The sequence below is a fragment of the Heptranchias perlo genome, chromosome 8 (genome assembly GCF_035084215.1).
Source record: "Heptranchias perlo isolate sHepPer1 chromosome 8, sHepPer1.hap1, whole genome shotgun sequence".
Lineage (NCBI taxonomy): Eukaryota > Metazoa > Chordata > Chondrichthyes > Hexanchiformes > Hexanchidae > Heptranchias > Heptranchias perlo.
Genome location: NC_090332.1, coordinates 4,836,474 through 4,958,369, shown reverse-complemented (window position 1 = coordinate 4,958,369; position 121,896 = coordinate 4,836,474). Strand labels below are relative to the sequence as shown.

Below are 121,896 nucleotides of genomic sequence, written 5' to 3'. Positions count from 1 at the left end.
AGCAGGCTTTTACCGACTGTGCAAATCGGAGGTTACAACTCACGTACGAGTGTGGTAGATTGGGAGGGTTTTTTTTGGTAACGAGGTGCCAGGTAGGTCACTGGTTGCGAAGAATACGCCCGATTTTAACCACTGCTTGCCAGACAAAAAAATAACGTGCCGGACTTTTCCTCGGCCGTTCTCCCGATCTGCCGTCGTAACTTTGGCGGAAATCCCCCTGATAGATGCGTGAACGAGGTTTCAGCCCGGAGTTGTGGCGGCTGATCGGGCGAGTACCATCCCCCCCAGGAAAGTTCCGGCGATGGTCCGCCCGCACTGATCATGAAATAACATTTTCGGGGTAATTTCCTGACTTGACGCTGCTACAAACATTAAACCGCCGGAGCGTAGCATGCACCAATCAACCGAATTTCCAACATGCGCTGTTGGCGTGAGGAGTTCCTGCCAGCACAAGTTATAAAATTAGCCCTTGTGTTCCCTCAGGCAAATATATAGAAGTCAGCCAGAGGTGTGTAGCTGTATTTTAATAATATACACATGGCACTCCCAATGAGCTAGAAGTAGTTGTGATAAAGTGGGGATAAATTTAACTCTGGGTGACGTGGAATTAGCCGCCCATTATATGCCCTGCTCGATTTCCCCTTCCATTGAGGAAAGGAAAAGTATAATGGGTGGACAATTCAATATTGACCATTTTACACCATCACTCAATTACCTCCAATGTTAATGGTTAAAATTACCCCCAATGTTAATGGTTAAAATTACCCCCAATGTGTCTACAGGTTGCATTGTAGAATTATGGATATCTGCATCAAACTTTCCAATCAATGCTTGATTAAATTTTTGTATTTTTTTCTCACCTTCTCATCTGAAGATGCTAAATCTTGTTGGGGTGCAGTCTCACCGACACATCCTCGCTCAGGTCTCTCATTCATCATGTGTGTGACCCAAACAATGAGTTTTGGCGGATTATTTGACTGTGGAGGGTAACACAAGCCCAATCCTGTCCTTGTAGCCTTCAACTTCTCCCAATCACAACCTTTTTTTGACTCTCTATTTTGCTGATGATACTTTGGTCAACGCTCCTCTGAACTTTTCTCTTGCGTTCCTCTTAAGATGGACTCTCCTACAGGCACCTCCTCCTCTCTGTATCTACGCTTTGTCGGAATCAAGACTCATCACACCGTCTCCTACTCTGACTCATTCTTTCCCAGAGCTGTAGAATTCCTTATGTTCCTTTCCTCAAACAGTCTGAAGGCTTTAAACACCTAACCTTGGTGCTACCTGACCCCTACTTCTGGGTTTGCCTCACCTTCCCTCCTACTTTTTTCAACCTTGGTTGTGATGTGCAGTTTGGCCCTCAGCTCTTCGCTTGAATTTCTCATGGATCTACATTCCTTTTTTTTTCTTTTGCTCCAAAGGAAGAAACTGCCTGCATTGACTTAGCGCTCATTTCATCTCTCAGAAACGTACCACATCAAATGAGCTACTTTGAAGTGCAGTCACTGCTCTTATGTAGATGAATGCCCCAGCCAATTTGCACAGGAAAATACCAGAAACAGCAACGAGATGAACAAGGGAGGAATGTTGGCCAAGGCACCGGGAGAACTCCCTGCTTTTCTATTTAGTGATTACGTCGTTAACATCCACATGAAGCGTAGAAATAGGAAGAGGGGGCCTCGGTCTGAAGATTGATACCTCAATCCTGCACCACTGCATAGAATTTACAGCTTAGAAAAATTACCACGCGGACTGCAGCAGTTCAAGAAGGCGGCTCACCACCACCTTCTCAAGGGCAATTAGGGATGGACAATAAATGCTGGCCTCGCCAGCACCACCCACGTCCCATGAATGAATAATAAAAAGGCCATTCGGCCCAACTGGTCTATGCCGATGTTTATACTCCACACGAGCCTCCTCCCAACCCTCTTCATCTCACCCTATCAGCGTATCCTTCTATTCCTTTCTCCCTCATGTGTTTATCTAGCTTCCCCTTAAATGCGTCCATGCTATTCGCCTCAACTACTCCATGTGTTAGCGAATTCCACATTCTTACCACTCTTTTGAGTGAAGAAGTTTCCCCTGAATTCCCTATTGGATTTATTGATGACTATGTTATATTTAAGGCCCCTAGTTTTGGATACCCCCACAAGTAACCCCACAATTAGTCAACCTAGATCATGTGCGCCAATCCAAGAACAAATAATTCTATCCGAAAGTGTTGTTGAGGCAAGGTAAAGTATCTCGCTTGGTCATAAGAAGGGATGAGTGATTGTGTGACATAGGAACGTAAGGAAAGGCCATTTAGCCTATTGGAGTTTATGGTCCTTGTACCCTAACTCTCCTTGACAGCATCCAACTCCTGTGTTCTTGTCTCTGCTACCCTGTGCAGTATCACTCTTTGAGTTAACAGTTCCATCTGATACCTCTTTTCAAACCATTTCTAACTAATCTGCTCCTACTCTCCTGACTCTGAAGTAATATTCTGGATTTACCCTCTTCATGCCATTTGATACTTTATAAACCCCATAAGTGCCTTATTTCCAGAGTGCTTAAACTTCTCTACTCTTTCCTCCCAAAAGGAAGAATGAACAAACTTGCATTCATACAGCACCTTTCACCACCTCAGGACGTCCCAAAGCGCTTTGCAGCCAATGGAGTACTTTTGAAGTGTAGCCACTGTTGTAATGTAGCCTATCCCCATTACACATGTTGCCCTCTCCTCTCTGACAAGACATCGTTCTTTAGCTGATCACATCTTATCACATCACATCATTTTATCAATGAATCAATTTGATTCATTGATAAATGAAACAAATCTTAGCTTTGATTCATTTTCGGAGTTTGTGCCAGCCTGGTAGGTACAGACTGTGACGTGGAACGATCTGTCCAGCCAGCCAATATTGGGCTGAATGACCCGAGTTGTCTGAGCACATTCCAATGCCCAAAAGATCCTTGACGTACCATGTCTCTTTAAAGGAGCGCCATCACCTCTTCAACGTTGCTAGGCAACTTTTGCCCGACTGTTTAGAATTAGCGATGCAATGATATGAAAGCAACATTACAACACAGAAAGATATTTTCAGCTCTGTCATGTGATACTGGCATGAGAAAATGAGATGCTGTTTTCCTGGGCTCTTACACTCCCTCAAAAAAATAAGATATTAATCACCTTTAAAATAAAGCGGCAAATCGCAAAGTTGTGAGGCGACAGTGATTGTGCTGTGAATCATGGAATTTATGGAGGTGCGATTACCCCCAGACCATTAAGTTGGCTTGGGCCTCAGCTAATTACAATCTATATTAATGACTTAGATGAAGGGACTGAGTGTAATGTATCCAAGTTTGCTGACCATACAAAGCTAGGTGGGAAAGTAAGCAGTGAGAAGGTGAGGAGGGGGGAATAGGAACATAGTAGAAGGAGGAGGCCATTCAGCCTCTCGGGCCTGCTCTGTCATCCAATTAGATCATGGCTGATCTGTACCTCAACTCCATTTACCTGCCTTTGCTCCATAGCCCCTAATACCCATACCCAACAAAAGTATCGATCTCAGTCTTGAAAGGCTCCAATTGACCCCCAGCGTCCACAGCGTTTTGGAGGAAGAGGGTTCCAGATTTCCACTACCCTTTGTGTGGAAAAAGTGCTTCTTCCTGATTTCACTCTGAAATGGCCCAGCACTAGTTTTAAGATTGTGCCCCCTTGTTCTGGACTCCCCCACTGGAGGTAATAGTTTCTCTCTATCTACCCGACTGAATCCCTTTATCATTTTAAACATCTCAATTAGATCACCGCTCAGCATTCTACACTCGAGAATACAAGCCATGTTTATGCAACCTGTCCTCATAATTTAACCCTTTTAGCCCTGGTATCATTCTGGTGAATCTATGCTGCACCCCCTCCAAGGCCAGTATATCCTTCCTGAGATGGGGTGCCCAGAACTGAACACAGTATCTCCAGATGGATTCTGGCCAAGGCTCTGTACAACTGAAGCGTAACTTCCTCCCCTCTGCATTCCATTCCCCTTGAGATAAAGGCCAACATTCCACTAGCTTTTTTGATTACTTTTTGTACCCGTCCACTACCTTTTAGCGATTTGTGTACCTGGACACCCAAATCTCTCTGATCCTCCACAGTTCCTAGTTTCTCACCATTTAGAAAATACTCTGAGCTATCTTTCTCAGATCTAAAGTGGATGACCTCACACTTCCCCACATTGAACTCCATCTGCCACAGTTTGGCCCCACTCACTTTTTGGTGGAAAGACAGGAAGAGCGCAACAGAATTCTAAAAAAAACCACTCACCTACAACAGTTTAGGAGCTGCTTCTAGTGGTCCCTTTAAGAACTGCTGGATTGGCCACTTTATGTACAAGCTGACACTCCCAGTGCAGTATCAAGGGAGTGCTGCACTGTTGGAGGTGCCAACTTTCAGATGAGATGTTAAACCGAGGCCCCATCTGCCCTCTCAAGTGGATGTAAAAGATCCCTTGGCACTATTTCGAAGAAGAGGGGAGCTCTCCCTGGTGTCCAGACCAATATTTATCCCTCAGCCAACATCACTAAAACAGATTATCTGGTCATTATTGCATTGCTGTTTGTGGGATTTTGCTGTGTGCAAAATTGGCTGTCACATTTCCTACATTATAACAGTGACTACATTTCAAAAGTACCTCATTGGCTGTGAAGTGCTTTGGGACATCCTGAGGTCGTGAAAGGCACTATATAAATGCAAGTCTTTCTTTGCATTAATGAGGCTGTGGCCTGTTTCTGGCGGGATCCCTGGACGCCTATTTCCCAGCCTGCTCCAAGATTACGGCTGGCCAGGCATCAGCATCCTTCATTTGGATCTGGGTCTACTTCCCTGTTCCGTCAAAACATGGGGCGGTAGAGGCAGCAAGATCAGCCCCTAGAAATGGTTTATGGTACTTTGCTAGTGTAATGATATGTCAAAGTGAGAGATGTTCCCCTTAACACCAGTAAGTGTTGTAGTTAAGCTACAGATTAGATCTGAACAAGAGGAGTGAGTTAATCTGCAAGATAAGCTTTGTAAGCTTTCAGCACCTGCAAATTGCCTGAAGTTGTTTCAAATTGTAATAAATTCATTCCTTATCATTCAAAGTGGTATCCTCTGTATCAGATGTGTATATTTGTGTATAATTATATGTATGCATGTATGTCTGTTTGTATATATGTGTGTGTGTTTAGGAATATGTACATGTGTATGTGTATGTTTGTATGTGTAGCTACATGGCATATGTGTTTGTGTTTCTGTGTATATATATATTTACATATGTATGTGTATATTTGTATGTACATGCATGTTTGTGTGTGTATGTATGTTTGTGTATGTAAATATGCATGTTTATATGTTTATGTGTGTGTATGCATGTATATGTGTATTTGTGTATTGCGGAAGAGGTCTAGTACGGAGATGCCAATTTAGGTACAATTTATCCTGACCATTCAACCCCACGGGATACGAAGCTGGGAATGATTGGGGCCAATGTTACTGTCCGCATTCGTATCAAATTCCTCTCTCCGCTACCTTAACGGAGGTTTAACCCATTCAAAACGAACAGGTTAATACCCCTATTGAAATAGTCCAATAACACCACTGCCAGTCATTTCCAGGCCATGGTCCTTTACAAAAAAAAATGATCACGGAGTTGGAGTCAGTAACAAAGATTATTAGAAATGACCGAACTGCCAGGTTAGAGCTAATGTTGAGTTCCACCAAGTACAACAGGAGCGGGGCAGGACTTTCATGATGTATCTCATAGAGAGAAAATGATAATATAATGGACTTCTCAACCCCCCCAATCTAACCACCCCCTCCCACCAAAAAAAAATCCTCTAAAAAGCAGAGAGAGAGAGAAAAGGCTATTTCGTAGTAGTACAGTTTCCCTGTGAGCTGATTAGCCAAGCTGTGCCTGGAGAACAAGCTGTGTCGATGTTGTAATTGGGAGGGGCAGGGTAAGGGCCTGAAGAGACTCTTAAAACATCTCACTGAGCAGCACAACTCTTGTACCTATCGGAGTGAAGCAGAGAGAGAGAGACGGTTCCTGGGGATGTGCTGAAGTACTCCCAAAGGGAGGGGGAGCGGTTTTTTAACAATAATTTTCGTTCTGGTTTTTTTGCTATGGAGCGAACCCTAACTTTGAGCACGAAACCCAAAAAAGATCTGAGTCAATGCCAGTGATCGCAGAGCGGATGAATCGCAGCCCACAGTCGTCTCTCTCCCGTCTGCTTGTACAGCTTGAGGGAGATCGATCAGCAAAAGCGTGTTCATTACACCGGGAGAAATAAACAGGAGAGGACAGAAGTGTGTGAGTTTCAGATTGTGGAAATCTCATCCCCTTTTTAAAAAACACTGTCAGTTACCATGTCACATTTCTGTTTGCAGTGTGTCAAATTGTTCCATCAAAAATGTTCAGTCACTCACTGTCTGTCTCTCTCTGTCTCTCTCTCTCTCTCTCAGGACAGAAGCCACCACTTGCTGGGAGGTGAAACTTTCCCGGTAGAATGCTGCTGCGAGATTCGCCCAGCTTGGAAATAACAATATAGACCAGGTAAGAGTTGCTGCTTGAAATAGCACGTTAGTTTATAAACTCAAATGGGAGAGGGTGTTATATTTTAATGCCTCTATTCTTCATAATGTTGGAAAAATCTGGAGGGCAGCTTCGCTCTGTGCGCTACGTGTAGCGAAGTTGAGAGCATGTTTGTTTCTTGTTGAAGGGGTTTGGAAATTCTGTCCCCGACTGCAGGTAAATTCGGTGGTCCCGGCGGGGAGCTGCACTCCAAGGGAGCAACTTGTAGTAAAATCGGGGTTAAAGTGTTTCTAGCCCCCATCTCTGATTCATGCCGGTTGCTCGGAATCGCTGAATTTACCGCCGAAATGTGCAGGGGGAGAGTTGGGGGAATAAATCTTCTCTTTCCCACCCTCCACCTGAAATCATCAGTTGCAGACTTGATACCTCGCTGCACGGTCCCTAACCCATTGACAGGTTGTGCCTGGCAGGTTGTGGGTTCTACCTGCATAATGGTTGTGTGTGTGTGGATAATAGACTACAGCAAGTTTAGTGAGAAAAGATAGGGTTTTTTTACAATGATTTTAAATAAATTCTATGAACCCCAATTCAGCGCTTTCAATCTTTATGAAACTAAACTGTTTATGAATTGGGTGAGATCGGTTCTGCACCGTTACGGTTGGGCAGTTCGACAAATTCAGTTTGCGAGTTTTAAAACAAGGCTGTATTTGTACTGACACGTTTATATGCTTTTAGGTGCATGTCAGTGTAAAAAGAATGGGCAGGGATAACTCCGGATATTACCAAGCGTACTAAAGTTGTGAGATGTAACACCTTCTCCGCCAGCCTGTCTCACGTCCAGTTTGAGTTTGTGGAGTGTAATGTGTCTCCAGCCTGAAAGCTTCCCAAAACCCTGTTCCAGTTAAACAAAGGACCCTTTCTTCCCAGTCTCCCAGCTCCTTTTTAGAGAGGCAAAGGGTGCTTAACTTTCTCCCTTCTGCTTTTATTCCTGCTATTTTAGAACAAGCAAATCTATGTGTATTAGGGATTGAAAGCTTTGAATCTCACCTGTTATGACTAGTACAGTAAGGGGATTGGGTTTTCTCTTGAATCATATGCCTTTTCCATCCTGATTCACCTCTCTACATCACACACCATTTAAGAGAGGGGTCTTCTACTCCAATTGTTAACTGCACTGAAAAGTAAAATATAACAATTGCAGAATGCATGGTGAAATCCTGATATACGCCAATTATAAAGGGCCTGTTTTATTTTAAATATCTTGAAACTCCCGGGACACCCATTCACTCGGGTGAATAGTGACTTTTCAGCACTTGTGGTTCAAATTACATTTGCATTCAGTATTGGCACAACTAATTAGGACTGATTTCCCTCCGTCCCTTCAGGAAGAGCTCCTTTTGCCAGTGTTTCTACTGAGCTCATCAGCCCATTTGTTTTGAACTCGTTCACCATTTTGCTGGTAGTCCTGGCCAGAGGGAGTCTTTACAAATGCATTTGTAAGGTCACTACGCATAGTAAACAAAGGCATCCTCATCCTTGATATATGTGTGTGTGATGTATGTATGTCAGCCCATGGCTCAGTTGATAGCACTCTCCTTCTGAGTTAGAAGGTTGTGGGCTCAAGTCCCACTCCAGAGACTTGAGCCCAAGTTTAAGGCTAACACTCCAGTGCTGCACTGTCGGAGGTGCCGTCTTTCAGATGAGATGTTAAACCGAGGTCCCGTCTGCCCTCTCAGGTGGATGGGAAAGCTCCCATGGCACTATTTGAAGAAGAGCAGAGGTGTTCTGGCCAATATTTATCCCTCAACCAACACCACTTAAAAAAACAGATTATCTGGTTATTATCATATGTTTGTGGGATCTTGCTATGTGCAAATTGGCTGCCGTGTTTCCTAAATTCATTGGCTATAAAGTCCTTTGGGACATCCTGAGGTCATGAAAAGCATTATATAAATGTGTGTGTATATTATCTACCTATCTATCTCCAGTTACAGTGAGTATAATTCAAAATGGTAAAGGGCTCTCTTAATACTGGCTTGATATAATGGCAGATTGATGGCCACTGTTACGAGGAGTTATTATAGATATGAATCATAGGACCATTGAACGTTACAGCATAGAAACAGGCCACTTGGCCCATTGAGTCTATGCTGGTGTTTTGTCTCCATGGGAGCCAGGTATTTTCATGTTTGTTCCCTTCAACATTCCTCTTTTCCCAGACAGCTATTTCCCTTCTATTTATGGACTGTGCTTCAACAATTTCACATTCTAATCGCCCGCTGCGTAAATAAACTTTTTTTCCAGCCTCCAGAAGGGTTTATGTTTTGCCTGCTACGTAAGAAACAGGAGCAAGAGTCGGCCATACGGCCCCTCGAGCCCGCTGCGCCATTCGATAAGATCATGGCTGATCTTTGACCCGCACTCTCTACACGTTAAAACACGGCGGCTACTTAAGTTGCTCCTCCCAACCCTGCGACCTCTGCCACTCAGAAGGACAATTCCCCTCCAAGTCACATACCATCCTGACTTGGAAATATATCGGCCGCTCCTTCATCGTCGCTGGGTCCAAATCCTGGAACTCCCTATCTAACATCACTGTGGGAGAACCTTCACTACACGGACTGCAGCGGTTCAAGAAGGCGGCTCACCACCACCTTCTCAAGGGCAATTGTAAACAATTTTACAACACCAACTTATAGTCCAGCAATTTTATTTTAAATTCACAAGCTTTCGGAGGCTACCTCCTTCCTCAGGTGAACGATGTGGAAATCAAGGGCAATTAGGGATGGGCAATAATGCCGGCCTTGCCAGCGTCACGCACATCCCGAGAACAAATATTTTTTTAAATCAGGTATAGGAAGAGCAGATCTCTAAACAGAGATGTACTGTGATGCCAATTAGCCTGGGGTCAGTCTGCAATTTTAAAGAAAGAAAGACTTGCATTTATATAGAGCCTTTCACGATCTCAGAATGTCCCAAAGCACTTTACACCCAGTGAAGTACTTTTGAAGTGTAGTCACTGTTATAATGTAGGAAACATGGCAGCCAATTTGTGCACAGCAAGCTCTAACAAACAGCAATGAAATAAATGACCAGATAATCGATTTTAGGTGTTGGTGGAGGGATATGTATTGGCCAGGACACCGGGGAGAGCTCTCCTGCTCTTTGAGTAGTTATGATAGGATCTTTTACATCCTCCTGAGAAAGCAGACGGGACCTTGGTTTAACATCTCATCTGAAAGACAGCACCTCTGACAGTGCAGCACTCGCTCAGTACAGCATTGGGAGCATTAACCTGGACTATACGCTTGAGTCTCTGAAGTGGGACTGTGAACCCCCAACCTTCTGATTCCTTCGAGGCGAGAGTGCTACCCACTGAGCCACGGCTGAAACCTTTTTACATGAACCGCACATCACAGCCTGCAGAGTACTGGTCTGAGATCAGTAGGGGAGGGGTGCCAATCTCAGAACAGGAGTTTTAGTATAACTGAAGTCTGAAAGTGCAAATGGAGGGATAGATATGAGACCGAGTTAAAGGGGCACCGTCTTCTTGGATAAGGTGTTCTCCAAGTTTTTTTTGTTTGTTTGAGGGCTGCAGAAGCGAACTGTAAGCAATTCTCATCCGAAATGGGTTGGAGTTCCTTTGGGGACTGTGCGCAGTGATAATACATTTATGAAAATATCGCCTGTTGAGCATTTTCAGCACGATCAAAAAAAAAAAGTTCTTAAAACAAAAAATGGTGCTGCGATCCCACCGGAAATATGCAAGAACACATTTACGATGTCGCTACGCACATCTCACTCAATGATGTTACGCTCCAGCGAGTCGATAAAGCATCACATCACACTTCACATCTTTGCCTGCAGCAGACACACACACACACACAAAAAAAAGGTTTGCCAAAAATTCTGTACCTGACGACCGTGTCCCTTTTAAGAAGAGAAAGCAGGGGAGTTCTCCCCAGTGTCCTGGGCCAACATTTATCCTTTAACCAACATCACTTTAAAAAAAACAGATGATCTGGTACTTTTAAGTGCTGAAGTGTGTATTTAAAAAAAATAGTAGCAGAATCCTGGAGGGGGAGGATGCTGTTTACAATGGTAGGCTCGCAATTACTGATTAAAACTATAAACTTCTAGTTTAGAAATTATCGTCTGTGATGTTGGAAAATGAACATTTAATGCATTCATGAGAGTGGTTAGAATGTGGAACTTGCTACCACATGGAGTAATTGAGGTGAATAGCACAGAGGCATTTAAAGGGAATCGCTTGAGGGAGAAAGGAATGCTGATAAGTTGAGATGAAGTAGGGTGGGAGGAGGTCCGTATGTAACATAAACACCAGCACAGACCAGTTGGGCCGAATGGCCTGTGTCTGTGTTGCAAATTCTATGTGATGTTCATTTGCTACTTTAGTGGAGACAAAGGACAGTCGAATGTCATCCAAACATATTAAGCGCTTGTTTGCTAATTTTCTCACTGTCGGCTCAAAAAAGTTTCACAGTGATGGGGCTTCAACTGACGACGGTAACTGGGCAGGGGCTTTGGGGATATTTTCTTCTCTCTGTGTGAAGAAAAAAGGAAGTTTATTATAACTGCAATTATAACCGGAGCTCCCTGCAGCTGGGAATGGAATGCTTTAAACGTGAGGGAGCCAAGGGATAAACGGAGAATTAACGATTCTTTAATGTCTGGACTTTGTGACATGTCTTTTTATCAATGGAGCTTCTCTATGTGTGTGTGCCTGAGGTCTGATTGGGATGTTTCAAAACACATTTGTAGCTAGTTACTGAATAGTGACCTTGTCCTTTAATTGTGGTGAGTGGGGAAGCGGGTGGAGGGGACTTTAATTGGCAGATTTGGAGTGAAATTTACAGACTAGTATCTGGGATCCATTAACCAGAGTTACTAATCGATGTTACGATTTTTTTTTAAAAAAAGGAGACCTTTCATCAGAACTAAAGAAAGAAAAAAAGAAAGACTTGCATTTCTGCAGCCCCTTTCACAACATCCAGGACATCCCAAAGCGCTTTACAGCCAATTAAGTACTTTTTTTGAAATGTAGTCACTGTTATAAGGAGAAAGTTACTCTGTTCTAAAAAAAGAGCTGTCTGTTCTCACAACAGATTTTATTATTATTCATTCTCGGGAAGTGGGCATCGCTGGCAAGGCCTGCAATTATTGCCCATCCCTAATTGCCCTCAGAAGGTGATGGGGCCACAGATGCTAACTGACCCTCCAGTGTGTTTCCAATGTTTTCTGTTTTTAATACCGATTTTCCAACGTTTATGTATTTTTTCTTTTTAATTTAGCTTCTGTCCCCCTCCCCTTCCTGCATACAAAGACATGCTCCCCCCACCTTTAATTTGAAATATTATCAAGTCGCTACCTCATTATAACATGTTGCTATAGAGGAAAGGTTTTCATCTTGTGCTGTTACAAGTGTCCTGTTAAACTCAATCCTTTAGACATGGCTTCCTCAGTGCTTCAGTTGGTTAGGCTGCTGGCCTTTTGAGAAATTAAGCCCTGCGTGCTCGGCCTGTCCCAAGTTCCATTTTCCTCGACTGTCTTGAGTTAGCTGGTCAAGGCTAAGATTGCAATCAAGGTGTCTTAGGCTTGGGATGGGAAAAATGAGCCACTTGCTCCTGATTGACCCCTGCTGAAAAGTACATTTGTGTGGATGGCAACCGATTATCGGGGTGGAATTGGCTGTAATGCCCTTCATAGTCAAATAGCCCATAGATCTCACTGTCTAGATTTACAATTCGTAGAGGTACCAAATCCTGTGATTTTAGGTATCAGCCTGGGCTCAGTGGATAGCTCTCTCACCTCCAAGTCAGCAGGTCATGGGTTCAAGTCCCATTCCAGAGACTTGAGCACATAATACAAGCTGATACTCCCAGCGCAATACTGAGGGAGTGCTGCACTGTCGGAGGTGCCGTCTTTCAGATCAGACGTTAAACCGAGGCCTCGTCTGCCCTCTCAGGTGGACGTAAAAGATCCCATGGCGCTATATTTGCAATGAGCCAGTGCGGACTTGATGGGCCGAATGGCCTCCTTCCGTGCTGTAACCTTTCTATGATTCTATTTTGAACACAAGCAGGGGAGATCTCCCCAGTGTCCTGGCCAATAGTTATCCCTCAACCAACACCACTAAAAAAAACAGATTATATGGTCATTTATCTCATTGCTGTTTGTGGGATCTTGCTGTGCACAAATTGGCAGCCGTGTTTCCTATATTACAACAGTGACTACACTGCAAACGTACTTAATTGGCTGTAAAGCGCTTTGGGATGTCCTGAGGTCATGGAAGACGCTGATTAATGCAGGTTTGTTCTTTCGGTTTCTCATTCCCAAATAAGTCAAATTTTATTATAATTACATAGGACTTTTGCTAGTGGTTCAGAAATTGCATTCTGCATTCCATCTGTTTTTCCTATGAAAACCGAACAAGTTACTTGCCTGATTGTAAGCTGCTCTGCTAACCTAAATTATAATTTATATATTTAACGAGAGGAAGGTTTATTTTTAATCGAGTGCCTCATCACGTCTTCGGGGGCATCCCAAAGTGTTCCAAGTCCAACAGATTGCTTTTCCAAGCTGGGTCAGTTTGTGGAGAGACTGGAGAAGCTGGGATTGTTCTCCTTTAGAGCAGAGAAAGTTAAGGGGAGATTTGATGGAGGTGTTCAAAATCATGAAAGGTTTTGATAGAGTAAGTAAGGAGAAACTGTTTCCATTGGCAGTTGGAAGGGTAACCAGACACAGATTTAAGGTAATTGGCAAAAGAACTAGAGGGGGAGATCAGGAGAAATTTTTTTTTACAGAGTTACGGAGTGGAATAGATTGTCATTGTGATTTTCCGCGTGTTATGATCTGGAATGCACTGTCTGAAAGCAGATTCAATTGCTAACTTTCAAAAGGGAATTGGATAAATACTTGAAGAGGAGAAAATTGCAGGGCTATGGAGAAAGGGTAGGGGAGTGGGACTAATTGGATGAAAGCTCTTTGAAAGAGCTGGCACAGGCACGATGGGCCAAATGGCCTCCTTCTGTGCAGTATCAATCTATGGAATGGCCTCGGCAGCGAGTGTGGTCGATCGTGTACAGTTGCGTTTCGCGGATCGGGTTGGAGTATTCCAAGGTCAGGGGCTCCCCTTTATCAATAAGGCCTTTGCTGTGACGTAGCCCTGTTTGTGGATCTCCCAGTTTAACCTGGCTCTGCTCCACTGTATGTGATCATGTGCAGGCTCAGTTTATTTTCTTTCCCTTTCAATGTGTTCCTTTTTTTTAAAAACCTCTCAGAGGGGTCAGTTTTTAGGCGTGTATTTGCCTAATTGTAAACTGTTGCAGCTGCTGCGCTAATCAGATCATACTGTATATATTTAGAGGGTCAGGTCTATTATTTTTGCACGGCCTTAAAGGGATACGTGTTCTGAAATAACGAGGCTTCGTCACGGAGCGGACTAGGAGTAGATTGTCCATCGTGATTTTCCGTATGTTGAGATCTCATGAGTACAATTGCAGTTGTGCCTTCTGGGGAAAGAAAGAAAGAGGGGTGGGAATTCCTTTAGGCCTGAAATGGGTGCCACGCACGCTCCAACTGGGTTGGGGGGCGGTTGGGGGGTTCTGAGGCCGGCCTGAAATTGGCCTTATCAACATTGCTGCTGGCGTCTGTCGCTCCTCCACAAACAGCTCGTGCCATTTTATAAAGATGGATGTTGGCCCGTTTGCCTCATTGGCAGTGGCCTGAAGGTAAGACCTGGAGGGCAGAGATGATTGGGAGACTGTGGAGTAATGGGGACCTCTCCCAATCCTCCTGGTCCACAGTAATGATTTTTAAACACCAAAGAGGCTCCACTCATTCCTCTCCTAGCCAGTTTTGGCAAGAGGGCCTAAAACAGACATTAGGCTCCTTGCATATGTAAATGAGAGGCCTAACGCCTGTTTTGGGCAGCTGCCAAGAACACCTGAAAAATGGCCCGATCCAATATTGGGTCAGACATCTTTCAGCCATCCTATGGGTGTGGGATGTTGGTCACCGAAAAAGGCCCTTTTTACGCCCGTCAAATGGACGCAACAAGGTCCAGTTTCTACCTCAAAGAGAGAGCACTCGCTTTTAGTGATTTGTGATTGGATGGGTTCCAAAGTCCCTTTGCTCCTTCACAGCTCCAATTTGTCTTTCTCAGATGCAAAGCAGATGACCTCACACTTCCCCACATTGAACTCCATCTGCCGTAGTTTTGCCCACTCACTTAGTCTGTCCATGTCTGTTTTTAACTTTCTCCTCCCCGCCCCCCCGCCATCCACACAACTTACCGTGCCTCCTAACTTAGTGCCGTCTGCAAACTTAGATATATAACTCTCTCTTTCTACAGCCAAGTCATTGATATATATGATGGAAAGCTGAGGCCCCAGAACAGATTGAGACCATACAATGGCAACATGTTCCCGTAAAGGTCAAGGGTGGTTCCAAGAACTCCAGGGAACCTTGGATATCAGGGGATATACGAGAATGGATTAGGAAAAAAAGGAGGGCTTTTGGCAGATACAAAAGGCTAAAGACGGAGGAAGCCCTAGAGGAGTACAAAAAGTGCAGGGGGATACTTAAAAAAGAAATTAGGAGATCAAGGAGGGGCCATGAAATAACACTGGCGAGCAAAATAAAGGAAAATCCTAAGATGTTTTATAAGTATATTAAGGGTAAGAGGATGACTAGGGAAAAAATAGGGCCCATTAGGGACAAAAATGGCAATCTGTGTGTGGAGCCGGCAGATGTAGGAGGGGTTCTAAATGAATTTTTTGCATCTGTTTCACTATGGAGAAGGACGATGTAGACATAGAAATACGGCAGGGGGACTGTGATATACTCGAACATATTAACATCGAGCGGGAGGAGGTATTGGCGGTTTTAGCAGGCCTAAAAATGGATAAATCCCCAGGCCCGGACGAAATGTATCCCAGGCTACTGTGTGAGGCAAAGGAGGAGATTGCGGGGGCTCTGACACATATATTCAGAACCTCTCTGGCCACAGGGGATGTGCCAGAGGACTGGAGAACCGCTAATGTAGTACCATTATTCAAGAAGGGGAGTAGGGAAAAACCGGGGAACTACAGGCCAGTGAGCCTAACATCAGTGGTAGGAAAATTATTGGAAAAAATTCTGAAGGATAAAATTAGTCTCCACTTGGAGAAGCAAGGATTAATCAGGGATAGTCAACATGGCTTTGTCAAGGGAAGATCATGTCTGACTAATTTGATTGAATTTTTTGAGGGGGTGACTAGGCGTGTGGATGAGGGTAACGCAGTGGATGTGGTATACATGGATTTCAGTAAGGCCTTCGATAAAGTCCCCCACAGGAGACTGGTCAAGAAGGTACGAGCCCATGGAATCCAGGGTGCCTTGGCACTTTGGATACAAAACTGGCTTAGTGGCAGAAGGCAGAGGGTGATGGTCGAAGGTTGTTTTTGTGACTGGAAGCCTGTGGCCAGTGGGGTACCACAGGGATCGGTGCTGGGTCCCTTGCTGTTTGTGGTCTACATTAATGACTTGGATATGAATGTAAAAGGTATGATCAGTAAGTTCGCTGATGATACAAAAATTGGTAGGGTGGTAAATAGCGAGGAGGATAGCCTCAGTCTGCAGGACGATATAGATGGGTTGGTCAGATGGGCGGAACAGTGGCAAATGGAATTTAACCCGGAAAAGTGCGAGGTGATGCACTTTGGAGGGACTAACAAGGCAAGGGAATACACAATGAATGGGAGGACCCTAGGCAAGACAGAGGGTCAGAGGGATCTTGGTGTGCAAGTTCACAGATCCCTGAAGGCGACGGAACAGGTAGATAAGGTGGTAAAGAAGGCATATGGGATACTTGCCTTTATTAGCCGAGGCATAGAATATAAGAGCAAGGAGGTTATGATGGAGCTGTATAAAACAGTGGTTAGGCCACAGCTGGAGTACTGTGTGCAGTTCTGGTCGCCACACTACAGGAAGGATGTGATCGCTTTGGAGAGGGTGCAGAGGAGATTCACCAGGATGTTACCAGGGCTGGAGCGCTTCAGCTATGAAGAGAGACTGGGAAGATTGGGTTTGTTTTCCTTGGAGCAGAGGAGGCTGAGGGGGGACATGATTGAGGTGTACAAAATTATGAGGGGCACAGATAGGATGGATACTAAGGAGCTTTTTCCCTTCGTTGAGGGTTCTATAACAAGGGGACATAGATTCAAGGTAAAAGGCGGGAGGTTTAGAGGGGATTTGAGAAAGAACTTTTTCACCCAGAGGGTGGTTGGAGTCTGGAACTCACTGCCTGAGAGGGTTGTGGAGGCAGGAACCCTCACAACATTCAAGAAGCATTTGGATGAGCACTTGAAATGCCATAGCATACAAGGCTACGGACCAAATGCTGGAATATGGGATTAGAGTAGACAGGGCTGATGGCCGGCGCGGACACGATGGGTCGAAGGGCCTCTCTCCGTGCTGTATAACTCTATGACTCTATGAGATCCCAGGGAACACCACTTGTCACATCCCACCAATCAGAAATCCGTTTATTTGTGGGCTGGTACTAGTGGTGGGGGGAAATGTTGTAAAAACCCAGCTGGTTCACTAATGTCTTTCAGGGAAGGGGAATCTGTTGTCCTTACCTGGTCTGGCCTACATCCTACTCTTGACCCACACTATCTGGTTGACTCCGTGCCCTCTGAAAAGGCCGAGCAAGCTGCCCAGTTGCAAAAACAATCTCTGGACGATTCCCAGCACATCCTGCAGCCTTGCTACATCCTGAGGACAAATTTAAGAAAAAGAACTCCCCAAAAATTGGCCGACAAGAAAAGTTCCCAGACTTCAGTGTCACAAAAACCAGCACTCAACTTGGAGTTGCTTATTTCTTGCACAGGAGAGACATGGGACTACTCCTGTTCCCATGTCCTGTGGGACAGTGGAGAGGGAGCTTTACTCTGTATGACTGCTGCACTAAAGAGAGTTCAAGAGAAGGACAAAGGTGATTAGAACATTGCCGTGTCGGAAAACTTCTATAAAAGAGGTAAACACATGTTTGGTTTATAATGGAATCGAAGGTCGCAGAACATAAAGGACATTGATGTTGATGGCGTAGAATGCTGGCTGCATGGGCAGAATCATCGGCGGAATGTAATGTTCAAAGCAGCAAAAATGTGAGTTATGATGTTAGTGATGAGATTTGCTAGATTACCCTGGAGGGTTGGAGTGAAATTCTCAGTTATCTGCATGTGGTCAGGTACCTCCCTCAGACAATGAATTATGTTGGGTACAATCCAAGGCTTTGCGAGTTATAGCTGGTCTGTGCAACAAAGGAACTTGAGATAAATGGCCTTTCATTCTTTCATATTTTCTTAAATACCAGTATGTTAGTTGCCTGGATAGGCTGGCGGACTTTTTTTTTTGTGGTTTTGTTTATAAATTTGAATGTGTTTCATGGTCTATTCCTTGTGTTTGCTGGTGTAGATGAAGCTGTGTATTTTGTCCAGGACACTGGGGAGAACTCCCTCGACCTTCTTCAAAATAGCACCATGGGATCTTTTATGTCCGCTTGGGGGCTTATGGGATGTCGGTTTAATGTCTCATCTGAAAGACGGCACCTCCGACAGTGCAGCACTCCCTCAGTACTGCACTGGGAGTTTCAGCCTGGATTTTGTGCTCAAGTCTCTGGAGCAGGACTTGAACCCACAACCTTTTGACCTGGAGGTGAACATGCTACCCACATGAGTCACTGCCAACTCCAGAAAATAACATTGTATGGCATATGTCTGTCCTCTGCACCTCATTCCAATAGGCCCACGTACAGTTGGGTGGACACACTGTCTAGCCACCACCACTTCTGGTGGGGAGCAGCTGCAGGAATATCAGCTGGTGAGGAGCTAATGGAATGGTTCTCCCTCCAATTACCCTCTCCCACCCACTGCATTTGTGCCATGAAACCAGTGCAATGTAACTGGAACGTCTGATCTACAATGTGCATGTTCATTGTAAAATACTGGAAAATACACCAAATAAAGTGCTAAAAATCAAAATTTCTGGGGGACATACCACAGACTCCCTCCCGACGAGTATAAATCTTGTGGCCCTTCAACTTGCATCTCCTTCAGGCTGTCATATGTTTACATATATTGTTTCCTCCAATACAAGTGAAGGGTTGTTGGGTGTACCTTTGGCTTAATTGAGATGTCTGTGACACATTTTTGAAGCCTTTGGCGGATTTCTAAGTTGTCACGTGGGAGAATGGCTGCCTGCAGATAAACAGTTCCCGCCCTACACAGACATTTGGATACAATAAGGTGTCTATAGATACATGTCACTGTATTAAGAGACAATTACAGAGAAGGGATTTAGGGATATGGTAAGATGGCGTCAAGGTGGGGTAGATCTATGAAGAAGGAGTGGGTTTTCCTATTGCTAAAAATTCTTGCGTAGTAATTATCTCTTACCCCCTCAAAGAGTGAACATACAGACTTTGTTTCTTTTGCATCAGTCAGTGAGGGGAAAGGCTGCTGTGTGGGAAGGTGAGAATGACAGGAATTCAAGAGGTAATTTGGTTGCTAAATTACACAAGAAAGCCATTGCATGCCTCGGTGAGGGATACCTCTGAGGCAAGTTTCATTTGACCAGACAAACTTCATTCTGAACATAAGTTTTCCTCTGGTTGCTAACATTAGCTCCAGAGCCAGTGCTTGTATAAAACAGGAAAACCGTTTGACTTAAGCTCGCACTGACTTTTTTGCCTACACGCGTGACTGAAAATGATAGCTGAAGATCTTTTAGGAACAGCAAAAGGCCATTAGGCCCAACAAACGTGTTACATTTAGCCAGAAGAAAGAGAGAGAGAGAGAGAGAGAGAGAAAGATTGACCCGAAAACCATGTGATCTTTTGGGAGGGGTGAAGAAACAGATAAAAGCCCAGGCCAATTTGCAGAAAAAAATCTGGAAAATTCCACTCCGTTCCCCCCCCCCCCCCAACTTTGGCAATCGAAACTAGTCCAGGGGCCCACCCCGGCCCTGATTAATGTTACCAGGTACCTACGAGGAGATCTCCGCCCCAGCCAGAAACAGGCCCAGCTCTCGCATGAAGGAATTCAGCGAATCAACGCCCACCGCACGAGCCGGCAGCCTGTTCGAGGTCCAGTATTCTCTGGGAAAAGATGAACCTCCTGACATCTGAGCTAGTTCTGCCCTTACATAATGTGTAAAAGTGACCCCTGGTCTCCCCTCATACCTATTCAATTCTACACAAACACAATCTAGTCCCTTCATCATCTTAAAAACCTTGATCAAATCACCCCTTCGCCTACTCTTCTGTAAAGTTTGATCCCCAACTCTTTGAGCCTAACTGCGTAACAGAGATGCTTTAAACTGAGATCTTTTGAATTTAGGATGAATCCCCTTTCTGTTCTTTAAATGAGATAAGTTTCCATTGACTGCGGTCTCTCACTGGTCCTTAACAGCATGTTTTGAGCTTTGAAATGATTGTACTAACAAAGGGGTGGGGTGAGACCAGCCAGCTCCCTTTACCCAGTATAACATTATAAATGGGGAATGCCCTCCAGAGGCCAGCATTCCTCACTTGTGCTGTCACGTAATGATGTCATGGGGGAGGAGTCCAACACAAAAACTACCAGACAGCAGTTTTAAAGCAGAATGCACAGTTTAACATGGAGTGGCCAAAAAACACCGACAAGGGAATAGACCATAGAATGGTTACAGCACAGAAGGAGGCCGTTCGGCCCATCGAGCCTGTGCCGGCTCTTTGTAAGAGCAATCCAGTTAGTCCCCTTCCCCCGCTCTTTCCCCGTAGCCCTGCAATTTTTTCTCTTCAAATATTTATCCAATTCCTTTTTGAAAGCCGCGATTGAATCTGCTTCCACCGCCCTTTCAGGCAGCGCATTCCAGGTCATAACCACTCGCTGCATAAAAAAGCTTTTCCTTTCATCGCCTTTGGTTCTTTTGCCAATCACCTTAAATCTGTGTCCTCTGGTTCTCGACCCGTCTGCCAACGGGAACAGTTTTTCTTTATTCACTTAATCTAAACCCATCATGATTTTGAACACTTCTATCAAATCTCCTCTCAACCTTCTCTGCTCTAAGGAGAACAACCCCAGCTTCTCCAGTCTATCCACGTCACTGAAGTCCCTCATCCCTGGAACCATTCTAGTAAATCTTTTCTGCACCCTCTCGAAGGCCTTCACATCTTTCCTAAAGTGTGGTGCCCAGAATTGGACACATTACTCCAGTTGTGGCCGAACCAGTGTTTTATAAAGGTTCATCATAACTTCCTTGCTTTTAGGAGCTTTTTCCCTTCGTTGAGGGTTCTATAACAAGGGGACATAGATTCAAGGTAAAAGGCGGGAGGTTTAGAGGGGATTTGAGAAAGAACTTTTTCACCCAGAGGGTGATTGGAGTCTGGAACTCACTGTCTGAAAGGGTTGTGGAGGCAGGAACCCTCACAACATTCAAGAAGCATTTGGATGAGCACTTGAAATGCCATAGCATACAAGGCTACGGACCAAATGCTGGAATATGGGATTAGAGTAGACAGGGCTGATGGCCGGTGCAGACACAATGGGCCGAAGGGCCTCTATCCGTGCTGTATAACTCTATGACTCTATGACTCTATGACTCTACTCTATGCCTCTATATATAAATGATGTGGAGATGCCGGTGATGGACTGGGGTTGACAATTGTAAACAATTTTACAACACCAAGTTATAGTCCAACAATTTTATTTTAAATTCACAAGCTTTCGGAGGCTTCCTCCTTCGTCAGGTGAACGATGTGAAAATGAAATCCTCGAAATGAAATCGCATTTATAATTCACAGAACAATGCTTGGTGATTACAGACAGTTTTTTCAACTGCCCGTTGCCAAGGCAATCAGTGTGCAGACAGACAGGTGTTACCTGCCAGGTCTCAGAATATACAAATCACCAAAAAAAACAACAAACAAAAAAAAAGAGATAGAGAGGTAGAAACATAGAAAAGACAGCAACTGACCCGTTATATTAAAAACAGATAACATTTGTTCGCTGGTGGGGTAACGTGTAGCGTGACATGAACCCAAGATCCCGGTTGAGGCCGTCCTCATGGGTGTGGAACTTAGCTATCAATTTCTGCTCGACGATTTTGCGTTGTCGTGTGTCTCGATGGCCGCCTTGGAGTACGCTTACCCGAAGGTCGGTGGATGAATGTCCATGACTGCTGAAGTGTTCCCCGACTGGGAGGGAACCCTCCTGTTTGGCGATTGTTGCGCGGTGTCCGTTCATCCGTTGTCGCAGCGTCTGCATGGTCTCGCCAATGTACCATGCTCTGGGGCATCCTTTCCTGCAACGTATGAGGTAGACAACGTTGGCCGAGTCACAGGAGTATGAACCATGCACCTGGTGGGTGGTGTCCTCTCGTGTGATGGTGGTATCTGTGTCGATGATCTGGCATGTCTTGCAGAGGTTACCGCGGCAGGGTTGTGTGGTGTCGTGGACGCTGTTCTCTTGAAAGCTGGGTAATTTGCTGCGAACGATGGTCTGTTTGAGGTTGGGTGGCTGTTTAAAGGCGAGTAGTGGAGGTGTGGGGATGGCCGTAGCGAGGTGTTTGTCCTCATTGATGACATGTTGAAGGCTGCGGAGAACATGGCGTAGTTTCTCCGCTCCGGGGAAGTACTGGACGACAAAGGGTACTCTGTTGGTTGCGTCCCGTGTTAGTCTCCTGAGGAGGTCTATGCGATTTTTTGCTGTGGCCCGTCGGAACTGTCGATCGATGAGTCGAGCGTCATATCCCGTTCTTACTAGGGCGTCTTTCAGCATCTGTAGGTGTCCATCGCGTTCCTCCTCGTCTGAGCAGACCCTGTGTATTCGCAGGGCCTGTCCATAGGGGATGGCCTCTTTGACGTGGTTAGGGTGGAAGCTGGAAAAGTGGAGCATCGTGAGGTTGTCCGTGGGCTTGCGGTAGAGTGAGGTGCTGGGGTGCCCGTCTTTGATGGAGATTCGTGTGTCCAAGAAAGAAACTGATTCTGAGGAGTAGTCCATGGTGAGCTTGATGGTGGGATGGAACTTGTTGATGTTATCGTGTAGTCTCTTTAGTGATTCCTTGCCGTGCGTCCATAGAAAGAAAATGTCGTCGATGTATCTGGTGTATAGTGTTGGTTGGAGGTCTTGTGCAGTGAAGAAGTCCTGCTCGAACTTGTGCATGAAAATGTTGGCGTATTGGGGTGCGTATTTGGTCCCCATGGCTGTTCCGTGTGTTTGGGTAAAGAACTGGTTATCGAAGGTGAAGACATTGTGATCCAGGATGAAGCGGATGAGTTGTAGGATGGCGTCCGGAGATTGGCTGTTGTTGGTGTTGAGTATTGATGCTGTCGCAGCGATGCCGTCATCGTGGGGGATACTGGTGTAGAGTGCCGAGACGTCCATCGTGGTGAGAAGTGTTCCTGGTTCAACTGCTCCGTATATAAAGCCCAGGATCCCGTATGCTTTTTTAACCGCTTTCTCAACCTGTCCTACCGCCTTCAAAGATTTGTGCACATATACCCCCAGGTCTCTCTATTCCTGCACCCCCTTTACAATTGTACCATTTAGTTTATATTGCCTCTCCTCGTTCTTCCTGCCAAAATGTATCACTTCGCACTTCTCTGCATTAAATTTCATCTACCATGTGTCTGCCCATTCCACCAGCCTGTCTATGTCCTCTTGAAAGTCTATTACTATCCTCCTCACTTTTTACTGCACTTCCAAGTTTTGTGTCATCTGCAAATTTTTAAATTGTGCCCTGTACACCCAAGTCATTAATATATATCAAGAAAAGCATTGGTCCCAGCACTAGGGAACACCACTGTACACTTCCCTCCAGTCCGAAAAACAACCGTTCACCACTTCTCTCTGTTTCCTGTTACTTAGCCAAATTTGTATCCATGCTGCCAATGCCCCTGGCTTCAATTTTCCTGATAAGCCTATTATGCGGCACTTAATCAAACGCCTTTTGGAAGTCCATTTACACCACATCAACCGCATTGCCCCATCTGTTACCTCATCAAAAAATTCAATCAGGTTGGTTAAACATGATTTGCCTTTAACAAATCCGTGCTGGCTTTCCTTTACTAATCCACACTTGTCCAAGTGACTATTAATTTTGTCCCGGATTATTGTTTCTAAAAGCTTCCCCACCACCAAGGTTAAACCGACAGGCCTGTAATTGCCAGGTTTATCCTTGCACACTTTTTTGAACAAGGGTATGACATTTGCAATTCTCCAGTCCTCTGGCACCACTTGTGTATCTAAGGATGTTTGGAAGATTATGGCCAGTATCTCCACAATTTCCACCCTTACCTCCCTCAGCAACCGAGGATGCATCCCATCCGGACTGGGTGACTTATCTACTTTAAGCACAACCAGCCTTTCTAGTACCTCCTCTTTATCAATTTTCACCCCATCCAGTATCTCAACTACCTCCCCTTTTACTGAGACTTTGGCAGCATCTTCTTCCTTGGTAAAGACAGATGCAAAGTATTCATTTAGTACCTCAGCCATGCCCTCTGCCTCCATTGTAAACAATTTTACAACACCAAGTTATAGTCCAGCAATTTTATTTTAAATTCACAAGCTTTCGGAGATTTTCTCCTTCCTCAGGCAAATGTTTCAAGGTCCATCACCGGCATCTCCACATCATCTCTGCCTCCATGTGTAGGTCTCCTTTTTGGTCCCTAATCGGCCCCACCCCTCCTCTTACTACCTGTTAACTATTTATATTCCTATAGAAGACTTTTGAATTCACTTTTGTGTTAGCCACCAGTCTATTCTCAGACTCTCTCTTTGCCCCTCTTACTTCCTTTTTCACTTTTCCTCTGTACTTTCTATATTCAGCCTGGTTCTCACTTGTATTATCAACCTGACATCCGTCATACAGCCCCTTTTTCTGCTTCATCTTACTCTCTATCTCTTCCGTGATCCAGGGAGCTCTGGCTTTAGTTGCCCTACCTTTCCCCCTCGTGGGAATGTACCAAGACTGTACCCGAACCGTCTCCTCTCTAAAGGCCGCCCATTGTTCGATTACAGTTTTGTCTGCCAATCTTTGATTCCAATTTACCCGGGCCAGATCCGTTCTCAACCCACTGAAATTGGCCCTCCTCCAATTAAGTATTTTTACTCTAGATTGCTCCTTGTCCTTTCCATAACTAATCTAAACCTTATGATACTATGATCACTGTTTCCTAAATGTTCCCCCACTGACACTTGCTCCACTTGACCCACCTCATTCCCCAGAACCAGAACCAGCAATGCCTCCTTCCTCGTTGGGCTGGACACATACTGATCAAGAAAGTCCTCCTGAACACACTTCAGAAATTCCTCCCCCTCTTTGGCCCTTATTATTACTATCCCAGTCTGTATTAGGATAGTTGAAGTCCCCCATTATCATTACTCTATAATTCTTGCATCTGTCTGTAATTTCCATGCAAATTTGCTCCTCCATCTTTCCCACTAGTTCGCCTATAGAATACACCCAGTATTGTAATGGCATCTCTATTGTTTCTTAACTCTAATCAGATAGATTCTGTCCTTGACCCCTCCAGGACATCCTCTCTCTCCAGCACTAGAATATTCTCCTTAATCGATACTGACACCACCCCCCCACCTCCTTTCTTTCCTTCCCTATCTTTCCTGAACACCTTGTATCCAGGAATATTTAGCACCCAATCCTGCTCCTTTTTGAGCCAGGTCTCCGTTATCCCCACAACATCATATTCCAATGTGACTATTTGCACCTGCAGCTCACCAACCTTATTAACCACACTTTGTGCGATTACACACGTGCACTGTAAACCTATCTTAGACCGTCTCGTATTCTGTTAGTCTGATCCCACCTAATACTGTACTATTTCTTACTCTAGTGCTATCTGTCTCTCCCAATCCTTTGTGCACTTTGTTTCTCCTTTCTAATGCTACATCCTGGTGACCATCCCCCTGCCAAATTAGTTTAAACACCCCCTCCCCCACAGCACTAGTGAACCTCCCCGCGAGTACATTGGTCCCAGCTCTGTTCAGGTGCAACCCGTCCGTCTCCTTGTAGATGTCTCCCTTTATAGCGTTCAGGATTTGTGACAGTACGGAAAACCAGTAGAATAGACTTCATTTTTTTTGCACAAAAACACATTTAAACAAGATATTTAAGTTAATCTTAATTTGTTTTGATGGGGTGATTATTAGAGGAGCAGAGTTACCTCGGTACCATACGACACTACCTTGTCTACACAGGTAGCTGGGTGGTCCCAGGAGTGCAGTTGGCAGCCCGGTGTAGAGTGGAGAGGTACAGATCAGGGAGGCCCTAGTTTTCATTCCTGGCCCGTGTTGAGACAACTGTTCTCGGCTGGGTTCGGTGGTAGGGCATTGGCATTGACCTCAGTGCCCCTGAGCTAGAGAGGGGAAAATCGACCAGGGATTGCCATGCCCAATCACCGTCCGGTTAACCCTGTGATACACGTACGAGTAGGACCGGGCTGGTCAGATATCCCGCCCATACCTTCCACGCTCACGGGTGAACTAGGCATCCCTGGAACCACGCCCCAAAATGAGTAGGTTGCCTTCAGGAGAAGAGGGGAGACACCTTGTTGGGGGGAGAAAGAAAACCTATAATGGGGTAGAGATTAGTGCGACAGCAGGTCCTGTTTCCAGCGAAGGAGTGGGTGCAGCTCCGAGGAAATTTCCAGCCTAAGTGTCTCGTTGGACGAGCTGTGTAGTTATATATAAAATGAAGTGGGGGGGGGGGGGGCGGGATATTTGGCTGTGTGTATGGGAGCGAATCATTTCTCGAAAGACTTACCCTTGTTTTCTCTGCGCTCTCGGGCCCTATTTCTTTGCTGCAGGATGTCCCACAAAGCCAGGGTGTGGTGCTTCTACCGAGCTTGGAGCTTCTGCAACTTTCTCTACTGCTTGGCCATTTTCACAACCTGTCTCGATCACACAGGTAAGCACATCTCCTTCCCAGAACCAGGAGGGGAGACGTCATTTCAGTTTCAATTGTTTCACAATTGTCATGAAGCTTCTGTTTTATTTAATGGATGACCTCTTTTTTTAGTTAACAGTGTTTTAATTTTTATTTTGAACTTCATCGCTAATGGCCCAGAAACTGCTATTGCCGGCGATATTAGTGGGCGAAAGCTTAAAGTGTTTGAATGACATTCCTCTGTCCAGTGTTTTGACACAACCGTTAAGCCGCTTAGTTTAAACTAGCAGATCTCCCGTGGCGTTGCTTACAGGGAGTCCAGACCAAGTGGAGTCTTAAGGTGAAGCAGGGTTAGAGGCCATGGGATAATTAGACCCGGGCGCATAGACTAATTCAATTCCCCATTTTAGAGTCATAAATTCTAGAGTCTCTTGACACCACTGCGTCAGCCAATGAGTTGGAGCCAGAGTGGGACTTATGGTAGGACTCACAGCAAACAGTCTACTTTAAGCAAACAAAGTCCATTTACTCAGCAAGCAGAGTCTTTTTAAACAGCGCACTACAGCAAACAGTCTATTTACTCAGCAAACCGAGTCTCTACCAACTGCAGCAAATAGAATTCATGACCAAAACTACAGCAACGTCTCCTGATAAAAGCAGGATTATTTCTCCAGCAAAATGCAGTGAGTGGAGGATGGTTACATAATACAAATTATGTGTGTAAAATCAATCCCAGTCACTTACAGCACAGACTCCACGTGTGTTTGACATGGGAATTACCCAATCATCTCCATTCTGGCCGGGACTAGTAGTGTCACTATATGCAGTCTACGTTCGATCCATTTGTCAGGCTGTAATTATACCCTCCCATCAGTGGTGGTGCTGCAGCACCTTCACTGGCTTGAGGGTGTAATGACAGCTTGTCAATTTATATCAGTAATTCCCATTATAAATGTGGATGTAGGAACTTATAATGGAAAAAGTTGACAGTGCGTGCAGGCATGAAATTTTCAGACGTACAGTTAAACAGGAAAATGGACAGCAATTTAGGAAGGAGACAAGCAGAGCTGGTTGGAGCATAAGAGTTTCCCAGCAGCACAGGCTGAGGAACTGGGACAGGCAAAACTGAGGGCTGCTATGGTGCCACCTCTGTTAGGAGAGTGTAATTACAATGTGACAAGTTTACATAGCCAGCTTCCATTATAAATGGGGAAATAGGAATTTACAATGGGAAAAGTTGACAAAAAAGCACGAGACAAACAATGGGAAGACTATGCAAACATCAGATGTTTAATACATTATAGATGGGTTAACGCCTGCATTAAAATAGTGGACAGAGGAGTATTGCATTAATATCAGGCGCCGATATTGACAAAAGCAGGTTTTAAACTAGTATTTTGGTTGAAATCGTTGTTGTATTTTGTATTGTTTACAATGTGCTATGATTTTCCATGATTTTCTTTTTGCTCTTATTTCTGATTTGTTCCTTTTCATTTCTGCTTTTACTGTGCTATCAATTTATTCCATTCCTTTCCCTTAGCAAGCTTGCTTTCATTAACAGGACTAAACCCCCTTGTAATGAACTAACATATGTGCATAATTTAAACCACTCATGGAACTCTTGAACAGCAAAACTGGTTGTAGTTAAAGTGGCTGCATATTCCTCGGAATCGCTTCATGATTCTAACTGCTGGGTTGTTGTGCTGCCGAGCTTAGCAAAGGGAAGAGAATCAGTCAGGTAACCTGGTCCAGATCACTTCTGCTGGACAGTGTGGGATACGGGGCCAAGAGCGGTGATGGCTCCCATGGAGGAATAGTCTTGCCTGCATCCCCGCCTAGGTCTCGCACGTGAAAGAAAGCCGCATGGGTGGAGGGCTGTGGCAGACTGTTCCCCAGCCCGAGTCAGTGCCTTCAGTGGAGGATGGGAGAAAGGGGTAGGAATTTGAGAAGCAAACACTACTGGTCTGAGACATGCCGTTTTGTGCATTATCTTGAAAGGCATTATAAACAAAATATCATCAATAAAGTATTAATTGATTGTGCATATTGACAAAAGTCACCGGCATTGGTGATGTACAACAACAACTTTCATTTATATAGTGCCTTTAATGTAGTAAAACGTCCCAAGGCGCTTCACTAGCGTTAGCAAACACAAAATTGACACCGAGCCAAAGCAGGAGACATTAGGAGTGGTGACTAAAAGCCTGGTCAATGAAGTAGGTTTTAAAGAGGGTCTTAAAGGACGAGAGAGGCAGAAAGGTTTAGAGAGGGAATTCCAGAGCTTAGGGCCTAGACGACTGAATGCAAGGCCGCCAATGGTGGGGGGGAGAGGGAGTGGGGGATGCACAAGAGGCCAGAATTGATGGAATGCAGAGTATGAACAAGGAAAAGCCATTCAGCCCATCCATCTCCCTCTTTCATCCAGGTTTTAGTTTCAGTAGAAAGTCTATTTTGTACTCGCATCTGCCTTTGCTTTGCTAAAACCAGCGAATGAAGGAAAGTATAACCCTGAGTCATCTTTTTCCTTCCCTACCACATATCCCTCTATTTCTGATGAATTAGGAATTAATCCAATTCATTTTTGAATCTATAACAAGAACAATTTAGGCCTTTCCTCTTATGTGCTCACTATGGAACATTGTGCATTAAACAGTTTGCATTAAACAGTTAATTGCAGTTGACAATTGTAGTGGACAAAAGCTTAATGTGTTCATATCATTCCTCTGTCTACCATTTTAGTGGAGACATTGACCCACTTGCAGTGAATAGATTAAATTAATGAACAGAGGAATGCTATGTGAATGCATTAAAGGGCAATTTTGCAAGATCTTATGGCTAGGCCTTGCACACAGCCAGCGCAAATCGGAAAATTGGGCCCATGCAAAATCTATCTTTAAGTGTTCTCTCATTTTGGCAATGGTCATCTTTAGTCTTTAGAGAGGGAGTCCTGGTATTGATGTCCAGTGGCTCTTGGTGGAATATGCTCACTTGTGTGGATACTGGATTCAGCCTGTGATGGCGCCATAGTCAAATAGCCTGTCAGCAGTCAGTGTATATGCTTAAACACTAAGAACGACCCCATTGGTTGAGAATTTATTTACATCAACATGACCAGTTTTAAGGATGGTCTCTGACCATTTTAAAGAGCTGACGTTGGGTAACAAGAAGGAGTTGGATAAATATCGGGTTAGGAATGGTTAAATGGTTAGTTACTGGCTGAAATAATCAAGTACTCCATGGAACATAATATTCCCTGTGCTCCAAGAGCCATAGCTAAAGAGGTTCTGTGAAGGGGAGTAAACCAGGGTTGACTAATGGTAGTAGGAGGATGTGTAAGTATTAGGAAGTTTTGCTTCATTACCTTTAATGAATAGTTAAGCGGAACTTACAGCCATGAGATTACATGGGCTGGGTACAATCCTTGGCATGGTGCTGTATGGTCTATGGAAGGAGCAAAATTCAAGGGTCAAATACCCACAGCCAGTTCCATGTTTTTTTTTATGTTCTTATGAATTGTTGACTATAAACATTCGTAGTGTGGATGCTGTGGATATGGGGAATATTGTTGATGGTGTAGTGTGGATATTTCTCATTGTTCAAATATTATCGATATTGAACCTTGTCAATAGCTATGATAATGTAAGTAGGTGATACTTTTGATATTGCAGATGGGGCTGAAAATATAAAGTGTCTGAAATATTGATATTGTTATGATTCTGAATGTACAGCCATTGCTGGTATTGACTGTGGATTGTCAAGGCTCCCGTTACAAGTGAAAATATCGCTGATAGTGTTGATTCCATGGATATTATTGGCACTGCTGATAATGTTGACAGCAGCAACAGTGTGGAATTGATGATAATGCTGGGTAGAAATGATAATGTTATGTGTTGTTGATGGTGTTTTGTATTCTTGATCGTGCTATATATCGTAGGCAGTGATGTGTAGTGTTGATGGTGTTTGGTATTCTGCATTGGTTAAAGTGTCAAATATTGTTGATAGCATTGGGTACAGCTGATATTATGTTGATAATGTTGGGTATTAATGGTAGTATTTGATAGTGTTGGGTGTGTGTGTGTGTATAATATGATTTTGACAACGCTATTAACTGTTGATAATGGTGGCTGTTTTATGTATTGATAGTATTGGGTTCTATTGATAAAGATGAGTGGTATTGACAGTTTTATGTATAATTGATAGTGTTACAGATTGCTGATAGTGTTGCATATAATTAATAGTGTTATGTTTTGTTGATTGATTGTGTTGTGGATAGTGTTACATATAATTGACAGTGTTTTCTACCATTGGTAATATGTATATTTGACAATGTTATGTATTGATACTGTAATTTATAACTTGTAGTATTATGGATTGTTAATAGGGTAGGCTATTGCTGATAGTGTTATGTATTGTTCATAGTGTTGAGTATAATTGATTGTTTAATGTTTAATTCATTCTTGGGATGTGGGCATCGCTGCCAAGGCCCATTCTTAGTGGCCCTGACAAGATGGTGGTGTGCCTTCTTTTTGAACCATTACGGTTCTTGTGGTGATAGTGCTGCCAGGGTGGTGTTAGGTGGGGAATTCCAGGATATTGACCCAGCAACGATGCAGGAACAGTGATATGTCCAAGTTGGGATGGTGTGTGACTTGAAGGGGAACTTGCATTTGCTGGTGTTGCCATGGCGTTGCGAAGAAGACATTGTAAAAAAAAAATTAGCCATAACCAAGCGAGCACTGACATGCTTAGTATATTGTTATGCTTTGATAACCACTGACTGTTGCAAGCATGTAAGACCATGAAATACTTAACTAGACACGCACAAAAAATTCTACATGCCTACACCCCGTCAGAATGACGTGTGCAGCCCCGACTGTCTCTGCGTTGTTCCTCCTTTTGTCTTGCTGCTGCTAAAACTGCAACTCCCTCTTTTCATCTCACTTAACTTCTTCACAGCATTTGGGCCATTGTTTCTGCTACAGTACCTGGACCCAAGATCGTGTGTTCCTTATTCAGAAAGTCCGCCAGTCCGTGGCTCTTAAATACTTCAGAACCCAATGGTTAATACTACCGGCTAGTGGGGTACTTGAACTACACAGAGCAGGAAGGTCCTGGATTCAATGGTTTCGCCTGTGCTGAATTAGCTGATCTGGGTATCCCTGGCGAGGCTAAGGAATGGGCATGTTCAACTAGGAATTCCACTTCTGACTGCAAGCCGGTGGCACTTGCTGGAAGCTGCTCCTATCCGTGATAGTCCTCACCGGAGAACAGCCTGCCCAAGGGTGTGGCTTGACGTACGGGACCTATGGGGCACCTGCCTAGGGGTCCCCAGTCAAATATGGCCCCCCCCTCCTCCGCCCTGGTAAAACTCGCCATATCGCAGATAAACCACTGGACGAAAGCATTCCAACGTTTCAAAATACTGTCAGAGGAGCACAGGGCTAAGTCGCCAGATTTGTTACAATCTAATGGATTGGGGGGGGGGTGTGGATCGTGAGGGGAGTGCGGAAGGGACCCCGAATGTTTTTGGTGCCCAGGTCCCCAAGAAGTCTTAATCTGGCTCTGAGCCTGCCACAATTGTTTGAGGCTCATGCAGTCACTTGACTGAGGGGACTTGGCAGGCTGCCTGTCCCACAGTACCAGAATTATTGCCCTCACCAGAGGGAGAAAATCATAAGAAACGTGATTAATAGAAACATAAACAAAATTAACTGAAAGCAACTACAATAACTTGCATTTATATGGCAGTTTATAGTAGTAAAATGTCCCAAGGCGCTTCACAGGAGCGATTATCAAACAAAATTTGACACCAAGCCACGTAAGGAGATATTAGGACAGGTGACCAGAAGCTTGGTCAAAGAGGTAGGTTTTAAGGAGAGTCTTAAAGGAGGAGAGAGAGGCGGAGAGGCGGAGAGGTTTAGGGAGGGAATTCCAGAGCTTAGGGCCTAGACAGCTGAAGGCACGGCCGCCAATGGTGGAGCGATTAAAATCGGGGATGTGCAAGAGGCCAGAATTGGAGGAGCGCAGAGATCTCAGTGCGTTGTAGGGCTGCAGGAGGTTACAGAGATAGGGAGGGGTGAGGCCGTGGAGGGATTTGGAAAGAAGGATGAGAGTTTAAAAATCGAGGCATTGCCAGACCGGGAGCCAATGTAGGTCAGCGAGCACAGGGGTGATGGGAGAATGGGACTTCTCCCGGGTGAAAGCACACGGGTAATTTGTGAGGATTTACGGACTTAAGTGAGGGGAGATTCCCTCTGTGCACTATATGTAACAAAATCATAATATCATTTATAAAGAATGGGTTGACATTCTTGATGCACCTAGCGCACAAAGGGAATTTCTCTCCCAAGTAAAGACATGATCGGGCTCAGCAATGATAGGATTTGATAGGGTGGATAGAGAGAAATTATTTCCTCTGGTGGGGGGAGTCCAGAACAAGGGGGGATAACCTTAAAATTAGAGCTAGGCCGTTCAGGGGTGATGTCAGGAAGCACTTCTTCACACAAAGCGTAGTGGAAATCTGGAACTCTCTCCCGCAAAAAGCTGTTGAGGCTGGGGGTCAATTGAAAAGACTGAGATCGATAGATTTTTGTTGGGTAAGAGTATCAAGGGATACGGAGCAAAGTCGGTCAGTGGAGTTGAGATACAGATCAGCCATGATCCAAGTGAATGGCGGAGCAGGCTCGAGGGGCTGAATGGCCTCCTCTTGTACCTAATGATACTGTCCGTGATGAACAGCCTGCTCTTAACCACTGTCCGTGATGAACAGCCTGCTCTTAACCAGCAGCAGTCAACGCCTTCAGAAAAGGAACTGTGAAAATTTTAGGGGGTTGAGGGGGCTCTGAGGGGGAAATCTTGTAGCATGCAGAGAGGGTCCAGGCTGCGGTTGGTGACAATCCCAAGCTGTGCAGCAGTGAATTGATATCAAATTTTCATCTGTCGAAGTGACTGACTGTAACGTGGAGTTAAACCTTGGCAACTTCCCTGTCCTGATCTTGCTGGGACTCTGTCCAAAGTGTCTCGATATGAGTTTTCTGAGGTCAAGTTGACAAGTATAATTGTATTGTTCCATTTTCTTTTTTTTTCTGTTTCCTGTTGGGATTCAGCAGCGTTGGGCTGCTCAGACTGCACAAAAACTCTAACCGGTCCCTCTGGACAGTTCACATCCCCTTGCTTCCCCAATGAGTATGACCATGATTTAAGTTGTGACTGGACCATCCGAGCCCCTCCTGGATTTATCGTGCAGTTGACCTTTCACGAGTTCGAGTTAGAGGAAGCCCAACAATGTGCGTACGACTTTGTATCAATAAACACTGGGGCCGATTCAATAAAATTTTGCGGTGTCACAGCTAAAGGCCACACGTTGAAGTCAACTGGGAATGAAATGATTGTCTCGTTCAAGACTGACTTTAGCATCCAAAAGAGGGGCTTCAATGCTACCTACATACAAGGTATGTGATAAAGGAAATGGAGTACTTAATGGGGGGTATCGCTTTCTGAAATGTTTCTACCATGACTTACGCTGCACTTGAAAGAAAGAAAGGCTTGCATTTATAAAACTCCTTTCACGACCTCAGGAGCACTTGAAGTACTTTTGAAGTATAGTCACTGTTGTAATGTAGGAAATGTGGCAGCCAATCTGTGCATAGCAAGATCCCACAAACAGCAATGAGATAAATGATCAGATAATTTTTTTTAGCGATGTTGGTTGAGGGATAAATATTGGGCCCAGGGCACCAGGGAGAACTCCCCCTGCTTTCCTCTGAAATAGTGGCCGTGGGATCTTTTACGTCCACCTGAGAGGTTTAACATCTCATCTGAAAAAACGGCACCTCCGACAGTGCAGCACATTCAATAATGCCATTCAAGGTGCAGGGTGGTACAATGGTTTGGATTTTAATCATTTATCTCTGGCGCCTGAGTTTGAATCTATCTGACAAAGTTCACCTGGAAATCTTTGTTCTTGGCTGGCTGTTAAAGGACTTTTTTTGAGTCAGATTTGGCTCAGTCGTAGCTCTCTTGTCTCTTAAATCAGAATCTTAGACATGAGCACACGATTTAGGCCTGAAGTGTGGGAGTGGGGCTTGATCCCATAACCTTCTGACTTAGAGGTCGGAAGTGCTACTGCTGAGCCCAGGCTGACACTTCAGTGCAATACTGAGGGAGTGTTGTATTGTCAGAGGTGCTGTCGTTTTGGATGAGACGTTAAACCGGGGCCCTGTCTTTCCCTTTGGATGCACATAAAAGGTACCACAGCGCTATTCAAAGAGCAGGGGAGTTCTCACGGTGCCGTAGCCAACATTTATTCCTCAACAAACACCACTAAAAGACAGATTATCTGGTCATTTGTCTCATCGCAGTTCATGGAACCTTGCTGTGTACAAAATGGCTGCCGCGTTTCCCCACATTGCAACAGTTGCTACGCTAAAAAAGTAATTAATTGGATGTGAAATGCTATGGGATGCCCTAAGGGTCGTGATAGGAGCTGGATAAATGCCCATTTTCTTTCTTACAAATCTTTTTTATGGATAATTGCTCCACTCTCTTTAGGTGTCCATAAAGCAAGCGCCATTCCCTGGCTCAGAGGGCTGGTGGATGTCTGAGCCCATAACTCTGCCAATCATGCTCTTGCTCTACCCGCTGGGGGGGGGGTATGTGAGAGCGCCAGTCTCTCTTTGAGCAGGGCGGCGCCCGGTCTTCACTTGGTGCTTCACCGTAATAGCATGGTTAGGATTAGGAACTCACGGTGAGGGGAATCAAAGGCAGAAACATGTGTTCTAACACTCGGGCCTATTATTTTCATTATTGCATATGCAAACCATCCAAATCCAATTAATTTATGGCCTGCAACTCAGTCCCTGGTTTCTACCATCTGAACCCCTGGATTCCCTGACTAGGAGCCCCTGGCCAAATGGCCTCCTTCTGTGCTGTAACGATTCTATGATTCTATAAAAATTTGCAGGGCTACAGGGAAAGGGCGGGGGAATGGGACCATCTGGATTGCTCTTGCAAAGGGCCGGCACAGGCTTGATGGGCCGAATGGCCTCCTTTTGTGCTGTAACGATTCTATATATAAACCACCTGAACCCCTGGATTAGATTCCAATCTGTACCTCACTCCCAGGCATCCATTATTAAATATTGTTGTATAATCAGTGTTGACTTTTACGTGATTTCTTTATCAAGCATTTCTTGAAATAGCTTCTAATTTGATGGCAGCTATTTTGTTTGAAAAGCACTCTGCACATGTACGTCATATAACAAGCTTAAATAAAACAGTCACAAATCAGGCCCTTCCACATACCAGCCACAGAGCGAAGAACTGGATGGACCAGTGTGCCAGCTTGTCTTGAACAATATTGAACTAAGAATAGGCTATTTATGAATGCCCATGCATTTCCACTTACATATGTTAACTCAGGATAAACACATAACTGTTTTGAGCAAAATACTGGCACAGACATAGAATTCGAAATGGGCCAAGCAACTTGACATTCAGTCTCACGATTAGGGGGTACGGTGGTTATATTACTCAACTAATAATCCAGTGGAAAGTGAGTTCAGAACCCACCATGGAGCTTTGAGCATTTGAATTCAGTTTAAAAGAAAATCTGAAAAGCCGGTATCAGTAAAAGTGACCACGAAGCTGTCGGATTGTCGTGAAAACCCAACTGGTTCACTAATGCCCTTTGGGAAGGAAAGCTGCCGTCCTTGCCTGGTCTGGGCCTATATGTGACTCCAGTCCCCACACCAACGCGGTTGACTCTTAACTGCCCTCGCAAGCCACTCAGTTGTATCAAACTTCTACACTTGCAGCGGTTCAAGAAGGCAGCCCACCCCCACCTTCTCAGGGCAACTAGGGACGGGCAATAAACGCCGGCCTTGTCAGCGATGCCCACATTCCGAGAATGAATTTTTAAAAAATAATCACCTAGTCCCATGGAATATAATTTCAATGTGTTTCAACACCTCTTTCCCTTCAGATTGAATTCCTGATCCAAGCACAACATTGAACTGGCAAAAGTTTGGTGCAAAATTAAGATTTCCCCACAGATACAGATTTGTGATGCATTGCCAAGTTTCCACTGGAGACAGTCGTATGCATGAGAAGTCTAATTTTGTGTAACAAAAATATCCGCTGCTTTATGTTGTTTTTGTTCAGTGAATTAATGAATGAACGATGAGATGGATTTATGGTACAAAGATTAAAGTAACAGTACAATGGCTTGCCTATATTGTGTACACTGTAATTGGGCACAAGCTGGTCACCTTTGAAGGTTCAAACAGCAGGTTGACTCCTTCAGTCGGCTTTTTGCTAACTCCTCCTCTGGGTGTAGGCAACACTGGCTTGTTTACTGCTCTAATTGCCCTGAGATGAAGGTGGACCTTCTCCTCAACATCATCCAGGACAAAGCAATCCGCTTGATCGGCAGCCCATCCAATGCCTTAAACATCTACTCCCTCCACCACGGGCGCAGTGTGTACCATCGACAGGACGCTGTGCAGCAACTTGCCAAGGCTTCTTCAGCAGCACCTTCCAAACCCACGATCTCCGCCGCCTTGAAGGACAAGGGCAGCAGGTGCATGGGGACACTATCACCTCCAAGTCCCCCTCCAAGTCACACACCATCCTGACTTGGATGACTTGGACTTATATCGCCCGTTCCTTCATTGCCACTGGGTCAAAATCATAGAAATCTCAACCTAATAACATTGTGGGAGCAGCTTCACCACACGAGATTATTCATTCTCGGGATGTGGGCGTCGTGGGCAAGGCTGACATTTAACACCCATCCCTAGTTGCCCTGAGAAGGTGGTAACTGAGTGTCTTGCTAGGTCACTTCCGAGGGCAGTTAAGAGTCAACCACGCTGGTGTGGGCTGGAGTCACCTATGGGCCAGACCAGGCAAGGACGGCAGGTTTCCTGTCCTAAAGGACATTAGTGAATCAGTTGGGTTTTTCCGACAATCCGACAGCTTCATGGTCAGTTTTACTGATACCAGCATTTTATTACCAGATTTTTTTTAGGCCAAATTCAAATTCTCAAACTAGTTGTGGTGGGATTTTAATTCACATTCTCTGGATCATTAGTCCAGGCCTCTGGATTGCTAGTTCAGTAACATAACCACTACACCACCATGCCCATGCAGCAGTGTAGTGGTTATGCCGGAATCACTCTCGTTGCCTGCAGCTTTCCAACTCACTGCCTGGGCTCGCACAACAGCCCAGAGCTATCTGTTGCTGTGGACACTGCGTTACATAGCGGAGCATCTCGCGAAGATGTCCTCAGCTGGGCGCAGCCATCCTCCAGCACGTTTGAAGGTGCTGCATTCAGTCAATAATAATACTGTATTATATAGATGTCAAAGACAATTCTTATTCAAACACAATGGGCTAGATTTGCCTATCCATCGGCCAGACGGGCGGCTCGTACTGGAACCCGTCTGATGTTCAGTCCGTTGAAATCTGTGTAATGAATATCAGGTGGGTTCTATAACAGGACGGCGATCTGCTCCGCCAGCTTACCGCTCGGGCGATGGAGACGGAAATCTACCCCCAGTGTTTCTTGGCTGTCCGGTCATGTGTTTTCTCAAGATTCACACGAGTTGTTATGATCTGGAACGCACTGCCTGGAAGGGCGGTGGAAGCAGATTCATTAGTAACTTTCAAAAGGGAATTGGATAAGTACTTGAAAAGGAAAATATTTGCAGGGCTGATGGGGAAAAAGCAAGGGGAGTGGGACTAATTGGATCGCTCTTTCAAAGAGTCAGCACAGGCACGATGGGCCGAATGGCCTCCTCTTGAACGATTCTTTGATTCAGCTAAGCGCAATAAATGCATCTTACTGTTCAGTGATAGGGTGAGCATCGGTGGCCCTCTTTACGTGCCTCTGTAACTCATCCTGCTCTTGTTTTTTTTTAAATCTCTTTGCCTTGACATCAAGTGGCCGTGTCTCTGCGGAATCAGAAGGTGGTGTTGACCAAGGCTTCCCGCAGCCGGCTCATTTCGGTCTCCCCTTCGGTCGCCATCCCCGAGCTCCGGCAGTTCACGGTGTGCCTGGAGGCCAAAACGTCCAATGTGAAGAAGAACTGGGTCCTCTTCTCCTACTCGGACAGCAGTAACACGCCGGTGTTCAAATTCTGGATGGAAAGCGACAAAATCCAACTCTTAGTTTCTGACGTCTCGTGTGATGTGAGCCGACTCTGGAAAGAACATTTCTCCAACGATGCGGTCAAGGACGCCTGGCGCCGGTTGTGCATCGCCTGGGACGGGACCTCGGGCGACGTCATCACCCAGACTCAAGGCAAATACCAGCTCAACCCCTGCTTGGCGACCGAAAACAAGACCATCGTGGGTAATGGGACACTCACGCTGGCACCGCAGGGGAAGGGAGCCAGCAAATCCTACACCGGCGAGCTCTACAACTTCCGCCTCTGGAACTTCACCATGTCGGGTCAGACCCTGCTGGATTTAACCTGCGACGAAATGGGCAACGTCGTGGACTGGGAGAATTCATTCTGGAACGTCCCTGTCGCCTTGCTGGAACCAGACAGTGGCTTGAGCTGTGGTGAGTATGCTGCTTACTGTTGGATGGGTCCTATTGCTCCAGTCCGCCATGTTCCCTCTTTTTATCTGGTTGTTTTCTGTACAATAATATACATTGATGGCTCCTTCCCAGTGAACCATCAGCTGCTGCATATCCTTCAACTACCACTTACAGTGCACTTTGTTAATTCCCCCTGCGTGAACATCAGAACACATCAGCTGCAGGAACCTTAACCGTGTAAGTGGTGATAAAGAATACTGACGACAAATATACTGTCTCTCATAGATACACACACACACACACACACACACACACACACACGTCATTTAAAGATAGGAAATGTAGGAGTGACATCAAGGCTATAATCTGCTAGCGTTCACGTGATGGTTAACCACTTGTCAGCTTTGCTTTTCTGGTTTGTGATCTTATCTGAACCCCTCGATTAGATTCCAGCCTGTAACTCACTCCCAGGTATCCATTATTCTATATATAATCCATCTGAACCCCTCGATTAGATTCCAGCCTGTAACTCACTCCCAGGTATCCATTATTCTATATATAAACCATCTGAACCCCTCGATTAGGTCCAAAGTCACCTGTTGCTCCCAAGCATGTTACCCTTACCACATGTCATGTCTCAAATTACTCATATACTGTATCCCAAAATGTTATTTGCTGAAAGAAATCTATTTAATTTCCATTTGAATGAATCAACACTCTCTGCTTCCACCATCTCCCCAGGGAGCCTGGCCCATAGATTGACCACTCACTCACTGAAATATTGTTTGCGCAGATCATTTTTGAATTTGCCCCCCTTCGAGCGCAGGCCCTGTCCTCTGGTTCTACCGTTCTGGACGAGGTGAAGCTGCTTGCCATGGTCTGTGTTATCTAGTCCTTTTTAGAATCCTAAAAAGCACCAATTATATCAACTTTCTCTGTCTCACTTTAAAATTGAAAGTGACGCTGGAGCAGACTGCAGCTGTACGTTTCCGCCCACCTGCAACTTGACTCCGTTTCCTGGGTGGTATCTGGTGGGGTGACAGCCGTGATGCCCTCAGCATTGCGTCAGCCACACCAGCAGCTCGAGAGGGTGGCAGGGGGCCGTGAGGTGAAATACAATTGAAAAAGCAATGCAAGATATCTCAAAGAATCGTTGGATAATCTTCTCCACCCGCAGCATCATATATACCAGTAAAAACAATAGCGAAATAAAAGAGGTGACTTGAAAGGGCCAATATTGGATGGAGGGCCTGTGGAATGAACAGAATGTGTTGTTGTGGGTTCTTCAAAGCGAAGTGACTCAGCCCACTCGTGGGTCTGGTTTCATTACACACAGCATTAGTCACTTCCACATCTCAACTCGGATTTTTGGAAAACATTATTTCCACTTTATTCCACTTTGTTACCACCCTGGGGAAAACTGCCCCTACTCAATCCGTGCAGTGACTCTGTAAATGTTCCCGGAGACTTGCTGTGCTCAGTGTAGTGACTCTGTAAATGTGTTCTGGACACTTGCTCTGCTCAGTTTAGTGACACTGTAAATGTGTCCTCAAATATCTTCCTGTCCAGTGAAATCATAGAATCATAGAAGTTTACAACATGGAAACAGGCCCTTCGGCTCAACATGTCCATGTCGCCCAGTTTATACCACTAAACTAGTCCCAATTGCCTGCACTTGGCCCATATCCCTCTATACCCATCTTACCCATGTAACTGTCCAAATGCTTTTTAAAAGACAAAATTGTACCCGCCTCTATTACTGCCTCTGGCAGCTTGTTCCAGACACTCATCACCCTTTGAGTGAAAAAATTGCCCCTCTGGACCCTTTTGTATCTCTCCCCTCTCACCTTAAATCTATGCCCCCTCGTTATAGACTCCCCTACCTTTGGGAAAAGATTTTGACTATCTACCTTTTCTCTGCCCCTCATTATTTTATAGACTTCTATAAGATCACCCCTAAACCTCCTACTCTCCAGGGAAAAAAGTCTCAGTCTATCCAACCTCTCCCTATAAGTCAAACCATCAAGTCCCGGTAGCATCCTAGTAAATCTTTTCTGCACTCTTTCTAGTTTAATGATATCCTTTCTATAAAAGGGTGACCAGAACTGTACACAGTATTCCAAGTGAGGCCAAACTAATGTCTTGTACAACTTCAACAAGACATCCCAACTCCTGTATTCAATGTTCTGACCAATGAAACCAAGCATGCTGAATGCCTTCTTCACCACCCTATCCACCTGTGACTCCACTTTCAAGGAGCTATGAACCTGTACTCCTAGATCTCTTTATTCTATAACTCTCCCCAACGCCCTACCATTAACGGAGTAGGTCCTGGCCCGATTCGATCTACCAAAATGCATCACCTCACATTTATCTAAATTAAACTCCATCTGCCATTCATCGGCCCACTGGCCCAATTTATCAAGATCCCGTTGCAATCCTAGATAAATCATAAAGGAATTCCTTTTCACCATGCTTAAGCTTTCTTTAGAAATACCAGCCAGAGCGTATCTTTAGGAATAAATATACAATGTCCCGACACACAGTGACCAGAAGAATTCTTCCCCTCTCGTGTCTATGTTGCTCTTCAATCGGAAGGAACGGGGTGTCCCTGGTCCACAGAGTTTCACAATGCATCTGTCAGTGCTGCTTTCTTTTTGGCAGATTAGTGATATACCTAACAAGATTGGTAAATCTTCTTGCCAATTTGTCCCATATTCCTGTCATCCAATCCATCCCACCCTCCACAAAAAAATGGAAATTTCTCTTCTTCAAAGTGTTGCTGATGGAGAAGCAGCAAAATCTCTCCACTGGTTAAGGGGGAACCAAATGTGATTGATCGTCAAAGGATGCTGTTTGACGGATGGCCGACAATCCCAAATATTTAGTGACCCGCCATTGCAGAATTAAAGCTCCCTTTGCATTGCCCCATCAGTTGAATCAGATACAGCATGTGTTAGATCTAGAGTAAAGCTTCCTCCAGGTTGGACTAACCCCAATCTCCAAAGAGCACTGACTGCACCAATGTGACAAGAAAGAAAGAATATAGCACCTTCCATGACATCCCAAAGCGCTTTACAGCCAATGAAGTACTTTTGAAGTGTAGTCACGGTTGTAATGTAGGAAAAGTGGCAGCCAATTTGTGCACAGCAAGATCCCACAAACAGCAATGTGATAATGACCAGATTGGTTTTGGTGATGTTGGTTGAGGGATAAATATTGGCCAGAAACCCTCAACTCATTTAAAAAGTACCTGGATGTGCACCTGAAGTGCCGTGACCTACAAGGCTACGGACCAAGTGCTGGAAAGTGGGATTAGGCTGGGTGGCTCATTTTTGGCCGGCGCAGCCATGATGGGCCGAATGGCCTCCTTCTGTGCCGTAAATTTTCTATGATTGTAGGACACCGGGGAGAACTCCCCTGCTCCTCTTTGAAATAGTGCCATGGGATCTTTTACATCCACCTAAGAGGGCAGACGAGGCCTCGGTTTAACATTTCATCCAAAAGACGACACCTCCCACAGCGCAGCACTCTCTTAGAACTGCACTGGGAGTGTCAGCTTAGATTATGTACTCAAGTCTCTGGAGTGGAGTGAACCATGGCTGACACCCGCGTGAAGCATTGTTATGGCTGTCTGAGTCAGATTGTCAATTTAACATAACATAAGAAACATAAGAAATAGGAGCAGGAGTAGGCCTTACGGCCCCCTCGAGCCCGCTCTGCCATTCAGCCAGATCATGGCTGATCTTCATCCTTAACTCCACTTTCCTGCCTGATCCCCATATCCCTTGATTTCCCTAGAGTCCAAAAATCTATCTATCTCAGCTTTGAATGTACTCAACGACTCAGCATCCACAGCCCTCTGGGGTAGAGAATTCCAAAGATTCACAACCCTCCGAGTGAAGAAATTCCTCCTCATCTGTCTTAAATGGCCGACTCCTTATCCTGAGACTATGCCCCCAGTTCTAGACTCTCCAGCCAGGGGAAACAACCTCTCAGCATCTACCCTGTCAAGTGCCATCAGAATCTTGTATGTTTCAATGAGATCACCTCTCAATCTTCTAAACTCCAGGGAGTATAGGCCCATTCTACTCAACCTCTCCTCATAGGACAACCCTCTCATCCCAGAAATCAATCTAGTGTACCTTCATTGCACCGCCTCTAAGGCAAGTATATTCTTCCTTAGATAAAGAAGACCAAAACTGTACCCAGTCCTCCAGGTGAGGTCTCACCAAAGCCCTGTACAATTGTTATAGGACTTCCTTACTCTTGTACTCCAATCCACTTGCAATAAAGGCCAACATGCCATTTGCATTCCTAATTGCTTGCTGTATCTGCATGCTAACTTTTTGTGTTTCTTGTACGAGGACACCCAAGTCTCTCTGGACACCAACCTCTAATAGTTTCTCACCAATTAAACAATATTCTGTTTTTCTATTCTTCCTACCAAAGTGAATACCCTCACATTTCCCCACATTAAACTCCATCTGCCACCTTCTTGCCCACTCATTTAACCTGTCTATATCCCTTTGCAGACTCTTTGTGTCCTCCTCACAGCTTTACTTTTCCACCTAGCTTTGTATCGTCAGCAAACTTGGATACATTACACTCGGTCCCTTCATCCAAGTCATTAATATAGATTGTAAATAGTGAGGCCCAAGCACCGATCCTTGCAGTACCCCACCAGTTACAGCCTGCCAACCTGAAAATGACCCGTTTATCCCTACTCTGTTTTCAGTCCTTTAACCAATCCTCTATCCATGCTAATATATTACCCCCAACCCCATCTTGCATAACAACCTTTTACATGGGACCTTATCGAATGCCTTTTGAAAATCCAAATATACTACATCCACTGGTTCCCCTTTATCTACCCTGCTAATTACATCCTCAAAAAACTCTAATAAATTTGTCAAACACGATTTCCCTTTCATAAAACCATGTCTCTGCCTAATCATATTATGATGTTCTAAGTGCCCTGTTACTACTTCCTTAATAATGGATTCCAGCATTTTTCCGCCGACTGATGTCAGGCTAACTGGCCTGTAGTTTCCTGTTTTCTCTCTCCCTCCTTTCTTTAATAGCGGGGTTACATTTGCTACCTTCCAATCCAATGGGACCGTTCTAGAATCTAGGGAATTTTGGAAGATCAAACCAATGCATCCACTATCTCTGCAGCCAACTCTTTTGGAACCCCAGGATGTAGGCCATCAGGTCCAGGGGATTTATCGCTTTTAGTCCCATTTAGTTTCTCAAGTACTTTTTTTCTACTGATTTTAATTACTTTAGCTTCCTCACTCTCATCAGCCCCTTGGTTCCCCACTATTTCCGGTATGCTTTTTGTGTTTTCTACTGTGAAGACAGATACAAAATATTTGTTTAATGCATCAGCCATTTCCTGATTCCCCATTATAATTTCTCCTGTCTCAGCCTCTAAAGGACCAACGTTTACTTTTGCTACTCTCTTCCTTTTTATATACTTGTAGAAGCTCTTACAATCCATTTTTATACTTCTTGCTCGTTTACTTTCATATTCTATTTTCTCCCTTTTTATCAATTTTTTGGTCCACTGAGCCACAGCTGACCCTTTGTTAGCCTGTGGCCATGAAATAAATGTTGATGAGATCATAAGACCTCAGGTCACCAGGGTCGATACAAATGGTGTCATTGTTCTTTATATAACACAATTTTGAATTAAACAAAGAAGACAGCAAAACCAAAGCATGGTCTCCCCATTTGCTTAGTTGGAAAAGCCATTATATGTCATAGAACTGAGTCATAATGACTGAGAGGGTTTGTGGTTCAGAGCCCAGTCTGTGCTAAGTTGGCTGGTCCAGGGTGCCAGCTCCTGATCGCTATCCAACGATGCTTACTGGAAAGTCGTGCGGAGCACACACACACACACACACACACACACCTTTCACTGTCATGATTGTGCTTCAATGAAGACCTCGTAACTAACGTGCATTTCTCGTACATTTACAGCCACTGCACTCGTTACCCAGACGACCATCAGCCCCACCTACTGTTCTTCCACGGGATGTCAAGGTAGGGCCAAGGCCAGCGTTGTCCGCAGTTTCACAGGTGGCGCAAACTGGCCATCGTGGTCTGTACTGTTTTCTTTATACAGCAATCAGCTTTTAATAGGATAGATTTTTGAACTCCCCGTCCCTTCCTTGGGTTAGCGAGTTTATCCAATGAGTAAGCAAGCCTCACAGGACAGGGAAGGAGCCCAGCTTCCAATTAAGGCCACCTCAGCCAGTACAAGCTGTCTCAGGCCAGGGTTAGAGAGGAGGAGGAGGGTGGGGGTGTGGGGGTGATAAAATAATATTGGCCAAAGTTCCCGCTTCTGGCGCTCTCCGTTTGCTCTTGCTCGAAGGGATGTCATGGCTTCGTCAGATAACTCAAGACAGACCGGGAACTGAATCCAAGCCATGCTGACCTTTATCTTGTATGGACTGCGCTGAGCACTGAGTGCCCAGGGTTTGGCATTTTAAAAGTTTCTTCATTGAATTAGCCAATTTCCTGGCCCTGGGACAGTTTAGTTGATATTCTGAAGGCAAGATTCCCGGGAGGAAGGGAGGGGAGAGGGAAACAGATTTTATCTACGTACTCCTGGATCAAAAGGGCCTGGAAATGACTCTCAATTCATAGCCAATGAGTTAGAATCCCTCCCCCTTGGTGTCAAAACTAGTCTCTCAAAACTTTGTTCAGTTATTGCGATTTACATGATGTTGAAATTTTGCCATGTTTTATTCATGGCAAATATTTGTTACTGAGTTTAAGCGCAAGGTGTTGGAAAATTCCAGAAATTCCTATTGACCCCTCTCCCCGTTGAAAATGAAAGAAAAAATCTTTTTTTTTTAACACGGAGGGTTCTTGGGACTGACTGTGGCCCACCAGGAACAGTGCTGGGAGGAGAATCCATAATAGCTTCTCAAAGAGAAGTGGATCAATATTTCATGGAATCTTACAGCACAGAAGGAGGCCGTTCAGCCCATCGTGCCTGTGCTGGCTCTTTGAAAGAGTTCTCCAATTTGTCCCACTCCCCCCTCCCTGCTCTTTTCCCCCCCTAGCCCCTGCAATTTTTTTCCTTTCCCAGTATATTTAAAAAAAGAAAAATGTAAGCAGGTATGGGGAGAGGGCAAGAGAATGGGAATAAGCAGATGGCTCTTCCAGTGAGCTGTCACAAGCCTCCTTACTGCACTGCAAGATTTTATTCTCTGATTATCAACATGGCCAAATATAGTCATCAAATAAACTGATAATGGTAAGTTTCATCTAAATGACGCCATGCTGAGGTGCTTGGTCCATATCACCGGTCGATCAAACTTCATTTAAATGCTAAAATCTGGTTCATGTTGTTCTATTCTCCGGGTAGGTGGGTGGGGTAGGGGTGGAATGCCCCCCGGTCATAGCCACCTTCCCTGCTGGAGCATGCGTGTTTGTAGATGTCAAGGGTGACAGTTAGACTCGGTTGAGATGCCCCCCATGGTCGAATAGCATGCTGTCACTCACTGCAGGGGCTTACTCTTGTAAACGGGCCATCTGGGTGAGGCATCCGAGGACGTTCGGCTAGCTGCAGACCTATCCCCCCAGCAAGAAGCAGCGGGGTAGAAATTGGTCCAACGGGCGCAAAACAGGGGCAAGAAGGACCAATTTAGGGGCACAATATCCTGTGCCCAGTCTGCACCTTTGTTGCAGGTAAAGGCGTATTAGTAAAGGCAGCTTTACAGGCATCATACGAACAGGAAAAGACCCTCTGGTCCATCCAGCCTGCCCTGCACAAATTGTGATACTCCGTGTATCACAATATATACACACCCCCACCCCGCCCGAAACCACGTGATCGCCCGGGAGAAGCGAAAAACCAGATAAAAACCCAGGCCAATTTTTTTGGGGGGGGGGGGGGAAATCTGGGAAATTCCTCTCCGACTCCCCTAGGCGATCGAAACTAGCCCGGGAGATCACTTCAGCCCTTATAATTCGAGGTATTACCCGCCTTTTGAACGAGGAGGTCTCCGGCCCGGCCAGAAACAGGTCCAGCTCTCGCTTGAAGGAATTCAGCGAAACGCCGTCCACCGCACGAGCCGGTAGCCTGTTCCAGAGGCCCACTATTCTCTGGGAAAGGAACCACCCCCTGACATCTAACCGAGACCTGGCCTTGCACAACTTCAAATTGTGACCCCTGGTCCTCCCTAAACTATTTAATTGGAACAAACTGTCAGCTCGAACACAGTCCCAGGCGGCCACCTTAAAAAAACAAACATTAGGCCCTTTACATGTGCAAACGAGGGTTCTATGAGCGGAGCAGGAGCCGGGCCTGCTCCGCTTGGGATTCTTAAGAGTTGCCTGCGGCCTGACCAGCGGCCGCCACCAAAAGGAAAGTCTTAGAGGCAAGCGGGCCCATACGCATCTTAGTAAAATGCATGAGCTGCCTGTCGCGCTAAAAATGCTAACGAGGCCCGAGGACCAATATTGGGCTGGCCTGGAGCCTCCTCGGTTTGGGGCCCGCCCTGTTGGCACAGCGATGGTCACAGGCCGGAGCCTATTTCCACCCCCAGCGCCTTTCGGGAGAGGGAAGGAAGAGAACAGCAACTTTAAAAAAAAAATAAACCAGTTAATTATTGTCCCTCCTTGAGTCACACTCTCACAAAAACACACACTACCTGCCTTCTCTCTGCCTTGGCTGCCTTTCCAGCAAGTAGCCCACGGGCCGAGGCAGCTCATCAATTATAATCCGACCTCTCTACATTTCAGCTGCCCGCCTGTTTGCCCGTTTGATCCCATTTGCGTGAAGGCATTGTGCAAGCACGCGTCTCCAGGCAGCCAGCTTAGTGACATTGCCTTTCTTGTTCCAACGATTAATTCTTTGAATCGGGTGACATGGCAGCCAGGGAGTTGAGTTCAATGGGCTGTTTAATCACCAGGTTCAGGGGACTTGTTGACATTCTGTCACCGAACAAGGCGACAGGAAAGCTGGAACAAGAACTTCTCGTGCTGGCGGACGAGTGAGCTGAGAAAGGAACGTTTTGCGTAACTAGGGTAGCTGTCTGTCGCTCCCCCTCCCGGTCCCGGCTTCTCTTGTGATCCCGTATAATTGCCACCCTTCAACTTGACGTTTTGTCTTCAGTCCTTTCCTGCAATTGGCTGGCTGCCACGGAAGAAAGAGACCGTCTGATTGATACGTGTACTTGGATCACTGACAGCATGTCAGAACCTTAACTCGCTCGCTCCCTTCCGATTATTGCCTGCTCCCGACAGCCAACCTCCGTGGCTCCCTTTTGGATTAAAACTTGACTCTTCAGAGGCCTGTGTGGTCCTGCAGTGCCTGGCAGGAGGGTCTCTCATTCACTGGTGTCATTCCTGCCTTGCGAGGGGCCCCGTGCAAAGGTTCTGTCTGGGCCCCCTACCTTTTGCAAGACATAGTACTAAAATTTGTTACAATTGCTACAACAGAAATAAATAAATGAAGGAATCTGACTCGCCCTCTGATGCCGCGGCGCGGTGACTAACTTTTTATTCTCGGGATGTGGGCGTCACTGGCAAAGCCGGCATTTATTGCCCATCCGTAGTTGCCCCTGAGAAGGTGGTGGTGGGCCGCCTTCTTGAACAGTGTGATGCAGCTGAGTGGTTTGCTAGACCACGTCAGAGGGCAGTTAAGTGTCAACCGCATTGATGTGAGACTGGAGTCACATGTAGGCCCAAACCGGGTAAGGACGGCAGGTTTCCTTCCCTAAAGGACATTACCTTTAGCAGAGCCCCTGTGAGCCTGGAAGGAGCGAGGGAGCGGAGAGGGAGCGAGAGAGAGCGGGGAGGGAGCCATGCGGTCCCCACCCCCCTCCGTAAACCGAGCATTGTCTGATTCCGGAACCCGCTAAACCTGTGATTCTGGTGCGCTCCGACATTCCCCAAAGGACGTCAGGAATCCCCTGCAAATGGGCCTCCGATGCCGCGGCTACATTCCGAGGAGCCGACCAATGGCTGGCTGGCCCAGGGATCCCTGGGTTGTGCTTGGGATCTTGCCCTGTTGCACGCCAGCGCGACCCGTGGAGCGAAGGGGTTCCATCGACGGATCCGCTCGGGGTCCGAGTGGCTCGGGCTCTGTGCGATTTCACGGGTTGCATGGTCCTAACTCTGCCCCTGCCTCAGTATAAACTCGATGGATGGGCTCATTACATAGAATTACATCGAATTCACAGCACAGAAACAGGCCATTCGGCCCAGTTGGTCTATGCCAGCGTTTATGCTCCACACGACCCTCCTCCCACCGTACCTCATCTCATCCTATCGGGATACCCTTCTATTCCTTTCTCCCTCATGTACTTATCTAGCTTGCCCTGAAAGGCATCTATGCTATTCGCCTCAACTACTTCATGTGGTAGCGAGTTCCATTTGTAATGCTACAGTATTGAACGAGGAACCCAGGGGTTATGAGTTCAAATCCCATGGTGGTGATTGGTTACAATTGATCTTGTAGCCTGTGGGCTAGTGCCAGAAACATGCTGGATTGTTATAACGACCCAATTGGTTCACTAATGTCTTTATAAGAGCTCCTCTTCAAGTCGTGCGATGGGATCTTTTACATCCACCTCAGAGGCCAGACGCTACCTCAGTTTAAAGTCTTATTTAAGAGACGGTACCTCTGACAGTGCAGCACTCCCTCAGTACTGCACAGAAGCATCAGCCTAGATTGTGTTTGAGTTTCTAGAGTGGGGCTTGAACCAAACAACCCTCCGACTCAGAGGCGAGACTGTTACCCCTGAGCCACGGTTGCTGCATCTTGCTTGCGATGGCAAAGTCCGTGGCCTTTGCTAAAAGTGGAAACTCATGGGCAAGTGAGGTAGCGTTCCTATCAACAGTGTGCAGCTCACAAGCTGCGTTCAGTAACTGTGTGTAATGACTAACCCCTATGTCCCAGCACTGTGTAATAACCTGCTATTACCTGCCTGCCTTTTCCTTGTCTTGTTACCAGCGACCACACCAGCTAACAGCACCAGCACCACTAACACACGCAGCACTAACAGCCCCGAGCCCTTCACTTACGGTAAGTAAAGTGTGTTTATTCATTCTGTTCCTATTTTTATATATTCCCATTAGCAATTCCTATGTGCACATTCAGAATGGGAACAGCCTATGTAAAGGTGTGGTGGTGTAATTACACCCTCCAACCAGTGGTGGTGCTGCAGCTCCTCTATTGGGGAAGGGTGTAATCACAGTGTGAAATGTTTACATAGGCAGTTCCCATTTTAAATGTGCACATAGTAACTTATAATGGGAAAAGTGGAGAAAAGGCTGCATAGATGTATAAAAATAATAATTTGTAATTTACTATAATCACAAACTTTATTTCAGTAAGAATATATTAAATCCAACAATCTGGTAGTAATATTATGAAATATTGTTTGTTATATGGTATGGTACTATTATATACAATATTTTGCAATACATAATTATAGCATGTTGCAATACATACTATGTTATTTTATATTATAATATATAGTATGTTATAACGCAAGATCTTCGGTATATGATTGAGTGTACAGAGGATGACAAAGTGTCTGGTGTTCGTTACATGGTGTCGTGTACACAGCGCAATAGCTGATCTGGTAAAATGTAGATAAGATCACAAGAAAACTCAAGGATGAGAACAGGCCATTCAGCCCATCAAAGCTCATCCCTCTGGTAATCTAATTCACTCAGACGAGCATCCAGCTGGGTTTAGGACATCCTTAATGTCGGTGTTTCTATTATCCTGCCTGTAGATGATTCCTTGACATTTTTCACCCTTTCTGTAAAGTTCCTTCTGATACCTGTATAGTATATTTAAGATGTGATATCCGGTCTAATATATCTAGTTCATATTGTAAGTTGTAGTGTTAAGTATACTATATGTAGTGTACATAGTATATTGTATGTCGCCTATATTAAGAGACAGTGTATATTAAAAGCTGTGGCATACAGTATATTATAAGACCTGGTGTATAGTATATTATATAGTATATATTAGAAGATGGGGCGTACAATACAGTGTATATTATAAGAGACGATGAAGAGTACATTGTGTATAATGTATATAAGATGTAGAGCACATAATTATTGTGTATAAGACTTGGTATATAATATATTATGTAGTATGTATTAGAAGATATGTTCAATTTATTATATAGTGCATATTAGAAGACATGGCGCATTGTATATTATACATAGTGTATAGCATAAGACAGTATACAATATATTAAATATAGTGTATATTAGAAGACGTGCCATACAATATATTACAATACAAACCCTATGTGGTGATGGTACTCCGACAGTGCTGTTAGGTAGGAAGCTCCAGGGTTCCAGCATACACAAAGCTCCCCACTAGTGAAACCGCGGGCCTTTTCGGGACAGAGGGACAGATCAAATTTAGGAAGCCTTTAACTCTTTACAGCAGTACCACTGGCATGAACGATTCTTTTGCTGAGTACTCTGAGGCAGAACGAAGGGAAGGGCTCTTCCCACTTGGCTCCGAACCAGTGCACCAGTGGGTACAGTAGGTCGCAGCTGGACAACCAGCTCTGGTAAGCTGAATGGCTTTAACTGGTTAAATCCCAGGAGTATCTCCTGCATCGATTTAGGAATACATAAGCACTGTCAGCCTCCGCCTCACTGGATATAAGTAAGCGGGGTGTGTCCCCTACAGTGAGAGAAAGCGAACTCTGTTACAGGTAAACGGAAATCCTACACATCGGGACATCTCAGTCTAAGGCTTTGGACACTCTTTAAAATGGTTGATAGGTTTTCCTGCATATTGGACCCCCCCTGGCTGACCCTAATAAAAAAAGAATCGCAAGCACTACGTGGAATCAGAGTTGGCGTTTCCGTTTTTATTTTTGTTAATTAGGTGATTTATGTACTTTTGTTAATCAGGCGGTTTATGGATTGTCCTGCGGACTGTGTCATGCTTCCCTCCTGTGTTGTTCCCACAATGTGCGGCAGTGTGCGAGATCATACACTTGATGGGTCAAAGATCAAAATCGGGCTGTTTCACAAGTCAGCAACTGTTAAACAGTGCATGCACCATTGGCAGTGCACGGAGGACCACGTTAATTCATAGTAGGTCCAGCACCAAGGAGGAGGCCATTCGGCCCATCGTGCCTGTGCCGGCTCTTTGGAAGAGCTATCCGATTAGTCCGACTCCCCGGCTCTTTCTCCATAGCCCTGGAAATTTTTTCCCTTCAAGTCATTGATACCGGAATATCTGTCATTGAACAAATATCATATTCACAAGGGAGCCGTGCACTGTAATCCTGGCAATGAAGACCCACACTGAGATTTTCCCTCCGTCGCTGAACAGGTCTGAGAATTAGTGAGAAATATACAGTTTTAAAAAAAAATGTTATTAGCCATGTGATCAATATCTTGCATTTGCTTACGTCACAAAGGCACAAATCCTCCATTCACTGAAGTCACAACACAAGGACCCAGAGAACCCACAGAGTCGAGTAAGTTGCTGGATATTTGAACCTTTAATGAGTGTAAATGCATACATGTGAGTAAATATAAGATTCAGGAGACACTGGCCACTTGGCAGCCTCAAGTCAGATATCGTGAGTCTCACACTGCGTCCCAGTCATGCAAAAGTAAGAAAGAACTTGCATTTATATAGCGCCTTTCACAACCTCAGGACATCCCAAAGCGCTTTACAGCCAATGAAATACTTTTGAAGTGTAGTCACTGTAGGAAATGTAGCAGTCAATTTGCGCACAGCAAGCAACACAGTCACCGATGTGGGAAAGCTGAAATTGAAAAAAGAAACGCTGGATAATGCTCAGCAGGTTAATGTTTCAGCTCTGACCCCTCATCAGGACCGGCACAGTCAAGCTTGGAAAGTGCCTTTGATAGGACTTGTAATGATCAAGTACGTGCATTTATAGATGTGTTTCATATCAATTTGAGTATGTAATTTAAGAATGTTCCCTTAACCATCAGTGTCTGATGATTTATCAGTAAGCCACCAGTTAGATCCAGACTGCATTAACCAAAAGGCTGAAAGAGGGAATTTGCAAGCAGAGAGTGAGCTGCTGAATAAAGAGTTGCCTCAAACCTTACTAAAGTTATTCCTTTTTCAATCTTGGATTACAATGTACCCTAAATCCAATTCAAAATTAGAACATAGTTCAAAATCATGAACGGTTTTGATGGAGTAAATTAAGGAGAAACTGTTTCCAGTGGCAGAAGGGTCAGATTTAAGGTGATCGGCAAAAGAGCCAGAGGCGACATGAGGAAACATTTTTTTTAACGCAGCGAGTTGTAATGATCTGGAATGCGCTGCCTGAAAGGGCGGTGGAAGCAGATTCGAACGTTACTTTCAAAAGGGAATTAGATAAATACTTGAAGGGAAAGAATTTACAGGGCTAGGGGGAAAGAGCAGGGGAATGGGACTAATTGGATAGCTGTTTCAAAGAGCCAGCACGGGCACAATGGGCTGAATGGTCTCCTTGTGTACTGTATCTACTATGATACCATGATTACAGGATTGACAAAAACAAACAGGGTTGAACAACAGGGACTAACCACCAGAGACTATTAAACCCATTTACTACCTCTTTGTAGACATAATTAGCTGATCTGAACTCTTGACCTCTACCCATTGTTCTCTGCTCCCCTCTTTGTTCTATAAAGGTGCTTCTCCAGCCTTGACCATATTTGTTCTGAAGAAGAGTCCCAACTGAAACATCAACCGAACTTTCTCTTCCCTACGCTGAGCAATCTGTTGTTCATTTCCAGCCTTCTCTGTGGTTTGCTTTTATCCTTTCAGGTGCCTGTTGTCTCTCTTGCACAATGGAAAAGAAAGAACTTGCATTTATATGGCACCTTTCACAACCTTGGGATGTCCCAAACCGCTTTACAGCCAATGAAGTACTTTTGAAGTTTAGTTACTGTTGTAATGTAGGGAAACGCAGCAGCCAATTTGCACACAGTGAGGTCACACAGATAATGACCAGGTAATCTGTTTTTAGGTGTTGGTTGAGGGTTAAATATTGGCCAGGATACTAGGGAGAACTCCTCTGCTCTTCTTTGAAATAGTGGCTGTGGGATCTTTTATGTCCACCTGAGAGGGTAGACAGGGCCGTGGTTTAATGTCGCATCTGAAGGACGGCACCTCCCACAGTGCAGCATTCCCTCAGTACTGCACTGATGTGTCAGTCTCTGGAGTGGGACTATCAACCCACACCCTTCTGACTTCAAGGCAAGAGTGCTACCCACTGAGCCACAGCTGACACTAACGGAGCCTACTTGACTGACACCGTGCCTCGGGCCAATTAGTAACTATCTTCCGTGGAAGGGGGGAAAGGAGCAGAGACTCTTAGGGGTTGAGTTGGCTCCAAGGTGACATGGCTGACAATGGAAGATTGGCGCTGACTCAGCCCTCTGCGGCAGACTTGCCAGTCCGATACCCGAGTGCTCCAGGGCACGGTTGATGATTGACCATCCAGCCTGGCTTATTAATGGGACCCGGAGAAGCAAACCTGTCACTGGAGGGGCTGGGATTCTCTCCGCTCATTTCCAGGTAACCAACACCCTAATGCATCGTGTGGTCCTAGCCAGATTAGCAATGGGATACTTCCCAATGCTCTGTGCTGGTAAACTATGTGATTGAACTCCAGCAGTAACATTGCGCACACCTGGGCAGGGTGGGAGGGGGGGGTGGGGGAGGGTTCCTTTGCCTTATCTGCGGCCAACCTGTTCTTAAGTCCTCTGAAGAACTTGGGTCGTTTGAGATCCCCTTTGAGCAGAGAGTGTGCACTCCATGTTGGGCGAACAAATGCTCTACACGTGTTGACTTCTCAATAGTTTGGCTCAGGGACTCTTTGGTGACAGATTTCTGCGTGAGTCAGATGGCTGGCTAACCAAAGAAGAATGGCTGATGGCGTTTGATTCTAAAGAATGAGTGCTTGACTGCTGTGTTTTACATTACTCAGGCCTTCAAACCTCTACGCTCGTCCAAAACAGCAATTGTAATTGCTCAAACAGTGAAGGTAGGGTAAGGATGGGTACATTGTCGTAAAGCTGTTCAGTAGTGAGGGTATAAGTGGGTGGAGTAGTAATGGCGCTGTGGGAATGATGTTACTAATCCAAAGGAAGCTTTGAGGAGGAGAGAGGGTGGGGGAGGTATTGCTTTGCTTTAAATTGGAGCATGAACACACATTTAAAGGGGCAATGTTCTCACCACAGAAAAAAAGAATGTTTTGCAAATCTTTCATGATGCAGTGACTTAAAATGAATCAAAAATAACCCTCGTCCTGTCACTTAAGGTGAATGGGTTGAAAGCAGTGAATCCCATGAGGTGGCGCTTCTCCCAATCCTGAACCAAAAGGAAAAAAAAATAATTTCCCTAACACTTTACACCAAACATTTGCCCCTTTAAACAGGTGGTATGTGCCCTGCAAAAAAAAATAGTCTTACGGTATAGAAACACTATTAGACTACATTGGTGGTAGTGATGGTGCCAAGGCTGACAGTTGCATGGGTGGTGGTGGTATGGGCACAGGAGCATGGGTGGTGGTGGTGGTATGGATACAGGAACATGGGTGGTGGTGGTATGGGTACAGGAGCATGGGTGGTGGTGATATGGGTACTGGAACATGGGTGGTGGTGGTATGGGTACAGGAGCATGGGTGGTGGCGGGGCCAGCTCAGGTTGCAGTAGCACTGGTGGTCTTAGCTGACATGACAGTGGAGGGCCGTCAACTCCACTGCCACCTTCCTTAATTGAGACACTTCTGAACATCTTCAAAGGGGCAGCAAATGATGGGTCCTGAATGCGACCACTTTGTGCCCTGATGCAGCTTGTGCAGCACATGGTTATTCGATGAGCTACTTCCAGCATGCGTCTGGGTGGGGCATTCTTCTGAGAGTCTTAGAAGGCTTTACACTCCTTTTCTACTGATGTCTGGTGAAATAGTTTTGGATCCTCCATGAATGGTGATACTTGCCCAAGCATTTCAAGTGGCTCTTCCTGATTGTTCCACTAAACAGGTGTTAAATGAAAGATACCCCAAAACAGATCTCTTCCCGCAACCCCCCCCCCCACCAATCCCCATTTTCTCCACTCCTTTCCTGAAGACCCTGTCTCCTGTTGAGGTACTGACCCATGTGCGTTGGTCGTCCTCCAGCACCTCACCCAAGTGACCATACCTCGTGCGTGAGCCTACCGCGAGTAAACGGGGTTTCCGCCGAAGTCGCAGTGTCCAATCAAGAGAACCTCCCCCCACCCTGAAGAAATTCAGCCCCAGGGTTACAGGATTGTGTCCCCGAATCTCTGAGCTGTGCCCCCAATGATTGACACTCCCTGCTGTGAGCTTGGAATCAACGTTTATGTGCAGTGCCATGAATATCCAAATACCCTTTATATTTTCATTTTTCTGTGTTATTATTTACAAGTTTTTACAAATCCAAAATATCAATCAAAGGAATTTCAGTCTGGAATGAGCTTAATTTGTTTTTCTTCCACTTCAGATGAATCAACAGGTGTTTCTGCTTTCATGGTATTTGGCTTATGCCTCGCGCATAAGGGAAATCACACTGCATAGTTTTAGCTTACAAGTGCAGTTAAGGGGAAACTAGATAAGTAGAGGGAGAAAGGAATAGAAGGATATGCTGATAGGCTTAGATGAAGTAGGGTGAGAGGAGGCTCATGAGGAGCATAAACACCGGCAAAGACCAGTTGAGCCGAATGGCCTGTTTCTGTGCTTTAAATTCTATTTAATTCTATGAAGTTCCTTTGTTTGCTATTTTACGAAAAGAGAACGCATTGTGCAGATGTCAGACTCCCTTTATCCCCCCAACTCCTGTTAACTCCATAAGGAAACTTTGTAAATTACTATAGACCTAGGAACATCTTAAAATTCAGGAATGCCACTCCAAAGTCAGGCCGGTATTGAAATTAACCCGAAATCTGGGACTCTCCAATTAACTCGGGAGCAGTCGAGAGGTGTGGTAGGAACTGAAGACTGTGCGATAATTGCTCTTTGTCATTTTCGCCTTGAACATAAAGTACTGTGCCGCCTTTTGTCTGAGCAAAGTATGGCATTTGAATCTTATTCCGTACCCGTACTGAGAGAGCATCCCAGAAATAATCACCCGCTGCATTGCGGTGAATATGGGCACATGTCCTACATGAACCACAAAGTCCACTTACTGTGCCTGCAAGCTGAATCTAGCATTAACCAAGTTGTACCCGACACCCACGCTGTTACGATGGTGCCAGCTCTCCAAAGCGGACAAAGGTGGCGTTCTCCAGAAGGTCCAAGGAGTGGTTTCACCTGGGCCTGGGGCTCTGGGGTAAACTGTATGAGTTAGTGCTCTCGGAGCAGTAGGAGTGCAGATTGGGAATTCGAGGCGCAGAGATCAGCATACCCGATTCCCGGCTACCTGACCTCCCGTTCATTCGTGTCTATGAATGGGAAGTCATTGGGCCGCACCTGAATTTCCAGACTGTGCTGTTGTCGCGCAAAGCTACACACCAGGGGTGGGAGTCACTTAAACTTTGTGCGCGATAGTGTAAAAACGGGTGATAGCGAGTCGGCTGCCCTGTTTAACATCTGTCCCCATCCGTTGACTTCAAATGGAAATAAAAACCGGGAGAGATGTGAAACGGGCTGCTGATTCTCTATCGCCCGTTTTATCGCACAAAGTCCCTCCCAGGAATGCTAACCCAGGAAATTTGTGCCACGGGGTGATGATGGGTACCATTTTAGACCCGAGCATCGAATAATCCCTGGGTTCAAACCGCTCTATAATTATTAGAAAATGCTTCTCCCTGTGCAAAGAAGCATGGGAGACTGTCTCCGCTGTGATCAGATTGACGAGCGTAAGTCAGGATGGGTGGCGTGTCAGCAGCCCGTTTTGCGGTTCGGTACGTTGAACAGGTAACGGAGCATCGGTATGGGTAGAGTATAAATAGAAACTGAATGTTGTCCCACGTGTTGTTGATGCCCAGGGCACCCATTGCTTCTCATTTAATTAGCCAGAAACTCCCGAGCCACCTGTTGAATAGGTATAAATAAACACAGATTAACGTGTGATTTGATAGTCAACAACAGCTTAATTGCTGTGCTTGATGTAATGCTATCATAAATTTGCTGTACAAATTAATCCAATAATTGCAATGAAATGGAAAGATGAAGAGTGGGGGAAAAAAATAGGTTGGCCGATTTTTATTTCTCCTCCCGTCCTTCATGAGGGTTTTGACTCCTTGTTGGCGTGGGTGCTGAGGTATCCTGCAGTGCCTCTTCCAAGTTGGCATTAATCTGGTGTGAGAGCCTCGATAGTGAATGTTGGCAGGCTATTTGACTGTGGGCTACATCACAGCTGAGCCTGGAGTTGAGGTACCGGATCAGCCACGATCTCATTGAACGGCGGAACAGCCTCAAGGGGCTGAATGGCCTACTCCTGTTCCTAATGTCCCTCTGAGCCTGACCCTGTTATCGCCTGATGCCCACACGCACACCTTTCCAGAAGGGTGTCACTGGACAACAATCAGGAGCAGGAAACGCTCAACCATTTTCTGTTTGTAACTCCCCCCTTACCACCCTCTCCCCGCCCCCGGCTTAGCACAGACTCAGCATCAAACCTCATCTGAACAGTTCAGCCATTGGCTTGATAACCTGCCTGATACATTGGAAGGGAGATTCTGGATAAATGTAGACGTAACTCATTCAGGGGTCTCCCGAGAAACATTGAACTGCTGTTGATCGTTACCGCTAAGAACCGGATTTGCTATAGGTTGACTTGGTGAGTTAATGACAGGATGATTTGCCTACTAACAACTGGAAGCTTTAATGATACAGATTTGCAGCGGTTCCAGGTTCTTGTCCCAGCTGTCATCCGAGCAAAACGCGGACTGTTAAATATATCTCGGCAACGTTCTACCTCGCGAACAGAGCAGAGAATGAGAAGCCCCAGGAACCCACTGGGTATCATCTCCACGCCTTTGAGGTACCCACTGAGACCCAGGCCTAACAATGGAAACCAAATGGCCAGTGCTTCGAAACCAGGGAGACTTAACACGCACAGTGCCTCTATCGTCTTCACCAAAGCCATCACCAAGAAGCCACGCGGTACCACAGAGGATTCAAAGCCGTTGAAGAGGGCGACCAGCAACATGAGTGAGACGGGTGTCGCAAAAGAGCGTTTTCCTCTAAATCCCTTTCTCACCAATGCTGGGGATGGCAGTGAGTCAAACAAAGAAGGAGGTGCCTCTCAATTGGTTTCTGAACTCAGCACCCGGTTAAAGAAGCCAGTGAACCAATCCTGGGACATGAAGGTTTCTGGCGAGAGTTCGACTCATAACGTAACCGAGGACGGTGAGCTTGACTCCAGTTTTGAGATGTCCTCCATTCTTCTTGAAAGCCAAGACGTACTGACTGAAGAAGTAGGTGATGCTGGATTTGGAACTTTTTACAGTTTGGAGCAAAGCATTCCTTCTGCACGATCATCAAGTCAACATGTGATTAGTCGCAGGTCCTCTGGTCTGCTAAATACAGTGGAGATACAGCCCCAAACACCATCTTTAGTGTTGTACCCAACAATTAGGCCCACTCCAACAGTGTCAGTACACAAAGTAAGTGTGCAAACAACTGTTGTATCTCACGGGCATCTATTATATGGTTCACTCTGGATGGCCACCGGTAGTTCTAACCAGATGGGGAATCCATTAAACACATCAAATATGCTTCTGAGGGATCAGCTCAACACTGAGACTACAGCACCATCTCTTTATGACAATATTGAATCTTCTCTAGACCCCCATGAACTTACATTCCACACATACCATTTTGATATTCAATCTTCAAGCACTGCCTTGCCAAAGGACAACAGCAATGTCTTGTCCAGCTGGCCACCTTCATTCCTTGCTCCAGAACGAGTTGCTTCTGATGACGCAAAGTCTATCATATCAAGTACAGCTGTTGGAAGGGATGAGCGCAGTTTTACTGTCACCCGACTGACACGTGCGACAGACTCGCTCCACTTAACAAACCACTTTGGCAAAGATTCTGTTGCAACAACACAAAGGTTGTTCATCAGTACTGAAGAGTTAGAAAATCAATCTGAAGACTTTACACTGTTTCCAGGACAAATGTCAGTAAGAGGGCAAGGAGATGGCATCTCTGTTTTAGCGCAAAGTACACACATGGACTCTCTGGATACTTCAGCTAAGTCGCACAGTAATTTGAACCAACCTGATACTTTGACCCGTGTTTCTTCAGCCCCTCCAGCATCAGATGTGGTAAATGTTCCTTCCACTCCAGACAATTTCTGGGGAAATTCTCTGACACCTTCTACATCAGAACTCAGCGAAGGTGTCACACATTTCCACAGAGTCACAGAGACATCGTCAGTGAGTCAGAGACCTCTTGACTTCCACGCCCATCCCTCCATTTCAGGTACTGTGCAATCAGCTAACGTTAATGCTATAGTGTTACAACCTGGTACACAAACGCACATCAAGATGAATAGAGCATCAGCAGCGAGGAGAGTCTCCGAATCACCACTGGCAAAAGCAAGCCATTTCGCTCCTTTAAAAGTGTCTTCAATGAGTATAGATAGTCAGTGGAGGCTGTCTGCAAAAGCGACACAATCAAGAGCAACCATCCCTCACCTTCCTGTAAGTAAGAAGTTGACTGACAAACACCATTACCAGGTCTCACTGACTGATATCACACCACACATGACACAAAGCTATCAACGCGCATCTTTTGTGACAGAAAGCAAATGGAAGACATTGGCTCCAAATGGGACTGAATCAGTGACCAAGGACAACGGTGGTTCACTTGTGCCCTTGCACATCTCATCCGACTTAACCTCCGATACTCTTCACTCGAAGAATGATTCCTCGGCAGTAGCTGATAACCTCATGTCTTCGCTGGAGGCTCCAACCGTAAATGTTGGGAGCACATGGACTGTACCCTTGGAATGGATCCCAGAGGTCACGGACATGCTCCTCCAGTCTGTGTCTTCAGATGCCTACGCAAGTGCAAGAAATGAAAATGCAACTTCCCTGTCTCTTGGCGATCCTTCTGAAATGGAACAAATTCCAACCTTGATACCAAATTCATCTCATGGATCTATGAATGGGGCAGATTTTCCTAGTTTTCTACTGACAGTTCCAGAAGGATTCCAGAACCATCGGGAAATTATTTCTCAAGCCAATAACAGTTCAACTGTGGCACCTGGCTCACATACCCAAGAGAAATCTGTGACTCCCGCCATACAAAGCGAAAAGAAAGTTCAACTTGAGAACCAGCTGACCAAGGTCTCTGCGGACACTGTGTGGAATTCATTGTTGGGTTTCATTCCAGATAGAACAGGCAGCCTGGTGGCATACACTGCTGGCAGTCCTGGATTGAAGTGGGAAGCATTTTCAAATTCTGTACTGGAAAGGTCAAAAGACCTCGTGGCAGTGACTTCGATACCTGTGCATTTGGAAGCACAGTGGGGGTTGCTCACTACACACACCCCATCACTAACAAAGAGCCCTCAACTTGTGAATTCAGATGGCATTTTTACAGGGGCACAGCCTGAACGCACATCAGTCAATAGCTTTGTGCAACCACCAAACGACCCCCAGGCTATAGTTTTAAACATAACTTTAACAAGTCAAAAACATGCAAGAACATTGCAGCATCCCAAACCAGAACAGTTTGACAGAAACCATTATACTGAAGAGCCACACAAGGATAATCAGGGGTTGCAGTCAATCCCATTCAGTATTTCGCCTCAAGTAAGTGCAGGAATGTCAGGAGGGTTCACCTCAACACTCATAGGAACTCCTCAGCCAAGTGCTGCGATTCAAGAAGTAATACTGGTGCCCACATTACCAATGGATTCCTCCACGGCTTTCTCCATTAATGCACCTCCTCCTCAATCAACCTGGGGCATCGTCACCAGCACAGGGACTAACACCCTCCTCGACCTGCCGCTGCAGTCATCTCAGCCCCCCACCACACATCCATCAAGTCTTCAGCCCTTGTTTTCATCAACCAGAGTGGCACCTCCTCCAGTTCCCTCGCGTGATGTTCATGGACTCAACGTGGCCTCCTCCACCAGCTTGGAGAGCGGGAAGCCTCCTGCCGCCATTGGCCAAGCCTCCGTGCCCTGTCTCTGTGAAGAGGTTGACGGGACGGGCTGCTTGTGTGGAGTTATGGTCGCCAACTGTATGTCTTAAGAGAATCTGTAGAAATCTGTAGCGCAAACCGTCACCACAAATCACTAGCCAGTAGTTGCCTCACCGGTGTTGATGCTGGCTGTTGGAAGCAGTTGAGCTGAACATGTGGATGTAGCTGATAACACAGGTGTATGATGTGAGGGGATGACTGATTGCACCATTGAAGCTTGACTGTTGTAGATCACCCCAACTTTGCAAGAAGGCCCGCCAAGTAGTGTTAGCAGCAATGATTAAATGGCGTTCTCGTTAAACGTGCGTAGAAAGTAAAACCAAACAAGCAAAAATATGCAAGTATTCACTCCCCTTTAAGGGACAGATATCGGGAGAGGGGCATTACTCTACACCAAAAAAAAAGTTATTCTATTACCACTTTCTTCCAGTAAAAGGTGCTGTTGCACTTTCTAAATCACAACGGTGAAATTCCTCTTTCAATGACTAACAACCTGCTTTTTTCTGACAAGCCACACAATTTGTTATTTTGCAGTTTTGTTATCGGTTTATTGATTATGGCAAAAACTTTCATTTTTCATTAAAGGAGGAACTTCACCCGCTGATTGTAGTTGTGACTATTTTGGTTTATAAATCTGGCGGGGGTGTGATTAGCTCCACCTGAAGTGAAGGAAGAATTTTGTATACTTTTGCTTGACCGTAGCTAAAGATTGTTCTGGCCTGCTCTGTGATGAGATGGAAGCGAGGGAGTTTACCGAGTTAAATACCACAGAAACTGTTTGCCCTCTCGATAACGAGCAAAGCTCAATTTTGGGTTAAAGGCTTCCCAAGCTGGTCGAGTTCACAAAAGCCTGGGTTTCAGACCTTAAATTGATGCTCACTTTGTTCAGCACTTAGCATATTAACCCTTTGAGTCCATTGGGAGCATTTTGACTCCACAGAAATAGTGCACTTTCGCTGATTGAACAGAGTGAATGAAGAAACGTGGTTAATAAAGAATTCTAACGAGGAATATTGTTGGAGAAATTGTACCGCAAGTGATTGGTTTGAATTCTGGCACCAATTGCTTTCGCTGTATCCTCAAAGGGTTAATTCCGTGTCGGTCTGTGCTTGCTTTTCACTGAGAGTCTCCTCCTAGCAAACGACCACAACCTGTTAGACTAACACACAGCTCTGCTTGGGACTAACCACAGCACCCAAAGTGAAGGACGCCATCTAGTGAGGACTGTGCGGACTCCCTCCCTCGTTCACAGCTGTTACTTGGCCCACATCTGGCACTCGTTGTTGGCCTTTTGTGTTTTTGACACTGACCAGGAGCCAGGATCTTTCCAAACGGCATGGGCAATGAACAAAGCAGGTCCAGTCAACGCATGTCATTTAATTTATCCGATATTTGGAATACATGTGAGGCACGGCACTGGGCAGAGGTGGGCACTGCCCCCTCTGTCCCCTTCCTACCCCTGAGCCTGCCTTTACAGGTCATTCAATGAAGTCTGCACACTCGGCACTTAAATGGCTCGTTAGTATGTAGCGATTTGACTAATTTTATGATTACACATTTTTGTGTAATACAAAATGGTACTGCGTAAGAGAATTATAAACGCACAACAATGTATTGATAAGTTTAGATCAAATGTGAATTCTAACACACTGGGTAATGGAACAATACTGATTTTTTATACGGTTATGCGGTCAGGCCCTGGTTGGCCCTTCATGGCTTCTAGCGTCTGGCCAAGGGAGTGTTGGCAGAAACCTGGGAGCAAGCCGGACATCTCAGCATTAGTCCTAATGGACGGAAAGTCACTGGGGTCACGAGTTGGGCGTGCTGACCTCCAAACTCCAAATTCCCGATGAAGCGCTCCCATTGTGCGAAGCCCTGCGCCGGGAGAGCTCAATTATAAAAGTTACCCAGTAATCCCACAGCAAGCAGGTTGTCCCATTCATCTGGGCTCTTAGCAAATGCGTTTTTTAGACTTTTACTTCCCCTTTGGAGAGAGAGACTGAGGTGAATTTGCTATTGTTACCTCCCTCCAGTGCTTGTTTTCAGGCTGCGATGACTTTAAATCAGTTCCCTCCTCTTTTGCGCTCAAGAGCCGACAACATAAAGCCTCCAAATAAAATCACAGGGTTTCTTAATACCGTTGAGTGTTGGCAGTGAAGCGGAGTGCCACTGAATTCACAGGGTTCTAGCTCTCCCAGGCCGGGGGTGGTGGGATGGGCGGGGGGGGGGGGGGGGGGGGTGGCGGAGAGAGTTAAGCCTCACCCAGAGCTGGGATAAGCTCGCGCCGAGTGGCGTGCCAGCTCGTAGGTGGACAACGTATCACCGCGACCTTCGCAACTTTCTTCCGGCCGGTGGAGGTTTGGGGGGCTTGTGCTGGGGAAACGTGCTCTGTCCACAGCTGGATGTCGCCTGGGGTGCCACTTTTCCGAACGGCTTTTGGGGGAGAGCGGACAGAATCCCTCTGCGCACTTTGTGCAGCAACAGTGTAAGTGCGTCCGTACAAAGATTTCCTCTGGTCACCGTCTCCAGTGAGATTGTAAACAGGTTCTCAATGAACGTCCATCGTGACCGACGCTCAGTGACGGAGAGGAACTCTTGCCTGCTTGTGATTTGAGTGGGTAAATTGTGTTGTAACTCTGCACTGTTCTCACCGCACAGGGGGAGTCTTCTACAGGACGCAGTTTGTGGTTTACGACATGGCCAATGGGAATATGGGTACTGGTGAGCTGGAGCAACTAGTATTTACGTGGGTAGGTCATTCCAGATTGCTCTTCCCTTGCTTCCTGTCCTTTTCGGCTCTTGTGCAATATTACTGACCTACTCCTGTGTGCCTATAATCTCAGAAATACCCTTATCTACAAGGCCTCCCCCTCCACTTCCCAACCCCTCCCCCCACCACCTCCCAACCCCTCCCCCCCCACCCCCATCCATCCATCACTCAGTTGGTCAATTGTTTACAATTGTCAACCCCAGTCCATCACCGGCATCTCCACATCAGTTGGTCAAGACAGAGAGCAAGTATACTGTAGAGACCAGGAGGGTCCCACTCTGTGCTGGGCCAACTGGTTTCAGCTGGGATGGCAGTAAAGGCGATGCAGTTGGTCTCTTCAACCCTAGGTTAGGAAGGGGAGAATTCATTAGGGCTCCCACTTCCAGAGACCATTACTGAAACCTCAGCTGTATCATTCTATGAAGTCAAGATCAGCCTTGGCTTTGAGTCTCCCTGCGGTTGATTTGCCTGCCAACACTCCTTGTCTCAATTGACGCACTTGGGCTTCGATGCTTAAAGAATCACAGTGAGTCAGAGGAGGGGGAATGGGAGAAAATTTGTAAGTAAAAAAAAAATAACATCCCTCCATCTGCCATATCCCTCGCGAACCAACTCATTCTACAGGCTACATTGATTCTGCTTCTGGGTGCAGGAGGTAGGGCTGAGTTTCAGACACTCATGAGGCTTGTTCTAAATCTCTTGCATTTAATCTTGTACCTATGGCCCCTCGTTCTAGGCCCTTCAACCACTGGAAACTGTCTGTTTCTATCTACCCCGTCCTCCTTTCACCATTTTAAACACTTCTATCATATCGCACCATAATCTTCATTGTTCTAACTAAAAAAAAAACCAATTTTTCCAAGTCTTGCTTCATATCTGTGTTTCCTCATATCAGGCAGAATCTTAATGAATCTGTGCTGTACTCTCCCTAAATATCTCTATAGTGTGGGGTCCAATACTGCACACATTGTATACATTGCACTGTACTCTAGCTGAGGATTGCTAAGGTTTTATAGAGGCACACCATTACCTCTTAGCTTTGATATTCTATACCTCGTGATAAAACCTAGAATTTCATTAGCTTTTTTTTTACATCCATGTCAACTTGAGGTGCTGCCTTTAATGTCCTTTGAACCTGGACCCCCAAATCCCTCTTCTCTTCCACAGCACCGAGCCTACTCCCATTCAAAGTATAATTACTACTGTTTTTTTAATCAAAATGTATCACCTCACACTGCTTGGCCAACCTGCTGGTGGGGGACTGACTGTTTCTCCTCTTTCAACCCTTTATTACATAGAATTACCTGGAATTTACAGCACAGAAACAGGCCATTCGGCCCAACTGGTCCTATGCCGGTGTTTATGCTCCACTCGAGTCTCCTCCCACCCTACTTCATCTCACCCTATCAGCACATCCTTCTATTCCTTTCTCCCTCGTGTGTTTATCTAGCTTCCCCTTAAATGCATCTACGCTATTCACCTCAACTACTCCATGTGGTAGCGAGTTCCACATTCGAACCACTCTCTGGATAAAGAAGTTTCTCCTGAATTCCCTATTGGATATATTAATGACTGTCTTATATTTATGGCCCCTAGTTTTGGACTCCCCCACAAGTGGAAACTTACCCTTATCCTCTCCCTCCCCCAAATGACCTAACCCTCATCCAACATAATAACATATATTATAGAAGGACATAGGAACATTTCCTGTACAGGAAGTCCAAGTGGATGATATGATTTAATTGCTTCAACATGTTTTTCTTTGACACTATCCCTTGTCTGAGCAAAGGATGCAAAATGCATGTTTTCGTGGCCATGTCACCGAGGTTTTGTTAATGGATCAGCCTGTGCACTAACCCGCTGCTTTTCCATTTATTTTTCAGCTCACTGATTCCTTTCAAAACTGGAATTACTCTGTGCATGTGGAAAGTGTCAGGTGAGGAGATGGAGCCTCCGTAAACAACACCAATGGCCAAAATCGTGCCGTGCGATACCAATAAGATTGCGGGTTACTGCGTCTGTTAAACTGGGTGATGGAGGAATTTCACGCGCCGCTTTTGTTACTAATGCCGCACAGCGTCTTCTGAATCGAGACTAGGTGAAGTAGGAGGTGAAACGGCGGCCCTTCGCTTCTAGAACCTGGGTTCAAGCCCACCCAGAGTGATAGGGTGAACGTCTTATCAGCATCCTTTTCCATATGTTTCGTATAAGACCAGCTGGACCTCCCTCCCGTCTCCCACCCAGACATGCTGCTACCTACAGGCTATTAACCCATCCCCTCCCCAGGGACACACATTCCTGGGTGAGGCAAAAGCAGAGCCAGGACATCCTGAGGCTAATTTAGGAAAAACTTAGGGAAATTCCTTCTCCGACCCCAAAGGTGATCAAGCAATGGTCCAGTAACTGATCACTCTAATCATGGCTAGCCCCACCTGCCTTCTGTAACTCAAGATGTCTTTCCCTTGCATTAGGTTGCCAGCTCTTGTTGGACGTATTCCTGGAGGTTTGATCATATGACTTCCATCCTCCCCCGCCCGGTCAAACAACCTACTTTCCCCCATCTCCAAAATTTTTATAACTAATAAACAAAAGTGTTCAAAGAAAATGAAAACAATGTACATTTCTTTTAATAGCCCCTGTGATTTTTCTCTCCTGGGTTTGCTCGCTGCAGTGTCCAGGAGATTAATCTATAATCCCTGGAGACTCCAGGACAATCCTGGAGGGGTTGGCAACCCCTCTCCTTGCAGGAAGTCATCCAGCTCCCTTCTGAAGGTGGACCCATACTCACTGCGTCTTCTTGGGCCGTGTGTTCCAGAGGTCGATGACTCCTTGAGAAAAGAAACGCTCCCCAGCGTTTCACCTGTCTCTTTTTCTTCTTCTTTTGCATTGAAATAAGTCTTGTCCTCCTTATCCAATCACATTAACCTGACCACCTGAACAGAATCTAGTCCCTTCATCATGTTGAAGACCACAATCGTTTCGCTTTGAAGTCTATACATTGACTGTATTGGTCCTGTGTGAAAATACTTTGGGCACATTCAATCCAGTTCCTAATGGGAATGGGCTCTTGAAAAAAATTTCCCTTAATTTGGCACTAACTGGAACCGAGTTACGTTGTTACATTAGTGCAGTGTGGGATGTTCTTCCAAAGTTGGGGCTTGGACATCGCTACAGCTGGCACTGAGTGCCTGAGTTGGAAAATGAGGAGAGATTGGGTCGACTCGGCCTGTATTCACTCGAGTTTAGAAGAATGAGAGGGGATCTCATTGAAACATATAAAATTCTGACAGGGCTAGTCAGACTGGATGTAGGGAGGATGTTTCCCCTGGCTGGAGGGGGGGTCCAGAATGAGGGGTCACAGTCTCAGGATATGGGGTAGGACATTTAGGACTGAGATGAGGAGAAATTTCTTCACTCAGAGGGTGGTGAACCTGTGGAATTTTCTACCACAGAAGGCTGTGGAGGCCAAGTCACTGAATATATTTAAGAAGGAGCTAGATAGATTTCTTGACACAAAAGGCATCAAGGGGTATGGGGAGAGAGCGGGAATATGGTATTGAGATAGAGGATCAGCCATGACCATATTGAATGGCGGAGCAGGCTCGAAGGGCTAAATGGCCTCCTCCTGCTCCTATTTTCTATATTTCTATGAACATTAGCCAGTGTTAATGCCTCTCAGCTTCATGGCAAGAAAAAAAAAAGTTATATAAAATGGTAAAAAAACTACACAGAAGCTGGGAGGATTTTCATTCTGCTTAATGATCCACTGGCTGTTGTCAAAATATTTTCCTTACTTTGTTGCCACGTGGCATCCCTAGTTAGTGAACGGACTGGAGACCTTGCTACTTCTACAACTGTGGGGGTGGTGGCTGGAGGAGGGTGGTTGGCAGGAGATGAGGGATGATTCACTGTACATGGTAGTGTAGTGGTTATAGTGCAGAGCTAATCACCTCAAGACGTTGGGAGTTCAAGTCTCACGACGGCAAGTTAAGAAATTGAACTCAATAAATTTGACCATTTGTAGGATGGCTCTCGGTTGCTGAATTGTTGTAGAAAACCCAACTGTCTTACATCCTTCAGCGAAGAGAAGCCGCCACCGTTACTTGGTCTGAGCCCAGGTTCAAGCCACCTGCCGGGCACTCTCTCATTGTTCTCCTTGATACCTTTTTAACCGGAATTCTTTTCTGTCACTGGTCAGGATTCTTGAAAGCAACGGAACTTCAAAACACCGAATCATTTCCAGATCAGTCAGCAGCAAAAGGTAATCAGTAAATATTTTTGCATCCTACCTTTCAATTGCTACATTGCTGTTCAGAATGGAACAGGTAACAGCTGTTTCACACTGATGATCACAGCGCACGCATTTCGCAGGCGCAAGAGGGCGGCATGGCTGGGTCGCTGTGCCAGATAGTTGCTTATTATTGTAGTGTCGTGGTTATGTGACTAATAATCCAGAGGACATGAGTTCAAATCCCACCAACGGCAGTTTGAGAATTTGAATCCAGTTTTTTTTTAAAATCTGGAAATGAAAAGCTGGTATCTGTAAAAGTGACCGTGAAGCTGCCGGATTGTCGTACAAACCCAACTGGTTCACTATCATCCTTTAGGGAAAGAAACCTGCCGTCTTTACCCGGTCTGGGCCTACATGTGACTCCAGTCCCACACCAACCGGGGTTGACTCTTAACTGACCTCTGAAGCCACTCAGTTGTATCATAGCGCCTACCCAATGGTCCAAGAAGAAGGCCCGCCACCATCACCTTCTCAAGAGGCAACTAGGGGACGGGCAATAAATGCCGGCCTTGCCAGCGATGCCCACACCCCGAGAGTGAATTTTTAATTTAAAAAATCAAGTTCACACGGAAATGATAGAGTTTGTATTGTTAAAGTACTCCAGGAAGAAGCAAAGTGGGAGAGTGTGTTGCGCAGTCGGTTAACACCCTGCCCTCTCACCTCAAGGCCCAGAGAGCCAGTCCAGGGAGGAGGCAGTGGCCTTTAAAGAGATAGCAGCCAAGCCTCACAACCCCATTGCTCCAAACCCATGGCCAATGCCGGTCGTCATCACGGGATATCCAGAAACATTCTGGAAAATAACTCCCAACCACAATGCAATCACATTTCTCAAGCGTTATTTCTTTCTCAGGTATGACTGCCAGGCCATTCTGTATTACAATATTACAAAAAATGTTTACCTAGAAGAGAGGATAGTCCAAGAAAGATTGACAAACACATCTTCAGTCATCGGAAATAACCTTTCCATAAACTCCATTCAGGTTCAACCTGTGGGTAAGTGACTTCAACTTAACCTGGTTATTGTTTCTAATGAAAAAGTAATCAGCACAGGCACGATGGGTGGAATGGCCTCTTTTTATAAGGAAGGATTGAACAGGCTGGGGCTTTTTTTTTCTCGAGAAAAGAGAGGGCTGAGGGGTGACCTGCTAGAGGTCTTTAAAATTATGAAGGGGTTCGATAGGGTAGACGTAGAGAAGATGTTTCCACTTGTGGGGGAGACCAAAACTAGGGGTAATAAATATAAGATAGTCACTAATAAATCTAAAGGGGGATTCAGAGAGTGGTTAGAATGTGGAACTTGCTACCACATGGAGAAGTTGAGGCGAATAGCACAGATCCATTTAAGGGGAAGCTGGATAAGTACATGAGGGAGAAAGGAATAGAAGGCTAGGCTGATCAGGTGAGATGAAGCAGGGTGTGAGGAGGCTCGTGTGGAGCATAAACATCGGCATAGACAGTTGCCCGAATGGCCTTTTTCAGTGCTCTCTGGTTCAATGATAACGGTGAGCCGATCTGTTGCCAGTGTCAGTATCAATATTCATCAGTTGTTCCTAAACCTGTAGGGGTTAATTTTCTTTTTAAGGGGGTCTCCCAATTGTCCACCATACCTTTGGCGGAATATCCAGAGAACCCCTTTAGTAATTGATGCTTACGTTGCTTCTCCGGGCTTTCAGTGGACCTCCCTCCTTCCAAAGCTACGATGGATGATTGGGAGGCCCCACCTGCCCCCTATGGAACTTCAACTCCTTAATCTAAGATTATCGCCGATACTCGAGTGAAAATGTTCAAATTCCAAAGTCAGGCCATGCTAGATCCGAATCAATGCCAGTCATGAACCCTCACTGAACCCAATCAATCACGAACCCAATCAATCACAAACCCAGCTCCAACCATTAACAGAATGGAATCAATTCCAATCCCAGCTCCAACACCTCATAGAATGAATCAATAACAAACCCAGCTCTAACTCCCAACATAATAGAATCAATAACAAACCCAGATCCAACCCTCAACAGTGTGGAATCAATCTCAATCCCAGACCCAATTTCCAACAGAATGGAATTATTCCCAAGTCTGTTCAAGCCACTAGCAGAATGGAAATGATCCCAATCCCAGCTCCTACCAATAACAGAATGAATCATTCCCAAAATCAGCTCCAACCCATAATAGAATGGAATCAATCCCAATCCCAGACCCAATCTGTGACAGAATGGAATCATTCCCAATCCCAGTTCCAAAACCCTATCAGAATGGAATCAGTGCTAATCCCAGCACGAGCCCCTGGCAAAATAGAATCATCCTCAATCCTGGCTTCTGAAAGAACCAAATCAAATTCCCATTCTGTATTGATCCCGGGGAGGTGCATGGAGTCCACACGTAGCTACTCCCCGTCCTATCTTCACTCGTGTCTTGTGGAAAACACCAGGCTTTCACTTGCAGTGAGAGCAAGGGATAGCCATATGTGGACTCCATGCACCTCTCAGGGATCACATGAGGGAGAAGGGAACGGAAAGATATGTTGATTGGGTTAGACGAAGAAGGGTAGGAGGAGGCTCACCTGGAGCATAAACACCGGCATGGACCTGCTGGGCCGAAAGGCCTGTTTCTGTGCTGTACAATCTATGTAATTCTTTGTAAATCAATAAAGAGGGCAAGGTTAAAATCAGGATCTCACTATGTAAGGCCTGATTGTGCACACTATCTCACTATAAAGCACGGTGTGCTGAAGTGATATTGCACAGTCCACTCCAGTGATATTGCTGACATAGGGACATAAGAACAGGAGTAGACCATTCAGCCCCTCCAATTAGATTATGGCTGATCTGCACCTCAACTCAACTCACCCGCCTTAGCTCCATATCCCTTGATAACCTTACCTAATAAAAATCTAGCGATCTCAGTCTTGAAAATTTCAATTGACCCAAACATCCACAGTCTACTGGGAGAGAGAGTTCTAGATTTCCACTACCCTTTGTGTGACAAAATACTTCCTGAATCCTAAATGGCCTAGCTCTAATTTTGAGATTATGTCCCTTTGTTGTGGATTCCCCACCAAAGGAAATAGTTTCTCTATCTATCCTATCGAAACCTTTATCATTTTAAAGACCTCGATCCGATCACCCCTCAAACATAGAGTACAAACCAAGTTTAGGCAACCTGTCCTCATAATTTAACCCTTTAAGCCCTGATATAATTCTGGGGAATTGGTGCTGTACCCACTACAAGGCCAATATATCCTTCCTGAAATTCAGTGCCCAAAACTGAGCGCAGATGGGGTCTATACGACCAAAGCATAACCTTCTCACTTTTGTATCCCAATCCCCTTGAGGTAAAGGCCAACGATCCATTAGCCTTTTTGATTACTTATTCAACCTGTGCACTTTTAGTGATCTGTGTACATGGACTGTGTACATCCTCCACGTATGTAGCTCCTGGTATATTCCTTCTTTACAGCTGTTAACCGTTGATTTCCTTCTGTGTCTGACACTCACCGTTTCAGTGTCCTTTACCCACAGTGAACTGCTCATGGGAAGAAACCCCTGCTCAATATGTTTGGAAGGACACCAGGCCAAGAACCACCCAACATCTGCCCTGCATCTCAAATGAAGGCCAATTTGCGAGCAGGAAATGGTAATGGTGATTAGATTCTTTTCACACTGTTTACAGCTAACTGTTTTTATATTAAAAAAAAGGGGCTGTGTGCATGGAGAATTAGAGCACTGTCCTTTCATCTCAGCCCAGACTGATGAGATGGAAGATCCCCTCTCTTAGATGGCTGTAAGGAGATTGCTGCAAGGTCTTGTACAGAGTTTTGCACGGGTTTGTGCAATAGTAAACAGTCTCGTGCGGAGAAGCTGGGATCTCAGCACAAGCCTGTACAGAGTTTTGCACGGGTTCGTGCTGTAGTGAACGGTCTCGTGCGGAGAAGCTGGGATCTCAGCACAAGCCTGTACAGAGTTTTGCACGGGTTCGTGCTGTAGTGAACAGTCTCGCGCGGAGAAGCTGGGATCTCAGCACAAGCATGTACAGAGTTTTGCACGGGTTCGAGCAGTAGTGAACAGTCTCGTGTGGAGTAGCTGGGATCTCAGCACAAGCCTGTACAGAGTTTTGCACGGGTTCGTGCAGTAGTGAACAGTCTCGCGTGGAGAAGCTGGGAGTGCCCCCTTTTCCACACTGGGCCTGTGCCCGCCTCAGGTCCAGGTACGTTACTTTGTGGAAGGCCCTGAAAATCCCAGGGCACCTGATGGGAGGGGGACGCCTTAGTTCTCCACTCCCATTTCACACTCTTCACTACACCTGGGGACTGAGTGTCCCTCAGGCGCAATAAAAAGGAAAATCCATCCCTATGCCTTTCTAAGGTAGAGTTGAGAAAAGTTCTTTGAACAACAAGGTGCTTCACACTAGACTTTCCTTCCAGTCTCATTAAAAGATGGTTTAAAAAAATTCACACCGTGTTTCCAAATGTGTCATATTGGACTTGAACCTGCACCCCTCCCTTTTAATTATAGGTCATCTGTAGATATTATCCAGAAATACAAACAATTAAACAGCAATAACTTGTTCCGCTGTCAGGTGCCAAGGACCATTTGTATTTCCATCTATCCGCTTTGCTCCATGTATCTAATAAAAATCAATTTATCTCAGTCTTGAAAATTTCAATTGACCTATCATCCAAGTCTTCTGGAGGAAGAGAATTCCAGATTTCCACTCCCCTCTGTGTGAAGAAGTGTTTCCTGACATCACCCCGAACGGCCTGGCTCTAATTTTAAGGTTATCCCCCCTTGTTCTGGACTCCCCCCACCAGAGGAAATAGTTTCTCTCTATCTACCCTATCAAATCATTTAATCATTTTAAACACCTCAATTAGATCACCCCTTAATCTTCTATTTAAAGGGAATACAAGCCTTGTCTGTGCAACCTGTCCTCATAATTTAACCCTTTTAGCCCCAGTATCATTCTGGTGAATCTGCGCTGCATCCCCTCCAAGGCCAATATATCCTTCCTGAGGTGCGGTGCCCAGAACAGAACGCAATACTTCAGATGGGGTCTAACCAGAGTTTTATACGACTGTAGCATAACTTTTATCCCTTTTTATTCCAGCCCCCTTGAGATAAAGGCCAACATTCCACCAACCTTTTTAATTATAGTGTAATTCGGCCCAACGGGTCTACACTGGTGTATAAGCTCCACAAGAGCCCTCTCCCTCTTCATAAAAACATAAGAAATAGGAGCAGGAGTAGGCCATCTGGCCCCTCGAGCCTGCTCTGCCATCAATCAGATCGTGGCTGATCTTTGACCTCCAACTCCACTTTTCTGCCCGATCCCCATATCTCTTGATTCACCTAGAGTCCAAAAATCTATCGATCTCAGTCTTGAATATACTCAACGACTGAGCATCCACAGCCCTCTGGGGTAGAGAATTCCAAAGATTCACAACCCTCCGAGTGAAGAAATTCCTCCTCATCTCAGTCTTAAATGGCCGACCCCTTATCCTGCGACTATGCCCTCTAGTTCTAGACTCTCCAGCCAGGAGAAACAACCTCTCAGCCTCTACCCTGTCCAGCCCCCTCAGAATCTTATTTGTTTCAATGAGATCACCTCTCATTCTTCTAAACTCCAGAGTGTAGGCCCATTCTACTCAATCTCTCCTCATAGGACAACCCTCTCATCCCAGGAATCAATCTAATGAACCTTCATTGCACCGCCTCTAAGGCAAGTATATCCTTCCTTAAATAAGGAGAGCAAAACTGTACCCAGTACTTCAGGCGAGGTCTCACCAAAGCCCTGTACAATTGTAGTAGGACTTCCTTACTCTTGTACTCCAACCCCCTTGCAATAAAGGCCAACGTGCCATTTGCTTCCCTAATTGCCTGCTGTACCTGCATGCTAACTTTTTGTATTTCTTGTACCAGGATGCCCAAGTCTCTCTGAACACCAACATTTAATAGTTTCTCACCATTTAAAAAATATTCTGTTTTTCTATTTTGCCTACCAAAGTGAATACCCTCACATTTCCCCACATTATACTCCATCTGCCACCTTCTTGCCCACTCATTTAACCTGTCTCTATCCCTTTACAGACTCTTTGTGTCCTCCTCACAGCTTACTTTCCCACCTAGCTTAGTATCGTCAGCAAACTTGGATACATTACACTCGGTCCCTTCATCCAAGTCATTAATATAGATTGTAAATAGCTGAGATAAACAGCTAAATCATCTCACTCTATCAGCATAACCTTCTATTCCTTTCTTCCTCATGTGTTTATCTAGCTTCCCCTTAAATGTATCTATGTTATTCGCCTCAACTACTCCTTGTGGTAGTGAGTTCCACATTCTAACCACTCTCTGGGTAAATAAGTTTCTCCTGAATTCCCTATTGGATTTATTAGTGACTATCTTATATTTATGGCCCTAGTTTTGGTCTCTCCTACCAGTGGAAACATCTTCTCCACGTCTACCCTTTCAAACCCTGTCATAATCTTAAAGATCTCTATCAGGTCACCCCTCAGTCTTCTCTTTTCTAGAGAAAAGAGCCACAGACTGTTCAATCTTTCCTGATAGGTATAAACTCTCAGTTCTGGTATCATCCTTGTGAATCTTTTTTGCACCTTCTCCATTGCCTCTATATCCTTTTTATAAGATGGAGACCAGAACTGTCCACTAGTTTTTCATGATTTCTGCACATAGAATAATAACTTTTTGTTTGTTTGTTCAGTGTTTTAAACATGCAGAACTACACATCTTACTGGGAGCCACCTGATCTGAGAAACTGTTCGATGGCACCAACTCCCAACCCAAATGGCAGCTACTTGGAAAACATTGTAGTGTCTGCAGGTAATTGTCATTGAGTCACTGGGTATTCTGCTTCTCAAGGAAGGACACTGTTGGGTCAGAGGGCAAACGGCTGGCTCTGAGCTTTAAGGAGCAGGAAGATCCCACAATGGATTGCTGGTCTGTGCTGGGTCAGGCGATCTTAGCTGGATGCTGCAGTTGAGCTAGGGAGGGGGAGACAAATCAGCCCGGGTTACTGCTCCTGACCGCTATCCGGTGGCAAGTGCATGTGGGCGGGATCAGACCTGGCTGTGAAGCTCCCACAGTTGAATAGCCTCTTGATACGCACTGTCGGATCTTATTTGGGCGAAGTGTCCATGGATGCCCCACAACGTGAAATTGCGTCCGTCAAGGAGCCTTGGGGAGGGGAGAAGACAAGAAGGCCAAGGGGGAGAAAGAACAGACCCAGAACAATCATGGCTGCCAACACTCGGAAACAACCATTCTTAAAATGTAACACGATTGGATTCTCTGTTCCCCACCAACCTCCGTTCCCCACCAGTCTCCAATATATTCAAGAATTGGTTCACTCCACAATGGTGATAATGGAGTTTCTATGATATATGGATATACTGCACACAGACTGTGGTGCACACAAGTAAATACTATTTGAATACCACACACACACACACACACACACACACACACACTGTAATATACAGCCCACTCCTGATAATTCAAAGTCTTTTCATTTGACTAACAGGATAATCCAAACTCCAATCCTCCAGATCTATTTTATTCCAGTTGTTTAATTTAAATTACTGGATAATTTGAATTTCTTTGTGTGAAATGACTTTGAATTATCAGTAGACTCTAAAAGTGCACACTGTCCACAGAGGAAATACCTCTGCATATACAAACAATACTATGTAGATCACCAGGCACATGCTGTAGATGTTTAATATATAGAATAGCATATGGATACAGTTGCATATATATTGTACTGTGCATATACACAAGCACCCTCTAATAAGGAACTGTAAGTACACACATATTGTACTGAGTGTGCATGCATATTTACTGCACTTTCATGTGCACGAACGCATAAATATTAAGTACATATGCAGACACACCCATGTACACCTTGTTGCGTAAGTACAGGCGCACGTGCTGTATTTTGACTGACCTCCCATGATGCTATGCTGCTTTTCTCCACTTCCTGCAGACAACGCGGCTGACGTAGCCAATCAGCTTCTCGATTTCACCGCGGACACTAAGAATCTCACCCGGGACCAAGTGGACAAACTGGTGGAGAAGCTGAACCAGATCGTAATCGTGGCCGAGATCAACTCGTCCTTGGCTTCGACCGTGCTGACCGTTCTGTCCAATATTCTTTCAAGCTCCGACACTGCGCTGGTCACATCTTCCCAAGTGTGAGTGCAACCTGCAGCCTATGTATTTCTTTCTTCTGCTGATTGAGAATGTGTAAGAAAGTTCGGGACGACGGAAGGCCATTTGTCCCGGCAAGCTCCTTCGTTACCCGGGTACAATCCATCCAATTGTGGATTGGACTGATCCACTTAATCCCCTGAGGGAAAGTTCTCTACAAGCATTCCCCAACTCCCCAAAATACTCATTCACCTTCAGATCTCCACAATTCAGCCCTGGCCTGCTATGCATCAGACAAACCAAGGGTATTAAGCAATACGGAACCAAGGCAGGTAGGTGGAGTTAAGATACAGATCAGCCATGGTTTAATTGAATGGCGGAATAGGCTCGAGGGGCTGAATGGCCTCCTTCTGCCCTCATGTTCCTTCCTATACCTATAGAAGCTGGGAATGAGAAGGAAAGCCATCCCTAACTGGCTGTTATGCATCTTCTAGTGCATGACACACAGCAGCACTAGTTGAGGACTACCATTTGGCAGCCATTTGTCCACAGATGTATAGCCTGGGAAGTTGGGCTTCAAAGAGAAGATGACGAACCAAGACCCTCACAAAACCGTTCGGGTTGGTTAAGTCTTTTCTTCCATTTTCTCCTCTCTCCTCCTGAAGACACTGACTCTGGTTGGTGGGTGTAGGCTCACAATAGCCCTCTGCACACCCTGGACAGTCAGTACCGGCAGGCTCTTTTTCCATCAGGTGGGGTCGGAAGAGGGACATCACAACGGAACCCCCATCCAACCTCCACACGTGTGCGCTTTCCGTCAGGGATCGGCTGATCTTTCACGTCCCAGCCCAGGGTCAACGTCGATGCCTCTACCATCGCATCAGCTAGAAACATAGGAATAGTAGGAGGCCATTCAGCCCCTCGAGCCTGCTCCGCCATTTAATTAGATCATGGCTGATCTGTATCTTTACTCCATCTACCTGCTTTGGTTCTGTAAGCCTTAATATCCTTACCTAACAAAAATCTATCAATCTCAGTCCTGAAATTTTCTATTGACCCCCCAGCCTCAACAGCTTTTTTGGGGGAGAGAGTTCCAGATTTCCACTCCCCTTTGTGTGAAGAAGTGCTTCCCGACATCACCCCTGAACGGCCTCGCTCTAATTTTAAGGTTATGCCCCCTTGTTCTTGATTCCCCCCCCCACCAGAGGAAATAGTTTCTCTCCATCTAACCCATCCAATCCTTTAATCATCTGATACAACTCGATTAGATCAGCCCTCAATCTGGGGCGTTCCTGGCTCGGTTTCGCACCGAGCAGCGTGTTGACCGATTGACAATCAGGGGCCTCGCGAACGGGTTAACCATACACGTCTGAGCTTTCAGATCACCGGCGAGTCAGGAAGAATCAAGATTTCCGCGTTTGACTGCGCACATGCGGACACCGCAACTTGCTCTTCGATTTGCCCGTGAATAACGGAGGGCGCTGTTCGGCTCACCGTCACTTTACGAGCAATTTCCGGCCCAATGAGTTGACAAACCAGACAGACGTTCTTCTCCCTGCTGTGAGCTGCACTCCGGGTTATACGGTTGAATGATAACCAGAAATGTATGTCCCACAAGTACAATCACTTTCATTCTGCCAGCCTTCCTGAATATTGGCTGGGGGGGAGGAGGAGCGAGAGGAGCTCGTAAGGCAGAATTCTTTCTCTCTCAATCTCTGAACTTTACAAAGTTTGGCCAAAAAAGCCCGCAATGTTTTTACGTTTCTTATATATAGCGTGTGCGTTTGGGGTTGTTGAATTAAAAACTTTGAAAGAAAGAACTTGCATTTATACAGCGCCTTTCATGACCTCAGGACGTCCCAAAGTGCTTTACAGCCAATGAAGTACTTTTGAAGTTTAGTCACTTTGTAATGTAGGAAATGTGGCAGCCAACTTATGCACAGCAAGATCCCACAAACAGCAATGTGATAATGACCAGATAATTCTGTTTTAGTGATGTTGGTTGAGGGATAAATATTGGGTTAGTTCACCGGGGAGAACTCCCCTGCACTTCTTCGAAATAGTGTCATGGGATCTTTTACGTCCGACCTGAGAGGATAGATGGGGCCGCGGTTTAATGCCTCGTTCGAAAGACGGCACCTCTGACAGTGCAGCACTCCCTCAGTACTGCACTGGGGAGTATCAGCCTAGATTTTGTGCTCAAGTCTCTGGAGTGGGACTTGAACCCACGATGGCCTCACTCAGACGAGAGAGTCCTACCCACTGAGCCAGGGGCTGACACTTAAGGTCAAACCCGATCACACTTTGCGTGCGGTTTCTTTTACGTGCAGGGCTTTGAGGACCGTAGACGCGCTGACCGTCAAGATGATCTTCTCTGGACCGTCAGTGAGTATCACCACCCAGAACCTGGCCATTGGGATCTCTGCCGTCGACTCCAAGAATTACAGTGGGACCTCCTTCAGTGTGGGCTCGCAGAATGTGGACTCCGAGCTGGAGGTGAGGCAGCGCGACCAGGACAGTCACCATGAACTTGGCGCCAGGGACGAGGGACTTCAGTTATGTGGAGAGACTGGAGAAACTGGGGATTGTTCTCCTTAGAACAGAGAAGGTTAAGGGGAGATTTGATAGAGGTGTTCAAAATCATGAATGGTTTTGACAGAGTAGATAAGGAGAAACTGTTTCCAGTGGCAGAAGGTCACAGATTTAAGATGATTGGCCAAAGAGCCAGAGGCGACACGAGGAAACATTTTTTTAGGCAGCGAAATTGTTGTGATCTGGAATGCGCTGCCTGAAAGGGCGGTGGAAGCAGATTCAATAGTAACTTTCAAGAGGGAATTGGATAAATACTTGAAGGGAAAAATTTACAGGGCTATGGGGAAAGAGCAGGGGAGTGGGACTAATTGGATAGCTCTTTCAAGGAGCCAGCACTGGCATGATGGGCCGAATGGCGGCCTCCTGGGCTGTACCCACTATGATACTATGATATCTGTACTGCTGGAGAGCATGCATCAAAAATAATGATGTTTAGAATAACTGTGCTTTGCGGAACATGTCTGTAATGATAAGTATTTCTAACAGTAACGCTGCTCTTTATACTGTTAGGGTTTTTCCCCCATTGTTTCCCCCATCACCCCCTCCTCTCCTGAAGGCTCTACCTCGTGTTGGACTAAGGTCCCATGGGATTTGGGCAGCCCCCGGTATTTTGGCCAATTGACCAATTTTTCGTGTGCAAGTCCACACATTGAGGGTCAGCCGGCAGTTTGGTCTTCAGAACATCATAGCCAAGCCTGGTCCTGTCCTCACATTATAGCCATGGCTATTAGAGCAGGTCAGAGGCTGGGTATTCTGCAACGAGTGCCTCACCTTCTGACTCCCCAAAGCCTTTCCACCACCTACAAGGCACACGTCAGGAGGTTGATGAAATATTCTCCACTTGCCTGGATGAGTGCAGCTGCAACAACACTCAAGAAGCTCGACACCATGCTCGATTGGCACCTCACCCATCACCTTAAACAGCCACTCCCTCCACCACCAGCGTACCGTGGCTGCAGTGTGTACTATCTACAGGACAGAAGCCAAGGCTTCTTCGACAGCACCTCCCAAACCCGCGACCTCCCCCACCTAGAAGGACAAGGGCGGCAGGTACATGGGAACAACACCACCTGCACGTTCCCCTCCGAGTCACACACCATCCCGACTTGGAAATATATCGGCCGTTCCTTCATCGTCACTGGGTCAAAATCCTGGAACTCCCTTCCTAACAGCACTGTGGGAGAACCTTCACCACACGGACTGCAGCGGTTCAAGAAGGCGGCTCACCACCACCTTCTCAAGGGCAATTAGGGGTGGGCAATAAATGCTGGCCTCGCCAGCGACACCCAGATCCCGAGAATGAATATAAATATGTACACAAACACACTTCCAGCAGGGGTCAGTAGTGATCAGGAGCTGATTCCCTGGTTGTTTTTCCTCTCTGTAACCCAGTGGTGCTGAGGTTAACTGTAGCTCCCCAACTGGGGGGAGCAAACTCAGCAAGAACCGGGGTTTGAACTTAAAACGTGTCCGGTTTCAAACTCGTGACCTCCGAGTTGCTAGTCCAGTGCAATAAGCTCGAGTCTACCGCCCCCTCTCCTTCCCCCAAGATTTCCTCCTGTGCTGGACCTTTATTTTTGTTTAAAGGGATAAGTTTAACAGCTGTGCCGAGGGCAAGCAGACCCAGAGCAGCTCCTGCGAATAACAGGACCTCATAGTTTGATAGAGCACAGAAGGAGGCCATTCGGCCCATCTTGTCTGTGCCGGCTCTTTGAAAGAGCAGTCCAGTTTGTCCCAGTCCCCCTGCTCTTTCCCTGCAAATTTTTCCTTTTCAAATACAGATCGAATTCCCTTTTGGAAGTTATTATTGAATCTGCTTCCACCGCCCTTTCAGGCAGCGCATTCCAGATCACAACAACTCTCTGCGTAAAAGAAGAAATTCTCCTCATCTCCCCTTTGGTTCTTCTGCCGATTATCTTAAATCTGTGTCCTCTGGTTACCGACCCCCACCCCTCCCCCCATTTCTCCCTATCTACTCCATCAAAACCCTTCATAATTAACCTCAATTAGCTTTAGTAATTGTGGCCATTGACACCCTGCCCCTCTCCCATCGATGGTTGTGGTTGGGATCTCACCATCCCAACCATACATGCCTTTGTTCAGCCCACTCTTAATGTTGGACTCAGTGACTCCTCCCAGCCAGTGACATCCCCATCTTTGCCCCACCCCTGCCAGTGACATCCCCATCTCCAGCCTCCCCCCATCTCGCCCCCCTCCCCCCGCCCCACCGACCAGTGGCATCACCATCTCCCCCCTCCGCCAATGGTGTCAGCAGTCACTGTTTAAACAAAGCTTCCAACGAATAGACAGAAATAATCAAAAGGACTTATCAGGACATTATAATTCTCTGTAAATGTTTTTTTTTAAAAGGATTGCAGATTGTAAAACTCCTTTTAAAAAGACCCCAAGTGATGCGACTTCGCGACTTCCCCTTTAAAAGGAAGTCCTTACGGAGAAACTCCCTCTTTAAAAGGGGTCCTTGTGATGAAACTCCCCCCCCCCCCCCCCCCCCCTCAATGAAGAAATGCAGGTAACGCGAGTCCCTGTTTGCAGGGCCTGGGGAGAAAGGGCTGCAGAGGAACGATGAGCTCCGTAATTAAAGGTTCTCAGAGGTGACGGCCCCTCTGTTGTCACAGTGTGATTGATGCCTCTAACGTTCTGGTCCACAGGTTAATTTTGAAGGGGCCCCCGGGGCCGAGGCTCTGGCTCAAATCGAGTTGCCCGCCGGCCTTTTTGAACAGCTGACAGAGGCCGAGGTCAGCGCGGTGTCGAGGACTCAGTTTGCATTCTTCAGTAAAACGGGACTCTTTCAGGCAAGGGACGAGCGCATGCTGCATCTACTTTCAATGTATCGTGTTTGAGGGTAGTTTCACCCTCCGCCCCTGCTCACCAATTTTTGCCCCCTCCCCCTCCTTTCCTGATGGGCGCTGGCTGCTCACTGAAGCACGGTTGCACTGGGATCTCCCCGCAAGTGGCCACGGCTTCAGATGTGATGCCTGACGGCGAGTGTCGGCCAGGCTATTCGCACATAGGGGGCATTCACACAAACGGCTTTCTGTATCCCCATCTCTCTGTATCCCCTTCTCTCTCTCTCTCTCTCTCTGTATCCCCATCTCTCTCAGTCTGATTCTCTGTATCCCCATCTCTCTCAGTCTGACTCTCTCCCTTAATTCCCATCTCTCTCTCTCTCTCTCTCTCTCTGTATCACCATCTCTCTCAGTCTGACTCTCTCCCTTAATTCCCATCTCTCTCTCTCTCTCTCTCTCTCTGTATCACCATCTCTCTCAGTCTGACTCTCTCCCTTAATTCCCATCTCTCTCTCTCTCTCTCTCTCTCTCTGTATCACCATCTCTCTCAGTCTGACTCTCTCCCTTAATTCCCATCTCTCTCTCTCTCTCTCTCTCTCTCTCTGTATCACCATCTCTCTCAGTCTGACTCTCTCCCTTAATTCCCATCTCTCTCTCTCTCTCTCTCTCTGTATCACCATCTCTCAGTCTGACTCTCTCCCTGTATTCCCATCTCTCTCTCTCTCTCTCTCCATCTCTCTCAGTCTCGCACTCTCTCTCTGTTTCCCCATCTCTCTCTCTCTCTCTCTTTTCTCTCTCTCTCTCTCTCTCTCTCTCTTTCTCTCTCTCTATTTCCCATTTCTGTCAGTCTGACTCTCTCCCTAACTCTGTTTCAGTACCTCTCTCTGCTCTGTCCATCTCTCGATGTAATTACAAGCCTTGCATTTTTTGCCCACCAATATTTTAATCAGACCAGTACACCTGACCCTCGGGCCATTGATGGGGTTGACTGGAAGTGTTCAGTGGACGGGAGGGAGCCCACCAGAGACAAGTCTTTGGGTCCTTGCATTACAAAGCACCATTGCCCAGTTCTGATTTGATATTTCTGAGTTTGACATTCTGAGCGTGCCATTTAAGTATTCCTTCTCTATTCGATAGGACCCAGGAGGATTTGCTCTGCAGAGTTTTGTGGTTGCGAGCAGTGTGGGAAACATCAGTATCAGTAACCTCTCCGTACCAGTCAAGATCAGAATTAAACACCGGCAGCCTGAGGTATGACCAGCGTGTAGCAGGTGGTAACGTTCATTCCTTAGATACCATCAGTGTCGAAATTTTTATTTTTTTTGTTGTGTTCTACAGAAGGCATTGACTCATAGAATCGTACAGCACAGGAGGAGGCCATTCGGCCCATCGTGCCTGTGCTGGGTCTTTGAAAGAGCTATCCAATTACTCCCACTCTCCTTTGCTCTTTCCCCATAGCCCTGCAATTTTTTCCTTTTCAAGTATTTATCCAATTCCCCTTTTGAAAGTTACAATTGAATCTGCTTCCACTGCCCTTTCAGGCAGCGCATTCCAGATCATAACAACTCACTGCATAAAAATGTTATCCTCATCTCCCCTCTGGTTCTTTTGCCAATTATTTTAAATCTTGTGTTCTCTGATTACTGACCCTCCTGCCAGTGGAAAAAGTTTCTCCTTATTTACTCTATCAAAAACCCTTCATAATTTTGAACGCCTCTATTAAATCTCCCGTTGACCTTCTCCGCTCTAAGGAGAACAATCCCAGCTGGGGTATGTTTCTAAGGGCCCTGGCTGCCTCTGACACCTCATCTGAATGGGCGTCCTTCACGTGTGAGCATTGAGTGGCTGCTCGACCGTGAGGGCCATCCTGGCCTAGCCCGATCTTGGCCCTCACCCGACTCTGCAAATTCAAACTTTCTGGTTTGAATTGTAAAATCCAATTGTTCATTCCTTTCAGTAAAACTGAAAGAAAAGAAAGAAAATAAATGTCTGTCAAACCCGCTATTGGTCGCCTAAGTATTCGGTGCCAAGAACTGCCAGCTGGGTGTCGCTGCAGTCAAAAGTGAATTCTAATAGCTCGCCGTCCCCACCCGCAGGATGTTAACGGTGCTGCAGTACTTTAACTATCTTCACCGTCTTGTGGCTCAGTTTCTGTATCATTGCGATTTTGGCTGTATTTTGGAGTGATTTGACCCAGGACTGAGCTGTAAACCCTAAATCCTGTCCATCAGCAAGATTGCTTACTTTCACCTCCTGCAACATTGCGCACCTGCACCCGCATCTCAGCCCCTTCACCACTGAAACCCTTACACATGCTTTTGTCACTTCCCCCATTTCAGTACCCTCCCTGCCGATCTCCCATCCTCCTCTCTTCATAAACTACAGCACATCCAAAACTCTGCTGGTCATGTCCCGTCCAGTTATGTCATAGAGTCATAGAGTTATACAGCTCGGATAGAGGCCCTTCGGCCCATCGTGTCCGCGCCGGCCATCAAGCCCAGTCTAATCTAATCCCATATTCCAGCATTTGGTCCGTAGCCTTGTATGCTATGGCATTTCAAGTGCTCATCCAAATGCTTCTTGAATGTTGTGAGGGTTCCTGCCTCCACAACCCTCTCAGGCAGTGAGTTCCAGACTCCAACCACCCTCTGGGTGAAAAAGTTCTTTCTCAAATCCCCTCTAAACCTCCCGCCTTTTACCTTGAATCTATGCCCCCTTGTTATAGAACCCTCAACGAAGGGAAAAAGCTCCTTAGTATCCATCCTATCTGTGCCCCTCATAATTTTGTACACCTCAATCATGTCCCCCCTCAGCCTCCTCTGCTCCAAGGAAAACAAACCCAATCTTCCCAGTCTCTCCTCATAGCTGAAGCGCTCCAGCCCTGGTAACATCTTCTCATCTCCCCTCTGGTTCCTTTGCCTCCTTGGCAATGTATTCCAGCAGTCCGTTACGCAGTAGCACTCTCACTGCCGAGTCAGAATGTCGTGGGTCCAAGCCCCACTCTGGAGTCTTGAGCACAAAAATCCAGGCTGACGCTCCAGTGCGGTTACTGAGGGAGTGCTGCACTGTCAGAGGTGCCGTCTTTCGGATGAGACGTTAAGCCGAGGTCCCGCCTGCCCTCTCGGGTGAACGTACAATCCCACAGCACTCGAAGAAGAGGAGCGGGGGAGTTCTCCGCGGTGCCCTGGACAATATTTACCCCTCCACCAACATCACCAAAAAACAGATGATCTGATCATTATCACATTGCTGTTTGTGGGATCGTGCTGGCTCTAACTGGCTGCCACATTCCCCAATAAAAGTATTTTATTGGCTGTAAAGCGCTTTGGAAGGTCATGAAAGGCACGATATTAATCCAAGTACTTTTTTAAGAAATGATTTTCCACTCTGTTATGAGGTTAAAGCTCGGCCTTCAGAAAGCTCACAGTCTTGTGTTTCTGAATTCTTGTCTCTTTAACAGGGGCAATTTAAGCCGCAGTGCGCCTTCTGGGATTTAACATTAAACAGTAAGTAAGGGATTATTTATCATTGTTGTACAAGCAAATACTGTGAGGCCAGGATCAGAATCTCCAGCAGCCGCAGAAATAAACCAACCAGTTGATATTCCTTTGTCCCACGGCCAATTTCAACACCCATTCACCAACTCTGAGCATTAACCAGTGGGAAATACTGGATAGAAACGGACACTCGGTATAAACGGGGTGTAGAAATGCATAAAGAGATACCTGACCACATTAATGTAGAAACGCGTGAACAGTTACTTGACCATATTAAAAATGAAATGCATGATGGATATTTGATCAATGTTAGCCCTTTTCAAACTAACATGGATAGGTTTAGCTGACCAAGGACATTCCCAGCCTACTTGAGAAATGTTTAGAAGGAGTCTGTTCCTGAGAAGAGATAAGAGTACAAAGGCGTATTGATGAAACATGGCTGGGTTCTATTGGGACTTCTCTAGTTCAAGGGTTAGTCATATTCGTTGTTATAATTCTTATAGTTTATTGCTTACTTAAATGTTGCTGTGCTATGATGTCTAATTTGGGTACAAATATATCACCCACTAATTTAATGGTACAAGTAGAGATGGGAGGAGACGAGGTGCAGGAAGAATTTGAACGGTTAACTAAGGTGATGCTCTACCAGAGTATTGTCCTTTTTTATAAAGGACAAAAGGGGGAAATGTAGAAATGCATAAAGAGATACCTGAGCACATTAATGTAGAAATGCGTTAACAGTTAATTGACCATATTAAAGAAGAAATGCATGATGGATATTTGATCAATGTTAACTCCTTGGCTCCCATAATGGGGTAGCTACAGTACACACACACAGAAAAACACAATTGCGTAATTACGTTTAAGCCTTGGTATGTTGATAATTAAGTTGGCTGTGCAGGTGCTTGGTACTGTCTGCCCCCCCCACCGCTAAAATATAATGAGAATACAGTTTCTTGAGAGGCCATGTGGCCTTGAGACTGACTTCAGCCCTACTGATAACCAGCTTTAGAATGTAGGGAGGATAGTGTTCTCAGGCCTACGAGGCCTACGTGCCAATATAGGAATGAGCTATGGACGTCCAGAGGGGTCAGGCTCACTCCTTGATTGACCAACTACCTGAACCAATAAAGAATGTACATGTACGCCCATATTCTATGACAGGTGGGCATTGCTAATTAAACTGTATAAATGTGAACTGTTTCCTTTGATCAGTGAAGAGGTTATTCTGACCATTGTTCAGAGTACAGCTTCCCTTGTATACAAGTCAATTAAAGTAAAACTTTTCCCTTTGTGATACTGGTCTGAGTGTGTTAGTGCATTGGTATAGTGTTAAGTTTCGACAGGTGTTAAACCACAGGTGAGACTGGCAGCAGGGTGACTGTGGTGAGTATCTTGTGCTCAAACAAAATGTTTGGGGAGAGGTGCATTTAAATTTGGATTTGGATTTTTAAAGAATTTGTTTGGATAAAGAGTGCTGTTACAATGGGACCAAATGGGATAAGGCTCGATCTATTGGGATTCAGTACCTTAGGAATGAGTAGGAAGCAATTTCATTAGAAGTCTGTACCATTGGGGGTGAATTAGAAAGGGTTTATTCCATTCTGAATGGTACAGTAATGGTGGGGGGGGGTAATTAGCTTTAAAGAACAATCTTCCTAGTTATTTGATGGAGCTGGTACTTGAGTCATGTAAGTAACCCACTGATAACTGTCTCTTGGCTCAGTGTCGGTACCAGCCTGGGAATTTCTGTCGGTGGTGTCAGTGGAGCATTGTTTAATACATAGTCATGACATTCCTGGGTCTTCTATTTTAATGGAGCCATTGACCCATTTAAAATGGCCACCAGAGGAATACCATTCAACTGCATTAAAGGAGCTGACACTCACATCGACCAGAGTAATTTCCAGCCTGCCGCCTTTTGGAGGTGACCTGGGCACTGATCCCAAAGCTGGTGTCTGACTGAAGGAGAGTACATTCCTTTCGAATCACACTTGCTGGGAGCCAAGGACAACCTGTCATATAGAAGGAGTTGTGAGGTTAAGGAAATCTAGAATTATTTTGATTTTTTTTTTCCCATGCTCGTCAATCAGACGATGTCACAAGATAATTACAGACGAGAAAGGCCATTCGGCCCATCTTAGTTCATCCATCTAGAATAACCTATTGCAGCATCCAATTAGTTTTTAAATGATTCTGGGTTGTCACCTTCACTACTCTATCTGGGAGTGCATGCCATGTGTTGGTCACTCTTTATGTGACGAAGAACTTCCTAATATCAGTCCTAAATTTAACTTTTAATAAATTGAACCTTGTCTTACTCTCATAATTTTGCCTGAATTTACTTTTTCCATGCAGTTTGCAATTTTACATTCCACTATAAGTTCACCTCTCAGACACCTCCTGTCAAGGTCCGAGATTCTCCCGTTTTTCCTCATGACTCTGACCTCTAAGACTGGGGATTAGCCTATACGCAGTTTTAAGGGAGTTTTGGTCTGTAATGTGCTTAATTTGCTTTGGGTTTTTTTTTGGTCACGTATCTCCATCAAACTGATTTAACAATTGATGACGAATTCCTGACCAGTCACGTCCCAGACAGAGCGTGCTCTACCGTCTGTTGGAGATGGCTTCCTGATTCTGAATGTTTTGTTTCTTCACCTGTTTTCTTCCCTTCCCTCCTTTCCTGAAGGCATTGACTCAATGATGGGTTATGAGCCCGCTCTCGAGTGCCCTGCCCGATTCGCCAATCTTCATGAGTCAGCCCTCGGTGTTAACGTGCTATTCCACCATGGGGGCATCATAGCCAAGCCTGATCCCATCTTCACCCCAACATTCCTACGCAGGCACGTTCCAGCAGGGTAGCGATCCGGAGCGGGAATCCCACCGAATTTTGTCTTCCCTAAGCCGGGAGAGCCGAGAGCAAAATCTAATAATCTGACTGCTGCCCGGGCTGAGGTCAGTTAAATTAGGAACATGGGAATCGCTAGGCCAAAAAAGACCAGGGTCCAACTAGTTTGCCTTCTACCATCCTGGTAGTCATATGATATGTCGATAATGTAATTGTTGACTAATCATAGCGATCAATCTCTCACTTAGTCTACAACAAACCCTGACATGAGGCGAGGAAAACCCCCAGTGGTGGAGAGCTTTGGGAACCATAGGTCCAAAGTCACCTGTTCCTCCCAAGCCTGTTACACTCACCACACGTCATGTCTCAAATTAATCGTACACCGTATCCCAATTTTCCAGAAGAAATCCATCTAAGTTGCATTTGAATGAATCAACTTAGCAGAGACTAAGGACTGAAACCGGGCTCTTCCAGCTCCTGGATGGCTAATCTCCCTCATCCATCTTAACGCTTTGTAAAGTTCACAGTTGGAGTGTAGCACGAGACCCTTTGCTATTACTTGCATCCTGTTCATTTGGGATCAGTGCCTCACTGTTTAATGCTTCATTCCTGCAGATGGCAGCGGTGGCTGGAATACTAGAGGTTGTCGTACTGATTCAGCGTCCAGTGCAAACGAAACCATTTGCCTGTGTGATCACCTCACACACTTTGGAGTCCTGCTGGTAAGATTTCTTTTTGCAAAGAGTTCGGGAGGAGGAACATTGCTTGTGAGACCCCAAGCACCTGTCTCACTTATACATTATGAGATGATGCACGGGGCAAAATAGATCGAAGCCAAAGAAGATAGAGGGCAATGGCGAAAGCGGAGCAATGGGATTCATTTTCAGTGGGATTGCTCTAACAAAGGGTTGGCACAGACATGATGGGCTGAATGGCCTTCTAATTTATGGTTCTTTGGCTTGGTATTTGAGAGGTCATACGTTTTTTCAGTCTAACAGACTTACTGAAATTATTTCTTCTCTGCAGCCTGTCTGCTTGGTTTGAATTTCCTTCCACTCACAACTACTTAGTTGCTTTTCAAAGGTTAACCTGAAAGCATAAGACATTTGCCTACTGATATTAATGACTGTCAAACTGGTATAATCTTTTCCCGGCCATTTTTTTCTGATTTAATTGGCCGTCATCACTCTTATCTACTCCCCACCTCTCTACTAGATGCCAGATTTTGAAGGCTCCCCCACCATCACTCTGGTATCTTTCCCAAATGGCCATTCTCTATTTGTGAGCCCAAACAGTGTCAGCAAGCTATTCAACTGTGTTGGGCATCACAACTGAGCCCAATCCCTTCCACACATTCTCACATATGCATACACACGTCCGCACACACATACAGACACATGCACACACACACACACGCGCACACACGCATACAGACACATGCACGCATACACAAGCACGCATACGCACACTGCGTACGTGCACACTCTGTACACGCACACTGCGCACGCGCACACGCACTTCAGCTGCTTCATCAATGACCTTCCCTCCATCATAAGGTCAGAAATGGGGATGTTCGCCGATGACTGCACAGTGTTCAGTTCCATTCGCAACCCCTCAAATAATGAAGCAGTCCGAGCCCGCATGCAGCAAGACCTGGACAACATCCAGGCTTGGGCTCATAAGTGGCAAGTAACATTCGCGCCAGATAAGTGCCAGGCAATGACCATCTCCAACAAGAGAGAGTCCAACCACCTCCCCTTGACATTCAATGGCATTACCATCGCCGAATCCCCCTCCATCAACATCCTGGGGGTCACCATTGACCAGAAACTTAACTGGACCAGCCACATAAATACTGTGGCTACAAGAGCAGGTCAGAGGCTGGGTATTCTGCGGCGAGTGACTCACCTCCTGACTCCCCAAAGCTTTTCCACCATCTACAAGGTTCAAGTCAGGAGTGTGATGGAATACTCTCCACTTGCCTGGATGAGTGCAGCTCCAACAACACTCAAGAAGCTCGACACCATCCAGGATAAAGCAGCCCGCTTGATTGGCACCCTATCCACCACCCTAAATATTCACTCCCTTCACCACCAGCGCACTGTGGCTGCAGTGTGTACCATCCACAGGATGCACTGCAGCAACTCGCCAAGGCTTCTTCGACAGCACCTCCCAAACCCGCGACCTCTACCACCTAGAAGGACAAGAGCAGCAGGCACATGGGAACAACACCACCTGCACGTTCCCCTCCAAGTCACACACCATCCCGACTTGGAAATATATCGCCGTTCCTTCATTGTTGCTGGGTCAAAATCCTGGAACTCCCTTCCTAACAGCACTGTGGGAGAACCTTCACCACACGGACTGCAGCGGTTCAAGGCGGCGGCTCACCACCACCTTCTCAAGGGCAATTAGGGATGGGCAATAAATGCCAGCCTCGCCAGCGACGCCCAGATCCCGTGAACAAATAAAAAAAACCTCATACACCTACAAGCATATACACACACGAACCAATGCACACACTCATACACCTACACGCGTACACACGTGCACATACATAATCCATCTCAGCCTCCTCCCGATATCCCCACCATCACGGAAGCCAGTCTTCGGCCAATTCGATTCACTCCACGTGATATCAAGAAACGGCTGAGTGCACTGGATACAGCAAAGGCTATGGGCCCCGACAACATCCCAGCTGTAGTGCTGAAGACTTGTGCTCCAGAACTAGCTGCGCCTCTAGCCAAGCTGTTCCAGTACAGCTACAACACTGGCATCCACCCGACAATGTGGAAAATTGCCCAGGTATGTCCTGTCCACAAAAAGCAGGACAAATCCAATCCGGCCAATTACCGCCCCATCAGTCTACTCTCAATCATCAGCAAAGTGATGGAAGGTGTCATCGACAGTGCTATCAAGCGGCACTTACTCAACAATAACCTGCTCACCGATGCTCAGTTTGGGTTCCGCCAGGACCACTCGGCTCCAGACCTCATTACAGCCTTGGTCCAAACATGGACAAAAGAGCTGAATTCCAGAGGTGAGGTGAGAGTGACTGCCCTTGACATCAAGGCAGCATTTGACCGAGTGTGGCACCAAGGAGCCCTCGTAAAATTGAAGTCAATGGGAATCAGGGGGAAAACTCTCCAGTGGCTGGAGTCATACCTAGCACAAAGGAAGATGGTAGTGGTTGTTGGAGGCCAATCATCTCAGCCCCAGGGCATTGCTGCAGGAGTTCCTCAGGGCAGTGTCCTAGGCCCAACCATCTTCAGCTGCTTCATCAATGACCTTCCCTCCATCATAAGGTCAGAAATGGGGATGTTCGCTGATGACTGCACAGTGTTCAGTTCCATTCGCAACCCCTCAGATAATGAAGCAGTCCGAGCCTGCATGCAGCAAGACCTGGACAACATCCAGGCTTGGGCTGATAAGTGGCAAGTAACATTCGCGCCAGATAAGTGCCAGGCAATGACAATCTCCAACAAGAGAGAGTCTAACCACCTCCCCTTGACATTCAACGGCATTACCATCGCCGAATCCCCCACCATCAACATCCTGGGGGTCACCATTGACCAGAAACTTAACTGGACCAGCCATATAAATACTGTGGCTACGAGAGCAGGTCAGAGGCTGGGTATTCTGCGGCGAGTGACTCACCTCCTGACTCCCCAAAGCCTTTCCACCATCTACAAGGCACAAGTCAGGAGTGTGATGGAATACTCTCCACTTGCCTGGATGAGTGCAGCTCCAACAACACTCAAGAAGCTCGACACCATCCAAGATAAAGCAGCCCGCTTGATTGGCACCCCATCCACCACCCTAAACATTCACTCCCTTCACCACCAGCGCACTGTGGCTGCAGTGTGCACCATCCACAGGATGCACTGCAGCAACTCGCCAAGGCTTCTTCGACAGCACCTCCCAAACCCGCGACCTCTACCACCTAGAAGGACAAGGGCAGCAGGCGCATGGGAACAACACCACCTGCACGTTCCCCTCCAAGTCACACACCATCCCGACTTGGAAATATATCGCCGTTCCTTCATTGTCGCTGGGTCAAAATCCTGGAACTCCCTTCCTAACAGCACTGTGGGAGAACCGTCACCACACGGACTGCAGCGGTTCAAGAAGGCGGCTCACCACCACCTTCTCGAGGGCAATTAGGGATGGGCAATAAATGCCGGCCTTGCCAGCGACGCCCGCATCCCGTGAACGAATAAAAAAAAAAAAAAAAAGCGCATACACACACACACACACACACACACACACACACTTTCAGCAGGACTCACTGAATAGCGATCAAGAGTAGGAACCCTGATTGCTCTTTCCCCTGCCCAAACCTAATAATACGGACACCGTAAATATATGTTTAATCATCGTAAAACATCTGCAAATTTATGTGGTGCTTGTATCACTCCGGCCTGAAGTCCATAATTCACACGCTACATGCTATAGAAGAGTTAAGAATCTCAGGTTATAATTGATTCGGCATGTATTTATTTCTCTTACAGGACATCTCAGGGACTGCTCAACAAATAGACGCTGTTAATACAAAGATACTGACCTTCATTACTCATATAGGATGTGGCATCTCAGCCATCTTTTCAGCAACGACACTTCTAACCTATGTGGCCTTTGAGTGAGTACATTTTTTAACTCTTGTGCAAAGAGAGCTTGTAATGCTTGGTTTACTATCTTTATTACACAGACAGGGAAACCAGTTTGGACCAACAAAGGAGGAGCTAACAGGGCCTCGGTTGTTGGGAGCCAGAGACAAAGATTAATACGTACTTGCTTAAGAACTGTTAAGTTTTCAACTTCTTCCAGTTCTGACGAAAGGTCATCGACCTGAAACGTTAACTCGGTTTCGTTCTCCACAGATGCTGCCTCACTTGCTGAGTATTTCCAGCATTTTCTGTTTTTATTTCAGATTTCCAGCATCCACAGTGTTTTGCTTTTAATACGTTTCCCTGTTGGGGGTCCAGCGCTCAAAACCTAGAAGTCAGATGGGATCACTGGTCAGATACCATTTTGCAAAGTTCATTAAAAATTAAATAGCCAACGTTTTCTGAGTCTGGGCCTGCTGTGAGGTTCAGGTTTTGAGAATTCTCCCAGTTGGCTGGCCTGTAAATGGCTTCCAAATGATTTGGTATGTGTGATGAAAAGATTCATTGAGTTGGAGTGTTCAAGAGGTTTGGAATTGAACTGCATTGAGGGCACACTGCTGACATGACCAAAACCTACGCTACAAAAGTCAGATCCTGCCCCAAGCTGCATAGTGCATGTGTTCATTTTTGTAGAAGCACATCTCCAATTGGACTTGCTCCCTGTCCGGAGAAACATATCTCTAGTAGGACCATTCATGTCTGAAGAATTATATATCTGGTAGGACCTGTCCTGTCTGAAGAATTATATATCTGGTAGGACCTGTCTTGTCTGGAGAGTATATCTCTGGTAGGACCCGTCCCACTCTGGGGAAGGCAGCAGTACATCTCCAGTTAAGTTATCCCCATATTTATCAAATTATGGTTATTGCACATTCAGATCAGGTCAATTTGTCAATCTATCTACCGCCATCCTTACTTTAGTTGAACCTTCTGCCAAGAGCTGAAATGCCCAATGGCGATAAAGTGGAAAATCTGAGACCAAACACATGTAGAGCCTTTTAAAATAAATTATTTCCAGAGTCCTGTAGTTATAATCTTCTCCTCCAAAATAATGATATGCCAAATAAATACAGTACGATTGAAAGTACACGGCCATGTTTTATTATGGAGAAACCAAGGTGAAGGGTTAAGGGCAGGCACCACTGTGGCTGGAAAGTATATGAGGAGATAAGAAGATAATTCAGAATGTAATGGCGGTGTCACCAAACTTGTGTTTTACAAGCCTGTAGATTGCAGGAGGAAAGGGAGACTGAGGGAGGTGAGGAGTCCCACAGCATTGAAGTCCCGGGAAAGAATGGATTAGAGTAGGAGATGGTAAATGAGTCTTGGTTTCACTACGGCAAAGACGCAGCAAGGGGGAAAGAGGGAACTTGCATTTATACTGTGCCTTTCATGACCTCAGGACAACCCAAACGCTCTTTCCAGTCAATGATGTATTTATTGAAGTGCAGTCACTGTTGTATTGTAGGAAAGAGAAGATTGTGCAGGACGAGGTTAAGTTAAACATTTCTTTCCCCATCCAGAAAATTGCGACGGGATTATCCATCGAAGATTCTGATGAACCTCAGCACATCGCTCTTTTTCCTAAACTTTGTGTTCCTGATCGACGGCTGGCTCGCATCGTTCAACATTCCCGGACTCTGCATTGCGGTTGCTGCGTTTCTCCACTTTTTCCTGCTGGCCTCCTTCACCTGGATGGGACTGGAGGCCGTTCACATGTACATAGCCTTGGTGAAGGTCTTCAACACATACATCAGGAAGTACATGCTCAAATTCTGTATTATTGGATGGGGTAAGTTGGATTGGCAATGAAACCATTCACGTGATATGTTTTCACCTGTTCTCGTGGGTGCGGGCAGTGCTGGAAAGGCTGCATTTATTGCCCGTCCCTAGTTCCTCTGTGCTCCACAGCCATTGTTAGTACAGCTGAATGGCTTGCTGTGACATTTCAGAGAGTCAACAAGAGAAAGATTAACCACTGTCCTTGACATTCAACGGCATTACCATCGCCCAGTCCCCACCATCAACACCCAGGGGGTTGCCATTGACCAGAAACTCAACTGGACCAGCCGCATAAATACCGTGGCTACGAGAGCAGGTCAGAGGCTGGGTATTCTGCAGCGAGTGGCTCACCTCCCCAAAGCCTTTCCACCACCTACAAGGCACAAGTCAGCAGTGTGATGGAATACTCTCCACTTGCCTGGATGGGAGCAGCTGCAACAACACTCAAGAAGCTCGACACCATCCAGGACAAAGCAGTCCGCTTAATCGGCAGCCGATCTGCCACCTTAAACATTCACTCCCTCCACCACCGGCGCACCATGGCTGCAGTGTGTACTAACTACAGGATGTACTGCAGCAACTCGCCAAGGCTTCTTCGGCAACACCTCCCAAACCCACGACCTCTACCACCTAGAAGGACAAGGGCAGCAGGTGCATGGGAACAACCCCACCCGCACGTTCCCCTCCAAGTCACACACCATCCCGACTTGGAAATATATCGCCGTTCCTTCATGGTCGCTGGGACAAAATCTTGGTACTCCCGACCTAACAGCACTGTGGGAGAACCTTCACCACACGGACTGCAGCGGTTCAAGCAGAAGGCCCACCACCACCTTCTCAAGGGGCAACTAGGGATGGCCAATAAATGCCGGCCTTACCAGCGACGCCCACATCCTAAGAATGAATTAAAAATAACACTGAGTGTATACGAGATATCATCACGTTATATGACACGTGTGGTGGGTTGGACTCCTTGTTTGGGTTCTTGGTTCTATTTTGCACCTGACCTACAGGGGTTTTCGTAATTCTCTTGGGTTCTTGCTCTTTTTTTTTTCTAGCTGCTTATTCAGCTTATATTCTCCACGAGGGTTGCGGGTGGAGGGAATACATTATTCTTCAAGGACCCTAAACTTCCTGCGTATTGTGTGTTCACAGGTTTACCTGCTCTGGTGGTAACAATTGTTCTCGCGATCAACAAGCCTTTCTACGGGGTGGGCCTGTACGGAAGGGATAACGCAGACAACGGAGGCTCAGAATTGTGAGTTACGCAAGTTATATATCAGCACGATTGGACGTGGTAAAGAACGGGCAAGTGGGACTAATTGGATAGCTCTTTCAAAGAGCCGGCACAGGCACGATAGGCCGAATGGCCTCCTGTGTGCTGTAAGAATGGATTGATTCTATGATAAGAGCTAATAGCCTGGATTTTCCACTGAGCCATGGATTTACCATCCTATCATGCAGCCAGTTTATCCGGCCTTCAACAGATGAAGCCATTTTGCGTGACAAGAACATACTTAAAATAATAATCTATTCGTGCAAATGTTCTCGTCGTCCATATGTTACAAACTCAGGATGACCCAAAGCGCCTCACAGCCAATGAACTACTGAGGTGAAGTGTAGTGACCGTTGTTATGTAGGCAAACGCAGCAGCCAATTTGCACACAGCAAGGTCCCACAAAGAGAAGTGAGGCGAATAACCAGTTAATCTGTTTTTGGTGATGTTGATCGGGGAGCACCATTGACCGAGGAACTACAAAGGTTCATTACTAGGACCCCTCTTGATTTTAGATTCTTATCAATTTTTACTCCAGTCTTATTTAACTCAAATCGTAACATATAAAAGTCGATGTTACAAGGCATACTGAATTGCCCCCACAACAGAAGGTCTCTCTCGAGTCACAGATTTGAGAATAGACATTATTGCTGGTTGTAGGAGGTGGTGGGAATGGAAGAAGCATCATTCTTTAGAGCTCATATTTCCATCAATGAGAACAGCTGATAAGAACAGATACATTCTCAACAACTGCCGCCTGTGAACTTTGCACCGCAAAAATAGCAGAGGGAAACTGGGTTAAACCACAATCTACGTAACTCCCCCCTACTGTGTGTCACCGTTACTCCGCTTTAGTGAAATACCGTGTGTCATCGCAAAATATCCATCGCCGTTTCGCCACTCGAGTGCTTTATTCTTGTTTTGTTTGATGAATAACACCTTAGTTAAAACAGAAGATGGAGGAAGTTCAAATGAACGTGCTATTGGATTAATTAATAACGCACAGCATGATTTCAACAGCAATGACTCAAAGATGCAACTGTGTGCTTGTGACAAACATTATTGTATTGTTGAGGGGACAGTGCTAGTTCAGTATGTTTTGGTTTTGTTTTGTAACTTTGAGTTAAAATGGCAGCAAAGTTGACAAAAAATCTAAAATCCGAGGGTTCTAGTAACTAATCTTCAAAGTTAGTTTGCCAGTACCATGGTCAGTATTCCTCCGTCAATAATTAAAGGGCCAGTACCATGGTCAATATTCCTCCTTCAATAATTAAAGGGCCAGTACCACAGTCAGTATTCCTCCTTCAATAATTAAAGGGCCAGTACCATGGTCAGTATTCCTCCTTCAATAATTAAAGGGCCAGTACCATGGTCAATATTCCTCCTTCAATAATTAAAGGGCCAGTACCATGGTCAATATTCCTCCTTCAATAATTAAAGGGCCAGTACCATGGTCAGTATTCCTCCTTCAATAATTAAAGGGCCAGTACCATGGTCAGTATTCCTCCTTCAATAATTAAAGGGCCAGTACCATGGTCAGTATTCCTCCTTCAATAATTATAGGGCCAGTACCATGGTCAGTATTCCTTCTTCAATAATTAAAGGGCCAGTACCATGGTCAGTATTCCTCCTTCAATAATTATAGGGCCAGTACCATGGTCAGTATTCCTCTTTCAATAATTAAAGGGCCGATACCATGGTCAATATTGATCCCTCAACCAACAGTGTCACAGGATTTATTCTAGTCCTAATTACTTTCCTTTCCCTCCCACCTGTAGCTGCTGGATCAACCATCGCACCGTGTTCTATGTGACCTGTGTGTGTTATTTTGCGATCCTCTTCCTGATGAATGTAGCCATGTTTATCGTGGTGTTAATACAGATTTGTGGAAGGAATGGGAAGAAGAGCAACCGCAACCTGAGGGAGGAGATCCTGCGTAACCTGCGGAGCGTCGTCAGCTTAACATTCCTACTGGGAATGACCTGGGGCTTCGCGTTCTTTGCCTGGGGTCCAGTGAATCTGACTTTCATGTACCTGTTTGCAATCTTCAACTCGTCGCAAGGTATTGTCATTCTATATCCATCCATCCATCCAATGTCAACGTCTATTCATAGGGCATCTTTCATGCAATGTAATCTCCCGGGGTGTTTTACAAGGTACACTGAACAGGAAGAAATAAGGGGAGGTGATTGAAGATAGTTCGAGGAATTAGGCTGTGGGGAGGAAGAGGTTTAGAAAGAGAATTCCAGAGTGAAGGGATGTGGTGGATTGGAAGGGAGGTTGCGCAGTATACCTCCTTTAAGTCGCTCCTTAAAACTACCTCTTTGACCAAGCTTTTGGTCACCTGTCCTAATATCTCCTTATGTGGCTTGATGTCAAATCTTGTTCGATAATCACTCCTGTGAAGCACCTTGGGACGTTTTACTACATTAAAGGCACTATATAAATGCAAGTTGTTGATGTTGACATAGAGGAATTGCAGGGGTAGAGTCTATTATCCATTGAATCCAATACTTGACTTCTGTAAATTGGTAATGGCACTCTACGTGGCCTTTTAGCTCAAGGACCCTGACATGCTGACTCTGACCCAGACTCAGTACTTGCAGTTATAACCAAGATTTTCTTCTTGTTAAACACAGGCTTCTTCATATTTGTTTTCCACTGCGCTCTGAAAGAAAATGTACAGAAACAATGGAGGCGTTACCTTTGCTGTGGCAGATTCCGACTGCCGGAAAATTCAGGTAAAATTTCCCACGTCAGCTTCTATTTATGCCTCTCAAATTGTACTGATAGCTCCAGGAAGGACCCATGCAATTTGACACGTGTAATATATAGAAATTACACATTAGCTCATTGAGAAAAACATTTAGGAGACTAATAATTTCTCTCCCGACAAACGACAGGGATGAAAACTAATTCATTCAGTTACCGTGTGTATAACCTGCTGGCTCGTGTCGTTATTTTGTTTTTTTTTTAAATTGCAATCCCGACTGTCTATCTTAACGGCCATTTCCACTTTGCAATTTCCAGACTGGAGTCGAACGATCACCAACAACACCAAGAAAGTGAGCTCTGAGAACCTGGGCAAATCTCTCTCATCCAGTTCCATTGGCTCCAACTCAACCAGCTGGGCAAATAAATTCAAGTGCGGCTCCACCTTCTTCAAAAGCAACAACAAAGGTGAGGAAGAGAAATTCCACCTTCCTTGTATGGCCCTCAATTTTATAGATCAGTCTGTATCTAACATACAAAAGACTTCAGTAACATGGAGAGAATCTGGGATTGTCCTCCTTAGAGCAGAGAAGGTTAACGGGAGATTTGATAGAGGTGTTCACAATCAAGAACGGTTTTGATAGAGTAAATACGGAGAAACTGTTTCCAGTGGGAGGAGGGTCGGTAACCAGAGGACACAGGTTTAAGATAATTGGCAAAAGAACCAGAGGCGACATGAGGATAAAGATTTTCACGCAGCGAGTTGTTATGATCTGGAACACGCTGCCTGAAAGGGCGGTGGAAGCAGATTCAATAATAACTTTCAAAAGGGAATTGGATAAATACTTGAAGTGGAAAAATTTGCATGGGTTATGGGGAATGAGCAGGGGAGTGGGACTGATTGGATAGCTCTGCCAAAGAGCCGGCACAGGCATGATGGGCCGAATGGCCTCCTTCTGTGCTGTACCATTCTCTCATTCTGTTCTATGAACAATGATGGACAGGAAAAGACCCTCTGGTCCATCCAGCCTGTCCCACACAATCGTGATACCCTGTGTGTCACAATATATATACTTCGCACCCTACGCAATCTGATAGGCTGGGGTTATTTTCTTTGCAACAAAGGAGGCTGAGGGGAGATTTAATTGAGGTGTATAAAATTATGATGGAACTAGATAGAGTGGATAGGGAGGACCTATTTCCCTTAGCAGAGGGGTCAGTGACCAGGGGGCATAGATTTAAAGTAATTGGTAGAAGGATTGGAGGGGAGCTGAGGAGAATTTTTTTCACCCAGAGGATGGTGGGGGTCTGGAACTCACTGCCTGAAAGGGTGGTAGAGGCAGAAACCCTCAACTCATTTAAAAAGTACTTGGATGTGCACTTGAAGTGCCGTAACCTGCAGGGCTACGGACCAAGTGCTGGAAAGTGGGATTAAGCTGGATGGGTCTTTTTCGGCCGGCACGGACACAATGGGCCGAATGGTCTCCTTCTGTGCCGTAACTTTCTTTGATTCTATGATCTCCTGGGAGAGGCGCAAAACCAGAAAAAAAGCCAGCCAATTTGGGAGGGAAAAGTCTCTCCAACCCCTTTGGCGATCGACACCAGTCCAGGTGATCACTCTGGCCCTGAATTCTATGCATTACATTACCCGCCTTTTGTACAAGGTGATCTCCGCCCCGGCCAGAAACAGGTCCAGCTCTCGCTTGAAGGAATTCTGCGAATCAGCGTCCAGTGCACGAGTCGGCAGCCTATTCATCATTTCCCTGCCTATTTTCTATTTTTTAAAAAAAACAATTTTCTAAACTATGTTTCTCTTTTTATATTTCACCTCCTCCAGCAACATTAACCCCAATCGTCTTTCATTTGTTCTCATTTAAGAAAAAAACCTTATTAATCCTTAAAACTTTCTGTCTTCCTGGACCAGCCAGTTGTGTTTGCTTTCAGCTGATGTGCAGTGGTGCTGAAAATACAGCTGTTTAATTTGTGTCTCATACGTACGTACAATGGAAGAAACGCAACATTTTTTGGGTCACTATTCACCGAAACCATTGTTTTTTTATTTATTTGGTTATACCATACATCTTTAGGCTCTTTCAAACCTGTACCGATGGCCTGTTTGGGCCACTGATTCCTGAAGGGCGGGTTTCATGCAGCCAAAGCCAATGGTCTGGAAGATCCACGAGAAATGTTCTTAGCAAGTCCCAGCAGTTTAACCTGCGACCTGCAGGTGGCCGTGCGCAGCCCGTGTGTCAGAAAGCGGGGAGGGTCCCTTTGGTTTCAAAACCATCAGGCTGGCGTTGCTTTAGCCTCTTTTAATATGACAGGCCAGCCAGCACCTTGTCCCTTGCTAGACCTCAATCAGCTGCCCACAGTCCCTTTAACAGTTTGCACTGCGCTGGCTCTAGGCACAACCAATGCAAGTTGTCGGCTTCAGTTATGTTATGTTACACTTGTATAAAGCTCCGGTTAGACCGCATCTGGAGACTGCGTTCTGTTCTGGGCCCCGCACCTCAGGGAGGATATACTGGCCTTGGAGGGGGGGCAGCACAGATTGACCAGAATGATACCGGGGCTAAAAGGGTTAAATTATGAGGACAGGTTGCACAGACCAGGCTTGTATTCCCTGCAGTATAGAAGATTAAGGGGTGATCTAATTGAGGTGTTTAAGGTGATTAAAGGATTTGATAGGGTGGATAGAGAGAAACTATTTCCACTAGTCGCGGGGGAGGGAGGAGAGTCCAGAACAAAGGCGGGGTTACCTTAAAATTAGAGCTAGGCCGTTCAGGGGTGATGTCAGGAAGCACTTCTTCACACAAAGGATGGTGGAAGTCTGGAAAACTCTCCTCCAAAAAGTTGGGGGTCAATTGAAAATTTCAAAACTGAGTTTGATAGATTTTTGTTAGGCAAGGGTATTAAGGGATACAGAACCAAGGCGGGTAGATGGAGTTAAGATACAGATCATGATCTAATTGAATGGCGGAACAGGTTCAAAGGGCTGAATGGCCTCCTCCTGTTCCCATGTGCCTATTCTCAGGGAATAGCTCCGAAGTGAAATTTCCCAGAGGAACGCTCAGGAGAAAATCTAAATTCTTCAATTGAGGTCGGAGGGAAGTGTCCTCTCTGCAACTGTTTTCCTCTCACTTTTCCATTCTCCTCTACCTGAAATGGCTGACCCATGACTGGATACGGTTCCACGTGGACCGTACTTCACTAAGCAGCCAATCTTCGGACAATGAGTGTCAGCAGGTTATTCCACCATGGAAGGCACCACAGTTTGACTTCAACACGGATGTCGCTTTTTTTTAAAAAAAAAATCTGTTCTCAGGATGTGGGCGATGCTGGCAAGGCCACATTTATTGTCCATCCCCTAGCTGCCTTGAGAAGGTGGGGATGGGCCCACTTCTTGAACCGCTGCAGTCTTAGATTGTGCTTCTTAGCTGTGTGCTTTGTTTCTCCCAATAACTTGGCTTGCTGGGGCACTTAAAAGTCAATCGCACATGTAGGCCAGACTGAGCTGAGCTGGCAGGCTATTTTCGGTGAAAGGACATTAGCAAACCAGACAACCTGGCAGCTTTCACGGTCATTTCTTTCTGGTGCCAGCCCACAAATGACCAAACTGTTTCCACTGGCGGGAGGGTCGGTAACCCAAAGGACACAGGTTTAAGGTAATTGGCAAAAAAAAAAATCCAAGGTGGGAGGTGAAGAGAATTTTTTTTAACGCAGCGAGTTGAAGGGAAAAAAAATTGCAGGGCTGTGGGAGTGGGACTAATTGGATAGCTCTTTCAAAGAGCCGGTACAGGCACAATGGGCCAAATGGCCTCCTTCTGCGCTGTACGATTCTATGATTTTACAACTGGCCATGGTGGGATTTGAACTCATAACCTCTGGTTTGCTAGTCCCAATACCATAAGCACTATACTGCTGCACCCATAGATTTTGCAGCACGGGAGTGGGAGCTCTGGCTCACTTTCTTACCTTCTCCCTCCCTAACCCACGGGGACGCTGGACCCAATTATAGCCCCATCACCGCTATCCCCAGTTGAGATCACCCAACTCAGTACAGGTCAGGGGATGTTGTTGATCTGAGTAGCTCAGTATCACACCTGGCTAACCGAACCAACTAGGAAGTACGGAAGCGTTTATTTTGGTGCAGATCTCCCCCTGCTGGGAAATATTCTTTCTCCGCTCCCCCAGGACATAACTCCAGCTGTGTCTGAGAAATGACCGACCAATCATTTCAAATTGTTTGGGGAAAAAAAAGTGCAAAATAGCTGTACCTGTCGCCAATTAACACTCACGTATGCAAATGACTGTAAGAAAGGTTCACAAAGTTACATCTTTAAAAGTACACCGGATCTGCTTCTGGTGTGTCAATAAACCCCGTTACGCAACAGGTCCCAAAATAACAAAAGTCTTATTTTTGCAAGTGCTGAGCCTTTCAGATGCAAATGGCACAAGTGTTAACGTATAAGGTCTCGGAGCTCTGATTAACCAATATTGATGTGTTTTTGGAACAGGGTGATGTCTCCTGAGAATTTGTCCATACGCAGAGATGGGCTCCTTCTAAAAGGTAAAGCATGCTGGGTATTATGCCAAAGAAAATGGCCAGAGGTGGTGGTGACTCTAAGTGGCCAGGTGTTGAGGAGACGTCTTATCAATCTTGTGACCTGCGTGCATTTGTCCCACTGCACTCCTGCAATGGTCAAGAGACAGAAGGGAGATGCTTCCTTTGGGTATCCCTCACAACGTTGGCTGACGCTCCACACTCTTGCTCGACGTGGTTTGCTTCCACCGGGAGGTCTTTTTTTGTTTTTTGTTGCCCTGGCACGATCGAGCGGAGTTGCTGCTGCTCCCTCGATTTTCTATTCAGCACCTCTCTGTGCCATTGTTCTCCAGCGACATGCCTAACTGTTTGAATCGGGTGGGGTGCTCGTTGAGTGAGGCTGGTGGTAGTCCTTTTCTCCGCTGGGTTTGTGCATGCTCCAGCCGCCTTCTCTTGACCTTTCTCCGTCTGGTTGGCCTGATCTTCTTTTACACAATGGGGGATTACTTTGCTCCATATGTACCGTGGTCCTGGGACTGTTCCCTCAGCTCTATCTTTGAGTCTCACTGGCTTGTCCTTTCAAGGCTTTTCTGTGCCGGCATGTTGTTGGTCGCTGCATGAAACATGACCTTATGCAAGAGGTTTGCCATTTACTGCCTGCTAGGGACGTTGCTTCGTGGATCTATACCATCCATATGTCTAATACAGGGCACTTAAAAGGAAGATGGTGTTTCTCAACTGTGCACCCTTTTTAAAGATGCCACATCCTAATGCACATGTTCAGTCATGAATTAGATAGACTCTTAGATAGACAGTATATGAGTAACTTGAGACATGACATGTGGTGAGTGTAACGTGCTTGGGAGGAACAGGTGACTTTGGACCTATGGTTCCCAAAGCTCTCCACCACTGGGGGTTTTCCTCACCTCATGTCTGGGTCTGTTGTAGACTCATGGATAGAGATTGATTGCTATGATTAGTCAACAACTCCATTATCGTTGGATCATAAGACTACCAGGATGATAGAAGGCCAACGAGTTGGACCTTGGTCTTTTATTGTCCAGCAACCCCTATGCATTCCTACATTCAGTTTTTTTTTAATTGGAAGGCTTGTACTGGAGAATAGAACACTTTTCTACTTATTGCACCAGTAGCAACATCAAGTATTTGCAAGTCAGCTAGAACACAAGTTAGATACAGATCAAAGCTCCCTCTACTCTGCCTCAAAACATGCTTAGCCCCAAACTGCAGAAGAGACTCCCCTTTACAACAGTGTGATTTCCGTTTCCCACCACCAGTCACACTTGTAGCCCCTCCTGGAGTGCCAGTTATTGCTGGAATATGGACAATTCTGAGCTGTAGACTTTTGCCCATTGGAAACTTGGGGCTTGGGACTATCCCCAGACTCAGTTGACTGATTACCGAGATGGCCATCAAAAAAGAGGAGGCTTTGGTGCATTGGTCCATCCTGGATTGAGACGCAGGTTCCAGAGGTGAAGGTAACGTTTTTGAAACGGACATGAGACGCGAGCTCCTGCCTTTGAAAACTGCTGTCGAGGCATGAAGTATTTTGCCCGTCAACTGCTCGTTCACATTAACGCTGCTGAAGCCAGGCTGAATCAATTGATTATCTGAGCTGAACCTTTGCTTCCATCTTGCATGGCCTCACTGTTTGGGTGCTCCTCTCGCCTCACTGTATTTTACATATCGGCTAACCATACGTGCCAACGGTTAGTTATCCAACCCATGTGCCAGCAAGTCGGCATGTCACATGAAAAAATCGTCTGTTTTTCATTGGCGATGGAGGCTGGCAGGATCGACCAATCGGATCCTTTTAGAAGGTGGGAACGAAGTCTGTCAGAACTAGATTGGTTGGAGGGTGTGGCACTGGAACCAATCAGCTGTTACTGCCTCTCAATGGCACAAACTTTGAGGCAGAAAAATTTCAAATGAGCTGATGGTTTCTGAGTGTCCCAATTATAAGTGTGTTTATTTAGTGTTCATCCTCAAAGCACACAAGCTGCTAAAATTCTGTTTATACTTTCCTCATGTTGCTGTTTCCTCATACGAAGGTTTATTTTCGCCAATATTGGTTTGCAGCTTCTCTTTTGAGATCAGGTGGATGTTCCTGGGTGTGAGTGCATTAACTGGCTTCATTTTGACAATTCCTGTCACTGCAATTAAGGAATTGCCAAGGTTTGGAAATTAAATAGGGATTGGGATTGGAGTGATGAATGCTTTTGATTTAATTTATGAAAAAATTCACGCTGAGATTCTCACTTGAAACAACAGTAGGCTCCAAAACGCCAATAAAAGCACCAAAACAGGTGTCAAAGGTCGTGAATTCCCTTAGCTGCTTCCGTTTTCACCGCTATAACTTTGCTGGAAGTTACAGCAGCAGAGCAGGGGGAGGTCTGAGGAAATTCACAGCCAAAGAGCTCTTCGAGGGAGTACACCTCCACAGAACATAAATCTCATGCCTTCCGCATTCCCATCCCTCTTCAGCAATTTCTAAAATCACCACTGCTGCTAACTGTGCATTGCGATGGAAGTGATGGGATGTTGGTGTGAAGTGAAGGAAATTGGCCTCAGCTGCAGTCAGTATAAGATTTGATTGTCCGCCATGTTGGCCAAACCTACGCCCCACCTCCCCCTATTATTCAGTTCCCGTCGTCAGAATCAACCGGCGATCGAGCCAGTCACAAAAATGCTCCCTGATCGCATCCCCATTTCCCCACCATCCCTTCCCCCCCCCCCCCCCCCACTTCTCTCCCCTCCCAGCAACCGAGAGGAGGGCTAACACAGCAGGCAGTCACCCCCAGCGATCCCTTCAGCAGCCTCTGTGACGGCGAGCTCATTGCGAGGCTGTCTGTTGAAACGTGCTCCTGTGCCTGTGAGCGGAGGGCCTGATGCCACTTTCGTGTCCTCTGGAATTGTTGACGCACGGCCGCCGCGGCAGCGAGCAGCCTACGTGACTTGCACGGTGAGCAGAGAACTAATGGACAACATTCTAAAGCTTCAAACAAGGTTGGGGATCAGCAAAACACCTTACGGGACAGTGGACCACGTGGGAAGGTCTCCTGAAGACGGTTGTGGATCAGTGGACATGTTTCATAGGGAGAGGGATCGATGTCAGCAGAGACGGGGCTCATGGAAGTTATAGAGATATTGACAGCATTGCTTGATTTATTTTTCTCAGGGGAGGGTGGGGAAGAGACTCAGTGTGGCCTAAATACTGTCGCGCCCCCACACTGGGCACGATTGCGCTGGAAAATAGGAACGGGAGAAGGCTGTTCGGCCATTCAGTTAGATCATGGCTGATCTGCACCTCAACTCCATTTACCCTTAGCCTTTGCTCCAGATCCCTTGGTACCCACACCTGACAAAAATCTATCGATCTCAGTCTTGAAGGCTCCAATTGTCCCCCGGCATCCACAGACCTTTGGGGGAGAGAATTTCAGATTTCCACTACCCATTGTGTGAAAAAGTGCTTCCTGATATCACTCGTGAATGGCCTGGTTCTAATTTTAAGATTGCGCCCTCGTGTTCTGGATTCTCAAACCGGAACGGAGAGGCCTGAAGACCGAACCAAATTGAACAATGTTGACACGAGACCTGGGCTCATTTCAGGTGGCCACCTGGGCCCAACTCCGGTGCAGGTTGGACACGGGCCTTTGCCCTACTAAATTGGTTATCGTTGCGCCCGTTTTAGGCCCAGCGTTAAATTTAGACCCCCGTGCTTCTAGAAAGTAAGAAGTCAACATGCAGTGGTGGGAGAGCGAATAATCAGACTGGGACTCTGCTGATCAGACATGGACACTAGAAGGAGTGAGCTTGATGGGCTGAATGGTCTTTCCCTGCCCTGGACCATCTTATGTTCTTCATAAACTTTAGGTAGGATTAAGAGGTAGGATCAGGTTCTTTGGGCCTGATGGCTTTCTCCTGTTCCCACACATTGTCCATGTACCACTCGTTAATTCTCCGTCCATTCTGGTCCTATCCCAGGATTGACCACGTCTTTCTCCTTTTCCCCCGCCAGGCGGCCTCTTTGCAGCTGTGGCGTCGTCGAAATTTGACCATTTGGATGCCCACCAGGAGCCAGTCGTTCCCGTCCACAACGTCCTGGACAAGGTGACCAGTTACTACCCCACGCACTCGGACAACTTCTACAAGAACATAATGATGTCTGACAACTTCAGCCACAGCACCAAGTTCTGACGTCCCACCCACACCAAAAAGAAAAGAGCTTTCCGGATGAATGCGGACGCGAGTCCTGTGATTGTCGCGCAGTCTGATAATGGAGAATGGGTCGCCTGACACAGAAGAGGGGAGGGGGTTAGGGACCAGAGCATTGAGGTACATTATAGGTAACTGGGAGTAAATTAAAGGATGGTAATTAAATCAAGGAGTTTGGATGACATTGTAAATTGCCAGAGCAATGGTCAACTGGCTTATGGATATCAACCAAACTCTTGAGGTTAGACAATTTTTTATACACTCTCCAGCATGTAATTTTTAATGAGGTAATTACTACGGGACAGGTCACATTAAGAATGATATTCTGAGGCGGCTGGGTCATACGGTCAGTCAGACCCTGACCTTTCACCTCTGGGACTAGGGTTTGCAACCAGCCCAGACCGATGGTTGAAAGCGCCCTCCACCGCCCCTACCCCCCACCGCCCCCCCCACTTCCCGGTCTTCCCGCCTGTGAGAGGCCTACGTGAAATGAGTATGGGCAGCCTCGGCCCAGCTCCCACTGGTTGTGGGCTCACAGTGGAAAGATTTGCCCCTGATTTGGCACTCTCACTCAAGAGAGGCTGCAGGGATGGAGAGAGTGTGCCACTGGTGCAGCAGGGGTCGCGTTCCCGGGGCGGGGGGGTGGGGGGGGGGTTGGGGCTGGTCCACGTTGTAGCGGCAGAGGCAAGGGAGCTTCATCCCGTGGCTGGACATGCCCTCCCTTCTCTGGGAGCGCTTGACGCTGGCTCCGGAGGCCCCAAAATAAGAAGGGATATTTCACCATGATGAGTACAAAATTCACCAAGAGAAAGGAATAACGAGTAGCAGTCGTGATCATGCTTAAGGAAGATGGTGAGGAAACTGTGGTATAGTTCACTATCGAGTAACACTGCATAGTTCACTATCGAGTAACACTGCATAGTTCACTATCGAGTAACACTGCATAGTTCACTATCGAGTAACACTGCATAGTTCACTATCGAGCAACACTGCATAGTTCACTATCGAGCAACACTGCATAGTTCACTATCGAGTAACACTGCATAGTTCACTCTCGAGTAACACTGTCACATGATTCCTAGGCAGGCCTAATATGTTACATAGAATTTACAGCACAGAAACAGGCCATTCGGCCCAACTGGTCTCTGCTCCACACGAACCTCCTCCCACCTTACTTCATCTAACCCATCTAATAAAGGGATTGTTTTACACGTCTTAAACCATAAATTAAAAGGGAATTAGCGTCTGGGACGTGTTATAGAAATCCTATCAGCAAACAAACACTCTGTGTCACCCAATGTATTTGACTTTTAGACCACAGCCAAGTGTTCAGGTGAGAGGTGGTGTTAAATTTAAGCTGATTGTAACTGTGTCAGCAAAGTTTGGTGAGAGGCGACTGTTTGGGCCGCGGGAGATGCTATCGGCTCATCGACAGGGAAAAGAAAGGGTCTCTTCTCCATGGTACCCGAGCGGGTTCAGCAGGGCCCAGGCCCAGGAGTGGTGACGGGCTGGGTATAGACTTCACAGATCCCAAATTTGGTTGGCAACCCCTTCGCTCAGAGGACGGCTGATGTGGGATCTCAAAATTGTCACGCGTTCTCGATAAGAGGCTGGGGCACAGGCACGTTAGTCAGGCAATGTAGCGGAAGCTTTACTCTGTATCTAGCACCTAAGCTGCTCCTGACCTGCCTGAGCAGGAAGTTGTAATCATAATTTGAACTCCTCTGAGTAAAGCACTTTTTGTTTTTCACTTGAGTCCAATTACCAGTTCAGGGAGAAAAGGGACCTGTTACACCTCATTATCATTGGGTCACCCCAATTTCGTTGTGATTTCAGTTCACATCAAACCCGTGACTAATACCTGCGAACGAATTTGAGCAACGCCTTTACAAATATCGCAGTATGTTCATCTGCGTCTTTTTCTCTTTGCAGATGCTAATAGACCCGCTGTGTGTCTCCAGCCATTTTTTGCCCCCTCAGTTTAACAAACGGCACCACCACCAAAGGCCTGATGGTGGCGCTGACGCGCAGTGGGAGTCATTGACGCCACCAGCGCCACCTTCAGAAACCATGTGGTAGTGTAGGCGCAATACGCCCTTGTGATTGGGCAACCTGGGTGAAGGGCCAAGACCCATTGTGCTGGACGCCACCGAGGTTATGTAGAGTAGAAGAGTAGACAAGGTAGAACAAGATTAGGTGACGCCAGGCTTCAATTTTACAAGCCTGTAGATTTTAGGAGGAAGGAAAGACTGAGGAATGTAAGGCTTTCCAGAGTTTCGAGGACCTGGGAAAGAATGAGTTAGATTCGAAACCTTTACGCACTTGATTTCATTGACTTTGTGTGTAATGTTTGTGGAATTTTTGTGCATGGAGTTGGGGGGGAGGTGGGAGGATTGCAATATTTAAGGGCAGGTTTAAAGTCTGTAATGAGGAGATATCATTCAGTGGTTTTATGCGTTGCCTGTGGTACAAGGCGCAATTATCGGTGTCAGCTGTCGTCTGTGTTGTACCAATAGGACAAAAAGTGAAAAGTCATTGCTCGTGCTTACGGTTAAAGGCAAGGTGCATTTATCATCTGAATCGCAAAATAGTCTTCAGCAGTTGGACAAGAGATTATTGCACAGTTATCGGTGACTCCCAGTATTTCTTGCTTCTGGTGCTTAACACTTGAAAAACTGCTGATTGGGGCAAGCTTCACAGCAGATATATAATGCACCTTCTTCTGGTGAATTATTAAAGGCCTGTGCCACAAGGTATTAAATATCGGCTCCCAGCCGGCCTTTCAGCAGCAGTTTTCAAAAATACTGGAACAAACACAACATATATCAACATGTAGCATCATGTGACAAATCGGATGAATGCACCTCCCCTTTAAGAAGAGGCCCCGGTCAGATCTCCAAGGAAAACAACTTATCCTCACTGTGTTAATGTATCTGTCACAAACACCAGGTCTAAAGCACAGTGGCAATTAAAATACCTCACCCCTCCCCCAAATCCAGTCTTTCAGACCAAAAATAAATGTCCCCATCAGAGATAATCAAAAGGGTCGTTGGAAATGCTTGGGATTCAGCCCCCCCCCCCCAAAAAAGGGTAAATGTCGATTTTGGTGAACTAGCCTTGTTGCAAATATTAATTTGACAATCATTGCATTAGCTGGATGTTCCATTAAGTTCGGGCATTGCACCTTTACTACTGTGTAGTACAGTCAATATACGTCTTTTATATGATGTTTTTGTGTTATTCTTCCATGTGACTCCCTCCCCCCCACCTCCATGGCCTTCTGTTGACCTGTTGCTGATGTTAATCTAGTCACTCCTGTAAATATTTATTTATTGCAGTCTTTATCGTTGTTGAAATTGTTGCTGTTACCATCCTTAAGTGTCAGTGTATTTTTTTAAACTTAGTGAAACAATTGAATTCGTTCCGATTTTTTTTGTTGTAAAAAGCAAATAAACAAAGGCTTTAGTCGTGCAAATGTGATGCTCCTGACTGGGTGACTGGGAGAGGGGCAGGGATACTGGACTCGTGCATGAAGGTAGATAGGAGCGTAGATTGCCCAGTGGCAGAAAGGTCAGTAACCAGAGGACACAGATTTAAGGTGATCGGCAAAAGAGCCAGAGGCGACATGAGGAAACATTCTTTTGCGCAGTGAGTTGTTATGATCTGGAATGCGTTGCCTGAAAGGGTGGTGGAAGCAGATTCAATCGTAACTTTCAAAAGGGAATTGGATAAATACTTGAAGGGAAAAAAATTTACAGGGCTACGGGGAAAGAGCAGGGGTGTGGGACTGATTGGATAGCTCTTTCAAAGAGCCGGCACAGGCACGATGGGCCGAATGGCCTCCCCCTGTGTTGTACCTACTATGATAAGTGGCTCATGTGCCTTAAAAGAATGAGGGGTGGATAAGATGGGGTCTACCCAGCCTACATTTGTTAGCCTATCCATGGGTGTGTGGTGTTGGACCTTTTTATCATTGTTTGTGGCTTGCTGGGGCACTCTAGAGGGCATTAAGAGTCAGGGTAATCAGGGATGAGCAGTTAGTGCTGGTTTGCCAGTGTCGCCCACATCCCAAGAGCTAATTGCACAAAAAAATGAAATATACCTGTTTTCTGCCCCATCGTCATCCCTCCTGAATTTTTAAAAATTTATTCTCGTGTCGCTGGCAAGGCTGGCATTTATTGCCCATCCCTAGTTGCCCTTGAGAAGGTGGTGGTGAGCCGCCTTCTTGAACCGCTGCAGTCCGTGAGATGAAGGTTCCCCCACAGTGCTGTTAGGTCAGAAGTTCCAGGATTTTGACCCAGCGACAATGAAGGAACGGCGATATATGTTCAAGGCAGGATGGTGTGTGACTTGGAGGGGAACCTGGAGCTGGTGGTGTCCCCATGTACCTGCTGCCCTTGTCCTTCTAGGCGGTAGAGGTCGTGGGTTTGGGAGGTGCTGCCGAAGAAGCCTTGGCGAGTTGCTGCAGTGCATCCTGTAGATGGTACACACTGGTGGATGGGCTGCCGATCAAGTGGACTGCTCCGTCATGGGTGGTGCTGAGCTTTTTGAGTCTTCTTCAATGAACACATTGAAATCTGCCAACATGTGGAAACAAGAGTACTGACACTTAAATGAATCCCTCTAGTGGCAGTAAAGTGACTGTGAAACATATCTCCTCTATGAGATCCAATGTTCCAGAAGTTATCTGTAAGTTGACTTGAGTCTAGTCTTCACATTTTTATAATGTCAAGTTATTGTGTGAAGTAAAAATGATTGGGGTTCATTTCATCCAATTGTGTTGGCAGCAGTTGAATGGTCTCAGTTGAGCTCCCTGTGTGTTTCCTAGTCTTTAAATGCCCACATTTATTTATTCTTGGGATGTGGGCAAGGCAGTATTTATTGTCCATCCCGAGCTGCCCTGAGACCATTAAGTGTCAACCTTGTAGTATGGGCCAAGAGTCATTTACAGGCCAGACTGGGTAGGAGGTGCTAGTTTCCCATCCCTGAAGGGCATTTGTGAACCAGTTGGATTTTTAAACAACAAAACAGCAACTTTCATGCTTGTTTTATAGTGCTAGCCCATTAGGGTTGCCAGCTGTGGTTGGTCACATTCCTGGAGGTTTCATCACGACCGTCTAACACAGTCAAACAGCACTTTTTCCCCCAACATCTCCAATATTTTTATAACTAAGAAGCAAAACTGTTTCAAAAACACACAATTCTTTTTTTAACGCCCCAATGATTTTTTCACCTGGGTTTTTGCATGCAACGGTGTCCTGGAGATTAACCTTTAATCCCTGGAGACTCCAGGGCAATCCTGGAGAGTTGGCAACCGTATAGCCCACATAGGGGTTTAGGGAGGGAATTTCAGAGCACGAGGCCTAGACGGCTGAAGGCATGGCTGCCAATGGTGGGCTGAAGGGAGGGACAGATGCATGAGACCAGAGTTAGAGAAACGTAGTGTTCTGCAGAGGGTTGTAGGGGCTGGAGGAGGTTACAGAGATAGGGTGGGGGAGAGGCCATGGAGGGATTTGAACACGAGGATGAGAATTTTAAAATTGAGGCGTTGAGGGAAAGGGAGCCAACGTAGATCAGTGAGGATAAGGATAATGGGCGAGTGGAGGTTTGTGCGGGATTGAATACGAGCAGCAAACTTTTGGATGAGCTGAAGTTTAGAGGGTGGAAGATTGAAGTCCGGTGAAAAGAGCATTACAGTCATCAAGTGTAGGTGATAAAGGCATGGGTTAAGGGTTTCAGCAGCAGATGGACTGAGGCAGGGGCGGAAATGTCCCTGCAACGGAGGTGGACGTAGGCAGTCTTTATGATGAAGATATTGGGTTGGAAGCACAGGAGTGATGGGTGAACGGGACTTGGTGCGAGTTAGGATATGGACAGCAGAGCTTTGGATGAGCACAAGTTTACGGCCAGGAGAGCTTTGGAGTAATCGAGTCCGGAGGAGGGTTTCTGCAGCAGATGGGCTGAGGCAGGGGCGGAGATGGACGCTATTCTAGAGGTGGAAGTAGATTGCCTTGGTGACGGAGAGGATATGGGGTCAGAAGCTCAGCTCAGGGTCAAACGGGACGCCAAGGTTGTCAACGGTCTGGTTAAGCCTCAGACATTGGCCAGGGAGGGGGATGGAATCAGTGGCCAGGGAACGGAGTTAGTGGTGGGGCCGAAGATGATGGCTTCGGTCTTCCCAAGAAATTGCCGCTCAACTGGATGTTGGACAAGCAGTGGAGACAGCACAAAGGCAGCGGAGAGGTTGTGACAGGTGGTGGAAAGGGTGTCGTCAGTGTACATGTGGAACCTGAACTCATGTCTTCAGATGATGGCAAAAATGAGTAAGAGGAGGGGGCCAAGGGTAGATCGTTGAGCTTTTCAGAGGTAACAGATGCTCTGGCTATGATTGCATAGGTAAGAATGGGATTAAGCAAGAGCAATCTCGCTTGAGTTAGACAGTGGAGGGGAGGTGTTGGAACAGGATCGTGTGGCCATGTCAAAGGTCGTGGAGAGGTCGAGAAGGAATAGTGCACCACAGTCACAGGCGGTGTCATCTTCCGAGAGAAGGTGCCAATTTGTGCTGAATTATGGATAGTTTTCTCTCCTTTTTCTTCCCCTTTGTGTCTATTTCGACCTTTCTGTCTCTGTCTGTGTCTGTCTAGCTGTCTCTCTCTTTGCTTCTCAGTCTGTCTGCCTCAATGTCTTCTCGCCACTGGGTCAGAAGGTCGTGGGTTCAAGTCCCACTCCAGAAATTTGAGCACAAAATCTAGGCTGACCCTCCCGTGCAGTACTGAGGGACAGTAAACCGAGGCCCCGTCTGCCTTCTCAGGTGGATGTAAAAGATTCCATGGCATTATTTTGAAGAGCAGGGGATTTCTCCCCAGTGTTCTGGCCAATATTTATCCCTAAAAATAGATTATCGGGTCATTATCACCGTGCTATTTATGGGATCTTGCTGTGCACAAATTGGCTGCTGTGTTTTCCTACATTACAACAGTGACTACACTTCAAAAGCACTTCATTGGCTGTAAAGCGCTTTTGGACATTTTGAGGCCATGAAAGGCGCTATATAAATGCAAGTTCGTTCTTTTCGCTCTTTTGTCCCTCTTTCCACCCCTCTCTGTCTCTTTCTCTCTCTCTCCCTGCTTCTGTACGTTTCCCAGTTTTCACCCAGTCTCTTGTTGCACAACAATTCCCTGGGTATTGGCAGCTCTTCAGTCCAACCATCCAAGTACCCAGTCTTCATGGGTGAGCTGGCGGATTGGCAGCAGGCTAATCAAAGTTGGGCCAAGTCCTGTGCTCAGGTGACATCCCATTTGCAGGCACTTTCCAACAGTGGGCATCGGATAGCAATCAGGAGCTGGCTGATTTTACTTTTCTCCAATTTCCTATCATACCATGAATCCCCCTGTTAAGATACAATAAAGACCAATAGGCTAGGGGGCCAATTCAATTCTATATCTAATGATGCTCATTTCGCAGTTACCTCCTGAAAAAGGTCACAAGCTGCTTTAAGACCTGAGTCACACAGTATCCTTTGAAATGCAGCATTTCCAATTAATCCCGGCGAGTCAGTCCCATGAAATGCAGAATTCCCAATAAATCCGAGGAAATCGGTGTAATTGTAGCTGTGAAATGTAGCGAATCTTCTGGGCAGGAACAACGGTGAACAAAGTTAATAAAAGCCAGCGTCTTCATCCATGAATCATTTATCCGTACACATTTCTAAATAAATAAGTAAGTATATACTAACATTCAATGTTGCTAATCTATAACGTGTACATTTTTTTCATTAAAGACGCAATTAAGTTAAATTAAGTCAATCAACCTCCTCTTCCCCCTCCCACCCCGACCCCTGAAAAGATTTGCCCATCTCCTCCAAAAAGTGATCCAGAAATTTCTCGAATGTAAATGGGACATTATAAATCAAGCAGGGAAGGATTCTCATCTTTAATTTTAACGGATGAAAAAGTAGTTGCAGGAATTCCCTCAACACACCGAACCTGAATCCCGCGTTCCCCGCTGCCTTATGATGCGGAGCTGTTAATCGCTGAGATTATCGTTGTCTTCAATCAATCTTCATCGTGAAGCCAACCTGAAGCCATGGTCCCAGCCCGTCCCTGCCGACCTGTCCGATATCGGATTGACCGAGTGCTGTAACAGTTCGTGCAGACCACCAGAGGGCGACCCCAACGAGAGTCAGCGAGCGCCGCCAGGAGGAGAGACTTGGGGTGGGGGGGGGGGGGGGGGGGGAGGGGGAGAAAGGAATTGGAACAACATCTGGAATTTGCCAACATCTGGTGTGTATATTTGATGTTGGCGCCTGCCCACAAACAAGATCCATTTGGACCGGCTCGCCCAGGTGGGGAACCCGCGATCTATCGAGCAACGTGTCAGCTATGGTTTATTGACTCGATGTGTGTCACCAAAACACAAACCAGGTCAAAAAAAAAAAGAAACAAATGCTGACATTATAGGGGTCGTTTTTTGGGCGGGCAACCTTGCCCCACTGGCAGCGCATGTTGGCAATCCGGGCGTCCAGCCAGCACAGTTTTCCAACCGATCGCACACGGGGCACGCCCGAATTCCCAATCTGCGCTGCCGGTGAGTGAGACTCCCGACGAGAGTGCCGGGTCAGAGGCGATGATCCCTTTAATTTTTTCTTTTTTGCCACACACACACACACACACACACACACCCCAAAAAAACAAACGGCCAATGGAAAGGGGGAGAGAGAGAGTCATGGTGCAGGCCGGCACAATGTCAGATGATCACCACTCTGGTGAGATGAACCGTTCCAGACCTGTCCTACATGCGGTGGGCACAAAAACATCTGGTTGCTGTTTTTTGGAATTCAAATTAAAGATGTAAATTCCATCCTTCCACCCCCCTGCAGACCTCCTTTCCCATTTACAGCCTAGAAATTTCTAGCCAGCCTGGTCACTTAAAAAAAAAACGGAGTATAATTCTTCAAAACTGGCAACCCTGGAGTCCAGACCGTGTGTGTCAGTAGACTATTTGACTGTGGTAGGTGGGGAAGGCATGAAAGCTCAGCCTGACCCTGGCCCTCCACACATTCCTCACTGCCCAGCAGTAGGTGGATTGCGATCAGGAGCTGGAATCCCGGCTGATTCTCTTTTCCCCCGTCCCTACCCTGGGGAGACTTCAGTAACTTGCAGTGCTCCCATTAGCACATCATGCTGAAATCCGTTAGCTCGTCACAGGCCGTGGATCAAATCCAGGAACTTTTTTTTTTAATGGACGGTACGGCTCTGTCCCACCCCAGACATCTGTGGGGCCCGTAATTAGTTCCTATTTCTATGCGCGTTGGCGAGCAGTGACACGATCACCGTAAACGCACACGATGTGAGCTGCTCGCTCAGTAGCTCGAAAGGAACGGAGACACTTGCAGTAGGAACACAGAAACAGGAGCAGGCCATTCAGCCCCTCGAGTCTGCTCTGTCATTCAATTAGATCGTGGCTGATCTGTATCTTAACTCCATTTACCCGCCTTGGTTCCATATCCCTTAATACTCTTACCCAACAAAACATCTATCAATCTCAGTTTTGAAATTTTCCACAGGGGGAGAGAGTACCAGATTTCCACTATCCTTTGTGTGAAGAAGTGCTTCCTGACATCACCTCTGAACGACCAGCTCTAATTTTAAGGTTATGCCCCCCCACCCCTTGTTCAGGACACCCCCCCACCAGAGGAAATAGTTTCTCCCTATTTACCCTATCAACCCTCAATTAGATCACCTTCTGACCTTCTACACTCGAGGGAGCCCAAGCCGAGTCTATGCTATTCATCAATGAGATTCCATTTGGCAGAGCCACAGCTTGCCTTTGACAACTTCAAGTAAATGATCTTAGTGCTGTTAGTGTAGACCCTCCGTGACCCTGGCTCAGTTAATTCCCAATAAAGACCAAAGCTGCTGGCCAAGGAACCTTCGACTTGGACTAAGCTTTCCGTAAGCTTCAAATTGAAAATGGCTGACCCTTTGTCCCGCAGGTTGATTGATGATTCAACCGGTGATTCATTCCAAGAAACTGAAAAAATGATACATCACGCATGAAAGTGATTTGAATTCTTAGCCACAAAGGATCCCCCACTCGCCTTTATAGAACAGCCGACCTCCCCTGGTGGATAACGGAAAGTGGTGGATAATTACAAGGGTGATACCAGAACTGAGAGGTTATAATTATCAGGAAAGATTGAACAGGATGGGGCTCTTTTCTCTGGAAAAGAGAAGGCCGAGGGGTGACCTGATCGAGGCCTTTAAGATAATAAAAGGGTAGATGTAGAGAAGATGTTTCCACTTGTGGGGGAGACCAGAACTAGGGGCCTTAAATATAAGATAGTCATTAATAAATCCAATAGGAAATTCAGGAGAAACCTCTTTACCCAGAGAGTGGTGGGAATGTGGAACTCGCTCCCACAAGGAGTAGTTGAGGCGAATAACGTAGATGCATTTAAGGGGAAGTTAGATAAACACATGAGGGAGAAATAGAAGGTTATGCTGATAGGGTGAGATGAAGGAGGGAGGGAGGAGGCTCGTGTGGAGCATAAACACCGTCAGAGTTCCGTTGGGCCGAATGGCCTGTTTCTGTGCTGTTAATTCTATGAATCCTATGTAATCGAGAGCCCCTCACAGTTAGTCCGACAGAGCACAGGTGATCGCAGGCTCTCAACGGTCAGCCGCGAGCTCAGGGAATGCCGCTTGGAGAATCCCGTCACGAGTGAGATTAGGCTTCTATGTGGGTTATTTAATCAAGTTCTCAGTATCTGCAGAAATGACCCATATATTTCTCCATCTCTGAAAACGTGCGGCAGTCCAGTCAGACTTACGGCAGTCCCCGTGGATTTCCGATATACACTCGAGGAAATTGCTGGTGGCTCGACCCCTGCTGGTGTTTTCCATCGATCTCGCTGGCCTCTTGATCCAAAACCTCGACCCCCGTTAGATTTCTGACCAGAAACCTTGATTCCTGTCCCTCAAACTGACCTGAAGCTCTGATACCATTGGTCTGCTTGACCTGATGCCTCTCTCACTCACACTCACACACTGGCAAGCAGGAATGGGAACACAAACTGCGTTCCCCCCCCATCCTTAGTCTGGCAACGTTGAGGCCATCGTCATGCTTTCCGTTGCCACCCCCAAATAAGCATAGGGCAGACATCTAAAAGAGGACTTCCTGGCTTGTATGTCTCAGCACTACTACACCCTGCATTTACCCATTGGCACCTAGTTATATGTTCAATGGGCAGTGTTGTTTTTGCAAAGGTGTGTTACAGGCTGGAAGCTCCAGTGGGTCTGGTAAAGGCCATCCAAAATGGAGGACGTTCTCGAGCCTTGCAAAGGCAAGGCTGAAAATCAGAAAACGCCTTTCTGCCGACAGGTTGCTAAGAAAAGACTTGCATTTGTGCTGCAGGACCGCGCTGACGTGCCAGCCTAGTCCCGGAGAGGACCTTGAACACATAACCTTTCGATTCGAAGCGTGTCACCATTGAGCCAAGCAGCCACCGTTAGACACGTAGGAGTCAAAAAAAAAATTCACAGGTTGCAAGCCCGACGGCTGTGCTGGGGAAGTGCCCGCTGATGCACCAAGCCTGACCCTGGTGGACTTTATGGGGTCAGCTGGAGGACATTTCATTATCATGAGGTGGGTGGGCAAAAGGTGCCACTCCGTCACAACTCTGGCACCTGCCTGCTCACGGTGACCAGAAACTCTGGTTTTGCCCACTATTTTGTGGGCGGGGAGTTGGGGGGGTGGTCTCCATGACTTTTATTCATTCTCAGGATGTGGGTATCACAGCCAAGGCCGGCATTTATTGCCCATCCCCCGTTGCCCTCAGAAGGTGGTGGTGGGCTGCCTTCTTGCACACTTCGATACAATTGATTAGCCCGCTAGGCCATTTCAGAGGGCAGTTAAGAGTCAACCGTGTTGGTGTGGGGGACTGGAGTCACATATAGGCCCAGACCGGGTAAGGACGGCAGGTTTCCTTCCCTAAAGGACATTAGTGAACCAGTTGGGTTTTTACGACAATCCGACAGCTTCATGGTCACTTTTACTGAGTAAGGAATCTTACAACACCAGGTTATAGTCCAACTGTTTCATTTAAAAATCACAAGCTTTCGGAGGCTTTTACTGAGACCAGCTTTTTAGTTTCCAGACTTTTAAAACTGAATTCAAATTCTCAAATTGCCCACAGTGGGGATTTAAACTCACTTTCTAGCTGGCTTATTAGTCGAGGTCCTCTGGATAACTAGTCCAGAAACCATAACCACTACACTACTGTACCCTATGCAACGGGTTCAATCTTTTTCTTTGGGAGGTCCAGGCCACTTCCCCGACCTGGATCCCGCCGGTGGGGCCCACAGTCGCCTCTCTCTCTGGAGGTCGATATGCTTTAACTCATTCTGCACACGAGCCTCCGCTGACGCTTGGGGCATGAGCTGAACCAAAGGAGCTGGAACTCCTGGTCATTGAACACCTCCCCCTGGTTCCGCCCCCTTGACATCCTTTGCCTTCCAAAGGGGTGAACGGAGATTCCTCTCCTTACAGAGTAACTTCCGGAACCTGCAGACTGGTTTCCATCGTGCGGGGGAGGAGGGGGTCTGTGCTAGTTTCCCGCCAGAGTTATGGAGACCTAGGATCATAGAACCTTACAGCACAGAAGGAGGCCATTCAGCCCATCGTGCCTGTGCCATCTCTTTGGAAGGGCTTTTCAATTAGTCCCACTTTCCCCATAGCCCTGCAAATTCTTCCTATTTAAGTATATTTGCAATTCCCTTTTGAAAGTTATTACTGAATCTGCTTCCACCGCCCTTTCAGGCAGCGCGTTCCGGATCATAACAACTCGCTGAGTCGAGAAAGAATTCTCTTCATCTCCCCTTTGGTTTCAAGGGGCTGCAAGTTGGATGAGCAGTGAAATGTTAGCTGTTGGAACGCAGCCAGCCAAGATTGGTTATTGTTAGCCCTGGAGTTCAACTATTGCGTGATCTTCAGTGATCAGAGAGAAAGCTCACACTGTATTTTTCTTCAAACTGCCACTTGGCGGTTTTTACAGTGCCCTGAGGGAATGAAACAAGTGGGGAGAAATGATGGCAGCATAAATTGTACCTGGTACATTGGGAGGACTGAGTTCAGTGAATTCCTCCTTCTGTGTAATGCCTGTGCGTCCTTTAGGGGTCGCCAACCCTGGTTGGACGTATTCATGGAGGTCTCATCACGTGACCTCTGTCCTCCAACGCGCCCCACCCAATCAAACTGCCTTTTTTCCCCAATCTCCAATATTTTTATAACTAATAAGCAAAAGTCTTCAAAGCAAATGAAAAAAAAAACTTTTTTTTTTAACGTCCCGATGATTTTGCTCCCAGAGATTGCTCGCAGGAGATTAATCTTAAATTCCTGGAGACTCCAGGGCAATCCTGGAGGGTTGGCAACCCCTAGCAACCCTTCCGGCATGTGACAGAGTAATTGTCGCATATACGTGGCTGTGATTAATCTTTAGTCTGG

The 121,896-nt window shown here is 46.1% G+C and overlaps 1 protein-coding gene across 7 annotated transcripts; it reads left to right on the top strand.

Moving 5' to 3' along the window:
- The first annotated feature begins 6,036 nt into the window (after positions 1–6,036).
- adgrg6 (adhesion G protein-coupled receptor G6) lies at positions 6,037–111,471 on the top strand. Of its 7 annotated transcripts, XM_067988555.1 has the most exons (29): positions 6,037–6,326; positions 6,479–6,569; positions 26,422–26,522; positions 33,608–33,952; positions 38,444–39,067; positions 45,032–45,094; positions 50,022–50,093; positions 52,477–52,536; positions 55,018–55,074; positions 64,872–64,963; positions 66,867–66,919; positions 69,182–69,244; positions 70,125–70,267; positions 72,790–72,904; positions 75,989–76,107; positions 77,270–77,477; positions 79,764–79,929; positions 82,695–82,838; positions 83,970–84,083; positions 86,293–86,338; positions 89,793–89,899; positions 93,689–93,816; positions 95,368–95,636; positions 96,782–96,884; positions 98,681–98,964; positions 99,542–99,643; positions 99,933–100,082; positions 104,132–104,184; positions 108,197–108,231. In XM_067988555.1, the coding sequence occupies exons 3-28, from the start codon at positions 26,423–26,425 to the stop codon at positions 104,134–104,136; spliced, it is 3,732 nt and encodes a 1,243-aa protein (XP_067844656.1). In that variant the 5' UTR covers positions 6,037–6,326; positions 6,479–6,569; position 26,422; the 3' UTR covers positions 104,137–104,184; positions 108,197–108,231. The 7 variants fall into 7 exon arrangements, with proteins under 7 accessions (XP_067844656.1, XP_067844653.1, XP_067844652.1 ...); XM_067988552.1 differs by lacking the exon at positions 104,132–104,184 and having other exon boundaries at positions 33,611–33,952; positions 108,197–111,471; XM_067988551.1 differs by lacking the exon at positions 104,132–104,184 and having other exon boundaries at positions 108,197–111,471.
- The last annotated feature ends 10,425 nt before the right edge of the window (positions 111,472–121,896 follow it).

Coding starts and splice junctions, on each gene's coding strand:
- adgrg6 (XM_067988551.1), top strand. CDS start 26,423: ATGTCCCACAAAGCCAGGGTGTGGTGCTTCTACCGAGCTTGGAGCTTC. Junction 26,523..33,607: donor AACCTGTCTCGATCACACAG/GTAAGCACATCT, acceptor GTTGGGATTCAG/CAGCGTTGGGCTGCTCAGAC. Junction 72,905..75,988: donor CAATTTGCGAGCAGGAAATG/GTAATGGTGATT, acceptor TTGTTTGTTCAG/TGTTTTAAACATGCAGAACT.